At 46.3% G+C, this 121,896-nt stretch overlaps 2 long non-coding RNA genes across 4 annotated transcripts in view; both read right to left on the bottom strand.

Annotated features, from left to right (window-relative positions):
- LOC115504784 overlaps positions 1-373 on the bottom strand; it is a 5,625-nt gene extending 5,252 nt beyond the window's left edge. Inside the window, exon 1 of the long non-coding RNA XR_003965823.1 lies at positions 1-373. This exon is cut by the window's left edge and continues 745 nt beyond it. This is a non-coding gene — a long non-coding RNA (uncharacterized LOC115504784).
- A 30,659-nt stretch (positions 374-31,032) lies between these two features.
- On the bottom strand, positions 31,033-117,585 carry LOC115504783. Of its 3 annotated transcripts, XR_003965818.1 has the most exons (7): positions 116,843-117,585; positions 116,489-116,698; positions 49,088-49,300; positions 48,382-48,617; positions 44,321-44,648; positions 34,104-34,309; positions 31,033-33,482 (listed from the first exon to the last, which is right to left on the bottom strand). It is a non-coding gene; the product is annotated as an uncharacterized LOC115504783 (long non-coding RNA). The 3 variants fall into 3 exon arrangements; XR_003965817.1 differs by having other exon boundaries at positions 31,033-34,309; positions 44,321-44,565; XR_003965815.1 differs by having other exon boundaries at positions 31,033-34,309.
- Between the last annotated feature and the right edge of the window lie 4,311 nt (positions 117,586-121,896).

A 121,896-nucleotide genomic window follows, 5' to 3' on the forward strand; every position in this document is an offset into this window, starting at 1 on the left:
ATTGTTTTAGCCAAGCTAGAAAACTCATTTAAGAAAACTCGCTTTAGACCATAGGATCCTGAAGCTGGAAAGGAAGTTGGAGATTCGTTATTTCAAGTCTTGGTTTCAACGCAAGGGGAAACTAAGTCTCCGAAAGAGTTTAGAATGTACCCAAATCCCCCAAAGGCTATGGGGCTAGAATCAGACTCAGCGCAGGGGCCTCGGTTCCAGTCTAGCATCGCACCATATGCCTGTCTGCAACTGGAGAATTCCTCTGGCCAGTGTACCCTCCTCTTCTCCTTTCAGGGAAGATTGTCTCAGTTGGCAGGGTCTTGAAATTGCTGACAAGCCAATCGCATGTTTTTCTCCACCACGGGTCCTGACAAAGAGCCTCAGGGAATCCCGGAGGCCGGAAGGTGGAGGAGAGAACACAGACTCTAGAGTCAGCCAGCACTGTGAGGCTCTTCACGCTTCGCTGCAGGGTCAGACAGATTCAATGGGATGATGCAAAGAGCCTTCCACACACAGTAGGTCAAGAAATACCAGAAACTAACGGTGATCATCAGCAGGGCACCAACCTTCTGCAACTGAAAAATAAATAACGGTGGTTAAAATAAATGTTTTTTTTTTTAAATAAATGTACATGAATAGTAATAAAAAATGGAAAAGTCTAGCTTAGAGGCTTGTTTATTCTCTCTGGACACTAGCTTTTTGCTTATTCCACCGTAAATTGAGAATGGGTAAATGTTTCACCACGGACACAGCTGCATATGCTGAATATAGATTTTCCAATGCTTGATTTTCCATTAGAGTTTACTTTTCTGAGCATAATGCCTGAGGGGGCAGCCTGACTAATACATTATACCATTTGTGAGTTCGCTTTTTAAAGCTGAGTTTATTTATTTTTTATTTATTTTTTTTAACATTTATTTATTTATTTTTGAGAGACAGAGAGAGACAGAGCATGAGCAGGGGAGGCGGAGGGGGAGAGAGAGAGAGGGAGACACAGAATCCGAAGCAGGCTTCAGGCCCTGAGCTGTTCGTTAGCACAGAGCCCAACGCGGGGCTCGAACTCACGAACCTCGAGGCCATGCCCTGAGCCGAAGTCAGACGCTCAACCGACTGAGCCACCCACGCGCCCCTTAAAGGTGAGTTTAAAAGATGGGAAGTGAGATTTAGGAGCCAAAAGAATGAAGAGACTTAAATAACAAGAAAACTGTAACCCTGCGGCCCCAGATTATTCTCATGTATTAAATGGACAATTTTTCAAATTCCTAATTTATCTTCATCTTTGCCATTCACTGACCAAAAAAAAAAAAAAAATTATTTCCATAGGAAAACTAACTGGTTCCTTATTTGCGTAACAACGCCATAGGCTTCAGTGACTGCACTGTCAACTTCTTGGAGGCAAAAGAAGATACGAAGTTTTCAAACATGGAGAAATGGAAATAATAGTGACTTTTGAGTATCTGCTTTGCACCAGGTCCGCTAGTAAGTGATTTTGAATGTATGTATTTGAATTGAACATATTTCTAAGCCATTACCATTGCATGGTGAGTATCAACCCATTTCACAGATGAGACACATAGGGTCTGGTTGACTCACCCAAGACCACAGGGGAGACACATAGGGTCTGGATGACTCACCCAAGACCACAGGGATGCTAAGGGTTGGCGTCGTGAATCGAACAGCCACTCCCCAGCCCTGCTGGCTACACGATCCTGCAGTCCTTACAAGACTCAACGGAAATATATCTAGATTCAGAGTCAAAAGATGAGGTGCGGGGCCCCTGTCATTATTTGTGAGTGTTTAGAGTTTAGTCAAGGCATGCCGCTTTCTGGGGTTAATTTCTTCATCTGTAACATGAGAAGGCTAACACCTTCTTCACAGGGTGTTAGGACGATTAAATGAGCTCCTGTGATCTGTGAAAGTGGTTTTTCAGCCGCCAAAAGCCATCAAAAGAGAGATGTTTGAGAGGTGGGGATGCTGTCCTTCCCTGCCTTGACCCACAGTCACCCACTCACCTCTCAGAACTGCCATGAGGAGTCACTGGATGCTAGATGTCAACATCAACGCAAGCCCATGTGGCAGCATCGAAATATGAATTAAAAAAAATTTTTTTAATGTTTTATTTATTTTTGAGACAGAGAGAGACAGAGCACGAGCACGAGGAAAGGAGGGGCAGAGAGAGAGGGAGACACAGAATCCGAAGCGGGTTCCAGGCTCCGAGCTGTCAGCACAGAGCCCGATGCGGGGCTCGAACTCACGGACCGCGAGATCATTACCTGAGCCGAAGTCGGACGCTCAACCGACCGAGCCCCGCAGGCGCCCCCGGAAATACGAATTTTTAACATTCTAGGAGCTTTGCAAAGCTCAGCCACTAAATACAATAGTTCTTACCAACTTAGTCTTTCTAAAGTAACTAGTGTAACTTTTCGGAGTTGCAGGAGCTCGGAGAGTATCTTCAGACTCTAGTTTGGGAAGTGAAGACTCAAATAGGACAGTCTTTAATCGAATGTGCCCCATTAGATCTGTGAAGAACCACAGAGAATACGTGGACTCAAACCTTAGTTTTGCGGATGAGTAAAGGGAGCCCTAGATACACAGCCAGGCAGTAGCACGGTTGGGACCGGAACTCAGGTGTCCTGACTCTGAGCATGCTCTTTCTCTGCTGCATTCACTGTTCTTATAAATTCACTCAAACTGCTAGGAATGCCACTGACAACAAAGTTAGCGACAAAGTATTAGCATTCGGCCCACAAGTACAGATCTAGATGGGTTTACACCTACTGTGTGACCTTGGAAAGGTGGCTTCAGATCCGTGCCTCTGTGTCCTTATCTGTAGAATGACTTATAATAATACCAACTTCACAGATTATCATGACGCTAATACATGAAAAGATCTCAGCACAGTACCAGCAAGTGCTCAGTGCTCGTCAGTTACTGTATAATCCTTGATAAGCCATGTCACAGAACTCCCTGATATGACTCCCTGTGCCCCCCATCTTCATGGTGGTCCCCCAAACCAGCAGGAAACCCTACCAGGAGACAGCCTGGATGTAAGCTGGGCAGACCCTCTTAGTGATCAGTCTGCTTATTCCCATTTTATCCAGTTTGAAGCAATCATAACGTGAGGGGCTAAGACTAGGTTTGGAAAGAGGAGAGGAAGTGAAGCGCTCATTCTGAGCGTGGGAGCCTGAGTCCCCATATCTTCCTCCACAAATGGGGATGTTAATACCCATTCTTCTCTATCTTGAAATACTCAAAGCTGTCCGTTTCGATAGAAAGGTGTGTTATAAACCATTCATTGCGATACAAATTTAAAGCAAAGAGAAGAAATGATAGTGTTTCATCACAGGAAGTGTGGTTAATAAGACACGGTCTCTTGCTTGAGTGGCTTTTTACTTCCTGCCTTGCCCTCAGCACCTGGGGGATTTGGTTTCAGAAATAATGAGTTAGCATTCTATTAATTACGTCTGATCTAATGGCCATGAACCCAAGCGTTTGCTCACCTCTAGCAAGAAAAACGTAGTCCTTTCCTAAGAACGTGAGATCCTTTCTAAATAAATTACGAAAGCCTTTTCAACACCCTGCTTGGGCTTTTGACATAGTTGCTTCGATTCAGGATTATCTTAAAGCCCTGCTGGCCGGCTACCTGCTTTGTGTACTGTCCCAGTAATTTACCCTCTGATTTCATGTTTCTTTCAAAAGCGTCAAAGCACTAGGCAAATACTACTCATCAAACGAAAGGGTTTGATGATGTCCTGCTAAATTTAGCCTTTTTTTTTCTTTTGTGGCTCAGTCACATCTGCTCTCAGGGATCTGACCTACATGAGCTGTGGGGACTCTGGGCAGAAGGGACACAGTAGAGCTTCCAGGGGGGCGAGTCGAGGGCTCCGGAGCTCTGTTTCTGGCCGCCTACACCATTCAGTATTTCCTTTGCCCTTGCTCCTTCCATTACCATCACTTCCTCAGAGTTGTCCTGGACCAGGCATCTGTCTGCACCTGCCGGGAGCTGTAATACTTAAGGACCCTAAGTGCAGGGCCCAGGAGTCTGCATTAGCTAAGTGTGCTGGGGTCTAACTAAATACAGTTTCTTTAGGTTCAACCTGAGGAACCTGTGGTCAGCGTTGGCCTCAGCCTCCCCCCCATGCCCACGCTTTCCTCCCACCCACGGTCCGTGACTCTGTGCTGGCTGATGTGGGACCATGAGTTAAAAGTAGCTGCCCGTAAAATACTCTCACTGTCACCGTCCCAACCGTGGACGGCTACCCTCTCTTTCCTCCCTCCCCCCACGGGGCCCCCTACTTCACAAACCCACAAATCCCAATCCCAGGAGCTTGCTCCTCCGGGAATAGCTGGCCAGGTGGAGGGAGAAAGGAGGTAGCAGAGAGGCTCCAGCATGGTCCCCTTTCCAATGGTTTCAAACCCAATGGGGTCAAAACAAAACAAAACAAAACAAAACAAACAACAGTTGGAGACTGACCAGCTTTTTATCACTCCTCATGCCCGGTGAATGATCTCTGCTGATACTTCCTGCTTCCAATTAATGAAGTGAGAATCGGAGGGCCCAGGAGCTAAAGTGACGATTGTGTGGCTTCAATGGCAGAGTCGCTTTCACAAGAACCAGAAGTCGACGGACCCCACAGCACTGATCAATGTGCTAATATTTAATCGGTTAAAAATAAACATTTGCCAGCCCTCAGGTGAACTACACCTTGCCTAATCTTTTTCTCTTTCCTGTTTGTCAATATTTCATGAACACTAACTTTAAAAAAAAAATTTTTTTTTCTTAATTTTTGAGACAGAGAGAAACAGAGCATGAGCAGGGGAGGGGGCAGAGAGAGAGGGAGACCCAGAATCCGGAGCAGGCTTCTTCAGGCTCTGAGCTGTCAGCACCGAGCCCGACGCAGGGCTCAAACCCACGAACCACACGATCATGACCTGAGCCGAAGTTGGATACTTAACCGAGTGAGCCCCCCAGGCTAAAGGTGACTTTTGAGTGGGGACAAGTTTTGTTGATTAATGCGTCTAGGTAACTACCCTGCCTTTAGCAGAGCCTGATGGAATAAGTGCATATGACAACAGACAACCGTGTCCCCTATCCCACACCCTTTTAAAACAGGCAATATCGGGGCGCCTGGGGGGCTCAGTCGGGTTAAGCGGCCGACTTCGGCTCAGGTCATGATCTCGCGGTCCGTGAGTTCGAGCCCCGCGTCGGGCTCTGGGCTGACAGCTCGAAGCCTGGAGCCTGTTTCGGATTCTGTGTCTCCCTCTCTCTGACCCTCCCCTGTTCATGCTCTGTCTCTCCCTGTCTCAAAAATAAATAAAATATTAAATAAATAAATTAATTAAATAAAACAAGCAATATCGATAACAAATAGAGGGGCACCTGGGTGGCCCAGTCGGTTAAGCTTCTGAATCCTGATCTTGTCTCAGGTCATGATCTCACAGTTCATGGGTTCAAACTCCACGTCAGGATCTGGGCTGACGGTGCAGACGCTGCTTGGGATTCTCTCCCTCTCTCCCTGCCCCTATCCCACTTGTGTGCATGCTTTCATAGGAGTGCTCTCTTGCTCTCTCTCTCTCAAACTAAATACATAAACTTTTTTTTTTTTTTTTTTTTAGAGGCAGTTGAAAGCACAGGCTTCCAATGGAAGACTAAGAGGTTCAAAAGGGACTCTGGCATTTCCCATCTGTATAACTTGCGACAGGTTATTTAACATCTCTCTTTCTTCATCTGTAAACGTGAGTATTAGTGGTCTCTCAGGCCTGTTTTGAGGATATGATTTTACGCACACACACACACACACACACTACCGCATGTAAATAACATATCTATATAACATACAATGGATCCATATATATTATATATATCCATGACCATGTGTATACCAAAACACCTAAGATATTTAGTTGTGTCTGCCTCTACTTATTCAGTCATTCATTCAAAATTATTCTCCACCCAGAGCCCGCTCTATGCTGGCCTCTGTGCAAGTCCCGTAGGATCTGGAAGTTACCCAGATAGACAAGTCCCCTGCCCCCCCCCCCCCCCGGAAACGCTCCAGTTTGAGACAAGAGAACGGGAGCGCTAACAACAATGAAGGGGCGCCTGGGTGGCTCAGTCAGTTAAGCGTCCGACTCTTGATTTCAGCTCGGGTCCTGATCTCAGGGCTCATGGGGTCAGGGTCTACGCTGACGGTGCAGAGCCTGCTTGGGATTTTAACCCTCTCTCTCTGCCCCCTCCCTGCTCTATAAATAAATAAATAAAAATGTAAAACACACACACACACACACACACACACACACACACAATGACAAATGGTTGCTTGCTACCCAGGGCTGTATCCTCAGCTCACACATGGAAAGTAACTCCCACCAATTAGCTATCTCAGTGCTAGGACTCCAATTCCCTTCATTTAGCCAGAGCTATTCCCAAAGGCAAATCTGCCTCCTGCCCGTGGGAATGGGCAATTTAATTGGGAAAGCCTAGCTGGTTTCTCTCATTGAAGAAGGGCTTAAGGATCCCAGGCCCTTGCATGCTATAAAAGGATCGCATGCCATCGCATAAAAATGTCCATAAGAGATTAAAACATTAAAACTCAAAGCAGCGTTAGAAAGAAGAGTAGTGGCATAGCTTCATTTACTTTTTCATTCTGCAATGGTTATTGGACACGTAAAATGAGCCAGGCACTTAGAGCGAAAGGAACGCAATGGGGAAGTGTGGAATGGTGAAATGGTCCTACTCTCCAGACTCATCAGGCCGGCGAAGGAGACAGACCAACAGACAGATGGCTAAAAATAGGTGCTGTGATAGGTGAAATTACTATAGGGTAGGCTATAGTCCTATGAAACCATAGGGGGATGGAAGAAAGAGAAAGAGACTGTGCAAGACCTAGAGATAACATGTACAAAGGCCCTGAGGTGGGGGCACGCAAAGAACATTCCCAAGACGGAAAGGGAAATGATGGTGTATACCTAAAACAGAAACTAAAACCTGGGATATGGCAAGAAATCAGTCTGGATACGTAGGTGGGAGGTTTAATATGCTTCAGGCCTCATTCTTCTCATTCCAAGACAGGAAAGTTCTAATGGTAGATATAAAATCCTTACTGACTTGAGGGACACTGAACTTCACCCCCAATCCCAAACGGGTGCCCTGAGGCCCCTCACCCCACTGCAGCTGTGAAGAGGGGCAGCTGCTTTTCATAACGAATCTGAAGGAATAATGCAGTCTGAGTCAGTGTTTTCTTTGACAGGCTTTCTTTGCAGATCGATTTTTTTTCCCCCAACAAGGCACGGAAATTCCTCGTCAAGAAATGGATCCCAAGTTCTTTTTATTTTTTTAAATATTTTACATTTATTTATTTTGGAGAGAGAGGGAGAGACAGACCGTGAGCAGGGGAAGGGCAGAGAGAGAGGGAGGCACAGAATCCGAAGCAGCCCCGACACGGGGCTCGAACCCACGAACCGTGAGATCATGACCTGAGCTGAAGTCGGACGCTTAACCGACCGAGCCATCCAGGCGCCACACCCCCCGCCGCCGTTTTTTAAAAATACTTTACATTTATTTATTTTTGAGAGACAGGGAGTGGATTCCAACTTCTTGAGGAGAAAGACTCCTTCCCTGAAAAAAGGCCAAGATATCCAAAGAGGGGAATTGGTCCTTCCTCGGCGTTTGAATAGTTTATGTCACTTGTGGCCAACAAGGACAGGGGGTACAACAGTAGGAATGCCATCAGTCAGATTCCAGGACAGGCCCCCTGCCAGCAGGTGACTGATCATATGGATCTGGACAATGGAAAGCTGGGTCCCCGTTAGACTTCAGCATTCACTCCTAGAACTGTTCTCAAGGGATCGCGTAACATTTTTGTCCTTTAACACTGCAGCCACCTAAAATCATTTTCGTCATCACCGCCATCATCAAAATAATCATACTTACTTGTCAAAGCCTTTTGTGGATCGGGAAATGTTTTATATGCATGATCGTACTCAAGCCCTCCCGAGAACCCAGCGAACTAAGATTTTCTTATTCCTTTTTCGCAATGGGAAAGCTTTGGTGCAAAGCACGTGACTCACCGTGAGCCTCCGGTTGGTCAATGATCCATCGTACGCCAAGGAGTCTTTGGATTTGTTCTGTTGCCAGACAAAACTATGAAGGCCGTATCGGGCGTGGGGGTTCTTGCGGACAAGGCTCAAATAAGGCTGAGAGTGTCACAATGCTGGCCCTTCTTTTCCACTCGTTCCTCATATATTAAATGTGTTATTTAACCAATAATCTCAACTCTCAACAGCAGAAAGTCAAGCTTTATACAGACCGTAATATTTCATCAGCCCAGACGTAGCACCAAAAGATCATTTCATAAATTGTTTCATCTTCCACATCCTCGCTTTCCCTTCCAAAGATGGAAACTAACACATGAAAACTAAAAACACCGTGCTGAGTGCTTTGGCATGAATTATCTTGTTTTGTCCTATTAAAAACAAGACAGCAGGCCCCAAATGGAATTGCTTATGCTAAGCCCCACGTCACCAGAGACGTGACTTAATACAGTTCCAGCTCTTCCAGGAATGAAATCTTAAACCAGTCGAGGATCACCTGATCAGCACTACTCAGATAATGTGCCTGATAGACTCCTACTGTCCCCTAAAGGAAGACAATTTAGCAATAACCAACCAATCTGGCTTCTTCCTGCTCCCTTCTGCCTGAAAAGTCATTCACTTCAGAGCTTCTATCTGCTAGATTGGATACCGTGCAATTCAAATCATTTTTTTTTTTGCTCAAATAAACTCAACATTTTTAATACATCTCAGTTTATCTTTTAAAAGTTCTTAAGACAGGGGCGCCTGGGTGGCTCCGTCGGTTGAGCGTCCGACTTCGGCTCAGGTCACGATCTCGCGGTCCGTGAGTTCGAGCCCGGCATGGGGCTCTGGGCTGACGGCTCAGAGCCCGGAGCCTGCTTCCGATTCTGTGTCTCCCTCTCTCTCTGCCCCTCCCCCGCTCATGCTCTGTCTCTCTCTGTCTCAAAACTAAATAAAAAACATTTAAAAAAATTTTTTTAAGTTCTTAAAAGAGCCTTATGAGGCAGGTACTGACTACTGATCCCAACTTCTAGGTACTGAAAAAGTTGAGACTTGCCCATGTTTTCCCAGCCATGAAGAGGTGTAGCCAGAATTCAACCAAGGCACGTCAGTGGCCAAACAGTGCCTGTGTTCTTCAAGTCCAAAGTCCCCTCCCACACACACTGCCCCAAGTGGCAGGGTTCCATGAAAAATAAGGGCAGCCGGTGTAATCAATGCAACCTCAAGGTTATGTGTGCAATTTCCAACTCAAGGTTGTGGGCATAGAACACTTTACATTTTAACAGGGATGACAATTTCATGATAGGCCACAGAGATTTAGAGTAGCAATGAAATCGCTCCTGAAGAAATGCCCTCTTCATATTCAAAGAGATGCCCACCATTGGGTAGATGAGTTGAGCTACTTTACCCGTGACAAAGATGGAACGGCCAGGTACTCTCCGAGAGCCCTTCAACTGGCCAGACTGGTGATCAAGGCCTTAGCTTTGCAAGATTTGGGAGTGCAGAAAAAAAGAACGCTAAGCGGCCCATACAGGGATCAAATACACAAATCTGTGATTGTTAATAAGTACCATTAATTAGCTAAGCAAGCTTGCCAAAATTACCCTGACATCAAGTTTATGTGCACAAGAGAAAACAGTTGCCCAGCAACTCTTATAATGGAAAAGAAAGGGCTGTTCATTTGCACATTCTATTGTATTGTTTGCCAAATAGCATATCGAATTGCCCCTGTATTCAAAGCTGGTCTCCCCTTAGTGCTGGCGGCACAGGGGTGAGCCCTGGAGGGAGCCTGCCTTGACTCTCCTGCTCTTGGCCCCTCTCTGGGCCCCTCTCGGGGGCACCGGGGCGGCTGCCAGCAGCACTTTGGATCCTGCGGGACTCTGAAAAGGAGAGAGAAAGGACAAGAGTTTTGACATGATCTTAAAGAAACGATCGCCCCGGTGGATAGAGTTTCATTTCAATTAAATATTGGCCCCAATTGTAGATGATCTTCCTGTGCTCTTTTCAAAAACTAAAAGTTAAAAATAAAACCTTAAAAAGAATCTTACCGTCATTTACAAAATAGGTATTTCCACTTGGCTATTGTTTTCCTCCACCAAAGGGTGCAAAGCAATTACTCAGAGGAATAATTATGGCCACCGGAAGGACTAAGGACCTGAGCCACCTCCAAATTCGCTTTCCATGCAATCTGCTCATAATTACCAAACTCAGATAACGAGCATGACAGGCCCAATGTCACGTTGGAGATACATGCCAATAACATCAACAACATAATAAGGTAAAACCTGATTTATATTCATGTAATTGTGTTTTAAAGATACTACGAGCCGTTCGCCAGCTTGTTTAGAGAGAAGCAGAACGTAACAACTCCTTTGTTAGGCCCAACTTGAATGTCCCATCATTATAAGCAACGCAAGGCACTTATTTGTGTAAATGGAGACATAAGAAATGTACTGCAATTGTTACGAGATACGGCTAAATGTTCTGGGAAGATCAAACGATAGAATGTACGAGACAAACCTACCAGAATGCCAGAATGGCTTCACCGAGCTATCGCAGAAAACTACAACATCTCGTAGAAGGGTAGCAACACTTCCGAGAATGGCTTCAGCCCACGAATATGACCACGAAACTGTGTCTCAGTCCGATACTCTAATCTAGTTATGCTTTGTTTTAGGCGCTTGAAGAAAAACACGAATCTCTGTACAACAATCGGTATTTCGTCTTACTGGAGAGCTTCCTCCCTAAAGTAACACTGTGTGAAATCTTTTTGTCCAAATGCTCATCCTTATTTCATTGGGGCCTGTGGCCTCCAGAGGCAGCAATGTAACAGTATTTACTGAGAGGAAAAGGGAGGGGGAAAAAAGAGGGAAAAAAACACCTGTATGCCTTTTTCTTCCCTTCTTCATGATTCCTGAAAGGGTTCGCAAGAGGGTAATCAGAGAATAAAAACACACATAGATTGATACGTTCTTTCCTCTGTCCCCGAATCTCGCTGGGACTTAATCACAAGCTCTTATTGGACGCTAATAATGTATAATGGTATTTCCGTTTCACAAATGTGACTTCTTACATGAAGAAGTCTGGCTTGGCCAAGGCTGTGGATACGAATGACATTCAGTCAAAACGGTTATGAAGAAACAGTGACAGAACGCCCTATAAAATACGAAACCAACACCGAGAAGCTCTAAAGGCGCTAAAATAAATCCCTGGTTCCGGACCGAGCCGACACAAGAGGTTCTCTCTGCTCTTCTCGGCCTCTCCCAAAACTGCTGTGGCCTTGCAGACCCCGCTGAAGGCAGGGTGACAAAAGGAATATCTGAAGGGCTCTCACATATTGGGAGAGTTAGTTCGCTAACTGTCGACTAACTGTGGGGACAGGGGTGCCTTTCGGCATGAGCCAAGGGCCGGAGGCACGGAGAACCCGAAGGCGGCTAGGGCTGAGGAACGAAGTGGGACATCTACAGTAGGGAAGCGCTGGGCGATGTCTGCGGGGCCGGGAACCGAACCCCCGGGGAGCTGAGTACGCTTTTTCAAATGTCTGTGCTCGGGACAGCATTTCTCCCCAAGCACGGGCACCGTGCATTCAGCCACAACATTCCCATGGGCCCGGGAACACGAGAATGTGCACGGGCAGAGGGGGGCGGAGAGCCAGCAATTACAACGTCGCGAAAGTGACATTTATCCTCGGCCGCAAACAAAGAGAATCCGTGGCGTGTGTTCTCCACTTGGGACTAGTTGATTTGGGCTGTAAGTCTTCGTTGGGACTGACATGAATACTGTACCCTCTAATTTTCTAAAAATTGCAAGGTAAGTGTTGAAGAAAGACAGATGAAAACAGGGATTTGGTCCTTTTTGGGTTTTGTTTTGTTTTTTTTTCTGAGCTCAACCTGAAGGGTGAGAAAATAAAAACTTCCTGCACGTCTCCACGCTCACGCAAAACCCTGGGCTCGTGCGTGACCGGGGGCCGCGCTGTGTTCTTCCCTGCGGGACGCAGCGCTGCGTGGTCACCTGTGGGTCACGTCACATGAGGTGTTAGGTTTCAGACTCGGTTCTTGGAGATCCAGGCCAAAAGCGGCTCACGGTTCCAAGCAGGATCTCCAGTTACTGGGAATGAGCAAACCTTGTTGGGGTGGGGGGTGGGGGGTGGGAGGGGACGTTGGGGGCAGAGGAAGGAGGTGTGGCGGGTGCCAGTCTGCCATTCAGCTCCAAGGTCATGCGATATTATCCCATTTCTTCCTTTTCCTTTTCCCCCTTCATCTCTTCCCGCTCCGGCTTCTCTTCTATGATCTCAAGCCCCGGCCCCATCTCATGGTTAAAGGAGCGGCTACAAAATAAGGACGAATTCCCACGGAATCAGTTTGGGGGGAAAATTTATAGTCTATCAGTTCTAGTGAAATTTTTCTCAAGGACTCAAAAAGATCTGACACGTGCTCTCTCTGCCCAGGGCTCATATGTGTCAGCGAGCCTCGCAGTTCTATGTCTAGCACCTGCTACCAGGCTCTAAGCACTTTTTCGGTGAAATGTCTTCATTGAGCCATCTCTGCAGCCCTGAACTACTAGGTGACCGTTTTCTGGATGAGAAGCCCGAGGCAGGGAAAAGCAAGAGGTTTTCCCAAGTCTCAAAGCTAGTAAGTGGGAGAGCCAAGATTTAAGTCTCGGCAGCCTGTCATTAGAGCCCCCCAGCCGAAATGCGTCCATGAAACCCCAGATGTAGAAAATAAACCGAATTTTACCAAGGCCCTTTCATACAAAGTTTTTACATTTTAATTCCAGTATAGTGAACACACATTATATTAGGTTCAGGTGTACAGTATAATGATTCAACAGTTCCATATACTACTCAGTTCTCATCAAGATAAGGGTGCCCTGAACCCCTTCACTCGTTCACCCATCTCCCCACCCCCTCCCCCTCTGGCAACTCTCTCTGTTCTCCATCATTAAGAGCCTGGGTTTGGGTTTGTCTCTCCCTTTTTTTTTTTTTTTGCCTTTGTTCATTTTGTTTGTTTGTTGCTTAGATTCCACCTATGAGTGAAATCGCATGGTATTTGACCTTCTCTGACTGGTTACTTTGCTTAGCATTGTACTCTCTAGCTCATCAATGTGGTTGCAGGTGGCAAGATTTCATTCCCTTTTATGGCCGAATAATATTCTATATATAATACATATTATATATTTTATATAAGTATGATATTAAAATATAGATGAGATAAAGAGAATATAGAAGAGAAGTCCAATAAAATTATAATAAGTCTTAGTAAATAATAAAGATATTTATAAATATTTATAATTTTATAAAGATAATAAAAAGAGGATAGAAGATTTATATAGGTATAATAGTTTAAAAAATAGTATTTTAGAAACTTTATAAAGAGTAATTTTCTATTTTTTAGATAAAAGATTTTCACAAATTTTAAATATAAAGTTTTCTATTTTAGAAATATAAAAAGAGACAGAATAAGAATATAATATAAGAGGATAGATATAATATAGAGAGAATTAATAATATATAATATATTATATATTATATATATTATATAAATATAATTATTATAATATAATATATAATAATAATTATAATAATATTATAATATATAATTTTTCTTTATTCTTTATCCATTCATCTACTGAGGGACACTTGGGCTGCTTTACCAAAGCCTCTTGAAGGCAAATTATTTGAATCCGTGAGAGGTAAAAACACCGCTCTTACACACCGGTTCTCCAGCCCACGGTGTCTGAACTACTGGACCATTGTCCACTTGGACCTTGACTTCCCAGCCACTGTCGTTCCCGAATCACCAGACGCCTCACCGCGACCCTGCCAAGCGCAACGTGCCCTGCTGACACGCGTGTCCGGATGTACAGAGTCACAGCACCAACTATTCTTCTGTCCCGCTTCCCTTAGCAAACGGGATGAATACCCTGCTATCGCAGAATGCCCACGAGGTGGTACGAAATTCAGTGAGGGAAGATGCTAGAGTAAATGCTGCAGGATTCTATTATCCGGCACTGTTTCCAGACCGCTCAGCATGTCACATTGCCCTGCAGAGCTGGGAATGCAGAAACAAAGGCCTCCAGTGTCGTTTCCATTTGTAAGGAGGCTGAATTAACGTTGCCAGGGAAACAAAACCTAAGTTTCCTATTAAATTTACTTTCAGCCTCTGCATCACACCTCCGCTAGCTTGGCTGAAATCCGATAAAGGAAGAAAACTACAGCTCTTTTATTAATACCTCTGCAAGCACGTATTTCCCAGGTAAAGATAATCCACAGGAGAAAAGATTTGGACAAATCTCACCGTCAAAGTGATTTGACTCCACTCAGATAGTAGTATAGGGTGGAAAAAACCATGTAGAATCATGCACCATCTGCATTTCTCTCTGTAACCGCAGGAGCACCCAACCCAGGAATGGCTCGTCTCTATTCCTGTGGCCAGTCGCAGCCTAACGTCTGTGAAGATGTGTGTAAGCCAGCAACACGAGAGAGGGGGAAGACGGGAGCCAAGGTGGTGAAGGAGGAGGCTAGCTGGTGAGGTAGAGAGTGGGAAAGTGGGGACAAAGAAAACAAGTCAGGGAGTCAACCCAGTCATTAGGGATGAAGCATGCTTTGAAGAGGGCGTTGACCAGTTGACTGACGTTGTAAAATAAATAAAGGAAAAAAGTTCACTGGCTGCATCGAACCAAAACAGGTGTCAAGAGACGATTTGAAGGAAGAATGTAGATGCCACGTGGATGAGGTTGTATCTACCCAAGTATGGGCTCCTTCTCCCTTCGCTAAGTCTGCTGCCAACTTAAGAGCAAAACCTTGGGGCGCCTGGGTGGCGCAGTCGGTTAAGCGTCCGACTTCAGCCAGGTCACGATCTCATGGTCCGTGAGTTCGAGCCCCGCGTCAGGCTCTGGGCTGATGGCTCGGAGCCTGGAGCCTGTTTCCGATTCTGTGTCTCCCTCTCTCTCTGCCCCTCCCCCGTTCATGCTCTGTCTCTCTCTGTCCCAAAAATAAATAAACGTTGAAAAAAAAATTTAAAAAAAAAATAAAAAAATAAAAAAAGAGCAAAACCTAAGCAAGCTCTCTGCTGATTGCTCAGATGTTAATGTATACACACTTCCAGTGGCTTGTCAAATCCCAGGCTTAATTCACCCTCCATTCCAAGTAGTACATATTTCCCAAATCTCAGCTCAGACGTCATTTTCCGGGGACATCTACCCCCATTCTGCAGACTAGATTCAATCCATATTCTACACTCTCAATACCTGGCTGTCATTTCCTCTAAATAACTCACAGTTAGAAATGACATAGGTCAATGATTCTTTTTTTTTTTTCCTTTCTGTTTTTCCTTTGCTAAATTGTAAACTTCCTGAGCGGAGGAAGTGGATTTGTTACCGCTAAGCACTGTGTCTCACGTTCCTGCTCAGGGTCCAGCATTCAGTGGGTGCCCACCTTACGTTGTTCGGTGAATGAATGAATGTATCCTAAACAGATACGTCCAGAAGGTAAAGAAACTACTCCATGAGGAATAAAAAGAGCAACCCTGCAAGGCCGTCAGGGACCCACAGACGCGGAAGTCAACTTCTGGCAGAACTCCCTTCCCAGAGGACACCCTTCCACCCGACCCAGCGCAGAAGGTGGGTCAGACAAAATCTGTGTCTGGGATGAGTTTTTTCTCATAGCCTTATCTGGCATTCGATGTCAGTGCCCGGCTTTTCTTGTATGGCCACGGGAGGCTTTCAAAATGAGATCCTGAATAACTTCTTAGGGATTTTGGTGTACTACCTTCAGCCAGGGATCACTTGTATTTCCCGTGACCGGAAAGATTTGGGCCTCATGAGTAAACAGCCTCTTGGGGTCCGTCATGGGCATCATCTCAATAGCACTTGGAGATTCCCCAGCAGCTTGCAACTAACTACTGACCCTGCCAACATGGGGAGTTAGGATCCCCTTGCAGATTCTATAAATCTCCTTCCTGTTGAAAACAAGTAGCCGGAGGCACAAGAGAACAGTGACTACACACGTTCTTTTTCTGCAACTGCAGGAGAATTCTGAACTACATCTAGCGCCCGTGAGGAAGCAGCCGACCATGTACTCAAGACTCATTACGGAAGCTCTTTGAGGCACACTGCTTTTAATCAAAAACTGTTGTATTCATTCGTGCTATTTCATTCATAATACCAGAGTAGGTAAGGGGGAAAGTGTCAAGAAATATCAGAGGATACCAGAGAACGGCCAAGGGTAAATTTATAAGACCGTACTTAAGCTGTGCCTTCATCGGGATCAAGGAGAAGGGCACCAAGGAAGGACTGGTTCCGACAGATTCCGAGCTGTTGGGTCTTTTTAAAGTAGAGAATTTCCTTAGAAGAAGCAGAATGAAGGCTGAGTCAGAGAAACTCAGACCTGAATACTGGTTTGGCCGCTGAACTGTATCATCTTGGGCAAATTAGCCACAGTTGGGAGTCTCAGTGTCCTTATTTTAGAAACGGAGATAATAATTTGCTTTCCGTTGTCATTTCGGAGTTGGAGCTAATATTCAGAGAGATGCCACATTGGTGCCTGGCCCATGGTAAGTTCTGTCGTTCATGCCCTTCTTTCCATTGGATGACCTCTCCCAATCACCCCCCACCCCTCCGCCGCTTCTCCATTTTTTCTTATCTCTGTTATTGTCCTGGACCAAGCCTGTATCCTGTATTCATGCTACTGTTTTTCATGCAGCTTGCTGAACCCCGTGGTATCCTCGTCCTGGCTTTCACTATGACAGTAAGGACTTGGATTGCATATTACTTGCATTTTTGTGGTCTCATAGAATGAGAGAGAGCCAGAGGGGGAGAGAGAGAGAAAGAGAGAGAGAGAGCAGACGAGGACAACCAGAGACCAAGACAGAAACAGAAACCATATCTCATTATGTGCATTTGTCAGAGGCTGTGCCTGGTGCCCCTGAGGCTTGGGGACAGACCCATGCAATGACCAGGAATAAACATTGCTGGAACGGCACTCAGAAATGTGCTGTCTGCTGGGGCCCTCTTCATGTGTATTCTTACTTCTCTTTCACTCCCTGGTCTGTTCCCCCAGATTCAGTCCTCTCTGTTTATGACCCAGCCTTTGGGCCTGCCCTAAACCTGCCTTCCTTCATGACCAGCTTGGTGAACTTTGGTCCCTGGCTTCCATGCTTGTCCCCATCCTCGATCTAGTCCACAGTGGCTGTCCTGTGTCCTCCGGCTCCATCCGACCCCAGGAGAGCCTCTGCAGTCTCCTCTCTATTGGGCCCATTTTGGCCCCCCGTTTCTTCCCCTTCCACCCCGCCTCAAAAGATTTCCTAAATCCAAGACTGTCCCCATGGAGTTCTTGGCCTCTTTGCTTTCTGGCTCTAGTTCTGTCTCCTGACTTGCTCGTTTTCCCTTCCCATCTTCTAGAACGAGGAAGGCCAGGAAAATCTCTTGGTAGTGATGTTTGCACATCCCAGGGCTAACCCCATCCCATCACAAGCCTGACTAAATGGTGGCCTTGAGCTAGACACTGTGTGGGCCATCCAGATATTAAAAACTGGGATCTTGCCATCAAGAAGCTTACATACGATTTTTTTTAAATCTTTTAAAATTTCGTTTATTTATTTTTTCCGATTTTTAAAATTTAATTTAATTTTTTAAGTATAATTTATTATCAAGTTGGCTAACATACAGTGTATATGGTGTGCCCTTGGTTTTGGGGGGAGATTCCCATGATTCATCGCTTACATACAACACCCAGTGCTCATCCCAGCAAGTGCCCTCCTCAATGCCCATCGCTCATTTTCCTCTCTCCCCACTGCATCAACCCTCAGTTTGTTTTCTGTATTTAAGAGTCTCATGGTTTGTCTCCCTCTCTGTTTGAAACTATTTTTTCCCCTTCCCTCCCCACCATGGTCTTCTGTTAAGTTTCTAAAGTCCCACATATGAGTGAAAACATATGATATCTGTCTTTCTCTGACGGGCTTATTTCACTTAGCATAATACCCTCCAGTTCCATCCATGTTGTTGCAAATGGCAGGATTTCATTCTTTCTCATTGCCAAGTAATATTTCATTATATATATAAGCCACAATTTCTTTATCCATTCATCAGTTGATGGACATTCGGGCTCTTTCCATAATTTGACTATTGTTGAAAGTGCTGCCATAAACATTGGGGTGCATGTGCCCCTCTGAATCAGCACTCCTGTATCCTTTAGATAAATCCCTAGTAGTGCTATTGCTGGGTCATAGGGTAGACAGAGATCTCATAAAAAAGGAGAATTACAAGCCAATATCCCTGGTGAGCATGGATGCAAAAATTCTCAATAAGATACTAGCAAATCAAATTCAACAGTATATTCACATGATCAAGTGGGATTCATTCTATTTTTAATTTTTTCAGGAACCTCCACACTGTTTTCCAGAGCGGCTGCACCAGTTTGCATTCCCACCAACAGTGCAAGAGGGCTCCCCTTTCTCCACATCCTCGCCAGCATCTGTTGTTTCCTGAGATGTTAATTTTAGCCACTCTGACAGGTGTGAGGTGGTATCTCATTGTGGTTTTGATTTGTATTTCCCTGATGAGGAGTGATGTTGGACATCTTTTCATGTGTCTGTCAGCCATCTGGATGTCTTCTTTGGAAAAGTGTCTATTCATGTCTCCTGCCCATTTCTTCACTGGATTATTTGCTTTTCAGGTGTTGAGTTTGTAAGTTCTTTATAGATTTTGGATACTAGCCCTTTATCTGATATGTCGTTTGCAAATATCTTCTCCCATTCTGTTGGTTGCCTTTTAGTTTCGTTGATTGTTTCCTTTACAGTGCAGAACATTTTTATCTTGATGAGGTCCCAATAGTTCATTTTTGCTTTTATTTCCCTTGCCTTCAGAAACATGTCAATCAAGAAATTGCTGCGTCTGAGGTCCAAGAGGTTGTCGCCTGTTTTCTCATCTAGGGTTTCGATGCTTTCTTACCTCACATTTAGGTCTTTCATCCATTTTGAGTTTATTTTTGTGTATGGTGTAAGAAAGTGGTCCAGGTTCATTCCAGTCCAGTTCTTCAAGCACCATTTGCTAAAGAGACTGTTTTTTTTTTCCCCATTGGATAATCTTTCCTGCTTTGTCAAAGCTGAGTTGGCCATACATTTGTGGGCCCAGTTCTGGGTTCTCTATTCTATTCCATTGGTCTATGTGTCTGTTTTTGTGCCAATACCATACTGTCTTGATGATTACAGCTTTGTAGGAGAGGCTAATGTCCCAGATTGTGATGCCTCCCGATGCTTTGGTTTTCTTTTTCAACATTACTTTGGCTATTCGGGGTCTTTTGTGGTTCCATACAAATTTTAGGATTGTTTGTTCTGGCTTTGAGAAGAATCTCAGTGCAATTTTGATTCGGATTGCATTGAATGTGTAGATTGCTTTGGGTAGTATTGACATTTTAACAATATTTTTCTTCCAATCCATGAGCATGGAATGTTTTTCCATTTCTTTGTATCTTCTTCAATTTCTTTCGTAAGTTTTCTTTAGTTTTCAGCATACAGATCTTTTATATCTTTGATTAGCTTTATTCCTAGGTATTTTATGGTTCTTGGTGCAATTGTAAATGGGATTGATTCCTTGATTTCTCTTTCTGTTGCTTCAATTTTGGTGTATAGGAATGCATTGATTTTATATCCTGTGACTTTGCTGAATTCATGGATCCGTTCTAGCAGTTTTTGATGGAGTCTTTTGGGTCTTCCATGTAGAGTATCATGTCGTCTGCCAAAAGTGAAAGTCTGACTTCTTCTTTGCCAATTTGGATGCCCTTTATTTGATTTGTTGCCTGATTGCTGAGGCTAGGACTTCCAACACCATGTTAAACAACAGTGGTGAGAGTGGACATCCCTGTCATGTTACTGATCTCAGAGGGAAAGCTCTCGGTTCTTCCCCACTGAGGATGATATTTATTACCTGTGGGCTTTTCATATATGGCTTTTACAATATTAAGATATGTTCCTTCTATCCCAACTTTCTCGAGGGTTTTTATTAAGAAGTAATGCTGTTTTTTGTGAAATGTCTTTTCTTCATCTACTGGCAGGATCATAGGATTCTTATCCTTTCTTCTATTAATGTAATGTATCACATTGATTGATTTGTGAATATTGAACCAGCCCTGCAGCCCAGGAATGAATCCCACTTGATCATGTGAATATACTGTTGAATTTGATTTGCTAGTATCTTATTGAGAATTTTTGCATCCATGTTCACCAGGGATATTGGCTTGTAATTCTCCTTTTTTACGAGGTCTCTGTCTCGTTTGGGAATCAAGATAGTGCTGGCTTCAGAGAAGGAGTCCAGAAGCTTTCTTTCTGTGTCGATTTTTTGGAACAGCTTGAGAAGGATAAGTATGAACTCTGCTTTAAATGTCTGGTGGAATGCCCCTGGGAAGAAGGCGGCTTACATATGATTGACAGATAACACAGACATATTGACAACATAAAAAAACTAGCAGTATTGAAGTCCCATGTGGAATAATAATATTATGGAATAGTGCTTATCTGGGAATGAAAACACCTGAAGTATTCAAGAGGAAAATAATTCTAAGTGGATTTCTTTATGATCACCCACTTTCAAAGTTATGCCAACTTAGTGAGTAAAATATGATTTGCTAAAATATGGTACCTGGGGGAAATAGAATCTGCTAAGGTAAGAATGACCAGTCACTGATTCCATAGAGAGTAACTTACTGGATACAGACTACATGATGCCCAGTGTAAGGTACAACTCCAAGAACATCCTAAAAATCTCATCAGCCATCGATAAATTGATAGTTCTTTATTGTCTATAAGGATATCAACTAATGGAATGTTCTAATGCATTGAATTTCAAATAAAACACACAACCACACACATACACACACCGTGCTCACGCATCTCTTTTCAATCATTGTGCGTTTTTACAGTTAAATATTTTAAATGTTACGACTATTAGAAACAAATCCAGTTGCTAACATTGGATAATGCCATTCATTATCCAAACAAATGCAAACAAACAAGGGCTATTGGTTAACGAAAGAAAGCCTTATTATTCAAATAACTGAACTGGTGAATTAAGGAAACACGTCAATCGAGCATGTTAGCGATCTGCAGGAAAATAGTGTTCAGAGAGTATCTGGCCTCTGGTGAGAAGCATTTCAAAGGGGAGTATTTAATCAGGACTGCAATACTCTCAGCCGGGTTCCCAACTTGAATGGTTCAGAATTCTTCCTTCGGTGTCTTAACTAAAGGCCATCATGATGGGTAAGCTTCAGGGATATTTATTCCAGAGTTGAGCTTGATACAATGGAAGCAGTGAACATGAGATTGATGAAATCTATTCCCATTCTCTGATCCTAAGAGTGTGTTTTCTGCTATCCTACCAGAGACTCCAAAGCCAACTGGAATAGTCACAGTGAGACAGAATATGAGATGTTCCCTGAGGCTTCTCCCTTCTCAGCCCCATCAGTCTAGACCCACAAAGGCACTGGGATACTTCTCATTTAACTATGGAACAAATGTGGAAGGAAGATCTATCACATGTCAGGCACTATTTTAGGCACATGGCCTGCATCGTTAGACACAACAGACAAGGTCCATAGACTCATGGAAACGAATGAGGGAGACAGAAAAGCATGAACTGAACAAATAACAACTTCAAAAGGATCTGTGCTTTGAAAAAGATTAAACTGGGTAGCAGGATCGCAACAGAGCAAGAATTACATCATCTGGGCGTGTTGTTTTGAGCCTGTTCTCTGCGCTCCTGCTCATAGAGTAACATTCTTCTCTGAATTGTTTTTCTCTTTCTGCACTAAGTGCGAGATGGGCCTGGGATCACCTCCCTTTCAGAAGGGAATCATATTCCTTGAGAAGGTCTAGGGGGGATGGTGTTAAGGCAGTTACCCTTTCTCTTGAATTTTCTTTCTGTCTTTCTTCTCTGCAACTAAGTGGTGAGATATCCAGGGTCCAGGAACTGGGTCCAGGACTGTCTTTAACACACCCTTTGGAAAAGGACAAAGAGATTCTAACATACCTCTCTGGAGTAAGAGAGGTATTTTGCCATTTTTCACTGACTTTCTGTGTACCTCCCACGTGCGTCTTATGAAAACTACAGGCTCCTAATGGAGACCTTGAGAGTTCAGGATCGCCAAGGCCTTTCTCTTTCGGTGGTGAAGATATAATTAGTATTGCCACTGCTTTTGTTAAAGGATTACCAGCAGCAGAACGAAACAAGTTTCAGATGTCACCTCTGTACAGACCCTTCCAAAGCCTCGAGAAAGGTGCTGGCCATGTGTTTACATGGTCATATATTATTGTAAGATTTACAAAAGATAGTGTATTTTTGTATCATTTTCTCACATTTCATTTCAGGCTCCAAAACCCACGTCTGCCACCGAGGATGACTAGACATAGATAGAGCTTACCCAACTACAAAGCCAAGTAGGCTCCAGGTGCCCAGTAGCTCTGTGTTATATTAAAAATGGTTTAATTTTTCCTTTATTAAACTTAAAGATAAACTTTCTTCAAAGGAATGGTATGGGTACAACTAACTGTTCTGACTATTGAATTGTCACCTAGATAATAGTGCCCAGTTACAATGGTCCTCACCTCCCCAAATCAACAGAAATGGAAACTCATCCACTCACCTTTGTCTCCCAAAGTAAGTGAATAAACCACTGCGTTGAACTGAACTCTTAAAATACTTGCCCTTCAACACAGATGTAAGTAAAGGTGTGGTGAGCTTGTGTCTGATATGAAAATGTTTGAACGATATTTGTTAGTAATGAGTTCAGTCCATTTGCTTCCCAAGTTGTCTTTTCTTTCAGGGATAAGGGCCGCCTCAATAACGATGTGAAGAAGTGAACCACAAGTCGTGAGACATTAGGACTTCCCATCTCATGGACTTCACTCTACGGCACACACCTTATAAATAAAATGTGACCTATGTGCCATTAATGGGCTAGGAACCACAGAAGCTCAGACTAGCCACTAGGGACTTCAGGATTTCAGAAGTCGTCCTAGAATTATATGGAAGACAAAGGATTTTACTGTGTCCTTAAGGCAGTAATAAATGGAGTCTTTTGTTCAAATTCGTTCATAAGACAATGACGATTTACCTCTAGATAATCCCCCCAAAGTGGTCCTCCGGAGGCTCTGTAGTTAACTTCTGCAGGAATGAATTGAGTGACTGCAACAATGTCAATCTAGACGTGAGTAAGGAACTTCTATCTGGGTAGTGGAACTCAAGGGTCGACTAAAATATCACCAATCTCAGCATATCTGAAACTCCTCAGAGATTCAGACTCCTCACCTTCAGCTTCAGATTTTTTTTATTTCCCTCATGAAAAAAGATTGCATCAACCACACATTAAATTGTTGTATATAATTGTCCTTGATGGGGTCAATTCAACAGCATTTTATATATATATATATATATATATATATATATATATAGCAATGAAGTTAGATGAGAGAGAGATCAAAAGACTGAGTCTCGGGAGATGAGAAGAACTTTTATCTTCAAGGTAGTATATTTTATTGGATATCTGATAAGAAATTTATTAGCCATCTCTGTACATATCTCAATAGAACTTTATTTTAGGGAGAGGAGGAAAAGATAACTTGGTTTTTTAGTGTGATATTAGGATATTTCAAGATATATACTTATCTGATAAAGAACCATGAATATGCGTCATATTTATACACCCATAATAGAAAATATAAGTCATTATTGATCTATTTTGCCTGTCTCCAAAATCATACTTTGTCACCTAAAAGTCAGACTTGAGTAGGTCTGACTCCCCTTTTAGATCATAAGGATCTCATCTGGGAACAGAGACCATGTTTTTTTTCTTGTGGTAGTCTCAGCATCTAACACACAGGCTGGGACAAAACTTGCATGGAATAAATGAGGTCTGAAAAACAAAAAAGGGCTAATTAAGTTAATCACCAAGCATATTTTAGCAGTCTAAAGGGACAAAAAGAAATAGAATATTTTCAAGGTTCACAGGAGTACCTTTATGAAGATGACAATGTTTTGTCAGATACATTATGTAACTTCAAATTATGGAAAGCAAATACATGGCAAGATCATAAAGAAGCATTTTGGATATTTATGAAAACAGGCTTTGAGGAATATGTAAATTCCTAAAACAAAACTTCCCTGTTTTAGGAAGAAATCTGGGAAGGTGACAATGGATGATGATGTCCAGATGGAAGGACAGTCCAACTTCTTGACATTTGGATCGTACAGTCACAATTCCTATTGGTTGAAAAGAGCAAATATTTCCTCTTTCAACATTCACCTGTTTTGCACAACTATCTTCTAATTTTCCTTTCCTTTTTAGTCATATTTCTTACACCTAAAGCAGAAATTACAAACTGTTCGTCCCGGGGTGGGTTTAGACTTCTTCCAAATCCCATTTGGTCTGTAAAAAGCTAGATTTCTTTTTTCATATTAAAAAACCCAGATGTCCAGAGTTGTCTTCTCTGGAGAAAAAAAGTGTAGAAATGGGAGCATTAGACCCACGTGTTCAGTCTTAGCAAGAGTCCGGAGGTGGGGAGAAGCTGTACTCTTCAAACAGAGTACTCCAGGCTCTGTGGGCAATCACATCCCTACCCGATCCGCATCACTTATTTATGTCACCACATGGCCCTCCTGTCATCTGAGTATATAACCTCCAAATAGATGGACATTCTTCACTTAAAATGAAAATTTTAATTGCAAGTCTCTATTTAGACATTGATCTAAGTTTTTGTTGCACTGAACTTCTATTCTTCCTCCCTCAATCCTTTGTTGAAGGAAGTATTTCTGAAGTTAACACGAGTTAGGATACAACAGTTAGGATACAGGAATTTGACTGAGCACGTTCAATTCAGAAAAGGTAGGACAGCAATGAGACATGCCCCAGAGATCGCATAGGTGGAGGCAGGCTAACAGAAAATTTCGATAATCATATATAGACAGTAGCACAAGGGAGTAAAAGTTCCATTCACCTTACCTGGTCGAATCCCTATCAGACCCACAGGTCTGCTTAAGGCAAAGGAGAGTGAAATGGGTAGTCTAGAATAGAAATCGTAAATAAATACCCCTGATTTCCTCTTGTCCATGAAAATCGCTGACACATAAACAATATAGGCTTGTGTAAGTCTTGCCAGCCATAAGGATTTTATTGGGATTTTCTCTCAGAAGTTGTTGTTACAAAAATAATAGGGTTCTGTATTAATTAAAAATGGTATTTTGGTAGTGATTATAGCTTTTCAAACTTTATGTACTGCTCCAAAGAATTTGTGTGACTCCTAGGGAAGGAAAGGATGAGAATTGCTCCTTCAGGTCAATGCATGGAACTTTACAGTTTAGATCAAGTTAGATCTCCGTGGAATATCCGAAGTAGAGCCCTTGTAGTAAACTACATTCAAATCAGTGAGTCCACTGTGTGGCACTCCATGGGCAAGAGTCTCCTGAGTGCTCTTAAAACCATTACTACACACGTTTTCCATATTTAAGGACAATTGCTTCTGGAAAGACATCTCCAAGATTATGTAGTCATCTTAAGAAAACATACAGGCGCTCACAAGGCAAATTTTCATTTTAAGGAACAAAACACGGCTGTGCTATTTGATATCTAATTTGGAACTTTATTATGTTAACAATTACATGAGCGGACTCTTTTCCAGGAATGTTTTCATTTGGTAATCCTAACCATTTCGTTCTGAATGACCTTTGGGCAAAGATAGGTATCACAAGCTCATGAAGAGAGGCAATTCTGAGTAGTATGGGCAGGAATGAGTCATAGGCATCATTCATAAAGTAATTATGCACCTGCGGTAAGGGTATTTCATCTCCAGGAAATATTGACATGCCCCTTCCACTCCATTGCAAGAGGAGGATTTCTTGGAGTGTGTGTTGTACCAGACTTTTCACAAAAGTCTTCGTCTGGGGATAGTTTGTTTTCTAGAATCAAACAAATACAAGTCACTGGGATTTATAGTCAAACCTGAGCTTCAGGTGGACAATAGAATGAAGTACAGTGTTGGATACGAGGGATAAGAAGAAATCAGAAAACGAAAAGCCATGGCTTCGAGCACAAGAACCAGGAAGGAAAATTTACCAATTTACCAGCTAGAACCTAAGGTGAAGGGAAGCATCTATTCTCACAACAGAGGCCAGACGCAGAGTGATGGCAGGCTCGAAATCAATCAGTTATAAGTACAATTGTTTGCAGAGAGGGTTGGGGAGGGGAGAGTGCCACTGAAAACACCCAGATTTTGTTCTCTAAAGGTCCAGTTGTTTGTTGACCCCTGTGAGTTGTCCTCATTGTCTCATCTGCCGTGACCCCCACACCTCATTTCCTGTGACCCTCCACACCCATAGCCAATGCTCCCGTAAGAAATCTTACTTAGTTAATTCTCTTTTTATCCTGCTGAAGTACTTCCGTTGTCCAGGATGACTTTTGCATTCACATAGTCAAGGCCTCCAAATCAATTACTTGGCCTCGCCATCACTAGGGCCTCTCCCTCTACCCGCTTAATCTACCTCCTCCCAAAGCCACGCCCTGGACTCCCCATGCCATTCCTGACATCGTCAGTTCAGGCTGTCCAAATGCAGTCTCTGTCCTGTATCCCTCGTTCAATTACTCCCACTTCACCTGCTCAGGATCTGCACATGCCCTCCAGTCCTTTCTCCCTTTCAAAGACTCCTCTTGTCTACACATCGTCCCTTATTCAACCTGGAACCCACGTCCAACACTTGGGTCACTGTCTTGCCACAACTTTTGCTACCTTAACCCTCTGTCTCTTCAATGTTCTCGTAGGGTAAAAGCCTAACATTGAATTAACCCATATCCATTGTCAGCCTTGGGTAGCCTGCTTCCAATCTCCCTCCTCACCTGCACCCCTCCTCATTATTGCCAGATGACCTTGCCTTTCACCTAGTGGAGAATACGACAGCCATGAAGGGGAGACGACCTCAATTCTTTGTCCCGCCCCCTACGAGCTTACCTGCAGCAGCCATCAGTGCCCGTTTTTGCGACCTCACTGCCTCTCCGAAGCAGAAGTTGTCTATTTCTTGTCGTCTGAGTACTTCCTCACCCATGCTCTGGGTCTCGTAGCTTCCAGCTCCCATTTATTTATTTAAAAATCTTTTTTAAAAAAAAATTTTTTTTTCAACGTTTATTTTATTTTTGGGACAGAGAGAGACAGAGCATGAACGGGGGAGGGGCAGAGAGAGAGGGAGACACAGAATCGGAAACAGACTCCAGGCTCCGAGCCATCAGCCCAGAGCCCGACGCGGGGCTCGAACTCCCGGACCGCGAGATCGTGACCTGGCTGAAGTCGGACGCTTAACCGACTGCGCTACCCAGGCACCCCTATTTAAAAATTTTTTAATGTTTATTTTTTTTAGAGAGAGAGAGAGAGAGAGAGACAGAGTGTGAGCAGAGAGAGAGAGAGAGACAGAGGGAGGCACAGAATCCAATGCAGGGCTTGAACTCACCAACCATGAGGTCATAACCTGAGCCAAACTCGGGCACTTAACCGACTGAGCCACCCAGGCGCCCCCTTCCAGCTCCCATTTAATTCTATTTTTCTCATAATTAAAAAAAATTTAATTTAATAATTTTAAAAAAGAAGTAATTTCTTTAATTATATATACAGTATCTCTCTTTAGAGTATGCAAAATCACCATGGCCCCTTTTAAAAATATATCCTTTCTTTTGGCCAGTTTCTCCAAAGCACCCTTTAACAACAGCGCTTTCTTAAACGCCTGATCCAAGTATTTGACATTAATCAGCACCTACCACATGATGCAGCTATTATTCCTGTTCTACTGATTAAGGAATTGGGTCTCAGACAGAGTCATGCAAATTTCTTAGCATTCCAAGTGACTGTGGCAAATTTGGGGTTGAAATCCAGGTCTGCCTGTGCTGCTGTTTGTCTGTTTCCTTTTTGCTACTTTGCCTTGCTTGATTACCCTCCCCCAACCAACAATGCATCTTTTTCCTGTTCCTATCTCCTTATATCTGGAAAAGTCAAAGCACGGCTGGTAACAGTGGGAAGGAAGAAGCACTCACCGAGGCAAGGAACTTTTGTTCAAGTACTCGAAACAGAAGGAATTAGTAATACTCAAACGAATCTCATCCTGTCTTCTCCAGAAGGGATCTAAGGTGAGTGAATTGTGCCCTGAAGTGGAAATGTAACATGATGCCCTTGTCACATGCTTTCAGAGATGGGGCCGCGGGGAGCGGGACCGCATTGTGGCCCGGCACCTCGTGGATTAGCTTCGGATCTTAACCAGCAAATGGAAGTCACGGATCCCAAGACAAATACCAGCCGCATACAGAGCTGCACTACTCACAATCAGGTGTTCCGGTGAGGGCGCACACACTCGATGACTGGGTATCGGGGATCTGTTACAGAGTAAACCCTGTACTACGAAGGGAGATCATTACGGTTCCTTCTCAAAGTCAAGTTTTTCGACAAACTATGATATCAAAGAAAGAACTGAAAATCCACATGAGCATACCACTCTGTGTACAGTTTATACAGTGGTGTTTCAAAGATACGTTAATCCGATCATCTGCTTTGGCAAATCTTGTAAAATGAAGGTGTAAATCTTACAAAAGAGGATGTGAAAGGGCACACAAAGTTATGAGCTGAAAAGATATTATAAGTAATTCAACACAGACTGCAACAACACAGAGAACAAAATACACTGCCACAAAGCTTTTAAGTATCTAGGCACTTGTTAAAATACAGATTACCAGGCTCAAAAGAGCGAAGGGCAGCAAGCTTTTCTGTAAAAAAGTTATAGAGTAAATAATTTAGGCTTTGTGGCGATATTTTGTCTCTGCAAGAGATACTCAAATCTGTTTTTGTGGCAAAGATGCAGCCACACGAATTACGTAAAAGAATAGGCCTGGCTGTGTTCCAATAAATTAATTTCTAACAACAGCAAGCATTCAACGAAAGCTAAAACTAGTGGCCAAAACTTTGACAAGAAACAGGATATTTACCTAATCACAAAGTAGACTCCCCCCAAATGCACGTAAGTACTTAAAACGTATTTGTTAACTTCATGGTGGAGAAGCCTGGAAGAAACAACGTTAGCCAAGTGGTAAAACCAGCATCCCCGGGAATAATGTGCCACCGATGCACTGAGACGAACACGGTGTCATTTCTGAGACACTCCGGCCAAAGATGCAAAATCTGAATCTAATCACGAGATAAAACCCAAAACGAGAGATCGTCTCCGGAGTAAAGGGTTTGGACGTATCAGACATACAAGTTGATGAAAGAGAAGGAAAAGCCTGAGGAACTGGCCCAGGTCAAGAGACTAAAGAGATAGGGCAAGTAAATCCAATGCACGATCCTTGATTGGATCCGAGACCTTGAAAGGAACACGATAGGGGCTGTTAGCAAAATTTGTATGGATTGCATGGTAGCATTGAACACTTTCCTGATTTTCATGGTTGTATGGTGATTATTTAGGAGAGGGTTCTTGTTTTTAGAAGTACATACTGAAGCATTAAGGTAGAATAGGACAACAGAGCTTTCATTGACTCTCGAACCGCTGAAAAAAATTTTAAAAAAACAAATGTATAACTATAGGGAATTAGAGGATGATAAATCAATGCGGTGAAACATTAATAATTTAGGGATCTGGGGAAAGAGTATATGGGGAAATGGTTCTTCACATCATTTTTGCCACTTTTCTATAAGCTCAAAATTATTACAAATAAAAAGTTAAAGGAATGGCAGGGGGAAAAAAATGCCCAAACCTCTGGGAGTACATGGAAAGGATTTGAAAGCAATGAGAGACCAGTGTGACCAACTCATGCATGGGGCAGAGTGTCAACTCATCAGAAATTTCCAGCTGACTTTGAACAGAAGCTTCTTATCTTCCAGCGTTTTCGATGAAGGAAAAAACCAAAACAAAACTGAGCGTAGCCAAATAGAAAATGCGAATGAAACCATGGTACACTTCAATATCCCCCAAATAATTCCACCAATGCTAAAGAAGCTACACGGATCAAATTTATAAACATGGGTTATAAAACAATCGTGTGCCGCTATGGTGATGTGTGTCTTACCAATAGTTAAGAGATGCCACCAGATTTAAATTTAAACCAAAATGTCGTAACTAACTCTTGGTTGCAATAGGGCAAATCTAGATTATGCTGGTCCCTGGATTTAGGTAACTTGGAGATTCCTCTCTGGGAAAAACAAGATAAACTTACAAGTAAAATTAGGTACAACAGTAGATAGTTCTTACAAAAGAGAAGATAAATCATAACAAATTACAAATGTAGAAAAAAAACAGGCGAGTACAATAATCCAATAAATAATGTAATGTTTTTATTAATTAGATGCCCGACATGATTTCTCAAACATTTTCCTAGATTTTGTGGCTACTTATTCTTTGATCATGTTTTTATATGACAAAATTCTGGAATATCGTAGTCTACACGGAAAAAAGAAGGAGATCGTGCTAGTGAGGAGTCCAGAATCCTAAGCTTCATTAGCTACAAATAAATCCACCTCTGCCTGAAAATGTTTCTCAGGGATGTTGCAGTGCGTGCGGAGAACATCAAAAAGATGATGTCTTAGCTGACAAAGGCCTAGGTAAAAATTAGAAGTCCAGAAGCTCTACGTAACCCACTAAGTAGGCTGACCCTTGAAGCATTTTATGGATTATATAATGTGAACGGTTAAATAATAAGCTTTGGTAACGATGGGACCTGGTGTTTATTTATGTATGAGAATGACATGGGATTAAAAGCCTATTGCTAAAGAAAAGCCTGGAAATGCTCCTTCAAAAAGCATAAACGAAAATTCTAAGGGGCGCCCAGGTGGCTCGGTCGGTTGAGTGTCAGACTTGGGCTCAGGTCATGACGTCACAGTTCCTGAGTTCGAGCCCCACATTGGATTCTCTGCTGTCAGCGCAGAGTCTGCTTCAGATCCTCTGTCCCCTCGCCCTCTGCCCCTCCCCTGTTTGCACTGTCTCTCTCAAAAATAAATAGACATTAAAAAAATATTTAAAAATTCTAAGTGATTAGACTGCATGGTGCCATGGTTTACTTGACCACCCCTTGAGTGTGTGTGTGTGTGTGTGTGTGTGATACATAAAATATTTGTATATCTTATAATCAAGGGCATCTTGGGTTCACCAACATAGGGGGTATTTATTTTGCTTTCCTGCTGTTATGAGGAAGTCTATCTGGCTCATAGGCCAAGGAGGGTAGGACAACTAAAACAAAGCATTTACAACAAATGAAAACTTACGGTGATTTAAAACCCACTAGGTTGTAGGCAGGGTCGGGTCCGAGTGGATCAATTACGGGAAGTCCCAGTAGGATCCCGGTGGCAAAATGGAACAGAGGGAAGCGGGAGATGACGGAGCCAGAGAATGCGCTTGAACTAACGTCCTCGTAAAGCTATAAAGTGCAGAAACCAATTCCAGAGCAGGGCAGGGAGGCCAAGAGTGAAAGCAGGTGGAACTTGGCAGGCCACCAAGAGCCGGTCCCTTGGTGAAAGTCCACGCGGCTCCCGCCTTGCTGTCCTGTCTCCTGATGGGGTTCCAGGAACACGGCCGGTAATCATCTACCACATCAGGAGCAGTGGAAAGAGTCACACCCGTTTCATCAGGAAAGCCAAAACCAAGGTGTTAAAAGCAGCTTCACATGACGGGACAAACAGCCATGCAGAAAAGGGAGCAAATTTATGCCACACGGTTCACGCAGCAAAATGAGAACCGACATGGGGCATTTACAAGGAGACGGATTCTGAGCACGGGAAGCGTGGTCGCTACTAGAAGCATTTGCCTGTGTTCATCTGGAACGGTGCCTGGGTCATTCCAAATTGTGGGTAATATTGGATTTGGCAGAGGGGGGCTGGACTGAAGCCTGCCACCATACAGGAGGTGAATTCAGTGCTCTTTTCCTACTTTCGGCGAGTCTCGGATCATTTTGGGTATCCGTTCAGTTTTCCTTGATGTTGGATCCCCTACCTTATTTTTGGCTAGTTTCATCTCGATTGTGGCGAGGCTGAACCTTCAGCCACGGCAAACGGAGGGCTTGTAAGGTACCACGACGCTTGAAGTGAGACACCAGATATATGGAGCGATAAATCCCGCTGGACCACGAAAGTATGGGATAAAAACTGAAATCTATTTCGCTTATTTGTTTATTTATTTTTTTGGTCTTCCTCCAGATTTTCCACCTCACCGAAAAGTGGCATTTGCTTTTTTTTTTTTTTTTTTTTCAGTTTGCAAGAACTTAGAGAATTCAGTAGTCCCAGCTCAGTCCCCCATTAGGAAGGCTCCCTCAGCCTCGGCCACATGACACACGACCTTCTGTTTATTCCACTGCAGTTAATTCAGAGTCACAAAGTGCAGGAGCTGGTGATGTGAGCAGTGGGGGGAGCCACACCGAGTGTATGCCCAAAGAATAAAAACCACGTCAGTGGTTGTAATTACACTGCTTAGGGAAATGCGTAGACAGGCAGGTGTCCTGGATAACAGGATGTACTTCTCCGCTAGGAAACTCTATTTCCGACGAAGACGTGAAAACATTTTGCTCTGAGGTTTCTCAAGGAATCTCAAGAAATATAATGTAGAACCGGATCCCCTGAAAAGGACTAAGCATAGTAACAATTACCGGGCAACGGCCAGGTGGCACCATCTCTACCAGACATTTTGACATGCTTACCGAATGGAATCCTCCCAAAGCCAAGTTCACTAGAGAGTAAGCCAGCAGAATTACAGTCTGAACTCAGTTCCTCGTGATTCCAGATCCATTGCCTTCCAACTCTATGAAGCTGCTCGACACATTAAGCGATACTTGTGTGGGGACAAATTCGCCTTTAGCAACGCATGCTGAATTTTCTTCCCCGAGCCTAATGGCCCATCGGATGTCTGATGTGGCTGTTGCGTGAGGTTACGCAGCCACACTGGCTAGCGGAAGTTCAAGAGTAAGCCCTTAATGCAACTGGCAGCAACTGACTGATGGTGCCAGAGCTGCGAGCGTTACGAACTTCTCAAAAAGAAAGCTGGGAGCAACTGACATTCTCAGTCTGGAAATGGTGGAGACGGCAGGTCGACTCTAGAGCGACTCTATTGCATACTGGCACGTGGGCCTTGCCCACGTGATCTGCAGGCTGAAGCCTGCGCGTGTACACACGTATACATATCTTACGTGATGAAAGAGCCAATCGAGGAAGTGCAATCCCATCAGAGAAGCTGGGACGGACATTGAAGACAGAGCTAAGGGAACCTAGGACTGCTCCAGAAGTCCTAGGCTTGGGTCAATGGACCTTCTGATGGTGGAGGATTTGGATATCAAACTGTCAAAGGGAAATGGACATTATGAATGAAGAAAAGAGATTCCAGAGATGCATACGAGCCATCTTCAACGTCAGAGAGACTCACTGTTCCAGCTTCTGGAAATAAAACAAGGCCAAGTGACTAGATGCTATCAAGATCTCTCTTTTAGCCCATAGAAGAAACAACTTTCTACAAATCAGACTCAACTGAAGATGGAATGAGTTTTGTGGGGAGGTAGGGAGATCTTTGTTAATGGAGAGGTCATTCCACTCAGTAAAACACACACACACACACACACACACACGCTTGCTTGCACTCAACCAGCCAGATGGCCATTGCCATGGGTCCTATGAAGATATCACAGAATTCTTGTGTCCTATGATACTCCCTTAGTGCCTCCCATCTTTCTCCATAGGAAAAGATCTACAGTATTTGTTCCATGTTCTCAAAGTTCTCTTTCCTGACTTTTCTCTCTTTAGAAGATGCCTCTTTTATGTTGATGGTCGCTTCCCCAATTTGAGTCAAATCATGCTTTTTTACAATTATCCTATTTGGGGGTGTCATTGCTCCCACATTTATAACCCTGTGGCCCTCTACCCTTTACCACCTTGTCAATGGCTCACCTTCAAACCCATGAGATTTGTTGGTTTCTTTAACAGCACAGGGAGAGTAAAGTACAGAGATCAAAAGCTAGAAGAGAGGTCAAGATGAAATACCCATCCCTACCAATTACATACTGTTCTGTTTGAATTGGTGTCTCCCCCATCCCTTGATTTACACATTCTCAGCTTCCGGAGAACACTGCCTTTGCTTTTTCGGGTCCATCATATGTTCTCTGCATTGGCATTCTCAGGCTGGCTCATCTGGCCTCCATTGTCGTTCCTGGCAGTTGGTTTGGGTTGCATTACCACTTTTGTATTCAAGGAACCATGGAATTTCAGAGCTGGAAGAGATCCCAGATATAATTTCACCAATTTTTTCATTTTCTAGATGGAAAACTAGAGCTCCTAGAGGTGAAACGATTTGCTCAAGGTCATAGAATTAGCAGAACTGGAACCAGTCATTCAGTGGTATCAGCTTGACTTCCCCGTCACAGGGAGGTTGTCCATTTTCAGGTAATGACCACTGATGACAACTGACCTACCCTGACACCTTCCATCTGACCATTACTGGAGCCCCAAGCAGCCAGGCCATGGCTAGTTAATCTCTCAAAATGTGGTAGGGAAAAAAAAAACACTATACAGGCTTCTCTTCATCAAAGACAATCGCTCCTTTTGACTTAGAAATCTTTGTATGGAGACATCAGTTCAATAAGAAAGTTAGTCAGTTGTGCTTTTGGCAATATACTGTGTGTGTGTGTGTGTGTGTGTGAGAGAGAGAGAGAGAGAGAGAGCATGTGAAAGAAAGGAGAGAGAGATTTAAACAAAAGATCCGTGTGAACCCAAAATCAAGTGACATAAAGCGATACAAATGCTAAAAAGAAGGCATTTTTCTTGTCCTGTGTCACCACCTGAGTTAAAGATTCGGGGGTTTTACCTATTTAAAAAGTAGTATAGATTTGAACAAAACCTATTTATTTTCTAAATCTGAAACAGAATGAAGCCGGGATGTCAAAAATCCCAAACCAAACCTGTGCCATACATTTGTATCTTTCATTTTATTTGAGTTCTTAATCAGTATTAAATTATTGCAGATGGCACAGATATTGTCATCCTATAAACATCAACTTGTCTAGAGACCAACAGGCCCACGGCCCATCTGGTAGAAGAAAAGAAACTAATATTTACTGAGCACCAATTAAGTGTTAAACTCTGCTGTTCATGACCTCGTGTCAATGCCCATGACAATCCTGAGAGCTAAGTATTGTTATTCCCTTTGTTTTTTTTTTTTTTTAATTTTTTTTTCAACGTTTATTTATTTTTGGGACAGAGAGAGACAGAGCATGAACGGGGGAGGGGCAGAGAGAGAGGGAGACACAGAATCGGAAACAGGCTCCAGGCTCTGAGCCATCAACCCAGAGCCCGACGCGGGGCTCGAACTCCCGGACCGCGAGATCGTGACCTGGCTGAAGCCGGACGCTTAACCGACTGCGCCACCCAGGCGCCCCTTCCCTTTGTTTTTAATAAGTGAGGGAACTGAGGTCATATAACTTACCCATGGTAGAGCCAGAATTTAGGCGCATATCTGGTTAATCTGTTTCTTTACACCACACCACCTGTTTTCAAAGAGACTCTGGAAGACCAACCATAACCACCTTCACGGGGTAGGAGTGCTTCCTCCATGAGAAAGTAGGACGCAAGAAGGAAAGGACTCTGTGGAAAGGAGGAGAATGTTCCAATGGCTCAGTAGCCTAAGCAGAGGAAGCATCTCCCATGGTACAGAGGAAAGGGGCCAGGTAATCTGCTCCAGGCAAGCAGAGGCTGAGCCAGGGTCTACTTGTCAATCCTCACCTTGAACCTCCCTTAGGAACTGGCCAGGAGCAACGCAGGCCAGGGATAGTTTGAGAGAAGGGACAGCAGTTTCCTTCAAAGCCCTGGATCTGCTGCATCAGTGCAGGGGGCACAGCCAGGGCTCCCCAAACTTAAAAACTTAGAAGCATTATCTATGGCCACCCAAATCTTATACTACTCCAATCCAAATGTCCCTGTGCACCTGGTGTGCCAGAAGGGATAGGTCTCAGGAACTGTTATTTTTTTTTAATGCAAGTCATTTTCTAGGGACTATAACCCGTAAAGTTGTAGAAACAATGATAGCCAGCCTTCTTCCTCCCACCAAATCTACCCAGATTCATAATTCCAGAGTTAGAAGGGATGTTTACATTTTTTCTTATTTTTTCCTCCCTTTATATATCCTTGTCCCTTCTTTTCCTCAATTTTAAATTACTTTTGAAGTATTTACTGCGTGGCCTGTGATGAATAAACTCAGAGAAAGACAGGGAACCCACCAGAGAGGAGCCATGGAGATAGGACATAATTATATAAGTAAATAACTAGTATTTGTATGAGACTCCTACTATCTGCACATTAGGTCTTTTTTTTTTTTTTTTTTTTTTTGCCTGTCTTCAATATTTGTCACTTTCTCTCAAACCCTATTTGTATATTCATTTCTTTTTTTATTTTTTATTTTTTGCCTTCTCTTAGTCTATAAAAATATAAATCAGAATAGTGGTTGCCTTTGGTGAGTAGTGGGGTATTGAGTGGAAAAGGAATTTTCTGGAATGGTAGGAATATTCTATATCTTGATCTTGGCAATGCTGCATGGTGTAGCCCTTTGTCCAAATTCGTTGAACTATATACTTGAGAGTTGGGTGTCTTATAATATATATAATATACCTCAGTAAATGTGTGTGTGTAACCACCCATGGTCTGAGCTGCTTTTCACCTTGATAACAACCCATTCTAGAGAGGCTGTAAGGTGTGCTTGGGCACAGATAGGTAGTGACATTAGGATGACCAGCTCATCCTGGTGTGCCCAGGACTTTCCCAGTTTTCACACGGAGAGTCTTGTGCCCCAAGAATCCCCTCAGTCCTGGGCAAACCAAAATGGTTAGTCACCCCAGGTAACGTCCTTGAGGCTCCTGATGCCCTTGGAATTGGGGCTACCCTTTAATTGGGGCTTAGTTCTTTCATTACCCATAGTATCTTGAAATGATTATTGATCTTTTTGTATGATTATGAAACTAACACAAACTCACAGTAGAAAATTCATAAAGAAGAAGAATCACCAACAATAGCTCCCATTATGCTGTATAAATAGCTCTGCACTATGCTTTTTCATGTAGTAATATATGATGAAAATTGCTCTTATCGCTAGAATAAAAGCCTTTAAAATGTGGTCTTCAGTGACTGTGTGAATAAATGTACCGTAATTTTCACCATTCCTCTAGTTGAATTTGGTTTCATTCCCCCACCCCAGCTTATCCCTACCTTAAATATAATGATTGACATTCTTGTATATAAATCTTCTCTGTAATATGTTGGGCATTGTCTTTTGACCTCCACCTTGGACCTGCCTCCCCCTCTTAGGGTGACCAGCTGTCTTGGCTTGCCTGGTTCTGAGAAGTTTCCTAAGATGCAGGACATTCAGTGCCCTAATTAGGAGAGTCCCAGGAACACCATGACAGTTGGCCACTTATCTTTGAGGTCATGGGCATCTTTGTGGAGTCAGCAGTAAGGCATATCAATGGCTTCTAGTTCTGGGCTTCACATCGGGGACCACACGTTATCTAGAGCAGTGGCCCTCCCACTGCCCGCAGAAAGAGTGCACCTGTCAGCTCCGGGCAGACTTGAGAAGGGGTGCTAGCGTGAATGGGGAGAGTAGAGGAGGGCCGAGCAGGCAGAATTCTAGGACTGCAACTTTTGCTTCCATGTCAGCAGCTCGACTTGTAGTCATTTTACTCACGCGTTATCTCTAACCCTCCCAAGGGCCTTGCAAAATGGGTATTCTCAGTCTTAATCCAAACAATAAATAAGCTCAGAAAGGTCGAGTGACCACATAAGCCCACAAGTAAAGCTCCTAGAATTCAAGAGTAGGTTTCCTGAGCGCCAAAGCCAGAGGATTTTCCAGTATCTGGTGCTGCCTTGATGGAGCACCCCATCACTCGCCCCACTATATTCTGTGTTAGGAGATGGGGTGCGCCAGTGTTTCAGGGCCACTGTGGTTCTCTAGCTTAAGATCTGAGCACTCTGTCTCTTCGGGGCAGAGTTTCAAATGACGAAGCGCAAGCTCTTCAGGAGTCTGGAGCCATTGTAAAATGGCACCCCAAAGCTTGGGGCACCGTCCGGCTGGAAGGCAGAGGCAATTCAAGGATGCATCAGAGGGAAACTGAGTCACATTATTCTCCTTAAGTTTGGTCTGATGGGATAACTCGATCTTATGGGTCACTCAACCCATAGGTTGAGTGGTTAACCTCAGGGTGGTTAAAGAGGAATATCACGCGATGTGGTGTGGGGATAGGAAAAATCTGAAACAGAGTGGAGGCCGGCCTTATGAAAAGTGACTACAGGAAAGGCAGTAGGAGGGCCCCAAAGGGGCACAGGAACACTATTTGTTGAATTCCAGAAACTAACCACATCCAACTACTACAGGTTGCAGGCACGGTAGAGTCACGGCAAGAGGTCAGGCCACCACTGTGGCACCGTACTGTGTAGAAGATCTGTCCACGCCCAGGGCCAGCCTCAAGCTGGAGCTATGGGGGAGCCATCAAACCACCAAGAAGGAACTGGTGTGAACTAGATCCACGACTCAAGAAATCGGGCTGGTTTTCAACGTTTTATTTTATTTTTGGGACAGAGAGAGACAGAGCATGAACGGGGGAGGGGCAGAGAGAGGGAGACACAGAATCGGAAACAGGCTCCAGGCTCCGAGCCATCAGCCCAGAGCCTGACGCGGGGCTCGAACTCACGGAGCGCGAGATCGTGACCTGGCTGAAGTCGGACGCTTAACCGACTGCGCCACCCAGGTGCCCCCGGGCTGGTTTTCAAAGACAAGGAAGAGAACATCCACGAAAGCCCAGGTTTGTGGGTAAGGCTAATGCAGCAGGCCACGTGCCATGGCTGTGTAAGGGACCACATATGTGTCCCGACTCACCACACAGAGCCAGGGGCTGGGTGTCAGGGCAGCAGATTTGTGAAGATAACAGCCGTGCCCAGAAATTTTGGCTGGGCCACCTGAATGTGGGCCTTAGAGCAAGACTTCGTTTACTAGACAGTGCACGAGGAGAGAGGAAGCCAAGGAAGAGGGGCTGGGGCTCAGGACTCGATTCTGTGAGGTTGGCTCAGATGCCACAGGGGGGAATGTGCCATGAGATGAGCCTGTGCGTGGCCGTCACCAAGGAGGCAGCTCCCGTGCTGGATAGAGGCAGCCATCTTTGTCCAGGTAGGACCCGCGCCTCAGGCTAACCCGCTTCGCGAATGTTGGTCCATTACGAAAGAGAAAGATGCCGAAAGCCAAAACTTCCAACAAATTTCCTAAAGGAAAAAAAAGTAAAAGGTTGTCTTCACCAACCCCCCAATCCCACTCCACGTACGTAATCAACAAAATCAATTGAGTGTGTATTTTTCTATGTATTTTTTCACACATTTTAGCAAAAATATGCTAACTCTATATTCATCATGTTCTGCGATTTGATTGTCTCTTTTAATGTGCCAGGCACGTCTTTTTTTGTATCAGTACATTGAAAACTAGTTTCTCAATGTTACTTGATGCACTGGTTTTCATAGTATAGATATAAAAATTTACATAACCATGTCCCCAATTAAGAACCATTCTGATTTTTAAAGTTTTCAAAACTCATACCAACCCCAGCATGATTTTCAAGTTAATAACTCAAGTTAACACCAGCATTATTTCTAGTCATCATTTTGCATCAGTTTGGCATGGCCACTCTAAGGCAGACAGCAAAATACCTGATTCCCCACCTACGTGGGTTTAAAAATGAGGATGGACCTGATTAATTAACAAAGAATGTAGTCCAAACAGAGAGAAAAGGGTGAGGCTGGAAGGAAGAAGAGACAAAGAGTACAGGTGCTCTGAGTATTGTCACAGACATATTTATTACACTTGGAAGTGGTTTATTACAATGGAAAACACATGGATCTGAGGCGAGTCAGGAGACCTAGGGTTTGGGTTTCTTGCTATCCCAAACCAATGTCTCTGTTAACACAAATCTCATTTCAATAGCTGTTGAAATGTGGCGATTCTCTGGGCTAGAATACCTATGTTTACCTATGAAGATAAACTAAAATTTAGCTCTGTGTGTGTGTGTGTGTGTGTGCGCGCGTGCACGTGCACATGTATACAGGTATGAGCATGTAGGGACCTGCCCGTGTCTATGGAAAAGAAAGAGAGAAGAATGAGACTATAAAATCATTAAAGAGAAAGACATTAACAAGCAAAAAATACTGCAAAGTACATATTTCATAACCTAAACTCGAGATCCTGGTTCTTATGTAATCGGTATATCCGATGCTCAGAGAAAATGGGTCTGTAGATAGCTACGTCCATGTTGTAATTCAAGTTAATAAATATTATCCATCTTTCTTAAGTGTTGGCTGGACTGTTGAGAGGCGGGTAACCTGACCCTTATATGTGAATATCGTCAGACTTAGGGATCTTGTCTTCCATTTTATGGGAACTGAGAGGCTTTAAAAATTAGCAACGAGGAATCTGCTTTTAACACTGTGTTTAAAGCTTTCCAATAGAAGGATAAGGTTAATGAAGACAGTCTAAGTGAAAAGGAGATTATCACTTGATCCTTCGGAGTATATGTTTGGAATGAAGTTTCACTGATGCAAAAAGGTTGAGATGTCAGGAAGAAAACACATTTCTTTCCAATCCATTGTCTACAAAACCATTGTTCTTAAGCACTGCTACTCTACTCCCCCTTTGACTGTCATACTGAAGGATTGTGTTTCTATCCGGTTATTTTTTTTCGGTGTAATAATATATGAGATATAATGGAGTGAGGAACTTGGAGCCAGTGATGATACTGGTGAGAAACTTGCAAGGAGTTTACTGTTTACTGGGTTTCCAGAACAGGCTGCACACTTCGCTGAAGTGCCAGCCTTAGCGTAAATGTATTCCAGAACCTTCAGTCTAGCTGCTTGGCCACCCTGTTTCCCTCATGGCCCCACTCAACCCCACACACATTTGCTTCCTTTCTTTTTTTGTTGTTAACTTTTTTAAATGTTTATTTATTTTTGAGGGAGTGAGAGAGACAGAGTACGAGCAGGGGAGGGGTGGGGAGAGAGGGAGACACAGAATCTGAAGCAGGCTCCAGGCTCTGAGCTGTCAGCACAGGGCCTGATGCGGGGCTTGAACTCATGAACTGCGAGATCATGACCTGAGCCGAAGTCGGACGCTTAACCCACTGAGGCACCCAGGTGCCCCACCTTTACATCCTTTCTTTCCTTGCTTTTCTTCTTCCCCTTAGTCATTCTCTCCTTCCTTCCTCCATCACTTCCTTCACCCATTCATCCATTCTGTTGACCCAGTGAATTTTGAAAGGAGTACCTGCTGTATCCCAGATCCTTGGGTGGCACTGGGGGTTCCAAGGTGGATGAGCATGATCCCCACTTTCCAGGCATTCCCATTCTCATCCTCCACTTCTGCTCTACCCCCTTTTGTTTGTCTGGGCTTTTGACCCCCTTCTTTCCACCTTGTTGTCTAAATTCAGTGGACTCCTAAACGGGAACCCTCTTGCACTGTTGGTGGGAATGCAAACTGGTGCAGCCCCTCTGGAAAACGGTGTGGAGGTTCCTCAAAAAATTAAAAATAGATCTACCCTATGACCCAGCAATAGCACTGCTAGGAATTTACCCAAGGGATACGGGAGTGCTGATGCATAGGGGCTCTTACACCCCAGGGTTTATAGCAGCACTTTTTTTTTTTTTTTTTTTTTTTTTTAATTTTTTTTTTTTCAACGTTTATTTATTTTTGGGACAGAGAGAGACAGAGCATGAACGGGGGAGGGGCAGAGAGAGAGGGAGACACAGAATCGGAAACAGGCTCCAGGCTCTGAGCAGACAGCACAGAGCCCGACGCGGGGCTCGAACTCACGGACCGCAAGATCGTGACCTGGCTGAAGTCGGACGCTTAACCGACTGCGCCACCCAGGCGCCCCGATATAGCAGCACTTTCAACAATAGCCAAATTATGGAAAGAGCCTAAATGTCCCTTAACTGATAAATGGATAAAGAAGATGTGGTTTACGTATGCAATGGAAAACTACTTGGCAATGAGAAAGATTGAAATATGGCCTTTGGTAGCAACGTGGATGGAACTGGAGAGTGTTATGCTAAGTGAAATAAGTCAGGCAGAGAAAGACAGATAACCATATGTTTTCACTCTTATGTGGATGCTGAGAAACTTAACAGAAGACCATGGAGGAGGGAGGGAGCCAAACCATAAGAGACTCTTAGAAACTGAGAATAAACTGAGGGTTGATGGGGGTGAGAGGGAGGAGAAAGTGGGTGATGGGCATTGAGGAGGGCACCTGTTGGGATGAGCACTGGGTGTTGTCTGGAAACCAATTGGACAATAAATTTCGTATTAAAAAAAATACAAAATAAATAAATTCAGTGGACTCCTGTTCCCGTCTTCAAACCCTTCAAACTGGTTCTCAAATGACCTGTAAACGTGTGTAACAGAAACGGGTACCAACGTTTTGCCACAGGTATCAGTTTCCTGTTGTCGCCGGAACAAATTACCACAAACTTAATGGCTTAAAACAATACAAATGTATTATCTCACAGTTGTGCATTTTGGAAGTTTGATTTATGTCTCACTGGCCTAAAATCAAGGTATCAGAAGGGATTTCCTTTAGGGATTCGCTCTAGGGGAGAATCCACGTCCTTTCCTTGTCCAGCTTCTAGAGGCTTCTCACCTCCCTCATCCCACGACACTTTCCTTCGTATTGAAAGCCAACAATGGCGCATCTACTCCTCACATAAGATTGCTCCTCTGACTCTTCTGCCCTCCTCTTCCTCCATCTGATGGTCCCAGTGATTATATTGAGCATACCCAGATAATCCAGGATAATCTCTTTTTTAAGGTGATCGATTTGGCAGCTTTCATTCTATCTGTACCCTCAACTACCCGAAGCCATGTAACCTAATATATTCACAGGTTCTGGGATTAAGATATGAGCATTTGCGGGGTGAGGGCATTATTCTGCCCATCACCCCTCACCCTAGGAGCGTTTTCAGTATAATAGGTACCAAAGTTTCAAGGTACCAGGACAAAATTCCCCCAATTTCTGGTCTTGGCCAAAGGCAAAGGGAAGATGTTGGGGGCATTAAAGCTTCATCCGAAAGAGACATAAAGTTTTGGGGTCAGACAGGTCGAAGAGGAAATCCCAGATTCTGCGACTTACGAGCTTTGTAGCCTTGGGAAGCCCACCTTAATGTCTTCATTCTTAATTTGAGACTATCGGTGGCAGTGTTTTCACACGGCTGTGTTGAGATCATCTAATCTGAGAAAAAAAGGGCTGGGCTTATAGGGGCCTGAGGGATGTTTCCTCTCTCTAAATCACTAGACCCCACATCCCTTAGGTCGTAGACCACCTTAGTTGACAGCCACTTTCATTAATACCTACTCAACCAGCCACCCAACATGCCTTCACAGCACTACAGGGACCCTCGGGTGGAAATCAGCCCCACGCCTTCTTCAAGGAGAAGAAGCAAGTCTGTGTGTGAGCACACGAAAGGTTACACAGTAATAGAAGACCGTTGGTCATCAACACGGAAGTCCTAAAACCCACTGGGACTGGTTCTGCCATAGAGGGTTAAGGGAAAGGATTGTGAGCAGGGCTTGGAAAAAGAAGGGCTAGAGTTGGGCAGACTGTGAGGACGGGGCGTTTGTTCTGGGGAAACCCTTTGGAGCGTGCCCCCAGTGACCTTCGAAGATCTTATTTTCTCGCAGCTCAAGACGCGGCAATGAGACACAAGCACACCACCCGCAAACACTGCCGTCTCCCACCTCCTCCCCTCCAACAGCCAACCTCCTTGCCAGGCCCCTCTCTCCTCCTTCCCGTATCTCAGCATGATACAAAACAGCCTTCCTTTCTCCTGAAGATGGTTTAGAAGCAGTGCCCCATAATTACAGCAATCTTAGCTCCTTTGAATTCACCAAAATTACCCCTTTTCTTTCTATCAGCGCCATGGCTACGCGACAGGCATTATTGGGAAGCTTTGTGTACTGGCGCAATGTTGTCTTTTTAAAGTGACATCTGTTCAAATAGACTAATGTTCCTATCTGACTGACTCATTTGGCAGGAACATGTCCACATGCCAACGTGAATGGGTGGGGGCTGCAGGAAGAGGGAAGCATTTGGAAGGATATTTTTTGGGTTTTTTAGACTAAGGGTATGACTATTTCACTTCCTACAGAAGGGAAGTGAATGTCAGTTGTAACAGTAGTGAGGCCTAAATGTCTCCTGATGTCTGAAATGTACCGTGATTTAGGATGGAGATGATGGTCGGGCTTCTCAAACACATTTTCATGGCCCTGGGGATTCTCAGCCACCTTTCTTTGTTTCCCGATGGTTCCTCAGTTCATCTCTCCTCCAACTCGGCTCTCCTTCAGTGAGCATCTTGGAGGCTGCTCTGAGATTCCATCTGTGCACCTTTCTGCGTTCAAGGTCTGTGATCTCATAGGTCCAGTGGCCTTCCCGTCCTTGGAGTTCATCTTCAAATGGTACTGAGGAGTCAGAAGAGCACACTATCTCTGTTTCTCTATCAGGCTCCATTTACCCATTACTCAGGCCATTCATGGAGAACCTCCTATGGACACAAGGTTGGGTAAGTCAGAGCTCTGTCTTCAAAAAGGTTACAGTCTCATAGGGCCTTGACTGTGCACGGGAAGCTCCAGGATGCACTAAGAGGGGGCTTAGGTAAGGCTTTTCTGAAGAAGTGACTCCTGAGTAGGATGCAAAATGTTCATCTTTGCTTACAAACTTCCAACATGTCTCGGTGGCTGTTTCATAATCTCCCAACTCTCCTGCCTGGATTTCTAGGCCCTCCCTAATCTGATCCCCCTGGACAGACACATCCCATCTCCCTTCCTACCATCACGAATCACCTGCTCCTGTTGGGTTAGCGTAGCCCCTTGTTTCCCCTATACCCTCCCACTTATTCTTGACTCTGGGTCTTTGCTCATGTTTTCTGCCTAAAATAAATCCTCCAGTAATAGCATCCCACCAGCTCTCAGACCTTTGGCACGTCAGGGACTAGCCCGTTGCCTAACCATGAAATTTCCTCCCCTGCACAAGATATTCTATAGCTCCTCCCATAGTACTTAAGCTATGAGTACAACTTAGATGATGCATGTGAAAAAATAATAGCTGAAGACTTGGAAAACACAATGCAGGCCTAAGTTATTGCCATTACCTTTAACCGGTAGGAGAACTTTGGAGGCCTTCACTAACAGTGGGTGTATTTCTGTAGGCAAGTTGGTTCTTCAGCTATGAAATAGGAAAACCCATCACAAGATTGTTACAAAGATTAATGGAATATGTTGACACGCATACAAATGTCTGCCTTGTGGTAGGAATGTTGATAGTCATAGGGGTGTTGTTTTTTTCTCAGAGAGGATTTGTTCTTTTACAGTCCAGTAGACCGTGATAGGTGTGTGTTTGGGGATGGGAGAAGCAGAAAATTGTCTTATAAAGGAAAGGTTGATCATGACTGATAAAATTAAACATCCTTCAGAGCTCTGCAACTTTCATCTCAAAAATCAGAGAAGAATTATAATATTGTAAAGGGTTGATGACTCCTCATTTCCTGTGTCACCACTTCTTGGCAAGAAGACAATGGCTTGGCCCCGACACTCCCTTAGAGACTAAGGGATCATTGTTCTCTGGACAGTATTTATCAGAAATAAAGGCGCTCACTGGCTGAGGGAAGTAGAGATGAAAGAGAGGGGTGGGGTGGCAGCTGCCCTTTCTGGAAGGTAGTGACTTTGTGACCTTTAGAATTAAAAGGTTCTCCAGTATATTGCTTGGATCTCCAGCATATTGCCAGTATATTGATGGCTTGGAGCCATCAACACAGAATAGTGGTTGTAAACTTGAGTGATCTTACCCGCAACCCCCACCCACACACCACCAATGGGCATCTGACAACGTCTGGAGACATTCGGGGTTGTCATCACTTGAGTAGGACTGGGGAGGGGTCCTACAGCAGCTCGTGGGTAGAGGCCAAGAATGCAGCTAAACGTCTTTACAGTTCACGACACAGTACCCCAGTTAAGAATTATCCAGCCCAACGTCAATAGTGTTGAGGCGGAGAAGCCTGCATTAGAAGCAGTTGTAATCATAGCTTTGGGTTCCACTAATCCTCTGCCGAGAAATCTGTGTCCCAAACCACTTCTCCCCTTGTGTCTCCCCTAGACCCAGGATCCAGAAATATCCAGTTGGAGTTAATTAATGGAGATTGGTCAGCCAACCCTGAAGATTCAGCACAAATGTCACTTCCTTTATGAACTTCCCTTTAGATAGAGTGGTACCCCCTCCTATACTGGCCAGCGTTTGACCACTTTACTTACAACTGGGGGGGTTTCATACAAGGAATTCATTCTAGGTGATAGAGAGCTGAAAAAATAAACAGGGTGGTGAAGCAATCCAGAGATTAACAATAGCAAGAAGTTACTATCACCCGACGGCTGGAAAGATGAGGAAAGGAGGCAGCGTTACTAGAGTCCGTGGGCCAGTGGGGGCTGGAGTCGTGAACAGACACAGTCATCGTTGGAGTCACTGCATGAGACAGAAACAGGAGGGAAGCAATACGTCCCTTTCTCCTGCCTGCCAGTCTCCCACCAGCGTTTCCCACCGACTGAATTGAGGTGAAAGACGGCTGGCAGAGGAACCTGGGAGAGGCAGCCTGCAAGGGTCAGCCCTTTGACAAAAGAGACGCGGGCAGGAAAAAGAGGAGGAACGGATCTAAGGTCAAGGACACCCACGAGCAACACAGCACCCAGTGTACTTTGGATCTGCCTCTTCCGTGGCGCTGATTAGCGTTTCATAGTTACTGTTTGAGTATTATTCCCTTCTCTCCCCTCTCTTCCTATGGGATGGAATGATAGTAGGAACCAGAAAGGCCACATTCAATCACAAGATGAATGATGCGGCTTGGGGATGTCAAAGCAACAGGACAGGATTCGAAATGGCTATGGAAGTACAGCTGCTCACCTTGACTTCTCCATGAGAGAGAAATGAACTTGCACTGTGATGAATCTATGCCTACTATTACTTTGGAACTCCCTGTTACGGCAGCTGAAGCAAAATTCTAAATAACCCCCTTTCCTATGGGTGTTGATATCTAAAGCAGATCAGAGACTCTATCTCATTCTTTCTTTTTTTCTTTTATAATTTTTTTTTAATGTTTATTTTTGGGAGGCAGAGAGAGAGCGCGAGTGTGAGCCGGGGAGGGACAGAGAGAGAGGGAGGCACAGAATCCCAAGCAGGCTCCAGGCTCTGAGCTGTCAGCACAGAGCCCGACATGGGGCTCGAACCCATGAACCGTGAGACCATGACCTGAGCTGAAGTCAGACGCTTATCCGACTGAGCCACCCAGGCGCCCCTCTGTCTCACTCCTTCATTCTCCATCCGGAAACTGACAAGAACAGAAGGCAATGCCATGGCAACGTGAGGTTTCTCAAATCACCTTGCTTCTGCAGATATTTAATTTTTTTTATTCCCATATCCCAAAAGAAAATTTCAATCAGTAATCAACAGTGTCAGTAGAGAGGGGCGTGCTCAAGTCCACGAAGGTCCCAGGAGTGCCGGGGGCTGACTTCTGGTCCATGGTCAGTTTATCCTCTGTCCTGTCGGCCAGTTCGGCCAAGGACACAGAGAGCCATTCTCTCCATTTGGCAAGGGCAGGGGCCCATTCTGAGAGGTGCCACAGATGGGGAAAAGGGGGAGATCGGGGAGACTTGGGGGGAGACTTTCGATCCCTTTCCAACCCATCACAAATAAAGCATACCATAGAAGTCAGGGAAAAAAAAAAAAAAAAACTGTTCTCAGATTCAAGTGCAATTTCCATGCAAGCCTCCTGGCCTGCCACCCTTTTCCAACTAAATTACTATCCCGAGTACTTCCTACACAGAGAGACTGGCACCGCCATTCCCGAAGAGCGTGGGTTAACCGCCCCCTCGCCCCCCCCCCGGCCCTGCAGTAATCTATTCCACTTCCGTGCAGTGTGCATGAGATTTCACACAGACAGCAGGGCAGAATAAGTGATTCTGCCCGCCTGGAAATAAATGATTGGCTGCCTAAGTAGACACCAAATATAGCTATTGACATCGCTTCACATAAACCCTCCTTCCTCCTCCTTCCCTTTCCTGTTTCTCCTCCTTCCTCTTTCCTCTTTCCCTGCGCCTCTCCAGCGCCCACCCCCACCCCCCACCCCTTTGAATGATCCGTGGGGCTTTGGATGGCTTTTAACTTCACCCCGAGGGGTTTCTTGTTCTTCCTGCCCTAATCTAGCCGAAGTCAAAGATGTAGGCAGTACCCACCTTTCGCAACGGACTCTCTGCTAGGCTTTCTTATAATTAGCCCGGTGGCCTGGGAGGATTGGGTCATCGGGGGTGTCGGGGCCCTTCTAGTACCGCCTCTGGGTTAGGCTGGCAACTGGCTTCCTGGCCTGCTTTTTCCATATGCGGGGTGCTTGGCTCTTTCTGTCTTCAGAGATGGAGTCTGCCCCCGGGACACACCTGCATGTCGTTGGTAGAGGTGAATCATCTGTCCTCACCTGCCGAGGAATAAGCCCTTGTAAACTGTTTCTTTCGAGGGTGTCCAGGCCTAATCTTTCCCCCTCCAGAAAACAAAACCCGTTGTGGAAAATCTTAGCCCTAACTCGGAATTTTGGAATTCTGAGGTCAGGTTTCTGAAATTCCTCTCTCTCTCTCTCTCTCTGTAATACAATCTGCCAAACGTGTTGTCATGTTTCTGGGCCCCGAGCTCTGTCTCAGTTATGGTGGTGACACAGCTCCAGGACAAGGATGTCCTATTAGGAGCAGATATAATTCTTCCCTGAAAGGGGTGTTTAAAATTGTCCCACACGGAATAAGTAGGGACAAAAGCCAGTTAACCAACCACATAATGAGTGTCCTGGACCAACTGGAGAGGAAAGTCCATGAATGCGTTCTAGAATGGCCTCCTGTGTGGGGCGGGAGATATTTTAGAATATTCTAGAAATTTTAGAAATATTTAGAAACTCACCAATGAATAGTAGGTCCTAAAGCTCCCGTAGAGGGTTAAGGCAGCTAGTATGGACCTCCCAGCCAAGTCACTTTCTTGGGCTTATTTGTTCTTTATTGTTTAAACTAGACCGAAGGGATGCTACAGAGCTAGGAAACACTTCACCAGGTACATCTGCTTCTCATGCCTGGCTGAAGAATCCGTCTTAATTTCCCTGGAAGGGTTGGGTACCTGCTGAGAAAGGAAAGCGCGATAAGGGCAGGGCATGAAAACTGGGGAATCTGAAAATTTAGTTCAGCTTCAAGTTCCTCGCCTTTGAGGCTGTCCACAATAATTGTCAAAATAATTTGGGCGTTCCTTGAAAGTGGGTTTTTATGCACACACACACACACACACACACACATCTCTAAATCAATTACTCAATTACACAGTTTAAACTGGAATCATGAATTCTATCTGCCGGGGGTTCGATTATCTATTGCTACATAATAAACCATCCCCAAATGCAGTGGCTCACGACAGCAGCCATCTTGTTTCCTCTCATGGGTCTGTGGCCAGCTGGGCTCACTGGGCAATTCTCATCCATTTGCAGTCATCATAGCAGCAAGACTGGTATTATCTGGAGGCTTGAGTGGAATTGCTAGGACAGCTGGGTCTCTCTCCCTCTCCCTTAACTCCAAGTCTCTTCTTTATGTGACCTCTCTGCAGGTGCCCTCCAGCAGGAAAGCCAGGATCCTTTCATGGCACATGGCTTCCAAAAGTGAAGGTTCCAACAGAGAAGAAGCAGAAACTACCAGTCTTCCTAAAGGGTAGGCCTGGAACTGGGGCAGAGCTCTGTTAATTAACACAAGTCCAGGCCAGCCCAGATACAATGTTGGGGGGTGGGGCTACACAAGAGCCTCCTCGGATGCCAGCTATCACAGTTCAATACTCCAATGTGCCAAAATCTCCTAAACTTTACAAATATTATAAATAGCATACATATACATGTTCTTGTGACAAGGAATGTTAGTGCTTACCAAAGTCTGAGTTCTCCCTGCCTTCCCTGGGCACACAGTAAAAATACATTTTCCAGCCTTCCTGGAAATTAGGTTTAGCCATGTCAATGAGGTTTGTCCAACGGAATGCACGTGGAAATGGCAGGCCCCACGTCTAGGTCTGGCTTGTCCAAATGTCCCACTGGGGTTAGTCCTTACTAGGATGGTTGCAAAATGATGGGCTCCCAACCCCAGCTGTCTCTCCAGTCAGTGCTCAGCATCACCGTAAGCGAGAGTGCTCCCTTCTCGTCATTTATTTGTTTATCTATTTATTATCAATATGAGCTCATGAGTGCCCTTGATTGTTTTGGTGTTCAAGTTGTCCCAGATCTGGTCAGTGAGAGCCATTTCAATGTGGATACTGTACCTTTTTCTGTGTGTTTTAATCTCCTTACTCTCTGATGTAACAAAATATTCCAGGCTTATTTTCTGCCTACTCTATCCCAGCCCTGGGACTTGCTGTTTCTTCGGGAAGCACTGATTCCTTTTGTTGGAAAATGGTCATTAGAAACTTGGAGTTCACCTTGAGCTAATTGCTATAGGTGCCGTTGGGGTGGCGTTGCTTCTAAACTGTCGCTGCAGACAAAACTAGAAAATATATGATGAATGTTTATACATGTACATAAACAAACATGTCCATCAATGTGTGTGTGTGTTTAAATATACATAGTTTAGACGTCGTAATTTTTTTTTTTTAATTTTTTTTTTCAACGTTTATTTATTTTTGGGACAGAGAGAGACAGAGCATGAACGGGGGAGGGGCAGAGAGAGAGGGAGACACAGAATCGGAAACAGGCTCCAGGCTCCGAGCCATCAGCCCAGAGCCCGACGCGGGGCTCGAACTCACGGACCGCGAGATCGTGACCTGGCTGAAGTCGGACGCTTAACCGACTGCGCCACCCAGGTGCCCCTAGACGTCGTAATTTTATAAGGATAACATTAAATAATAAATACAATCTATCCCCACGGGGTTTTTTTCTTCTTATTCTCATTTCATATACGTCCCTTCTCCACAATGAGATACCTGGATCCCAACAAAATATACCCATTTATTCATTTACTGAATCCAATAACACATGTAAAGCAGTTTCAGTATTTCCGTGTCCATTCAACTATAAAAGGAAACCTACTCAAAAAAGCTCAAGGTTTGTTTGCTCTTCTCTCCCACCCAAGACTGAGGCTATATAATCAAATACCACGTTCATAAAATAATTAAATCTGTGGTTATGCAATTTATCTGAAACACCTTAAGGTCTGTATGTTTCCGTTTGCTTTTAGTGTTAAGTTCTTTTCCCTTTCCCATCCTTGTTGATTTAATTACATATATTCTATATATTGAAAAAAATACGTGGTACATAGACGTGCTTCCAAAAGGCAAAAGCATAGAGAAACGAATTCTCTAAGAATAATTCTGTGTCCCTCTTTCCCACGCCCTTTCACCTCATTTCCCTTCCAGCACCCCTTTAGAGATAGCCGACTTCATTGTTTTCTGCTTGATTCTTCCTGTGTTTCTTTTTGTAAAGATAACACAATATATGCATATAGTTTTTTATTTCCTCTTCTCTCTTACACAAAGGGTAGCAGGCCATGTTTATATGCTCTTTGGCACTTCACTTCTTTCCCCTTAAAAATATCTCTTGGTAATCGCTCAATATCAGTTCCCAGAGACCTTTCTCATTCTTTTCTTACAGTTGCATAGCATTCCATTAAGGGGAGTGTGCTGTAGTTTACCCAAGCCGTTTCCTATACTTGGACATGTAGGTAGTTTCAAAATTTTGCAGTATAAGTAATCTTTTGCATGTAAACGGTTTTTATTGTTAAGAGACATGCCTTCAAGGTAAACCCTTGGGTCAAAAAATAAGTGCTAACATTGACAGAGTCACCCCACAGAGTTTGTAACATTTTACATATTCACCAGCGGCGTCTGAAAGTGCCTGCTTCCCCAGCCTCACTAATACAATGCCAAGCTTACGAATTTTTGCCAGTCTTGATGGGTAGGAAACAGTATCTCATTTAAACATAGTGTAGGATTTTTCGCAGGGTAAAAAAAAACACAAGTCACAAAAGAAACACAAATACTCTCCAAGTGAACTAGAGTTTACAAGCAAACTCTAGAAAATTTTCAGCTCAAGAGGTTGATTATCAACCATGATTGTGGCTCGGGTGTGAGTTCTCGAACTGCCCATAACCAAAGGCATACTTTCCAAAAGCCTTGCTGAGTCCTGTTTATGATGTGCTTCTGCCAGTTGGAGATCCAATTATCTTGCCTCAAATGGGGTTGTTTTCACAATTGCACTCCCAAATTTCTTTTATTTTAATGTGTATTTATTTAATTTGAGAGAGAGAGAGAGGGAGAGAGAGGGTGGAGGGTGAGCGGGGGAGGGGCAGAAAGAGAGGGAAGCAGCAGATCTGAAGTGGGCTCTGTGCCCACAGCAGAGAGCCCGATGCAGGGCTCGAACTCACGGTCTGTGAGGTCGTGACCTGAACTGAAGTTGGATGCTTAACTGACTGAGCCACCCAGGCTCCCAAATTTCTAAATTTAATTAATTAATTGTTAATTATTTAATTATCTCTAAATTTAATTATCTAATTTCCCAAATTTAATTATTTAATAATGTAGTTTAGCTTTGTTGCCCCATTAAGGTGGGAGAAAAGTCCCTATGCCAACCCAGATTGATTTACTGCTCCATTAGTTCATTTAATACACTGGCCACTTGACTCCACAGAATATTTTGCATGTTCCTTGCCTCTGGAAAGACCATATATTGTATAGGGATTTAAGTGTCTGATGGTCTTCTGCATCTATTTCCTACATATATCTGGTTCTAGACTCAGAGCTTCTCTGCTACTCTAGATCTGGGGTTTTCAATCGTTTTTATCAATTTCAGCAATCGCTGACAATATCTAACAATATCTAACAGGTAGGAACTCCTTATGTGAAGATAAAAGCCCAACAAGTCTAGGGGCACCTGGGTGGCTCAGTTGATTAAGCATTCAACTTCGGCTCAGGTCGTGATCTCGCGGTTTGTGGGTTCGAGCCCTGCGTTGGGCTCTGTGCCCACGGCTCGGAGCCTGGCGCCTGCTTCCGATTCTGTGTCTCCTTCTCTCTCTGCCCCTGCCCCACCTGCGCTCCGTCTCTCTCTGTGTCTCGAAAATAAATAAATGTAAAAAAAAAAATTTTTTTTTTAAAGTCAAACAAGTCTAACATAAAATACGCGACGAAAGTATCAATTACAACGCGTGATCACAAGGCAATATGTTACCTATTGGCCGAGTTATTGAACTATTGGCTGCATTTCCTTGACAAGATCAAGCGACAAGTATGGCTGTGCTGGAGCCTTGCCTGGCAACTAATCGAGCGGAACATTCAGAGGCTGCAGTGTTTGGCTCCCAGGGGCAGAAATAAACGGGTCTGAATTCCAAAATTTACCGGGGAGGTACAGACATGACCTGCGTTCCTAATTAGTAAACATTTACAGTAAGTTAAGACATAGGTACAGGGTGGTGAGAGAACAGTTCGTTCATACATCTGCCCTAACAAGAGTTATAATTAGTGGATCTAAAGGGCACAATGGGTTGAGCACGGGCTTTTCCGTTCATTATTTAATAATTTAATAAATATATTTGTAATGAAGATAGGGGATAGTTAGATAATTTTTTTTTTTTTTTGGCTGTCTCAACAGTGTGCCAGGCCAAAGGCTAAACGCTTTACATGTATTCTGAACATTAAGCCTCCTAACAATCCTATGAGGTAAATAATGCCATTACCCCCGTCAAGCTGAAGGACGTTTAGTAACACCCGAAAGCACTTAGCTTCTACAGATGGATCTCAAGCCCATCAGTCCCTCCGCTTTATCGAGAAGTTACTGGGAATTTCCAGTTCTCAGTGTCAAGCTTAGCCCCTTCCTGAATGCTCTCAGGCACATGAAGAAATTGGGGCATGGTGACAATTATATGGGAAGAGTACTTATAAACAATTACCAAAATACCGATTTTAAGGGACGCCCATTTTCCGGAAAAAAAAAAATAGTTCAAAATAATGTTTCTATGTATAGTAAACTCCTTGGATACATTGAAAATATCACTCAGTTTGCCAGAAATCAAATCACACACAGTTCTTCAAGCTTTACTAAGCCTCATGCTTATGATATAATGAACTAGACTTCAGTATCGGCCCATCTTTGTCCGATATGAGCCCAAATGGTATAACTTTAGGGCCTGTGGCAGTCAGCTTCAGGATGGCTGTCAACGACCCCTGCTTCCTGACATTTATGCCCTTGCGTGGTCCCCACCCTCACTGCACCAGAGTTGGTCTGTGTAACCAATAAAGTATGACAGAAGCAATAGCATGTTTCTTCTGAGACTAGGTTATAACACTCATTGGAGCTTCCATTGTCATGGATCTTTCTTTCTTGGGCCAGTCGCTTTGAGAGAAACCAGCTTCCATGTTGAACAATTCCACAGAGAGACCCACGTGGCGAAGAACTGGGGATTTCCATCAAGCAAACAGCCAGTGAGGAACAGAGTTCTCCAGCCCACAGGAGTATAAGAAGCCATCTTGGGAGTGAATCTTCCCGTCAGGCCTTCAGAGATCTGCAGCCCCAACCGACAGTTTGACTGCAATCACCATGGAAAGACCCCGAATGAACGAGGACCACCCAGCTAAGCCACGTGCAGATTCTTAACCTGTTAAGTTTGGGAGTTGTTTCACGGAAATAGGTAACTACTATTAGACTTCTATTTATGCTCTGCATCTTTCCCCAAGGCCCCTGGAGATATACAGTTGACCCTGAAACAACACGGGGCACTGACCCCACCAAAACATTCACACGGAAACTTTGACGCCCCCAAAGCTTTACTAATAACCCACCGTTGACCTGAAGCCTTACTGACACCTCAAACAGTCTACGCATATTTTCTATGCTGTACGTGTTCTATACTGTATTCTTGCAATAAAGCAGACTGGAGAAAATAACATATTTTTAAGAAAATCATAAGAGAAAGTGCATTTATAGTAGCATTCTGTATTTACGTATGGACACCGTATATCTGTTGAAAAAAAATCTGCGTATCAGTGGACTCACACAATTCCAATCCATGTTGTCAGGGCCAACTGTACTTTTTCACTCATTCAACAATTATTCCCTGGCTGTCTATTACCTATATGCCAACTTGAGCCGAGTTGTCGAGAACCTAAGGTTCATGGCCATGAACAAGATTAGTAAAGTTCCTGCTTTCACAAAGTTCACATTATAGCAGAGAGTTATTTATAGTTATTTGCATATTTGTCTTATCTTCCTGGCAAGCCCACAAAATTCTTGGGGAAGGAAACACTTAGTTTTATATCCTACAGAATTTTGGCAAATCCAGTTGTTTGGTATGTGTTTGTGTGAATGTGTGTGTGTGTGTATATGTATGTATGTGTGTGACGAAACAGTGACAGAATCCCCCAAAAGATGTCTCTGTAGGCTGGACCCCTTTTGCTCCGTATTCTGACTTAACCTTCCGCTATCAGCATGCTGAAAACCAATGGGATTATGGTGAGAATCCTGCTGGACTAATCTTAGGATCACAGCTCTGTCCCCCTTCTCATTGTCCCCCTTCTCATATCCCAAGATATGTAGCCCCAGCCTTTCTACAGAAGTTCTGTTTCCCCAGTCTGGTCAAGTGCTCAGCTAATCTCTGCTGAGGACAGGACTCCCGGGCTATTCAATCCATACACATAAGAAGAGAAATCAAACAAATGATATCGGACATGTTATTTAACCTCATCCGTCAAGTTGGGGTAACTTACTCCAGAGCTGGTTTTAATTATATACAAAGTGCTTAAACAGTGCTTGGTGAAAAGAAAGTTCAGAATATGTTAGCCATCATTCATACGTATGAAACGCCTAGAAGGTGCCCCGGTGGTTTACTGGGCATTTCAATATGTTATCTGATTGAACCAAAGCGTATCCCATGGTTCCTTGGATTCTCCCAGGGGAACAATAGTGAAACCATTGCTTAAGTTGGATTGACTGCACAAACCAGTGAGGGAAGGAAGAAGGAAGCCGTTCTTTCTAGACCTTCTTCCGCCAGGCCCTCTGTCTTCTCCACTTTGGGTCCCGGCCAAGGGAAAGGGCCGGCCAGGGTGTGTGTTTCTGCTTCTTTTACTGGCAGGTCTTGGAGGTGTTGACCATGTGTTCTACGTCATGGCCACCATTCATCCAATCATGGCGACGTATGTTTGTAATACAGCGGCCACGCCCCGCGTGTGCTATGAGCCCCCCTGCGAGGCGTCCTGAAACAGGTGCGGTGTGTGGCTTTACCTACCGAATGCCAGGGTTTCAGCTTTCAGAATCGAAACGAAAGAAAAGTATGCACACGGTTGGGGGGTGGGAGGGAGGCAGAGAGCGGGGAAGGAGAGAGAGGCAGGGAGCAGGAAGGAAGAATTTTGGCCTTGCTCTGCGGAGACACGGGGCTTTACAAGAGCTCACCGACGCAAAGAACTGAACAGAATGTTGGCCAAACGAGGCTGCCTGCAAATGCCAAATAATAACGCCTTTATCAGGAACACTAGGAACCCTTTCAGAAGAGGACCACAAAGAATTCCAGGAAGCACATATTCAAAGCCCGTTTCCTAGGCAGCTGAAAGCCACCCACCTTCCCCTTGAACAAACGGAGCCAAATTCAGTTCTCAAATGTGCTGTTTGCCCTGCCTTTCAAAACAATCCCAAGCGCTGGGCTGGTAGCTTTTGCTTTCTGAAAGCAGCCTGTGAGAGAATGGTTCCATGCTGGTCCCAACCTAGCCACGGGGAGTCCTTTCATTCCCAACCTCCCCGCCTCCCAGCCACCCTGCCTCTGGGTCTGTCCCACTTCTGGAGTAGCCTCACGCCGAGGTGTCACATTAGTGGCGGTGGAGACGGAACGTGACAGTAGCTCTCTCCTGCAGGTCTTGGGAAAGAGTGGAGCAAAGCTAGATTCTGGGGTCCTCAGGGAGCTTTCAAAGCCTGGCTTTAGTTGGAACATGAGACAAGGAGACCGATCTCGAGGACGAAATGAGAGGGTGCCGAAATAAATTGTAATACCTCAGTGTGACAAAATATTATACAGCCATTAAGAAGAGTGTTATAGGAGAGTACTTAATAACGTGGGCAAGAGTTCAAGGATAGAGTATTAAATGGGGAAAAAAGCCAGTTTTGAAATGGAAGTGTCCCAGCAAAGAAAAACTGTGTGTATCTAGAGGGAAAAAAGAAAAAAAAAACAGCCAAATGCTAATTGCGGCTCTAGCTGGGCAATAGGATTATGCATGGTTTTTAACGCCTTCTTTGTTTCTCTTTTCTTTCAAATTTTCTGTGATGAACACAGATTAGATTTTAACCATGAAAAGGAAATGAGTGTTAAGATGAAATAGAAGTCAAGGAAATAGAATGTACAAGCTGGGGGAGAGCAGAGCCGGCCTACAGCCAGGGGGTTTCCCGATCATACGTCCTGTGTCACCTGCCTTCTCTCCACGTCCAGCACCGCATCTTTACAAGTCAACACTCGTCACACTTGGTCCTAGGCTCTTGGATGGCCTTTTTTGAAGTGTATTTATTTATTTTGAGAGAGAGAGAGAGAGAGAAAGCTAGTGACCACGAGCAGGGGAGGAACAGAGAGAGAGAGGGAGAGAATCCCAAGCAGCCTCCACGCGGGGCTCGATGCGGGGCTCAAACCCACAAACTGTGAGATCGTGACCTGAGCCGGAATCGCGAGTCACAAGCTCAACAAACTCAGGCACCCAGGGGTGCTCTGATGGCCTTTTCCCCAGGACATCATCCCCTTTTTCTCTTGCCCGCAACCCCCAGCTGGGCCAGCGTCATGGTGAGGACAGAGGGTGTATTCAGAGGTGCTAGGAACAAGGCGAGTCAATTGGCCTACGAGGAGGATGGATGGATAGATAAGCAATTTTGGGTTTTTTCCTGACGTCGTATTCCCTCTGAGAGAAGCGAGGGGATCTGCTGACCCACATCTTAATCGGAAAGAAATTCTCTCTGTCTCTGTCTCTCATGCACACACAGTCTGTTTCTCATTGGGATCCCTGGTAGTACTTAGTAGATACTCCTTGAGTAAACAAAACACAAATCCCACTGTCATTCTGGAGTGTCACCATAGACCCTAGTCCAGACCAGAGAACGCAGTAAGCAGGGCAGACCAAAGCACCCACGCAGGCACAAAGTTCACGGCCAGGGTGGAGAGAGAGGACAGACCACCCAGTAATGCACACTCCAGGATCTCCTAGCTTCCAGAAAGCCCGGCAGGGAGCACTCTTCGGCGAGCACACAGCCAAACGCCGTCCTTTCCCACTGCAACCAGCATGCGTGCAGGAGGAGGACCACGAAGAAGGTTCCAAACAAGCCGTGAGAAACTGGCAGGCCACCCGCCAGACGTGTTTTTGGTTTTGGTTTGGCTCGGTTTGACATTGAGCGCCCCGTGTTTTGCAAACACTTGATTGTAGATGCCTTACTCTTGATGGCACAGGTATGTCCAGTAGACCCGTCCTCCCCCCTCTTCCCGGTCTTCCTCACAGAACTTTCTCTAACTTACGTGACCCGAAAGCATCTGGGCCCAGACGCTCTGCTTGGAAAGCTGTGGGAATAGTGACTCTAAGACTATGAAGAAGGTAATAAAAATATTAACGATAGTAGCAAACGTCCTCCGCGTGCCTACTCTGTGCCACCTTCTATCCCAAGGGTGCTATCCGCCTGTATCGTCTAACCTTCAACGTGGACGGAAGCCGACACTGGGGGGCTTCTGCTCAAGGCCCCTTAGGCCCCTCGTGCTAGTTCTTGGTTTTCCTTCCCGGCTTGTAATTGCACACGAGTCTAAATGAGGCACTTACAACTGTTTGTCAGAGAACTGACATCCGGTGACTGGAGCCTGGGAACTGGCATCCTTCCATCCCTTCCTGGCCGTGACCGTGGGCTCAGGAGGACTTGTCCTCTGGGCTGGGGCTTCTCTTGGAAACTCTGCCCCTTTCCCGGCACACTTGAGGATTCTCATCCTACGTATGACGAAATCATAGCCCAGAGTCACCTGCCCTAGCGGACCCAATGGCAAATGGCGGGTTGCAGAGTCTAGATCTGCCCGACCTGCTAGGGCTTCCTACAGGCATGTTAAAACGTGACAGGAAAAAAAAAATCACCCATGAAAAAGAAAACAAGGCCTAACTGCATCCTTTTCGTAAATGATATATAGATTGTTCGTAGGGTGGTTGTGATGGCTTATCCAGCTGGGTCAGCCTGTCTCTCTTTCCATCTCCTTCTTTCTCTTCCTCCCATCTGAAGACTCTTTACTTCGGAAAATGGCGGACATTGAAGAAGTTCAGTTGAGAAACAGCGTATTTTGTATAAAGGCTGGCCTACACGTTGATAGAAGTCCACGGCGGCGGATGGATTATTCTCTGCAGCCAACTGAGCTAGTCTGCCATGTCACTGTATTGGTGGGTAAGGCACGTGACAGCTTAGCTAGGTGTTTGGGTACCATTTCAATATATTTGCCCCAAATAACTGAATAAAAGCCGAGTTACGTAGAGTACATTCAGCAGATACTTCCTGAGACTGACTCTGGACTAAGCGTTGCGGTAGAATTCAGGGATATCGTTATGAACAAGACAGGCTTTTGCAAAGTTATGCCACGGAGGAGTCACTCCCCGAGGCAGGGTGACGAGGACGACAGTCGCTATTTTCCCCAAGTACATGGGAAGTCGGGGCTCTCACCGTGGCCGTGGTCTGTGACCATAGCAAGGGGAGTTTCTCCGCAGCGGCGTTGCTGGTCTGCCCTCTGAGTTCTATCGGCTTCCGTGCTTTAGTGTCATTCTCTACATGGTACACAAAAACACAGGTACACCCACTGAGGACAGACTCCAGCCATCCTCCCCTGTATGCCCCTTAGGCTGATAACTTGTATTCTACATTTACGCCTGGACTCTGGTCATCTGGGTAGACACAAGCATGAGTCAAATGGTTAGCCCAAATCCCTGGGCACAAAGATTCCATTAGAAAATCCCAACATGACTGATAAAGCGGCCTGGATCCCCCTACGTGTACAATTTGCTGCAGGTGCTTTGAGTGCTTATTGTTCTATTCTAAGAACAATAATAAATCTTGGGTCCTACGTGGCTACCTTTTTTACGGATGTTTTAAACAAAAATGTAATACAATATAATAAGAATTTATACTTTTAAAAAATCTGCTGTTTGCAAGGTATTTTATTGTGGCATACGTATTCTTATTTAAATAGTAAGTACTTACAAATGCACACAATATAATTTAATTTTTAAAAGTTTATTCTTTTTTTTAACACTTATTTATTTTTGAGAGAGAGAGCGCGCACACACATACGCGGGAGAGGGCCAGAAGGAGGGAGACAGAGGATCCGAAGCAGGCTCCTGGCGGTGAGCACAGAGCCTGACACAGGGCTCGAACTCACGAACCGTGAGATCATAACCTGAGCCAAAATCAAGAGTCGGCCACTTAACCGACTGAGCTACCCAGCACCCCTAAAAATTTCTTCTTAAAAAATACAGTAAGGTAGGAGCACCTGGGTGGTTCGGTAGGTTAAGCCTCCGACTTCAGCTCAGGTCATGATCTCACGGTTTCTGAGTTCGAGCCCTGCGTCAGGCTCTGTGCTGACAGCTCAGAGCCTGAAGGCCGCTTGAGATTCAGTGTCTCCCTCTCTCTCTGCCCCTCCCCTGCTTGCACTCTGTCCCTCTCGCTCTCTCAAAAATAAATAAACACTAAAAAATTTTTTTAAATACAGTAAGGCAGACATTATGGTCATGATTCTACAGATGAGAAAACTGAAGCTCAGAGTTTTTAAGTTCCTTGTCTAAAGTCATACGGTTCTATTTGTTTTTACTATGCAAACCTAGTGGTCGATGATGTTATTTGAATGGCTATTTTCATTTGCTTTCACTTTTCTTACTTTCGTATGTATCCCAGAGAGTATTTTCTTCCACTGTTTATTTTCCATTTTATTCTGCCCCAATTGAAAGATAAACCAAAGAAAATCTACTTTGCTTTTATTCTCTTAGTGTAGAATATTATCTCGAAATTTGGTTATAAGGATCATAACATTTTAATATTTTCCACTCTGCTTCCATAATTGAACAATTATAGCAAATGGCCTTCTGTTCCTGTCTCATTGATCAGTAATTAATCCTTTCTGCTCTTCAGCTGAATTAGTTAAATCATGATGTTGAATCAATATTAAGGTTGGAATCTCTGGTTGGCAATTTAGATCAATCTCTTTATTATCAAATAATAGTAAAAAACCCAAATACTTGTATATTGTCAGTTTAATATTCAGTTTCAAATAACATTTTTTGAAGCATTAGCTTGTAAGCTCTACGGAGGCAGAAAACATGTCTATTTGGTTTCCTGAATTTAAGTGCTGTGCTTGGCACACGACTTTGAGGGTATCCAAGTCCAGAGTAGGGAAAGAAAAGTAACCCGTGAGTGAGGTACAAAAGGCTGGCACAGAAAAACAGAGGAGTACCAGAGAAAATTAGCCTACAAGGCCTGGTTGAGATGAAGTTAAAATTATTGACTCTCGAGAGGGAAATTCTTCACTCTAATTTCACAGCTTATAGGCCTACCCTTTTCTTACACCTCCCTCCTCTGTCAGTGTGCCTTGTGTTCCAGTGCCTATGAATACTTGTGGACAATGACAGAGAAGCACCAGGTGAGATGCTAATATCGACGGCCTATCGACTGCGACTGCCTTTCCAACAATCTTTATATAGCCCCTTCCCTATAGGATCGCATTGCTGTCAATAAATGGCATTAAGTTAGGATAGAAATGGGAAGTGGCCAATGGACCCTGGGAGGAGATCTCCCAGGCGTGAGTCTAGGTATTCATCTTTCACAGCAACAGCAAAATGGGTGATTGGTGATATTCAAAGAAACTCAATGAAGGAAGCATGGGGCTTGGGGCTGCTTAAAACTTTTTTGTGTAGGAGCTCTCTAAGGGTCTTACAAAAACCATGAACCCTCTCTCTCTCAAAAGAAGTGGCATACTTTTATCTATACCCATCCTTGCTTTGAATTCTCTTGGCTCTCCCATTCCCTGATAGACCCATGGGCTCCAAATCTATAGATCCAGGGTTAGAATTCCTGGTCTAGATCATTTTTTTTCTTTCTTTCTTTCTTCCATGTCAGTGTTATTTCTTTATTTTTATTTGGTTTTTATTAAGTCTTTTTGTTTTAATTCCACCACAGTTAACATACAGTGTTAGTTTCAGGTGTACAATATAGTGATTCAGCAATTCCATACATTACCTGGTGCTCATCATGATAAGTATGTTCTTTTTTTTCTTTTAATTTTTTTAATGTTTATTTATTTTTGAGACAGAGGGACACAGAGCACGAGTGGGGGAGGGGCAGAGAGAGAGGGAGGCACAGAATCCGAAGCAGGCTCCAGGCTCTGAGCTGTCAGCACAGAGCCTGACACGGGGTCGAACTCACAAGCTGTGAGATCATAACCTAAGCCGACGTTGGATGCTCAACCGACTAAGCCACCCAGGCGCCCCATGATAAGTGTGTTCTTAATCTCCTTTACATACTTCACGCATTCCCCCACCCCTCTGGTATGCTTCATTTTATTTTTAAAATTTTATTTTTAAGTAATCTCTACACCCAACATGGGGCTCCAACTCACAACCCCAAGATTAAGAGTCACATGCTCTACCAACTGAGCCAGCCGGGCGCCCAAGGTATGCTTTGTTTTAAATGAGTACCCCGGTTAAAGCTATTTTTTTTCAATAAGAACATTTTCCTTGAAGTATACTTCAGTATGGTTTTAAAAGGTATCTATAAAACATTCCATCCAAGAAAAATAGAATACCCATTTTCTTCAAGTATACACAGAAGAATCTCCTGGTTAGATCACGTAAAAGGAGACATAACAAATACTACAAATGTAAGAAGGCTCAAATCATACCAAGCATATTTTATAACCACAATGGTACAAAACGAAAGATCAGAAATAAATCAAAGCTGCAAAATCGATAATGTAAATATTAAATATTTAGTATGTAAATATTAAACACGCACTACTGCACAAGCAATGGACCAAATAAGAAATCAAATTAGCAAATCAAAATACGTCTCAAAACAAAAGAAAAAGAAAACACAATATTCTGAGAGCTATGGGATGCAGCAAAGGCAGATGTTAGAGTGAAATTTATGTTATAAATTCTTATATTAAGAAACACAGTTCAACTAAACGAGTTAAAGTTACACCACAAGGAACTAGAAAAAAAGAAACTTAGCTGAAATTTAATAGAGGAAGGAAACAAAAAAGAAAAATCAGATATAAATAAAATAGACTCCAGAATAAACAACAAGGTAACATCGAAAGTAATGACCAGTTTTCCCAAAAAATAAACAAAATTGGCAATGCTTTAGCTACATTAACTAAGAAAAACCAAAATGAGAAATGGAAGAGAAAACAATACAGCAGATAGCCACAGAAATACATAGCGTGATTACAGATTACTATAAACAATTATATACTAACAAATCAGATATTTTAGAAAAACAGATAATTCCTAAAAATGCACAAGTTACCGCGATTGAATCATGAATCTTGATTCCAAGAAATAAGACATTTTCGTAGACCAATAACAAGAATGAAAGTTGAATTATGAATCAAAAATCTCCCAGCACAGAAAAGCTCAAGACCACATGGTTTCAGTGGTGAATTCTACCAAACGTTAAAAAAAAATTAATGGCGATCTTTATCAAAACCTTATAAGTAACGTAATAGAGGGAACACATTTAAAACCATTCTATGAGGCCAGTACTACCCTGATACCAAAGAAGACAAAAACAACACAAGAACGAAAGTCTACTTTGTCCAATATAAGTATTGCTACTCTGACTTTCTCTTTGACATCCATTTGCATGGTAAATGTTCTTCCACTGCCTTGCTTTCAATCTGCAGGTGTCTTTAGATCTAAAATAAGTCTTTTGTAGACAGCATATAGATGGATCTTGTTTTTTTAATCCATTCTGATACCCCACGTCTTCTGATTGGAGCATTTAGTCCATACAAAGTAATGATTGACAGATAGGTATTTATTGCCTTTTTATTCAGGTCATTGTTTCTGGAGATTTTCTCTGATCCTTTCTTGTCTTTGTCACTCTTGGTCTCTCCTTTGCCCTCAGAGTCCTCCTTTAATATTTCTCGCAAGGCTTGTTTAGTGGTCACAAACTCCTTTAGTATTTGTCTGTGAAACTTTTTGTCTCTCCTTCTCTTCCGAATGGTAGCCTCTCTGGAGAAAGTGTTCTGGACTGCAGATTTTTCCCATTCAGCACTTTGAATATATCATGTCACTCCCTTCCGGCTTGCCACGTTTCTGTTGAGAAACCGGCAGCGACCCTTACGGGTTTTCCCTTGTAAGGTAACTCCTTTGGTCTTGCTGCTTTTAAGATCTTTCCTTTATCACCGTATTTTGCAAATGTAATTACAACATGTCTCTCTGTTGGCCTGATCTTGTTGATTTGGATGGGAGTCCTCTGTGTATCAGAAAAGCCAGTTATGTCTCCTGTTCCTGATAGTAATGGCCTAATGAAGAAGAGGCCATGTAGTGCCCAGGGCCTGGGCTTCAGAGAATGTGTCCGGTGCGCGCTGTGTGCACTCTGCTGTTGTGTTTTGGCCGCTCCCTCCTTCAGGCCAGTTGTCGGTAGAGGCTCTTGTTGCCTGCAGTAGGCAGTGTTTGGTCCCTGGCCTGAATGTGGTGACTTTCAACTAGGTGTACTGTGGTCTGCTTGTGAAATGAGATCCGATACCAACTCCACCAGAACTGAGGCCCTGTAGAACTGCCTGGTCAGGAGGGGTGGTGTGGGTAGGGGTTTGTGCTGGTCTTCCGGGGGCAGGGCCTGCTGCACTGGAACTGATGCAAGCTTGACTGAGAAGGGCAGTCCTGCCAGAGGGCAGGGGGTGGGGCTTGGTGTAAACAATTGGGGCAGCCTGTGTGGGCACTGAGCTGCCTCCCGGCCGGTGGCTCTGTGTTTCTGCCGAGGGGCAGGGGAGGGAAATGGCCCTGACCCACTTCCCTCTTCCCAGAGAGGTATCTCTGTGAACGTTGCCTCTCAGGGATGCTTTCACACATCAGTGAACAATCTCTCACTCATCTGTGTGCCCTGGAATTCTTCAGATGACTTTTTTCCACATTGTCTGCCTCAGGTTGTTTGCCTGCCTTCTCTCCAGGAGTAGGGCAGCACACTCAGCGCTCTATCCCAGCCAAGCCCACTGACTTTTAAAACTCCAGGCTTTAAGCCCCATTGGTTGCAAGAGCTCAAGAAATTCAGCCACTCTCATATTCCAAGCAAATAGCTTTGGGGAAACATTCTCCTGTGTGTTCCCCTGGGCATCTCTCTCTCTCTCTCTCGCGCGCGCGCGCATCTCTCTATCTTCTTCCTCCACAGCACCTGTAATCAGTTTCTCCCTTAAACCACATCTCTGCACCTGCTCAATGTGGCCTCGTCTCTCCTTTTATTGCTGGGGTATTTAGGAGGATTTTATAGTTATCTAGTTGTGTTCATGGGATAGGACAAGCCTCAGGTTCTCTAACTCTGCTGCCATCCCTGGTCTAGATCATCTCTAAGGGCCTTTTAGGTCTAACATCCTATTTGCCTGAGATGGTTATATTCAGACGTCAACGCTGCTGAGGTTTAGACTTTAAGACAAAGAAATCATCCTGAGTTATGTGATCAGGTGACTCACTTGAGCCTCAAAAGCAGAGAAATTGTTGCCGCTGAAGTGAGAGAAGTGTTATGGAAGAAGCAGGAGGAGTGAGGCAGAGGGAGAGGCAAGATAGATGTGGAGCATGAAAAGGACCCCACCAGCACTGTTGCCTTTGAAGATGGAGAAAAGGCGTCAGGGGCAGGGGATGCAGGCAGCCTCTAGAAGCTGCAAACAACCCTTGGCCAATAGGCAACAAGGAAAGGGGGGCCTTGCTCCTACAAGTGAAAAATCTGGACTCTGCCAACAACCTGAGACATCCAGAAGCAGGTTCTTCCCCAGAGCCTCCGGGAGGGAATGCACTTCTGCCAACAACTTGATCTTGACCTCGTGAAACCCTGAGCAGAGCCCAGCCAAGCCACTGAGACTTTTGGTCTACACAACAGTTAAGACAGTAAATGGGTGTTGTTTTAAGCCACTGGGTTTAGAGTAATTTATATTAGCCCTAGAAAACGAATACCGCCTCATTCTCCCATTCCTCTTCCCAGAAGAGTCAGCTGCACCCTGAAGTGAATTTGCACTGCAGTGTTTCTCTTCCTAGCTTTGGGGGGTTTCTTTTTTGTTTTTTTGTTGTACCTCAAATTACATTGATTCCTCTGCTTATAAGTAAATTTTAGGAATTTTAGGCAGCAACAATCAAGAGGGAGAAGGTGTTTGGACAGCATCTTGTTTTTCCTTGGCCTTTCTAAAGTTACCCCACAGAGGAAACCTCCAGTCAGGCTTCCACAGTCAAGACTCCTCATGTGTGTTAGTCAGGATCTATCAGGACAGGTTCTCCAGCAGCACCCTGACTTCCCTTCCAGAATGGCGTCTTTCTTTTTCCTGGACATCCAACTCCCATTTAGCCGTTCGCATCATCCTGAGATTGTCATCCACATTTGTGCTGCTTAGGGGATCCCACCAGGGACGTGGTCTCAGAACCCCACTTGGTTTCTACATGTGAAGGATCGCTTCAGGAAGCCGGATGGATGGATGGATGGATGGATGAGGACATACAGAACCAAACCTCCAGCAATAGTCTGCTCTAATGGCTACTCCTGAGCTCCTTTGGAATTCTTCAGAACACCAATATTGCTGAGAGCTGGTGCGGCAGTAAGATTTTATCAAGTTGCTCCTTTGAAGGGAGTGAGACTTGTCTTCTAAACATCCAACCTGCCAGCCCACTGTTCACTTGTTAGCACAAGACACCAGTTGACTTGGCCTGGATCTACAGGGGGTCGCATCTAAGGGTGCAAGGATCTGACATGACCGATGCACCTGATCTGAACGGGACTGCCCGGCACAGCACATGGATAAGTGGACGCCAAATGAAATGAGTGCCAGAGAGTCTGTGCAGGGGCACTAGGGCTCATCAGAAAACCTGATCATATGGATAGTGCTTTCTTGACGGCGTGATATGACGGGCCAGCCATGTTTACTAGAATTTTTGAAGTAACGTTGAGAAAGAGATACTTGACTCTTTCCAGCTTCTACAGCCATTGTCAAAGGGACTTGAACCAAAACATAGGACGGCGTTTTCACTGTGTGCATGTCAGAAGGTTTTCGAGATAACAGGTGCAGAATATCTCTGTCTCGTCCTAAGGGGATTGGCCTGGTTTTTCACGTTGGCTGCATTTCCACTGGCCTCTTTGATCTCCAGTTTTTCAATATGCCCTTGTGCTCAGCATTTCCGAGACTTGCAGCCACAGCTTCCTGTCTTCTGCCTTTCTTCCTCTTGTTATAGACAAAGCATTAGATTGTCCAGATTACAAATCCCAACTCAATAAATGCAACATTTGAGAAGGTAATTCGCCTCTCGTCACAAGGCCCACTATGAATTTTTTCTTGATGTTGACTCTTTAGAAATGCGCACCAAGATTTAGAAACTAGCTATGAACAAGCTCCTTGTGAACATAGCTATTTGCCTAAAGTCTCTGCTCAGGACCGTGGTAGCAGAAGGATCCATAAGACACGGAGAAAAGAGGGTAGAAAGCCAAGTGTGGAATCAGAACTTCTGGGTTTAGACCCTTAGGCACCCTAAGGATGCCTTCAGCCTGGAATAAGTATGAGCCTTCTCTTTGCATGTCTTTTGAACTTTAAAATATAAGTAATTACGCTTCCTTGTGAAGATTCACCAGAAACCCATGTTTGGACATCCAAGCCTCTCTGGACCTGTCCCCCGGGCCTCTTCCCTATCTCATTTTCTACTTCTCTCCCTTTGTTCCTCCTGCTCCAGCCGCACTGTTCTGCTAGAAATGTTCCTCACACCCAGCCTTCTCTCCCAAGGACATTCACTCTCTGTTCTCTCTCTTTAAAAAGCCCTGGCCCCAGATAACCATCTGGTCTACTCCCCCAGGTCCTTGAGTGAGCTGCTCGAGTCAGAGACCTTCCCAAACACACACCAGCGGCAGTATCTCACTGCCCTACATCACTCTCACTCCTGAGGACTTTACATAGAGCCATGGCCCTTACCATCCCGACACACTACTTGTCTATAGTGCATATTGTCTATCCCCCATTCACCCCATGGAGGGTTGAGATTGATTATTTTGTTCCCTAACATATCTGTAGCCATCAGAAGTACGCCTGAAACATTTCAGGTACTCGAAAAATAAATGCACAAAGCGTGACTGAGGAGACTAGAGTGCCAGGTCTAGCATAGGAAGGGCCGATAAATCACAACTAAATACGTGTATCTGAAGAGTAGGAGTCCAAAAGAAACTTCTTCCAGAGGTTTTCGGGGTAATTTAGAATGTAAAATTATTTCACTTGGTGACTTCGAATTTAAACTTACTGTACCTGGAAATTTGAGAGGAAGGAATATTTTGGATCTGGAGGACCCAGATTTAAATCATCTTAGAAGGAACTACCTATTGCACAACTGGGTGATTCTAGGTCGGCTCTGTGATCCAAAACGCTGATTCCTCACTGAAGAGGTCAGAGATCATTCTTTCATGGACCATTCGTAACAAGACAAGACGCTGGAGAGAGAGGGGTGTTCGGCTCTCCAAGGAAGCGGTCCCAGGGAGTGGATTTTGGCACCATAGGATCTGGACTCAGTTGCTGATTCTACCCCTTAATGGCTGAGGAATAAAAGCTACTTTCTGTGAGTCTTAGACTCTCTTTATTTTAAGTGACGGCAAGAACAGATATTATCTTGCGGTGTTTCTGTTTTGTGTGCACGTCTCACTTGTGAGAAGTGAGGTCATGTATATGACAGTGCTTTGCAAACCAGCAGTCACTGCACAGGGCCTGTCATTGTTATTATTGTTCAGTGGGAGCTGTAGGCTCAGCAGGTTCTCTTGACCTCCAAAAAAATGCCACTTAGTCATGTGTACAAGATTCGGTCTCTGAGGTGTGAAGTTATATTTTGTCGGTTTCTTCCCAGTCTGGGACTTTCTCCGCTTTGAGCTTTGATCGCTGTCTAGCACATTCGCTTTTATATTCAGAGGGTGCCGTGCTTCGAGAAAGTCAAGAGGCTTTGCGGACAATTATTCACTCGTTCTTGCATTTGAAGAGCGAAGGAAGAAGAAAACTCTTTTGGAGGCCAGCAAAATGGAGACAAGCAGGATCCAGAAAGCCAGGCTGATTGCTCACCTGTGCTTTGGCTTGCATTTCTCCGAGTCTGCAAAGGGGGGCTTTGTGCCCTCTTCTGTAGCCTGCTCCCATTTCTACCAAAATCTAGGTCAGGGTTTCACCTAAGGTATGTGGGAAGGAGAGGGGTTCTTACAGAAGATTTTGGTAGAATGAGAGCTTTAATCATACCGTAGCAAGGTTGGCCATTCAATGCAAGGCCTTGGCAATGACCCCAGCGGCTCATCTACATGGCTGCACCACATTACCTCACAGCGTAAGTCCGTTGGCTCAGATCCTTGGATACCATGAGGCCCACTCTGGTCTCCAAGAGACTTCCCGTCAGCCCTATGAGTCAAAAAGTTTAAGAGTTTCTCCGAGAAGCTCCTCGTGAGACCGAATTCACTCAACACTTCATTATTTCTTGTGTTGTGCAGATTTAGGTGGGTTCCTATTTGGATCCTCAGTCACCTGCCCAAGCTTTCTCAAGTTACAAAAGTATCCAACCTCCACGAGATGCTTTTGACTGTGCCTTTCCACTGGGCACTGGGGTGACCGGAAGACCTTCCGAAAACATGGATGCTTTGCCTCCAACTTCAAGCTTTCTGATTAGTGTGTGAGGCCCATAAACAAATTGGTGGGAAAGCGTTTCCTGCAAAAGGCTCATCAAAATCTGGCGTGTGTGCACGCGCGTGTGTGTGTGTGTGTGTGTGTGTTCCAAAAATAGAACTGGTGCCTTTAAAGAAACACAAAATTCAGAAAGGGCAAGACACAGGAGGACGCAAATACTTCCTATAAATGCGGGGTTGTGTTTTTCCATAAACATTTACTTTTGCTCTTTTCTGATGTCCTTTGACCTTGTCTCTCATCCACCAAGTGGCTAGAAGTACAGGCTCCCCCAGGGACCCCAGTGGCCAGGGGAACAAGCAGGGGTTCTGTCCCTGCCAATGTCAGGGCCTCTGGATGTCATGCACGCTCTCTTGGCTGTTCCTCTTCCTGGTCTCGGAAATGAACACATTACTTGACCTTATGTAAATTACAGAATAATGGGAGGGCAGCAGATGACTTGTAACCTACATGCAATCAGGAGCCACACTGCCCGTAAACTGTCAGATGCAATTCGCTCAAAATGCCTATTACTGGCGGTAAAGAAACTTCCTTAGAATTCTTACTACCTCGGACTTTGGGAGAGAGCACCCCAGTTACTTCCAAGAAAGCACCAGCCCAAGTCTGGTAGAAGGCTTGCGCTGAAGCTTTGGGAAAATGGAAGGTTTTCACATGGCAGCATTTCAAAACCTGCGACAAGAGAAAGTGGATTCCCACGTGCTCCCAAGTCCCGAGGATCATCCTTTTCCAGAAATTCCTCGCCGGTCTCCACGGTCGCGTTTCTCTGCCTCTGTCTTATCCTTCCCGATCACTCCTCCTGCCTTCCCACTGCCATCACGCACAGATGACTGTTAACCCCTTGTGCACAGACGTCCAGCTAGCAGGGCTGACCTCATCTTCCTCCCCAACAGGGCCATCTACTGCCGAGGAACGTTATACCGCTGGCCAGGAGGTAAGAGGGGTTACCACCAGTTACGGTTTCTAACAACACTGTTCCCTCTTCCATCACCCCGTATTGGAAAACTGTATTTTTAGCAAGAGAAGAGTCTTCAGTGAGTTCTTCTTGGAGTAACACCTGACGTGGAACACACGCTTCCTCAGAAATTGTCATCAGTTCCTCTTCTACACATCCAAGCCTCGTTGAAGAGCCGCAGAACCTTGCAACATCCCGAAGTGCCTCGTCTTGGCAGGTTTACACAGCCGATCACGGTCCATGCTGACAGGAGAAAGGCAGGCGTTGGCAGAGGGCCTTCTGGAGCCACTCTCTCTTCTCATTTTTTTTTTCTTGCCATCTATTGTCTGCAGAGCAGCGGAAGCGATCTTTAAAAAAAAAAAAAACTCAAATGGGGGGCACCTGGGTGGCTCAGTCCATTGAGCGTCCGACTTTGGCTTAGGTCACGATCTCGCGGTTCGTGGGTTCGAGCCCCGCGTCGGGCTCTGTGCTGACAGCTCAGAGCCTGGAGACTGTTTCCGATTCTGTCTCCCTCTCTCTCTCTGCCTCTCCCCCACTCGCACTCTGTCTCCGTCTCAAAAATAAATAAACAATAAAAAAACCCCTCAAATCAAACCATGTCATTGCCTTGCTTAAAATTCTTCAGTGGTTCCCATGTACTTACTTATCTCTCTCCAGTCTTACTACCCTCCAGCTGTGATGCCTCCTCAGCCCCCAAACACACCAGGATCTTTCCCCCATCGGTCTCTTTGCCTTCACGCACCCCCTTCCCCGCTGCCTGGAACTGAGCTGCCTCTGTTGCCTCTGTTCTTGGCACAGCCAGATGCTGCCCACCCTGCCCAACTCAGCGTCAGTGTCACTCCCCCCCCCCCGAAGTCCTTCTCTGACGACCCTCTCCTCACCATGCCCCTGCATTCTCCCCTGGGGCCTCCTTCCCCCCGTTCACACCACTTGCCACAATCTGTTATTATTTTATTTCTCGTTGGATTGCTTGGTACTTTCCTGTCTACCCCGCAAGCTCAGGAATCGGCAGACTTCTCCTGCAAACAGTCAGATAGTAAATATTTCAGGTTTGTGCCATACGATTTCTTCTGGGACAAGTCAATTCTGCTGCTGTGGTGCAGAAGCCACCGTAGATAATACACGAGTCAGCGCGATGCATTCCAATAAAACTTTCTTGAAGGACACCACACCTGAGTTTTGTTTACTTTGCATGTGTCATAGAATATTCTTCGTTTGATTTCCATTACATTTTAAATCGTTTTGTTTGTTTTTGAGATAGAGGGAGAGCAAGGGAGGGGCAGAGAGACAGGGAGAGACAGAATCCCAGCCCCAGAACAAGGGCTCAGTCTCACAAACCATCAAGATCGTGACCTGAACCGAAATCAAGAGTAGGACGCTCAACCGACTGAGCCACCCAGGAACCCCTCTATTACATCTGAAAACGTAAAAACCTTTCTTCGTGCAAAAACAGATGGCAGACTAGATTTGGAATCATGGGCAGTAGTTTCCTGTCCCCTCACGAGGCCAGGAATGAAGTTGATTTTCTTCCCTCTTGAATCACTAACACCTACCCCAATTCCCGACACATAATGGGTGTTCAAGAAATACATATTAAACGAATGGGACAATGATGTCAAGATCGAGGCAAAAGACTTATGGACTGGTAGGCAGTCCATGAGGAGAAACAAAGACAACAGTACAAATATGAACAAAGAAAACCGTCTGGGGAAAAATGAATATAGACCACTAAATATTGTGCCAAAATGCCTATGCGCAATGTATTAGCCAGGAGGGCTCTTCCAGAGAAACAGAACCAATAGGAGGTTATATACATATAATATATATATAGTAATATAATATTATGTATATACATATACTGACATATATAATAATATATATAATATAAAATAATATAATATTATGTATATACATGTACAGACATATGTAATATATAATATATAATAATATAATATTATGTATATGCATATACTGACATATATAATAATATATCATATACAATATAATATATATATTATATACAATAATATAATATATACATATACATACATATATAATAATATATATTATATATAATAATATAATATTATGTATATACATATACAGACATACATAATAATATATATTATACATAATATAATATTATATATATTGTATACAATAATATAATATTATATGTATACATATACATACATATATAATATATATTATATATAATAATATAATATTATGTATATGCATATACATACGTATATAAGAATACATATTATATATACATTATATTATATTACTACACTATATAATCTATTATATACAGTACATTTTATAATAGTAGATATTACACATGTATTTATATGTACATATATGTAACTCATATGAAATTTGTGTGTACATATATGAATTCGTATATGATATTCATATAACTATACACATATAATTAATTTATATAATAATATTTATTACATATACATAGATTTATTACAGGAATTGTCTCATGTGGTTTTGGAGGTCAGGAAGTCCCACAGTCTGCTGTCTGCAGGCTGTAGAACCAGGAAAGCCTGTAGTATAATTTGACCTGAGACCAAAGGCCTGAGTCTCAGGGGGTTGATGGTGCAAATCCCCATCTGTCTGGAAGCCTGAGGACCACGGGCCCCCAAGTCCGAGGGCCAGAAAACACGGACGTCTCAGCTCCAGCAGAGAAAGCGAATTCACCCTTCCTCTGCCTTTTTGTTCTATTCAGGCCCTCGGTGTGTCAGATGATGCCCACCTGCATTGGTGAAGACACTCTCCTTGACTCAGTCTACCGATCACTAATTCTAATGCTAATCTCTCCCAGAGACACCCACACGGACGCACCCAGAAATAATGTCTCACCTGCTATCCGGGCACCCTTTCGCCCAGTCAAGGTGACACATAAAATCAGCCATCACGCCCAAATACACACTCTCCGATTCAAAGGACACGCAGTAAGATCCCAGGCGGTCCAGGCACACGCAAGGGGATGCAGTGGGTTTTATTACGTTTATGATTTTGGGACTGGAATATACTTGGTTTGTCAATGATGAAGGAAGCTCGTGGGATATATGACCCAGTGGGTCCTTTACAATTTGGGCAGTCTTAGTTACGTGAGAAAAATCTTAACGCTTGGCCATTAAAAGATAATAATTCAAGTTTGTTTAATAGACTGATTCCAAAAATGTGAACAATTTAAGATTTGCTTCCCAAAACAACCGTCCCCGTTGTAATTCAAGCAGCGGTAAGAATAGTCTCATCAGTGCTCCTTGGCAGAATTGTGTCTATGTGGGTGCATGTCTTATCCTGACTAATTTAATGGGCCAAAAAACCGAATTTCTGTTACTTTGTTTTCAAGTGGAATTTTTGGTCAAGTTTTGATCATTATCTATATCCATCATGTTCTTGGCCCATCTGTCTCCTGGGCTTTTCCGGTTAATTTGTATGAGGCTTTTATATTTTTAATATTTAAGGAGAACATTTAATTTCCTGACCTCATGTTATGATGGTGGGGGGGGGGGGATGTTCTCTAAAGAAAAGATTCTTCAAGTCCTTCTTTGAAATCCTTCAAGTCTGGGGACGAATATGGAAAGGGGTAGGGGAGCAGTGTCTTGGAACTTGAAAAGGAAAAATGGTATCTTTACTTTTTTTTAATCTGTCCCTTGAAATTAGGATTCTTTCCACTCGAAATGTAAGCAAACAGCCACGTTCATATTAACGGTATATATTGCACTTGGCTGCCAATAAAAACCACAGGTATTTTTACATCATATTTCACATATCAAAATATGATACGCTCATCACTACATCAAAATCACAGCGGTTATCAGATCTGTCACCAGATCATGGTATTCAGTGGGCTAATTAAGAAGAATGTATTTTACTAGACTGCGAAGTTTTCAAAATATTTTTTATAACTGAATTTCAGCACAGTTGCTTCCCTTTGCCATAAATCGAATCCGTTTAAAAACATTCTGGAAGGGGCACTTGGGTGGCTCTGTCAGTTAAGCCTCTAACTCTTGATTTCGGCTCAGGTCTTGAGCTCACGGTTTGTGAGATCGATCCCCACGACCGGCTCTGCGTTGACCGTCCAGAGCCTGTTTGGGATTCTCTTCCCCTCTCTTTGCCTCTCTCTCTGTGTCTCTCTCAAAAACAAGTAAACATTTAAAAAATATTCTTTTTAAAGAAATTGTTTTATGTTTACTTGTTTTTGAGAGAGAGAGGACAGAGCATGAGGGGAGAGGGGCAGAGAGAGAGGGAGACACAGACTCCGAAGCAGGTTCCAGGCTCTGAGCTGTCAGCACAGAGCCCGACGCGGGGCTCGAACCCACAAACCTTGAGATCGTGACCGAGCCGAAGTCACGGTCCGCGTCAGAGGACTCCTTGATTTGAGCTGCAATCAGAGCGATGCGGCCATCCGGGGGCTGTCGGGCTTCTTAGCTTGGGGACACGCTGCACAAACACATAATGTCTGCTTACGGTGTCGTGGGCGGGCGAGACCCAGGAGGATCCGCTCAGAATCGGGGGCCGGGAAGAGTCTGGGCAGGCCCAGCCCTGCTCCGACTTTGCCCCTTACCAGGAGTCTGCCGCCAGCTCGGGTCCCTCATCCACCTGCTGCCGCAGGGCTCACGTCGGCGGGCGGACGGTGGAGGCCGGTAGGGCTGCCTGCGGCCCTTCGTGCTGCAGGGGCACCGCTCATGAGGAGCCTGCTGGAACCGTAATGCCCGCTCCATCTGTCAGGTGCCCGAGAAGGAACCAGAGCCAGAGTCTCCCCCGCATCCCACCCCACCCCCATCTCCCTCCACGCATCTGACTCACATCCCATGCAAGCCCTGGTCGCACCGGCCTTCTAGTGTCCCACACACCGACAACAGTCCCAGTATCTGCCACCAAGGCGGCTGTCAGAGTCCCCGCCCGGCCTTCCTCTGCGAGTGTCGTCCGGGCCCGGCCCGTTGTCTGGGCGTCTGGCCAGCCCCAGCCATGGAAACTCATGACTCCTTTGTGCTCTGTATTCATCAAATGACCTCCATTCAGCCTCGGCGGCTTCCTTTCATCCACTTCTAACTTCTGATGTTCGCGTTGGTGTCTGTCACCCCGGGTTTGTCTTCCGAGGGCTCTCAGGGCGCGTGCCCCCAAGCAGAGAAGGGCCTCGAAGTCTGGGGAGCATCTGGCCAGCTACGGAATATTCCTGAAAACAAATTCAGGGCAGCGCCCCGCCCCGGGATCTTGGAAGGGGGAGCTCGGAGGAGGGCACACGACCCCCTCTGGCTCTCCCCGGGGTTTGTAGGTACACCCCACCTGGAGGTTGGGAAGGAAGGCCGGCCTCTCTGAAAGCATTTCTCCATCCGGTCGGTTCTTGTCCGGCCTGTGCAGCTCTTGGGGACACCAACCAGAGCTTGAACGCTCCTTGGGACACCTGGACGGCTCAGTCAGTTAAGCAGCTGACTCTTGACTTCGGCTCCGGTCATGATCTCACGGTTCGTGGGTTCGAGCCCAGCACCGGGCTCTGTACTGACAGCACAGAGCCTGCCTGGGATTCCCTCTTCCTTGTTCTCTGGCCCTCCCTCCCCCCCCCCAACCCCTCAAAATCAATAAACAAACTTTAGGAACTAAACGCTCCTTTATCCGAACAAGGATTTCGAGAGAAGCACCTTGTCCCTGCCGTGGAAACATGCACGGGACAACCAGGGTCTGGGAGCAGAGTTTCAGCATGAAACGTGTCTTCTCTTCCAGGTGCTTGCTGAGGGCAGGCCCTGCCTCCGCTGAGTGCTCAGCTTCTAACATAGCCTTGGCATTCAGAAGGCTTAGAAACGTGACCAGGGATCATACGTTTGACTATGACCTCCTTGGCACTCTAGAACCTGTCCTGGGTACTAGCTTGTAGAAGTCACACTGGCTAGACTTGAAGTTCAGTTAGAAAGACTAGAGGGGCGCCTGGGTGGCTCGGTCGGTTAAGCATCCAACTCTTGCTATCGGCTCAGATCTCACGGTTCGTGGGTTTGAGCCCCGCCTCCGGCTCTGTGCTGGCAGCGTGGAGCTTGCTGGGGATTCTCTCTCTCCCTCTTCCCACCCTCCCCCCTCAAAACAAATACGTTAATTAAAAAAATAAAGTAGAAGAACTGGGAAGAATGGCCTAGAAACCACGTGTTTTGATGGACTCTCGAAGTCTGCTTTAACCCAGAGTGATCCAGTGTGGGAAAAGAGAATATTAAGTGAAGCATGTTTAAGTTGTTTTCACGTATTTGAGGATGGCCAAAGGGAGGGAGAACGATCTTATTTTAGATAGTTCTACATGGAATTGTATACAAAAAACAAACAAACAAACAAACAAAAAACAACAGCCAAGGAGGCAGTGTCATTAATTCTACCTGAGTAGTTTGGCAAGGACTGGAAAGTTGAGACGACACCACAGAGCAGGGCTTTCAGAGAGACAGGCCTTCTGTGTGCAGGCACGCCCTCCCCCGTATACGGAAAGCGCCAACATGACAAACGCACAGCCATTACAGGCCAGTTGGGTCAAGCAGCAAAATGACCCACGCAGCAAAAATATGCAGCGGTGGCATGAAGAGATGGGACCCTGTAAGTAATAAAGGAAAGGACTTCCCAAACGAGTCCCCGCCAAAGAGAGACCAGGACTTCTGGGAAACCTTACACCTGTTGCGGAGACGAGAGCCATCTTGCTCCAGGTTCTCTAAGGACTGGGTCCTCATTCTCCCCTCCTATCACCCATTCTCCCTGAGGAGACTTGATGGGAGTCCAAACCTTTGGCTTTTCCATGCGAACGGCCCTATAATGGCCGAGGGGAGGGAGGAGAGGAGGGGGCATCTGAAAAGAGATTCTAAGTGGGAAGCGGAACCTAAAATATTCCCCAGGGTATTCCACACCAACACCCACGAGGTCAGGCGGGTCTGGCTTTCACCACCTCTTTGTTAACTTGCTTAGGGATTTTCGTTGCTGTTTTTACTCTCTTTCGCACCTTAGTGGGGCCTCTAAGGAAACCATCTGAACCATCCAACCTCACGTGTAATTAGGGAGCACCTATTGCCCAGACTGTCTTCCACGTTTTACTTGTCCTTCTCTGTCCATCCCTTACTCGTTCAACAAGTCTTCACCGAACACACAGTGTGTGTCACCCACTGCTTGAGAAAAAGCGACCGGACACTGAACAAAACAAGACAACCCCCCCCCCATCCCTATGGGATTCTCTTCGACGCCCCCTCCCAAGCCCAAGCCCCGAGTGCCAGACAGAACATACCTGGAGACTAAGGATCCTTCCTTGAAAACCAGCATGCTCTAAATGGATTCGCTTCTTGATTTGCCCACTCTGAATAAGGCTTTAACTGTAATTCTCAGTTGGAGCCCAACAGGCCCACAAAGCTATTTATAACTATATCTGAAGGGTATTTTAGCCGAGGACTTTATGGAAATAGCAATTGAGGATGGTTGAACATCTTGATATCGCGTTACAATTTATAGAAAATTAAAGAAAACTCTGCTCCCAAACTGCTCTAATTTCCTAGTTTCAGCGTCCTCGTCAGTCTGTTTCTAAAGATAACTTCTTCTCCCTCAACTCTACCGATGCCGGGCTGCGCAGAATGGCCGGGCAGAAATGACTTTGTCTGACAGCCGCCTGTCTCTTTCTGGGACTCTGGTGACTCTCTTAACTTCACTGTGCCTCAGTTTCTTATTGTAAGATCACCTAATGATAGTAACTCCCTCATAATATGACAGTGATGCTCGAATGAGTTCAACCCGCAAAGTGCTTTAGAAAGGAGACAAGTTTAATAGGTGTGCCAGCTAACATTCACTGTTGCTGTTGTCCCTTCACCCCTGCCTTGTCCCAAGGTTTTATTATTTCAGATCCAAAGGCTACAAAGTGTAGTGTCTTGCCTCTAGTAGATACCCAATACATAACACCTCCAATTAATTAACACATCGGTAGAGGAAACGTGAGTCCCGTCCTCAAGAAATTCGCAATGAGTAGAAGACGCAGAGACATACACAAGCCACAACAGTCAGAGCCCATCTGTAGAAGTTCACACCACAACGGTATGACACATTAAGGCACATGATTAATTCTTCCTGGCAAGATTGAAGAAGGTTCCACCAAGAAGAGTTGATAGTGAGATCAGACAATACGATCGAAATGGATCGAGTTCCAGGTGTTGGTGAATCATTTAGAGATAAAATTGCTCGTGCAGAAAAACAGAAATCATAGACTTGGAGCTCAGCGAGGTCGGTCAGAGCTATAGACACAGACGTAAGAGCCGTCACACAAAGGTGATCAGTGAGACCAAGAATGGGAAAGGACAACCCTTTGTAAAAACGATCATGGAGGGAGAGCACCTTGACATTGTCAAAAGGCTGCAACGTGGGACTTGGTAGCTGGTGGAGGTGCTGGCATTCATTAGAACGCTGACGGGAAGTCATGGGGTTTGTTGGTAAAGAATATCTCGTGATCTCTGAAAGTTATTTCTGTACACGGTTGGGCAGAGAACGTAGTGGAGTTGGGGGGAAAATGTATGTGAATGGGTGGAGAAAATTGGTGCACGTGACTCTACATGGCGCTCCACATGGGGCGGAAAGACGCCAACAGAACACAGAGCCCATAAGCAAGCGTTTTATAACGAATAGCCATGACCCATTTGGGCATGACATAGGTCATAACGCAGCAGTAAGTGGCTCGGGAAGAAGGAAGCTAATCAAGTCTCTGGGTATGATTTTCAGGTTATAGAAAATACAGGAGACTGAGGACCTCGTTAGACAGCACCAAGAAGCAGTAATCAGAAAATTTCAGACTCTGGGACATCTTATGGAACGGACCCGCTTTCCTCAACAAGTCAATAGCATGACAGGAAATAAAAGGGGGCTGGGAAAATGTTCTTGATTAGACAAAAATGAAGTGACGTAGAAATCAAACATAATACGTAAGCCCTATTTGAATCCGAACTTAAACAAACCAACCGCAAAAAGACATTTTCAAGACAATGATGAAGAAAAAGAAAAACTCTGATACAGTGGGGCAGAAAGCTACAATTGTTGAATCTGGGTGTGGGGACAAATTGCTTTGGCCTTGTTTTCATCACATACAAGGGTATTTTATTCTGCCCACTTTTGTATATGTTTAAAAGCCGTAATAATAGAAGTTTAAAACAAAAGTATGAAAAGAGACGAAAAGGCGGAGGGACCACAGTCCAGAAAAGAAGCAAAGAGAACGGTTTGGGGCCACAGGAAGGGGTTTTGTCTTTTGGCACAGGTGAAAATCACCAAAGGACAGACGCAAAGACTGTCCTTCAGGATGGAGGAAGGGAAAGTGAGGGAAAATGAGGAAGGGCTTGTTTGGGGACCTCAGAATTCTCAGCAAAGGAAGGGACGAACTTGGCTCCCCACGATGGAAGAAACAGGGCCTTGGGATCGGGGCTTGAGGAGGGAGAGACCATTGGACTCCGCCTTTCTTGATGGCAGAGAGAACAAAGCATGGCAGAAAATCACTACATAGCCAACACCGAGGGCCTCAGAGAAGCTCACCTGCAGGGTTTTATGAGAAACCCTGGTCAGAAATTCTGATATCTCACCAAATAGGAGACGGCCATATTGTTTCTAGGGATTTCAATGCCTCGCATAAAGAGGTGAACTTTTGGGGGACTTTGGAACTCCGTCTGGACCAGTTAGAGGTAGATGGCTTACTGTTTGTTCATATATTTGTTTTTACGATAAGGAGATTTTTGTTATCTCTTGGATGAGGCGAGAGTGCTGCCTATGGCACTTCATTAGTCTCCAAAGACCCCACTCCTCGTCCCGGCCACACTTGCACCATAATATGAGGCACCCAGCCACATCCTTGATATAGACAAGTCTTCTCAGCACAGATCCAGTGCGGACCAGCTCACTGACACATTTCGCCCCAGTAGAATTGCACCTAGTAGAATTGATAGAAATATTTCTTCATGTTGTTGCATGAAGGCCAAGCCCCCTTGGTGCCGTGGGCGACGTTTTCCATCCCTATTTTTCTCAGGGCCCTTTGGATTCTTTCCCCCTCCCAGCCAGACTCTTTAAAACCCCACCGCAATCCCCTGCCACGAGCCCCCCGAATCCAGAGAGATGACGCCCCAAATACTAGATGTGAATTTCTTCACAATCTTGAGTGAGCCTAGAGTGGCCTTCGCGACTCAGAGAAATGAGCAAGTCAATCTTAGTTATGCTGAAGGAGGATTCTGTGTAGGGGAGTGGGGGAGAGACAGACTGTTTCCTCCTCGGGGAAGAAGGGCACACAGAACAGCAAATTAGAAACACCCTGGGTGTCCCCTGGATTCCGAGGGAGTAATCTAACTTACACGAGAGAGAAGAAATAGTGCCCCTCGCATGATATGGGATCTTTCTAAGACTTTCCATCGCGCCTGCCACGTAGCGAGTGCTCAAAAATACTAGTCCTCGGGGCGCCTGGGTGGCTCGGTCGGTTAAGCATCAGACTTCGGCTCAGGTCATGATCTCACGGTCCGTGAGTCCGAGCCCCGCGTCGGGCTCTGTGCTGACGGCTCGGAGCCTGGAGACTGTTTCAGATTCTGTGTCTCCCTCTCTCTCTGCCCCTCCCCTGTTCATGCTCTGTCTCTCTCTGTCTCAAAAATAAATAAACGTTAAAAAAAAATTAAAAACAAAAAAAAACCAAAAAAACAAAAATACTAGTCCTCTTGTAAAATGACTTTGGTGAATCAAAGAGGGGCATGCGTGAAGCTTCTGTTTCTTGGTTTAGGTTCTGGTTACACAGGTGTCTTCAACTCATAAACATTCATTGAGTTGTGTACATACAATGTCTGTGCTTTTCCCCACATAGGTTATCCCTGAATTAAAAGCCACTCATTTTTCTTGTTAACGTTGCCTGTCACAAGTGAGTGATCTACTCATTAAACTAGGGCCACCTCTCCTCGAGTTAACTGAAGCCCTTACCTGAAGGATTTAAAGTTTATATTTTTTCAAAGATTCAATAATTTGAAAATCCCTTCCAATCTTTGTCCTGGGTTTCTTTAGCAAGTAAGTGCAGGAGGAAAGGCAAGAAAGGAGGAATCCTAGAACAGTATCCTACAGTCTACCTTTATAAGACATCATAACTTTAATTATATAATTACCTGGGAAATGTGTGTGACTGTTTTCATAATGTCTGTCTCTCCTGCCGGATTGCTGGAGTGCGTGTGTCATGAGACCCAGGAGCATTTTCTCCCTTTCATTAATTATATGGCCAGTGCCTAGTGAGGGGCCGAGCACATAGTAGATGTTCAATAAACACTTGTTGAATGAGTGGACAAATGAATTTGAAATCCAGCCTTAGTTTTAGTTGGGTAAAAAGCTAGGGGATACTTTGCACAAACCATGGGGTCAACCTAAATCTGTGCCCCCCACTACCATAAAAAAATAAATGAGAACACAGAAAAAAAAAAGTTCCAGGTGCTCTGACATTCCTTTTTGTGCCAAGTTTTGAAAATAAAACGTCAGATTGCTTTGTCCTTATTTTTATCACACACAATGTTTCACCTTAGTAGCACAGTGGGTACGTTGGTTTCCCTTATTTTAAGCGTATTAGTGAATCTTCACATTTATATGTAATAATCCTTCAAGATAAGGTCGCAAAGGACCCAAGGGAAGAAGGAATGAAAAACAAAAGTCAAGGCTGACTTTTTAATAACAAGACGTGGCCTAGGCCAGGGAAAGAGAAAGTACCTGGTAAGCACTAAAGAAAAAGAAGAGAGATTATGTCAAAGATGCAGAAGCAGGGATGAAGAAGACATTTTCACAAGAATTTAAAAGAACTGAGAGAAAAATTATGCCTTTAGCGGCCCGGACATGGGAAAGGGAGGTGAGGGGCGAGGGCACCCATTTAAAAAGACATGTCCAAGTCTGGCCAAAGGCAAGGCTCGAGGCAGAGAAGGTCTGAGCATCTACTCAGTGCTCTCAATCTCTTCTTTCTCCAGCTCAGGGCATCCCACAGGTGTCCTTACTCACCACCAAATGCCCACTGTCCCCGACTGGCTGTCTGCCCTGATCTCCCCGCAGAGTCGTCTTCCCATCTCCCTCCTCCCCAGGTGTCATCTCTGACTCCTGGATTGTTTCTCCTTTCAGTTATCTATCCTATGTCTACGCAAGGATCCAAGGTCTTTTCTCCACTTAAAAATTCCTTTCATAACTTTAAAAAACAAAAATCACAACTTTATTGAGATAATTTACGTACCAAGCAATGTACCCACTTAAACTGTACAATTCAAGAGCTTTTAGTATAATTCACAGAGGTGTGCAAACACCACCATCAATTTTAGAACATTTTCATCATCTCAAAAAGAAAACCTGTGGGGCGCCTGGGTGGCTCAGTCGGTTGAGGTCCGACTTCGGCTCAGGTCACGATCTCGCAGTCCGTGAGTTCGAGCCCCGTGTCGGGCTCTGGGCTGATGGCTCAGAGCCTGGAGCCTGCTTCCGATTCTGTGTCTCCCTCTCTCTCTGCCCCTCCCCCGTTCATGCTCTGTCTCTCTCTGTCTCAAAAATAAATAAACGTTAAAAAAATTAAAAACAAAAACAAAAAAAGAAAACCTGTGGTAGTAACCTCCCCCTTTCTCCCCAACTCCCAGGTGAGGCAGCCACTGATCTGTTTCCTGTCACTATAGATTGGCCTCTTCTGGACATTTCACATGAATGGAATCCTCTGATATGTGGTCCTTTCTGGCTGGCTTCCTTCACTTAGTGTGATGTTTTCAAGGCTCCTCCGTGATGTGGCCTATGTCAGTACTTGCTTCCTTTTTATTGTCAAATAATATCCCATCGAATGGCTCCACCATCGGATGGACATAGCATCTATTTCCCCTTTTTGGCTCTCATGAATAATGTTGCTCTGAGCATTAGGTGCTAAGCATAACGTGCTAAGAACGTTACGTTCTTGCATAGGATGGGAGAACCAGAAGGAAATTTAGCGGTCATCTGGCTGAGTCTCCTTTCAGCTCAGGGGTCACATGGCACGGCCAGACGAAGATGTAGGAAGGCTAGGAGAGCAGAAGCCAGAACCCAACTTTCTGCACCAGCATCGTCAAAAGTAACTCTTGAATTGATCACTTGGTGAATTCGGTCATAGGCCACCATTACTTCAGCTCTAAATGGCTTATTTCATTTTCTGCTGAAGTCCTCAGCTGAACGTCACTGAAACAGATGACTTTCTTCTGGTACTGTGAATATCTCTAGAAGAAGGCTACTCCCGCAGACTTCCTCAGATTCCGACGCGTTCACTCAAATCCAGCATCTAATAAGAATGTCTTTCTACCCTTAACTACAGGGGCCGCGAGTATTATTCCTTTGATCAACCTGACGCTATTCTCTCTGTTTCTTTACACTTTTGTGCAGTTTTGCGTCGCCTTAGGCCGCTAACATGAGACGCTTTATTTCTCCACTTCGAGAAATCCAAACCTTGCTGTTATCAGTTAGTCTTCGGATCCTGTGTTCATCTGTACCGGCCCAAGTTTTCCCTGTTTTACAGTGATCTGTTGGCTGGTGTAAGTCTGGGATCTTACCTTACCTTTTCAGGTAAAAAACCTGACTCTTAAACCTAAACTTTCTCCAACGTCCCTTGCCCAGTAGGTGGTTTGGGCTCCGTGATTCTCTAAGGCTACGGTCTTCAAACTGGAGTATGCATTCACATACGTAAAACGTACCAGGGCGTGCATATAGGGTGTAGTTTCAACAGAATCAATTTCCAGATCCTCAACTTCTGTCTGAACTCTTTCCTCATTGATATGGGTGAGACCATGGCTGTTCGTGCTGCTTCCCTTGACCACTAATCGTGCTGGTTTAACTTAATGAAAGAAAAACTCATCTCCTGCCATTCTAAACTTACTTCGACACATTACTCCAGAGTGAGGGAAAGAACAGAAAAGAGAAGAAAAGAAAGAAAAGAAAAGAAAAGAGAAGAAAAGAAAAGAAAGAGAAGAGAGGAGAGGAGAGGAGAGGAGAGGAGAGGAGAGGAGAAGAGAAGAGAAGAGAAGAGAAGAGAAGAGAAGAGAAGAAACCCAAGACACCAGATAATGTCACAATCCTAAATTCATGTGTGTGACACAGAAGTGTCTCTAACGACGTAGGGAAAAGAATCCACAAATCAGGTTGTTTCCAATTCTTTTCTTTCTACAGAATTGAAAGTGCTAGTTGATGGATCATTAAGAATCAGTTTTGATGAGTAGTAACTACTCACTACTACTGATATAACCCCCTTTTTAGCTCTATTTACTTATACAAATGATGTTTCTCAGTACTTACAAAAAATAGGAATACTAGCTAACACTAAGTACCATGCATCCAAGAAGACATAAACAAATTGAAAAAGCATAACTTCGTGCATTTGTATATGCATTTATAGTAAAATTTTAACTGTGTTGAACATGTTTCAAAATTTGTGACATATTTATGTTGTTTTAACCAACTGAATGATAAAGAATGATAAAAGTTCATTTTAAATTAAATGAACACCCCAAATCTTACGCTAGTACATAAAGCAAAACTTTTAAATATCTTTTAAGCGATAGAATTATGACAGAATTATCAAAATACTTCAACCTATAAAATTAGTTTACATCTAGATAAAATTGTGGGGGGGTCAGTAAAGTAAAGATGGTTTTTTTTAGTTTATTTATTTGTTTTAAGAAAGAGAGAGATCGAAAGTGAGCAGGGGAGGGGCAGAGAGAAAGGGAGAGAGAGACAATCCCAAGAAGGCTCCACACTGTCAGCACAGAGCCCGATGTGGGGCTTGAACTCATGAACTGTGAGATCATGACCTGAGCCGTGACCAAGAGTTAACCAACTGAGCCACCCAGGTGCCCCAAAAATGTTATTTTAAAGAGAAAAGAACAATGTGAAACTTCTGACCGTTTAAAAAGAACTTCATGTGATTTTTGGATATTTAATCATATAATATTAAAAGGCAAAAAGGATATCGTGAGAAGAATGATATCCTAATTTGGTATTTCCCAAAATTTTCTTTATTTAAAACATGCTTGGGGCACCTGGGTGGCTCAGTCGGTTGAGTGTCCGAGTTGGGCTCAGGTCACGATCTTGCGGTTTGTGGGTTCGAGCCCCGCGTCGGGCTCTGTGCTGACAGCTTGGAGCCCGGGGCCTGCTTCGGATTCTGTGTCTCCCTCTCTCTCTGCCCCTCTCCCACTCACGCTCTGTCTCTCTCTCTCAAAAATAAATAAACACTAAAAAAAAAATGTTAAACATAAACATGTTTTACTTCATTGAGGATAGTCATTAATAGCGACTTTGAAATTGTCTGTTAGTCCCAATATCTGTCTGGCCTTCAGGTCTGATCTGCTTCAAGTTCTTTTCTCTTGGGACTGTGTTTCATTCGTGTGAATTCTATGCCGGACGTTACGCATGTTATACTGTGGAAAACCTGACTGTTGTTATTTTTGTCCAAAGAGAAAATTTCCTCTGCTTAGCAGATCGTTTCCTTGGCTTGGCTTGAACCGCAAACTCTGTTTTCTACATGGAACCTCTCGTCTCTTTTCAGATCGTTTTTGTCTTCGGCTGGCTGCTTCGAGCCTCTTCTGCCAAAATGCAGCTCAGGAGTCCGTGAGGGATGTGGGTTATAGCATCTGGGGGTCTCCTCTCCGGTTCTCTGCCTTCCGGAAACAGTGGTTCTTGCCGCTTTCTCTGGTATTTAGTTTCCTCACTTTTTTCTCACTCTCCAGGCCTGAAAAATGGCAAGTTTTGTCATACGATGCTGCTGTCCCGGGCGGGACCTTATTTGTGTAATCTAGCCTTCCCTCCCCACTTCTGCTTAGTCTCTTGTACCTTCAGATAATGCTTAAGAAACAAACTGGGTTTGTTTGTCAGCCATTTGACCTGACTCTTGCGAGAGCCTCCGTGACCACCAGCGCTGCCCAGATTCTGATCATTCATGCAGCTGAAACCTGATGGTGTCTCGTCTCCAGCCTGTGCCAAGTGCCTCTTGCCTCCGTGCTGTTGGCCACGAGGTACGGGACGCTGTAGGACCCAACATGGAGCCCACATAAGCCTGACCCAGAGTTTGAGGATGTTGAGACTCTGTGGGCAGAACTTTGACAGACGGGAGTTGGAAACCAGTGGGTGAGTTCTCTTTCTCCCTCAAGAATAACTGTCCTAAGTTGCAGTTACCCAGCTCTGCAAGGTCAGTCCAGCGGAATCAAACAAGTAGCTGTATTCAGTAGAAGCCAACTCGATAACGCGTTGTTGTGTTGACTTTCCTGCCACCCCTGGATCACATCCCTTTTCCCTCAGCCCTTTTTCCCCAAGATGGCACATAGTTGTAGCAGAGTTGTTTTCTGGGGTAGCCAGCTTGGGAAAGGAGTACACGAACCCCACCCGTAGGCCTCTGGATACAGATTCAACAACCCACTTGTCACACCTGATCTCTGGTCTTCTGAGCTCTCCTGCCACTCCGACTCTGAAAACTTGCTTCTCGCAGTGATCCGCTTTGCTCAGCAGGAGGGATTTTATGCCGGACCTGTGACTTTGGAGGAAACGGAGTATCTTCTAGGTCCAGAGTTTCTAGAAGAACTCTTCCCTAAAGAAACAGTAGACCCTGGAACCCTGACTCCTCAGTCTTTCCCTTTTTCCCCCTTTTCAAAACTGTTCCCCTTCTATCTTATTTGTGAGACAAAGAATAAAGCATCCCTAGACACGTTCCGCCAGACAAGCTCTTTCTAACACCTTAGCAATTTCCTGCTCTTGATCATGTGAGTTTCATCAGCTATATTCCGCTCTCCTTGTCGCTAGGACGAAGGGCAGGGCGAGAACCAAGGGGTGAACAATGAAGAGAAGCAAATCATCCTCTAATATAAGGAAGAGCTTGCCAATAATTGGCCAAGTTAAACAAGCAGAACAGACAGAATGAGTGCCCTGTGGGACAGCGAGAGCTCCGTCTGGAAGTGCCAGCACAGAGATTATATCATCCTCTGTTTGGAATGCCTTGGGGCGGAAACACTCAGGCTCGATCCCTCAGAGTTTCCGATTCAATAATTTGAGTTAGTCTGAGAAATTGCACTTTTAACAAGTATTGAGGTGAGGCTCACAAGCCTGGCCCAAGGGCCATACTTTGAGAACTACTTGTGGCGATGTTCTCATAAGACAACGCCTACATTAAGATGCAGACGAGTGTAGTGATCTAGAGCACAAGCTTTGGAATCAGGTGAGACCTGGGTTTGAGTCTCAGTTCGGCCATATACTCGCTGTGGGATTGAGGCAGCCTACTAACCTCGCTAAGCCTGCCTCCTCATCTGCATAACTAGAAAACAGATAGGACTTACCTTCCCGGGTAAGTGGGAGTAATAAATATATCAAAAGCAAAGTAGCTGTTCACATTATCTTTCATTCTTTGCAAGGAGCCATAATACGCTCTCCAAGGTGGCTGCCATTACGATCTGGCTATCATCACTATAGGAAGGGATGAAAGGTCCTTTCCTTTCCAGGAGAAGAGCAGCTCTTCCCAGAGTGGAAGCAGGACCACCCATCTACAGCAGTAATCTACACATACTACATATCAGGAAACAAGGTTGGGCAACAATTTGTTTTCCCACTAACACAATATGAGCCTGTAAACATCACCTTAATTTTTTCCCAACTTTCTGGGGAAAAAACAACATGGCTTCCCCAGTGCCAACAAACGCCATAATTAAAATAATCACCCGTCTACTCAGGAAAGTCCATATTGACCACTCAGAGGGGGAAATCACTGTAACCAAACGAGGCTTTGTAAAAATAAAGACAAAGTCCTCTTTAGGATAACAAGTACAACCCGAATTTTCCTTTGAAGGAAAGAGGCCAGTGAAATCTCCTTTTGACATCAGCGCGCATTCCAGGCAGTTCTGGATTTGACTGGAGATCGGTTGGAAAGCATCTCTGCTGACCGGAGAGAAAAACCTCAACGAAAGGGGCTGTTCCGTCACATCCTTCCAACGTGTTTGCCCACTGAGGCTCCGTGCCAGTCTTCCCAAGCAGAAGTGGATTTGTGATTTCCTTCCCATACATGTCTCTCTTCAGCAGAGCGAGGGCAATCCCTTGCGGACCCAAAATGGCCACCTGACTCACATCCCGGGCTTCGTTCACACGAGCAAAATGTGGATGAGTAAGGCCTCAAGGGACAAAGCAAACAAAAAATGGGAAGAAAAAGCTGTCTCGGATAAGGCACACGAGCGCCCAGAGACTTCCGGCCACCTCGCCCCCAGTTTCTGGCCAAAGCCCACACACTGGATTCCCCACAGTCATGGGCCACCTCCAGTTCCCATGGGTTCGGGCAGCTGGAGGCAGCCCTCATCAAGACAATACCTCTGTGGAGATGGAGAAGATTCTGGGAACGACGGACGCCTGAGAGAGAGTCCTGCTACGTCTGAAGGCAGTTCAGCTAGGAACAGGGAACGCCAGAATCCACGTAGAGGACACAGAACACGAGCCATTTGTCAGCCAGGGTGACGGGAAGCCGACACAACACCTGGTCCTGCCTTCCAGAAAGCCTATGGGAGCTTCCAGTCACCCACCGGACAACGTGAAAGAGGTCGGCAACACCGGGTCTTGGGTAACGTGTGGGTATTTGCACTCCACACAGCGGAGCCTGGAAGCCAGGGTGGCCGGAGGACAGAGTATCTCACATGTGTCAGCGCTGAAGGCTTCGGCCAATGTCTCCGTATCCAGTTAAAGCAGTATTTGGGACGCACCTGACAGAAGTCAAGCCTGTCGGAGCCATGGCCTTATTATAATGTTAATACCTGCCCTGTTAGCTCCTTATGACTGTCAGGAAGCCAACCTGAGAGATGATGAGTGTGGCCCAAATCCAAACATCTAAAGAGTATGAACCGAATCGAGTTTTCTGGCTCTACGCGATCTCCTGCATTCTAATTATGTGGCCTCCCTGCCACCTGCCCCCAGGGCAGCCTCCGAGGGGACCGTCTCTGGAGAGCAGTTGTCATTAAGAGTTTGAGGCTCCTTTGGGGTGCCTGGGTGGCTCAGTCGGTTGGGCGTCCGACTCCGGCTCAGGTCATGATCTCGCGGTCCGTGAGTTCGAGCCCCACGGCGGGCTCTGGGCTGACAGCTCGGAGCCTGGAGCCTGTTTCGGATTCTGTGTCTCCCTCTCCCTCTGACCCTCCCCTGCTCATGCTCTGTCTCTGTCTCAAAAATAAATAAATGTTAAAAAAAAAATAAAAAAAAAAAAGAGTTTGAGGCTCCCACGGCGCCCTGACAAAATGGGGGGGGGGCAACTGATATTGACCGAGCATCTGTGTGCTGAGACCCTTTCATACCCGCTCCCTGTTATGGGCTGATCATGTCCCCAGATTCATGTGTTGAAGCTGAACCCCCAGGACCTCGGGATGGTGGCTATATTTACAGACAGGGCCTTTAGAGAGGTACCTTAAGGTCATATGGGTGAACTCTTAACAGGATACAACTGGTGTCCTCCTGAGACGATCGGCTGTAATTGAAGGAGAAAGCCCCGCCCCCCCGAAGAAACTAACTGCGCCGCCACCTTGATCTCAGACCCGCAGCCTCCAGAACTGTGAGGAAAGTGGATTTCTATGTTTAAGCCGCCCGGTCTGCAGCCCTACAGACTAATAATACATTACCTCACTTTATTTTTATCATATCTCTGTAAGAGTGGGTGTGGTACCCATTTTTGAGGCGATGAGTCAGAGGCTCAGAAAGGTAAAGTCACTTTACAGAGGCCACACAGCCTGCAAGGGCCGGAGCTCAAACCTGTCTGATCGTCAATCGTGTTCTCTTTTGACGCCCCACCCGGCCTTTGAGGCACGCTCAGTGCTGACTCGGAAACTCCTCTGTGCCCTGTTCCAAAACATCAGGCTTAGAAATCCCCGCGAGGATGAAAACGTTAACGTCACACGGGAACCTGTCCCCGGGGGATTTCAAAGACACAGGACTGAGTAGAGCTGTTGGGGCCAGAGGAGCTATAAATAATAACCGGCAGTATTTGTAGAAAAACAAAAAGGAGACCGATTTCCCTCTGTGAACCACAAGGCTTTTAAGCCTAAGGAAACTCTCGCATTTTTTTTTTCCAGCGGAGGAGGATTTGCCACATTTCGGGGGGGTTCAGGAGACCAAAGACCGATAATGGATTTTTAGCTGGAAAATCTCCCAAAGAACTCTTTGTGTGTCTGTGGGTGACCTAATCAACATTTGCATCGTGGGTCAAAATGCTTAGTTTGCGAACTACATGCTTCAAATGTGCAAGAAATTCTAACTCTCTCTAGTTCATGCACCTATTCTGCCTGTTGGCAGAAAACTTAACCCAGTCCCTTGGGGTGAAAAAAAAAAGGCATTGTATTTATTTATTTTAAATGTTATTTATTGACTTTGAGGGAGAGAGAGAGAGAAAGCATGTGCAGCCAGGGAGGGGCAGAGAGAGAGAGAGAGAGAGAGAGAGAGAGAGAGAGAATCCCAAGAAGTTTCCACGCTTAGCGCTGAGCACAAGTTGGGGGTCGACCTCATGAGCCTCGAGATCATGACCTGAGCCCAAATCAAGAGTTGAACGCTCAACTGACTGAGTCACCCAGGCGCCCCAGGAGGACCCATTTTAAAAGAGTCGTCAATTGAACCTGGTCATTGCCACATTCCCCTCCCCCACCCGGCTCACCAGGTGGCACCTGCCAGTCCGTCTACCTTCGTCCGTTAGGGCATTTGCTGCACGTCTCAGACTCCGTCGGGTTTCCGGCCCTTGCTCCACTGGGGTCTTTCTGTTTCCCTCTATCCTCTCCAGATACACAGGCCATCACTCAGCTCACGCGGAGCCCCTCCTGACCTCGCCAGACGACATCTGGGCTCTTCCTCCTGCTGGGTCATCCAGCCACCCAGTGCCACATCAGGCCCATCTACCACTGGTGACCCCGTGTGGCCCTCTCTCCCCCTCAACTCCCCCCTCCAGGGGCACAGCAGCCCCTCCTCTCCGATTCCCAACCCTTAACACCCCCTGAGCCCAGAGAGAAGGCCAAGGCCACCTTGAGCCCTTTCCCAGGGACACTGGCCTTGCTTTCAGGTCCACTGAAAGCACCTGTTCTCCCTTGGCCTTAGCTGGTCCGGCGGCCAGGGCCCCGGGGCCGTACATCTCTGCTCTGAGCAGCCTATCGTTTTTGAGCAGATTATTAAAAGCGATTCGACTCTTACAAATGGAAACCTTGGCTTTTTAAAACCACGGTTTCTGCTTTAAGGGTTAAGAATTTATAAGTCCCAGATTTCTGACCTCAAAACCGGACAGGATTATACCTACTTTTACAAGCAAATTACACAAATGAAGTGAGCCTCTTTGGAAACAGAGAAGCCAGGGACTTGACTCTTTGCCGTCCATCCTGCTACCGAGAGAGGGCAGGTCCAGGGACAGTAGGGAATTGCAAAGGGAGACAAATGCTTAATTATATTCTAAATCTTATCACCACTGTATCATACAAAAATATATATTATGTATAATATAACAATACATATGAATATGTTATTTATACTATATAATTTTTTTTAATTTTTTTTAATGTTTTATTTATTTTTTGAGACAGGGAGAGACAGAGCATGAACAGGGGAGGGTCAGAGAGAGGGAGACACAGAATCTGAAACAGGCTCCAGGCTCCGAGCTGTCAGCACAGAGCCCGACGCGGGGCTCGAACTCACGGACCGCGAGATCATGACCCGAGCCGAAGTCGGCCGCTTAACCAACTGAGCCACCCAGGCGCCCCTATACTATATAAATTTATTACAGTCTGTAATACACAATAATGTAACATTATACTAAGTATAGAATTATTATTTTAGACTCACTCATAGAATGGGAGATTATTTGGGGCTGTGCTCTCCCTGCTGGACGAGACACCTCCTTAGGAGGTAACGCCCTCCGTTAACAGAGTTACCGATTCCCTTCTGATACTCTCTCTCTCGCCTCAGCCAGGTTTCTGCTCAGATGTCATCTGTCCAGGGAGGTCATGTCTGCCCCTCTCTCGAACGGCACACACCCACCACCCATCACCCTTCTTCTCTTGTCCTGCCTTATTTTTCTTCATTGCTCTCATCACTACCTGACACGTGTTATGTGTCTGTTTTTTTCTTCTATATTCTTTATCCCCCCCCTCCCTGCCCCCCCCCCACACACCTAGGAGTTCGGCTCCGTGAGAGCACGACTGTGCTCTGTTCCACGTCATACCCCCAATGGCTGGAACAGTCCCTGCACGTGACAGGCACTCAGGCAGTCTCAGTGGAAGGGAGGAAGGGGGATCAACAGGCTGGCTGCCACCCCGTCCCCTTGCTTCTCAAAGACACCCCCAAAGGCTCGAGCTCAGGACTACCCAGAATCTTGAAAAGAAGCATCCTGAGATTGGCCATCTGCCTTTTCCAGGAACCCGAGTGCGTGTTCCTCCTCTGCATTTCTCCTGCCCCCGCTGCAGCTGCTGCTGACTCAGCAGAGTTCTCGGATGCTGCCTGAGTCCTTCTGCGAGCTGGCTTCCCCAGCGGGCCTATGCTGCCCACGCCGCCCGTCGCAGGGTCCCCACAGCCCCTCCGGGAACGGTGCGGAGAGAAGGGGCCCTGTCGGGGAGGAACGGGGGTCATGGGGGGGGGGGTGCAACACTTCCCTTTCTTCAGCTGGGCCTACAGCCTCTTGTAGTCCGAGGTTTGCCCGGAGCTGGAGGAAGTAAAGCCACCAACCCACGGGGACAGCCACTCTGCCATGAGGCCAGTGCTCTCGTGGGCTTGCTTCCCTCGCATGCCAGGCTCCGGCCGCCCCTGCACTTCCATTCTGCCCTCCTCTCCCGATCGGGCTTTTGTCCATGAGCTCCACTTCCCGAGAATGTCCCTCGCATCTCCTTTGCCTGGTACATTTCACCGCCTTTCAGGACTCAACGCAAATGTCGAACCTCTATTCCAGCCCCACCTCCTTCCAGCTCAGGTGAGCCCTTCATCTTCCTCAGAGACCCCGTGTTCCGCTAAGTCAGGACTTGTCACTCTGCACCCTGGTGGCAGCGGTCTCCTCGACTTGTGAGCCAGCCCACGGAAAACAAAAGCTGTCTTTCTTTTGCACCTGCTGTGCCTCACCCAGAGCCAGACACACGGAGATGGTGAAATGCACGCGTGCTCACCCATTAATTCATCCTATAAATACCAGGGCACCAGAGCAAAGACGGAAGACAGGATCTCTGTGCCCAAGAAGTTTATATTCCTGATGGGGAAGATAAACACACAGACAAATAGCTAGATAAGTGTTAGGATCGAGAAGGAAATAAATGAGGTCTTCTGACCCACGTCAGCAGCAGAATCCGGCTTTAGGAGGAATGGTGAGGGGGGCACAGGAGAATGAATGCATGAAAGGAACAGGCATTTAAATAAATTAAATATTTAAATAAGCAGGCATTTAAAAAGGAAAGAAAGAAGGAAAAAGAAAGAAAGAAAGAAAGAAGGAAAGAAGAGAGGGAGAAAGAAGAAAGAACAGAAAGAAAGATTGCAAACACAATGCAGCTAAGATGAGAAAGCAACCTAGGGGCGCCTGGGTGGCTCAGTCGGTTGGGCGTCCGACTTCAGCGCAGGTCACGATCTCGCGGTTGGTGGGTTCGAGCCCCGCGTCGGGCTCTGTGCTGACGGCTCGGAGCCTGGAGCCCGCTTCGGGTTCCGTGTCTCCCTCGCTCTCTGCCCCTCCCCCACTCGTGTTCTGTTTCTCTCTGCCTCAAAAGTAAATAAACATAAAAAATAAATTTAAAAACAGAGAAAGGAAAGCAGCCTAGTCGCTAAAGGCCCCTCTCTCTCAGGAGAGTCTCTGTCATCTCAGAGTCCAACGGGCAGTAGAGGCTTCAGCCTTGCACGTGATAGTGAAGATTAATTCCCCCAAAGATCCTTTTCCAGCTACTCATCGTTGGGGTTCGTGAGGGGGGTGGCATTGCGGTGACACATCATCCTGCCAGGATAAAATACAGCTGTCCCCGAGAGACCACTATACTGAAGCCCCAAGGCTGGCCTCGGGGACACCATTAAAAGACCCGTGGAGCCGACTTTGGAGCCCCGGAGAGGCGCAGGTGTAACCATTTAATGATGGCACCCGGGGAGAAGTGTCACAACAGGGCGGAGTGCACAGGGAAGCAGAGGCGAGGAGGGGCAGGTTCTTTCTGCAGGGGTGCGGAGGGTGATTAGCAGGGGCAGGCGGGGCGCGTTCCTAAGATTTTGAGAGGTTAACGAAAGGTTAGAAGCAGCAGGGATGCCTCCAGCAGAGAAGAAAGAAAAAAGGCAGGCCAGGGCAAGGTGCAGGGGGAATCCGGGGGTGGTGAGCAGTGCAGGGTGCCGGTGGAGGAGGGCGGGCCAGCCAAAGGGTGCTAAGGCCAGACTGGCCCATGTAGGGCTCGTCTGTGACTCTTGGGGGCAGAGGATCCAGCAACAGGCATTTAAATTCAGACACGGCTTGGGGCGCCTGGGTGGCTCAGTCGGTTAAGCGTCTGACTTCGGCTCAGGTCATGATCTCGCGGTTCATGAGTTCAAGCCCCGTGTTGGGCTCTGTGCTGACAGCTCAGAGCCTGGAGCCTGTTTCAGATTCTGTGTCTCCCTCTCTCTCTCTGACCCTGCCCCGTTCATGCTCTGTCTCTCTCTGTCTCAAAAATAAATAAACGTTAAAAAATAAAAAAAATAAGAAAAAAATAAATAAATGCAGACACAGCTTCTGGAAGAAAGGCCCGGCACCATTGCCCCAGGAGGTGGGGCAGGGATGGTCCGGGCAGCCCTGACCACCCGGGCTGGGCTGGCCTTTTGGAACACGGCCTTCTGAGACGGACACCTGATGGGAAGCCAAAGGAAGGAAGGAAGGAGGCGGAGCCAATTTCTGGCTCCTCCAGACCAACAAGAGAGGAGAGCCCACCCCCACCCCGGAGTTCCTGTCTCAGGTGCTGCTGACCGACCCAGAGAGCACTGGTCGGGGAGCTACATTCTGGAAAGGTGGGATCCCGGGTGAGGACGCTTCTGCTTCTCCTCCTGCCAACCTGTGTCCTGCCTCGTGGAGTCTGAGACATAGCGGACCTTCCAGCGACAGGTGAAGGGCACAGCCAAACGGAGCCCAGTGTCAGCAATGGCATTTCCTGGGCCCCTGAAGAGCGAGCACAGCTCACACCTAATAAGGGGGTAGTGTGCGTGTGCTCTCCACGGGAGGGAGGGATTGCCTGCGGTCCTTCCAGGTGTTGTGACACAAAGACCTCCTTGGGAGAGGTCCCCCAATGCCAGGCCCAGGGATCCGGATTTCCCGGATGGGAAATAAATGCAGACACGGGGCAGATAAAAGACTAGTTCCATAATAAGTAACAGCCCCCCTGCATGAGCGCTTACTCTGGGCCAGACCGCATGGACACGTGCTCATATACCAGCTTCTTAGATTGCACTGGACAAAGACCCACGTCGACTGATTTCTCGGGTTCGCCCCGGATCACGGCGCGTCGGACGCTGAGGGGGCACCTGCCTTTCGCGCTCCTGGGCGTGAGGGGCATCTCAGGAAAGCCTCCACTCCTGTATGCTTAAGGTTCTCCATCCAGAAGAGGTGGGCGCTGATTCCTCAAACAGCCTCGGGTCTGACAGCTGAGGACACAAGTCTCCCCACCCACCCACCCCCCGGCAGGTAAACACTCGGAAACGCGAAGTGTCCGTGCAGAAGACTGATTCTCAGTTGCTCTTAGCTCGCCCACGCACAGGTTGCCGGGAAGGCAGGGGGCAGGTGTCCCGAGGCTCGCCACCCTCCCCTACCGCACCCTGCGGGCCACCTTGGTCTCCTTGACCTGCTTCCTCGAGGAGTTTCCCGGGTCGTAAATCTGCCCCCTCGCCTCCTCCCTCACCTGTCCCTCGCAGACGTGTGTGTCATCCCAGTTTTGGTCTCCCCGGGTGCGTCCTGACCAGAACTGTGCTAAGATCGGGACCTTCCCTCCCTGGTCAGCCGGCCTCTGACCCGGGTCCATGCCCCAGCCCCGCTTTGGCAGGGAGCAGAGCGGGTCAGACGCAAGAGATGGGGGGAATACAACACAGGGGAAAGAAAGAGACAGAGGTAAGAACCCAGAAGGGCAGCAGGTGAAGGGGAGAGAGGAGGAAGAGGAAAAGTGCTTCGGCCCATGCACGGGGCGGAAAGGAACGCCGAGGGGGAGCCCAGGACGGCAGCGGGACGCAGAGGACGGGGCTGAGGACCAAAAGGAAAGATGATCTCCGGGAAGAGGCCACTGCAGAAATCTGCACTTGTCCTGGCCTGGTGCGCAGCAAATTTCAGTGCGAATAAAAATCAACTGGGCTGCTTGCTGAAATACAGATTCCCGGGGCGCCTGGGTGGCTCAGTCGGGTAAGCGTCCGACTTCGGCTCAGGTCATGATCTCACCGCTTGTGAGTTCGAGCCCCACGTTGGGCTCTGCGCTGGCAGCTCAGAGCCTGGAGCCTGCTTCGGATTCTGTCTCTGTCTCTCTCTGCCCCTCCCCCACTTGCACTCTGTCTCTCTCTCTCTCTCTCTGTCTCTCTGAAAAATAAATTAAAAAATAAATAAAATAAAATACAGATTCCTGGCCCCTATTCCAGACTTCTGATTTCTTAGGTCCGAACGGGTCCTGGAAATTCGCTGATCTTTGGCAAGCAGTCCGGAGGCTTCTGATGAAGGCGCTGAGGAACGCTGTCCCTAGAACACCCTGTGGCACACCAAACTCGGACGCGGTCACCCTCAGGATCTGACACTGTAGATGCTCGACTTTGGAGCCCAGCTGATGCACCATGAAAGCAAATCTGGACCCCAGTGACGGGCTGGTTCTGCCCTCCGGCCACCTGCAGAAGTCTGGGAGGCTGGCAGATGCTTCCTGAATACAGGATTCTCATCTGTGGTGTGGAAGGTCAGGTCAGATGATCTCTAAGGATTCTTTCATCTGGAAGAATCCTTCTGGCTTCCTGGGAAGTGATGCCCCGCCAGGTCTAGCTAGCTGGATTCTGTATTCAGAGACCAAAAGCTTGCCCCCAATTCCTCGTTCGTCTAGCCTTAAGTGTGGGGCAATAGTTGTCTGTTTCAAGACAGATTTTGAGAACCAATTTTGTGCTCTATGACCTGCTTTAAAGTTGATGCCACTGTGGTAAATGATGTGTGTGATGTTTTATTCACGTCTTTCCATCTGAGTATTTCTAATTCTTTGCAAGGGAGATTACTTGTGTTGTAAGGAATTTGTAAAGCATAGAAGTCAGGATCAAGGCGTCAGCGGGTTTGGTTTCTTCTAAGGACTCTTTTCTTGGCTTGCAGTGGCTGCCTGCTGGCTGTGTCCTCACTGGAACCTTCCTCTGTGCCGCATCCCTGGTGTCCCTCTGTGTGTGCACATTTCCTCTTATAAGGACACCAGTCATATTGGGCTAAGCCCACCCCAACAGCCTCAATTTTATTTAAACATTTCTTTAAAGGCCTTATCACCAAGTAAAAGCACATTCTGAGGGATTGGGGGTGGGGGGAGGGTTAGGACTTTAGCATATGCATTCGGGGTGGGACACAGTTCAGCCCAAAGCAGCAGGTCTGTGCCACAGGCCTGCAGAGTGGGGCAGGTGCCTGACCCAAAGCCAGACAACCGATGGGCTGACCGGCGGGTCAACAGCCGGCTTTATATGAAAACTACCCAGCGAGGGACAAAGAAAAAAAATCATATTCCTTCTTGAGAATTTGAAGTGGAACACAGAAAGAAAAGCTGGCAGTTGGACACAGGAAGCAATGCTGAACTGTTCTTGTCCAGGGGGGCCTGGGTGGCTCAGTCAGTTAAGTGTCCGACTTCAGCTCAGGTCACGATCTCGTGGTTTGTGGGTTCGAGCCCCGCGTCGGGGTCTGTGCTGATGGCTCAGAGCCTGGAGCCTGCTTCGGATTCTGTGTCTCCCCCTCTCTCTGCCCCTCCCCTGCTCACGCTCTCTCTCTGTCTCTCAATAATAAATAAATGTTGAAAAAAATTTTTTTTATTGAGCTGTTCTTGTCCATGTGCAGTGTCTCCTGTGTCATGTATGCTCGCCCTGATGCTTAACACAATGTTCAATACGAACTCGTTGAGTCTGGTTTGGAATGAGACAGAATTTTCCCATGGTATTACATTTCCAAGCACTTTGTTTCTTCAGGGGATACCAGGCACCCGCTCCCTCTCTTGAACACCTAGTTTCTTGCTCCTAGTTTGCTCGAAATGAATGGTCTCCCACATCGACCTTGGAAAACGGCTTCTAGTTGGAGGCAATGGGAACGAGAGGGGGTAAGAAACAATGTTGACCTCTCCCACGGGGAGGCGCAAACCCCATCCAGTGTTCTGGGGACTGCTGCTGCGGCACAAACTACCCCAAACTGACGACAAAATGAGACAAAAACATTATGTGCACGTGTTCTGTTGGGGAGGAGTTCAGAAAGGGTCAGCTTGCCGCCGTGCTACAATGTCTGGGCTCTGCTGGGAAGACATGAAGTTCAGGGTTGCTTGACATTAGGAGGTGGGAAGCCTGCAGAGGCTCTCAACTCACGTGTCTGGTGGTCGATGCTGGCTGTTGGCAGGGCTCTCAGCTGGAACACCGACACCTGGCCTTGCTATGTGGCTGCTCGGACTTCAGTGCAAGGCGCCTGGGCTTTAAGAGCGAGCATCCCAAGAGAACCAGACAGGATGCTGTATCAGCATTTATGATCTAGTCTCGCTTTTGCTGTGGGTCAGGCGTCAGCCCGAACTCAAGGAAAGGGAACAGAGACCCTGCCCCTCCAAGGGAGAGGTATCGAGACTGCATTGTAGGAAAGCAGAAACGTCGTCGTGGCCATCTTTCGAAAATACAGCCACCACAGCTCACCCTCAGGCCACAATACTTCACAGCCCTCCCACCTGCAAAATAAACTCAACCCCTCCCTCGAGACCAACAAGCCCCATCCCACCATGACACCCGGTCAAAGCAGTAAAGTCAGGTTCAGGTGTGCAGAGTGATTCAGGGACAGTGGCTGAGCCCCACTCCTCCAGTCCTCATGCCAGCGACCAGCCCCCCACTCTGGTGAGGCCTCACAGCTGTGGACCCACAAGCGAACGAGAGACACACAGTGCCACGGGTCCGTAAGTGATGCTGAAATCGGGCTGCCAGTTCTTGACTAGGGCTCAGCTCTGCCGCTTTGTTCGCTGGCCCTTTGTTCTCTACCCTCTGAGGTCTCTTCCCTTTGCCTGAGTCTGGCCTGAGTTTGCAGCTGAGTGCTTTTCTCAGCCAGCTCCCCGTCTGCACGACTTGAGAGGCTCACAGATCTCCTTTCATTTCGTACTGTTTTCTTCTCATTTTGTCCAAGCCGATACCATTCTTTTAAAAACTTTGTGAACTTTTGGGGTATTGATCTGTACGGCACTCCATTAGGCAAAAAGCCGCGGCCACAAACCTCTCAGAGGTTAGGGCAAGATGAAGATTTTTGGAACCGTCAATAGTAAACAGAGAGAGAGGCAAGATTCTAAGAGCCTCTCTGCCATGAGTGTGATAAATCTTGGAAGAGCGGTGAGGTGGGAGAGCTGAGCCCACGTGTCCGCTCAAAGTCAAAAGCCACAGGGAAGCTGGAAGGGTACCTGTACCAGCAGCGGCAGGGTCAAACCCGCCCTGGAGGAAAGCTTCCCCGAGTTAGGCCACGGGACCCTTCCATCATGAAGCTCAAGTAATGAACTAAGGAAGATGACCAAGCACACAGAAGTCACGCCACTGGTGAGGGTGGACTTAGACACCCAAGAATTGCAAATGCCGGAGTGGCCGGATGAAGAAAATAGACTCATTAGGGAAGAGATAGCTCATGAAATGTTGGCTGTAATCACAAAGATGAGCATAAAAGGAGCCTCCGGCGGTGGATTGCTGATGCATTAAACATGGGGGAAGAAAGGACCTCCGAATAGAAGAATCTGAGGGACGTCAACTGAACTAATCAAAATGGCCGGCATCGATAATGGGACTCTGGCATCTTGTGCCTCCTGATGTGACTGATGTGCTAAGAAGTATATGACATATGCAACATTCTCTCCACAAGGAGGTTTAATCTGAAGCCAGGCATGAGGCGATAATTAGATTAATCCAAACCGAGGGACACTTGGGGCTCCCGGGTGGCTCAGTCAGTTAAGCATCCGACTTTGGCTCAGGTCATGATCTCATGGTTCGTGAGTTCAAGCCCCGCATTGGGCTCACTGCTGTCAGCACGGAGCCCGCTTCCGATCCTTTGTCCCCATCTCTCTCTCTCTTGGAAATGAAATAAAACATGAAAAAAATGAAAAAAAAAATAAACAAATGGAGGGGCACTTTACAAAACAGCTGGCTTGAATTCTTCAAAAATGTCAAAATGATACGAGAATTTTTTTTAAAGGCTCAGGGACGGTCTAGATTAAAAAGAATAGGACGGCTAATATATTGAATAATTCTTGATTCTATCCTGGATTGAAACAATGATTAGAACATTTCAAAATATTGTTGGGACACATGGGGACATTTGAACTTGGTCTATATATTAGATAATATCACGATTCGATGTTAGATTTCCTGAGCGTGACATTTATACTGCTGTCTAGGATAATGTCTTTGTGCTTAGAAGACACGTGTTAAGACATTAGAGATAATAACAATTGAATTCTCTGTGGAAATGACTTTCAAATGGCTTGCCAAAAAAATTTTTATGTGAACACGCACACGTGTGGAAGAAAAGGCATAGAGCAAATGTGGCAAAATGGTAGCCATCGACAAATCTAGGTAAAGAGGAAATACATCTTCATTCTGCTATTCTTTCAACTTTGCTGCAAGTTTGGATTTTTTTTTTAAATAAGAGGAAAATATTACCAGCTATAAAGAGTGAGTGGCATGTACCGTGTTAACTATTCGTACTAACACTTGCACATACGTTCTGGGGCCTTCCTTTCTGCAGGCCAAAGCGAAGCTTCTTACAACCCACTTTAGGTGAGGTGCACTGAGACGAGGGAACTTTCTCAAGGTCACACCACAGAAGTGTTCATTAAAGTGTCCGGTAAGCCGAAGCCAGAAAGCCAAAATTTCGGATACCCTTCGCCCACTTTCCAGAACTTTCCCACTCAGATGAAAAAAAAAAAAAAAATCTCCTTCACCTTGACTCCATGGAAAAACCCAAATAAAGGATTCTGTCCCTTTTTGCATTTGGCGGTGGGTGTGACCTGTCGCACAGATTAAAAGGCAGATTCGGGAAGAGAAGCTACAAAAAAAATGAAAATTTTTCAAAACGAGATCAGGTGTGCTCGGGTGGTGGGCTTCAGGTTGACATTGATGTTCTCTGGCGTTTTCCTTTAACTCCTTTGATGTTTGGCCAGGGGGAGAGCGAGAAGGGGGATTAGCGCTGCTATGAATAACTGCCCTCAACCAACAGTTTAGGGAGTCACCGGAACAGAACCACCGCTCGGACTTCAGTGTCTCTCGGCTACACGTTCTCCTTCCCCTCGTTAACCCCGGGTGTCACCGTGTCCTACAGATGCCAGCCATCTGGCGCCTCTGGGCCACTGGCCAGCTCAGGTCCTTTGGACCCAACCTCAAGCCCGCAGCAAAGTCTCAGTGTGACTTAGGAGTGTGGAGGAGCGGGGACCAGGAGGTCGTGGAACAAATTTGGTCTGTGGCACCAAATACACCCCCACACTGGCTTCCCGTACTCAGGGCTCCGGCGTGGGCTTTTCTCTTGTTTCTTTTAGAGGCGACCACCTTCAAGTGCTTTTGCAACTAATGGCATATGTGTGATTTCACGTGTAACGCGTTCAACAGCAGTTTTAGAAATCTGTTCAGTTTTCCGGTCGGCTTAAAATAACGTCTTGTTGTGGAAGAGATACTGACTGTCCTAGGACACCGAGTCTCGAATGTTCTGAGCTTCTGTAACTCCAGGGTCTTGTCAGACGCAAATCGTGGAGAGCAGAGGGTTGCCTGGGACATTCACAAGACTCCCCGCCAGGGAAAACTACAGCCCGAGGACAGTGCTCCTGGCCGTCTAATAGAGGACCTAGAAAGGCGGACTGGTAGAGAAATCTCCGGCTGGTAGGAGATCATGGGATTTCTGTGTGGCCAACACAGAGACACATACACCGGGGAGACGGTAGTTCTCTTTCTGCTTCTCTCTCGGGAAGACACGTGAGGTACAAAAATGACAGTAGAGAATGGGCGGGCATACTCATTGTTTATGTAACAGTTGTTCTGAATTACTTAGGTTATTCCCAAAATATAAGGTAGAGATAAATCCTGGAGCACGCACTAAAGAAATACAACCATCTAGGTCAAATGCCTTCTGTCGCTAATTTACTAGTTTAACTACAACTCGGCCAATCAGATCTTCTAATCCCGAGTTGAGCACCGACTCTAAATGCCATCATGCAGAAGTCATGCAGACCTGATGGGACACAGAAGCTAGCGGTGGCTTTGCCGTGAGTGTCACAAAGCCTTTGACGAGCTGGTGACAGATACGTTAGCTCTTTTGCTATTTGTTTTAATCAGACTTAATAGACTCTGGAACTGTCAGTATCGGGAAAAGTCCCTTATGGTTTCCTGTAGAGGAAAAGCAAGGAACCTGGTGGTTCAGGCAGGCAGCACACGACCCTGCCCTCTGTCCCACCAACGAGAAAGAGATTACTTGCGGTAACCGAATGTGCGTCTCATTTTTCCTCCGACATCCCCAGACTGCCAGCCAGTTCAGTAACATCTAGCCCCTACCAGGTACCTTCAAGGGTCTTTGCTCTTTTGAGTTTGTTGACATTTCATTTAACTTGACCATCAGCTAGTGTTCCAATAAAATTTTAAGGTAGAAAAAATGAATTCCCCACCGAGATTTAATTCTTCTGTTTTCTTCCTAAGATTCTCTGACTATCAGCAGATATTAAGGAATAGAGTAGTAGGTGTCCCGTGGATGATTCTGGCCAAGCAACTCCCAATTTTGGCGTCCCAACAACCGGAGTTCGTAAGTAGTGTCTAGCCAGGAGTTTCTCTACTACCAAGCAGATTGGATTTCAAAACGTTGTGAATCGATCCATTTGTTCCTAAGTCTATAGCGAGGCTGCATAGGAACCAATGTGCAAGGTACAATCTAGGACAGGGATATGCAGATTCCTGGGTTCAAATCCCAACCCTACCATTTACTACCTGTAACCTGGCTATGTAATCCCTCTGTGCCTAGTTTTCTCATCTTTAAGATGGGGGGAGGGAATGATACCTCCTCGATGCGAGAGTTCAACTCATTCATACACTTGGAACAGGACACATAAAAAGTGTTCGATCATTGTCCACGCTAGCAGCTGGCTTTAACGACTTAAATTTCCCCCCAGAACTATAGACATTGATGGCATCGCTTCCAACCCTTCTGTATCACTTCGACTCTCTTAAAAACATGTTTTTATCTTCTCTGGTGTTCGCTGCGTATACAACTTAACAGAGACGAGGTCTTCAACAACTTTTCATAAATGTCTCTAAGTTAGGTTCCTGGTATCTGGACAACAAAGGTGTCTTTTCAATAAAGCTGAATGCCTGTAATATTAAAGTGGTATTCCATACTCTAGCTTTTTAGCTCATTCTTTTTGTTTTACAAAGAAGGGCAAAACCCAGGAAACACACCTTCAGCCCTAAATGATGGCAAAGCTAAAATAGCCACAGGTGATGGCTACCAACACCTGATGGTGGGGCCAGAGCGGATGTGCCTTAGCCCCGTTGCGTAGCTTTGCATCCACGAAAATGAATACATTGAAAGATCAGATATGGAGGATGTCCTAAACTAAAATAAAAAGTTGGAAAGCACATACTCTAAAAAAAAAACCTGCCACCTCTGTGCATTGCCAGTGCCCAGAGGAGTGCATGGGGTGAACAGGTGTGCAGGGAATGGGTGTTGTTGAAACAGTGAATGACAAGGACTTGGGTAAACACCCTCTGTGTATTATCCCCAATACTTAAAGCAAAAAGGGTAGGATTATTGTCTACACTCTACAGAAACCAAAACTCAGACTGGTGGAATAACCCACCCCCGTGGTAGAACCATAACACCCAGCTCTCCGGCTCTAATGCCTTCCTTTCCCATGGTGCCATGCTGCGGGATGGGTTGGAATTCATCTCAAGGTCATGCTGAGTACCAGAGGTAGACTGCCAGATTCGGTTACAGAGAGACCCGGAGGGCACAGCCTCTTCTGCTTTCCAGTGGGTTTCCTTCTTAGAGGATGGCTTTTTCATTTTCCTGAGTTTAAAAGAAATAGATCCTCATTGAAAATTTTCAGGCAATTCAGGAGCGCCTGGGCGGCTCAGTCAGTTAAGCCTCCGACTCCTGATTTCGGCTCAGGTCATCATCTCACGGTGGTGAGAGCGGTCAGATCGAGCCCCTGCCTAGCTCAGCGTGGGGCAAGGAGCCTGCCCATCTTGCTCTCTCTCTCAAAAAAGTTTTTTTTCAGGCAATTCAGAAAGACATTTTTTATTTTGAGAGAGAGAGAGAGAGAGAGACATAGAGAGAGAGAATCCCAAGCAGGTGCCTCACCATTGGTGCAGAGCTGTATTTGGAGCTCGAACTCACAAACCATGAGGTCAGGACCTGAGCCGACATCTAGAGTCAGGCGCTTAACCAACTGAGCCACCCAGGTGCCCAACATTGAATTGAATTTTATTTGAGAGAGAGAGCCTGCACGAATGGAGGAGAGGGGTAGCAGGAGAGAGAGAGAGAGAGAGAGAGAGAGAGAGAGAGAGAGTCTTGAGCAGACTTGATGCTCAGTGTGAGCCCCACGCAGTTCTCAGTCCCACAACCCTGGGATCATGACCCGAGCAGAAATCAAGAGTCAGACCCTAAACCCACTGGGCCACCCAGGCACCTCCAGAAAGACATTTTTTTAAATTTCTTTTTAATGTTTATTTCCGAGAGAGAGACAGAGTACGAGCAGAGAAGGGACAGAGAGAGGGAGACAGAGAACCCGAAGCAGGCTCCACGCTGTCAATGCAAAACCCGAGGTGAGGCTCAAACCCACGAACTGTGAGATCGTGACCCGAGCCGAAGTCGGACACTAAACCGACTGAGCCACCCAGGCGCCCCTAGGAGCACACTTTTAAAACATGCGAATGTCCTCTAATCCCGCCGCGTGGAGTTAATATTGTGCTGTATAACCTTCCAGGCGTTTTCCCTGTGAGTGATTGTGTATACTTTGTGGGTTCACAAGGCGGGACCTCTTTTGAAAGCCTGAGGCTGCACCCCGCAGACCTGCCTACATCTGTCCGAAGAACACAACAAAAGTTCACACGTGCTTTCCGGCACTCCCAACCTCACTGTCCTTTTGTAATGTCACAAGAAGATCGCCATCCCCTACCACCACCCCTGCCTCGGGACAGGTTAGGTGTCTCCACTGCAATAAAATGACCTGTACACTTTGGGCATGGGGGAATGTTCTCTATTTAAAAATTGACGTACACGATTCTTACTCTGGCTTACTCTCCGCCCCCCGCCCCCGTGGCGGATTAAAGGCACCTGCTATACAGGCGTAGTGTAAAATTATGGCCGTGGGGATCTATGTAGGGCTTAACTAGGTGTGGGGCTTTTCTAGTATGCAGCACAGATCGAATCAGTCTTTGGATGCATAAAGTAAATTGTGATTTTGGTTTTTTACCTGGCTGAAATAAGTATGTTTATTGTTTTCCCCTGGCTGTCCTCTGTAATTACAGCGTTTTTATGGAACCACAGCAGGTGGCCCTTATTCATGTGATTCATGCCTACGGAGGGATGGTAAAGCCTGGTCCCAGAAGCCGGCCCGGCCTTAGCAAGAAGGTGCTGTGGGGGCTGCACGTCAGGCCGAGACAAACAAAGGGCAGGCTACCTGCTGGACAGCATCTGATGTCCAAAAGGTGGGAGATTTACGATCTCAAGTTCTGGGCCAGACTGCCTAGGTTTCCGTCCGCGATTCACTCCTCACTAGCTGGTATGAAATGGGGATGGTAATAGCACAGTGTGATGGCGAATGTTAAATAGGCCAATAAGTCAAGAACTTGCAGCGGTAGCCGGGTGTGGCCAACATTCAGCCGCTGTTGGGTGGGATGATGGTGCTAATTTTCCTCACCTCGTGCCCTACTCCCTGGCGTCATCGGGAACACAAGGAGCACATGCCCGCAGTTCTTTATTTCCATTGCATTGTTTAATCCTGACAACAGCTCTGGAAATATCCTTAACGTACTCCTAACCCCTCTTTCAGATAAGAAAGCTGGGATTCAGAGAGATCAAACTTGTTTAGCATCCCAACACCTAGAGAGTCCTTTCTCTAGAGTAAAAAGAAAGGGGGCATTTATGTTTTTTCGAGCGCCTCACTTCCTATGTGCTCACCTAACACACAGAAAGCCACTAAATTCCGCCCAAATATTTATGGCACCCAACGCTGGTGAGGGTGTGCAGAAACATTCTCTCCGGCACAGCTTCTGTCAAAAAATGGGTGATGTCTCTGCCCTTCACCCCAAGAGCTTCAACAGAAGGGATTTCCCACACACATAACCATTGGAACAAACACTATGCCAAGATAAAAGTACCATGATAGTCATGACCACATTGTAACGCCGAAGTGTGATACCAAAAGAAAAGTCTCTCCGTACGGAACTAGGCAAATCCTGGTCTACGAATAAAGAGGTATCACGTCACTTTTATTTATTTTATTTATTTTTTAATTTCAATGTCTTGTTTAAGTTCTAGCCTGTCAGCATATATGGTAAAATCAGTTTCACTGTAGAATTTAGTGATTCATCACCTACACGTAATACCCAGCGCTCCTCGTGACAAGTTCCCTCCTTAACATCCATCATCCATTTAGCCCATCCCCACCCTCCTCCCTCCGTCAACATTCAGTTTGTTCTCTGTTGTCTCTTATGGTTTGTTTCCCTCTCTCTTTTTTTCCTTCCCCTATGTATATCTGTTTTGTTTCTTCAATTCCACGTACGAGAGAAATCCTATGGTATTTGTCTTTCTCTGACCCAGTTTGCTTAGCACAATACCCTCTAGCTCCATTCACGTCATGGCCAGTAGCAAGATTTCATTCTTTTTGATGGCTGAGTAATATTCCAGTGTGTGTGTGTGTGTGTGTGTGTGTGTGTGTCTGTATACATTTATCAATTGATGGACATTTGGGCTCTCTCCATAGTTTGGCTATTGTTGATAATGCTGCTATAAACTTTGGGGTGCAGGTGCCCTTTCAAATCTGTGTTTTTGTATCCTTTGGGTAAATACCTACTAGTGCAATTGCTGGGTCATAGGGTAGTTCTATTTTTAACTTTTTGAGGAACCTCCATACTGTTCTCCAGAGTGGCCGCACCAGGTTGCATTCCCACCAACAGTGTAAGAGGGTTCCCCTTTCCCTGCATCCTCGCCAACATGTGTTGTTTCCTGCGTTGTTCGTTTCAGCCAGAGATACTGTATAGCTTTGAAAAGAATGCAACAGACAGAGAAGGTATCCAAGATAATGTGTCTTCAGTGTCATTATAATTGTGTATCAGCTCTAAGTTCAAAGAACAGAAATGTCCGTATGGACAGAAGCAGCCAAGGGTCACTTCTGAGAGAACATGAGAGGTGATTTGGGTCTCAAATACGAAATGGAATTATTTTGGCCGGGCTGGTGAAAAGAAGAAAGTCTGTTAGAGTTGAAAACCCATGGACCAGGGAATAATGTTGTGTAGTGAAGAGACACCTGGTTTTAGAGTTCAAACCCCTGGCTTTGGAGTGGCCTGAGGCAGGGCCTCCTAGAAAATATGGTAGGCTGTACATGGAAACATCCAGATTGGCAGAGAAAAGGGGATACATCCCCAGGAGACTACAGACTGGCCTACTGGGAGGAGAGATTTCTTTTGAAGTCTCAAGTTCCTTACCTCTGAATCTGGCTAATGAATACCAAATTGTTTCATTGTGACTGACAAATTAGGACCGTTGGACTGAATTGAAGAGAGCTAGGACAGGAGATCGGGTTCCCATCAGACAATTCTTGTTTCAGACAATTCTCTTGTTATAGATAATTTCTTGTTTCTTTCTTAGAGACATGGTTTTTCAACGACCTGGGCTCACATCATTATATGGACATAAATGGTGGAAAGGACTAAGAATCAAGAGCTATTTTAACAGATATTTGTTAAAGCCAATGATTTTTTTCATTTCTATTTGTTTATACATATGTGTGTGTGTATGTGTGTGTGTATACACATATATATACACATACACATATTTTTCAAATTTTACAAGGTGACTAATTTTCAAGAAGTGAACTCAGTGATTGGCCTACATGTCCTCAGAAAGTCCCACTGCTTCTCCAATTATCTCATCTGTATTGGGGTCCCATGTGAAACATCATTTGAAAGATCATGGCTGAAAAAATAAAAATTAAAAGGCACAGCTTGAGATGCTAGCTAATACAGATCCTCCTTGACTTATGAGAGGGTTACCTCCTGACAAAACCATCGTAAAGCTAAAATATCCTGAGTCAAAAATGCATTTCATCCACCTAGACATCATAGCTTAGCCTAGCCCACCTTATGCGTACTCGGGATACTTAATGTTAGCCTACGGTTGGGCAAAATCATCTAACACAAAGCCGGTTTTATAAAAAAGTGCCACATGCAATTGACTGAATAGTGAACTGAACGTGCACAACAGAACAGTCGTAGGGGTATAGAACAGTTGTGCATCAGTTGCTGGTGACCGGGAGCCACAGCCCGTCGCCACTGCCCAGCATCGGGAGAGAGTACTGTTGACGTATTGCTAGCCCTGGAAAAGATCCAAATGCAAAACTCGAAATACAGCCTCTACTGAATACATATTGCGTTCACACCAACGTAAAGTTGAAAAGCTGTAAGTCGAACCATCATACGTCAGGGGCCGTCTGTAATCCCTAGGCCAGGGTCCCCTACCTGGAGCAGGTAAAAACAGTGAATGGCAGCATCTGGTGTCGCGTGGGTCATTTAAGTCTCCAAAAGAGCTTTTCCTCCCAGATGGAACTGAGATTGAAGAAACAGGGCACCCTTACAACTAACCAAGTTACTGATAAACGTGTTTATTAGTAAAGAACTTTCTAAGTGCAAAATTGCACTGACGCATAAATGCCTTCACTAAAATGCATAAAAACCCACATCTAGGAAAGTAGCTTGGAGAGTGAACAGAGACAGCACTGGGAAGAGAATGGACTCTGGCAGGCCACTATGTCACAAGCCATGGGACCTCAGACCAATTACGATAGCATTCGGACGCCGAGTTTTCTCAACCACAAGGCGCAGAAAATAATACCCATTTCATGGGTCCGCCATAAGCCTTTGCCATAATCTATTTATAGCGCCTGACGCAGAGTAGGTTTCAAAAAACAGTGGTCATTATTAGCCAAGTCGCTTCACTCCGAGCGTGGCTTCCTTGACTACACAAGGAAGCCAGTGATTCCTACTAGGAGAATAGATATGAAAAGGATTTCTGAGCTTTAAAGTTCTCTAAAGAGTTAAGATTATTAAAAAAAAAAAAAAAAGTTAAGATTATTATCAATAATTGGGACATCAACATATAAAGCATTAACTAATACAGAGTTAAATAAAAATGAGGGACTTCTATCTCAAAATATGGTAGGCTGGTAACATGTAAACCTTCCCATCAAAGCCACATAAAATGCTGGGTCATATATATCAAGGCTCTCAAATCTATAGCTGACCTTGCATGTAAATAAGGAAACTCCCCCAGAGAGTGGCTGAAGATAAGGCTGTTCCGGGGTCAACTTTTGTTCTCTTTGTCCAAGGCAAAACCACATGGGAACAGGAGACGACGATCTCTTGGGCCACACAAGGTGGAGTGATGATGAATCCAAGACTCCTGCATAAATCCAGGAACATTGAAATTCTACGCTCAGTGGAGAAGAACAAGAAAAAAAAAATCTACGTACCAACAGAGGAGGCATAAAACAATACTTGCACATATCATCTAGGGTTCTTTGGGGGGAAAAAGATCTCCTCTGAGAATTCATAACCCCAACCTCATGTGGATTTGGGACTCATGTTTACCCTGTCTGTATCGTCTCAGAAACTCCAAAAGAGAAAGTGAACATAAAATGGCCCCACGTGGATGGCAAACTCAAGCTCGTAGCAGATGCTAAAAGAAACCATATCTGGAGGGACAGTTATTCAACGCAGACCTCCCGGGAATCCCACAGATGAAGCTAAGCTGAGCATAAACTTGAAAGTGAAAAGTATAAGGAGCAGAGACAGTAAGGCAAGCGTCAGAAAAAAGTGAAAAGAGCTCAGCTAGGTGCCTCAGAATGGAGATAACACAGTTGTTGGTCACAAAATTTATAAAAATAAAGTAGGAGGTGGGCTGCTTTAGTCAGAGTGTGAGGGAAGCTTCCCCAAGGGAGGTGACGACGAGGCTGCCGTCTGAAGGCTGAAAACAAGTCAACGGTCGGCCCATCTGGAAGCCGGACCACGAGAGGAAAAGCCTTCCTGCCGGAGCAAACCTGGATCTGTGTGAGGAAGGGCACCAAGGCCAGAACGGCTGGAGCAGGGTCCCGGGGGGCGTGGGCAGGGACGTGAGGTCACGGAGAGGCGGGGACAGCTCACGTGGGCCCTGTAGGCCATGCCAATGAGTCTGTATTTTATTCTTCGTGCGGTTGACAGCCACGGGTGTGTTTTTAAGCAGTGAATCGTGGGGCTGGACTGGAATCTGGGGAAGACCTTTCAGCCGCTCTGGAAAGGCTAGATTCCAGACGGACCCAAAGAAGAAGCAGGATCCCAGTTTCGACCTGCATCGCAGCGACCCAGCAGAGATGGCGAAAGCCGGGTCAGGGTGGCCGTGGCGATGGGAGAAGCGGACACACCTGGGACACAGCCCGACTGGACACTGGGGGAGAGATGACGGCTCCCAGGGGAGCGGCTAATGGGGGAGGCCGAGGGATCCTGAAAGGGCGATGAAGAGGAGTAGCTGATGTTTAGGGGAAAAAACCTGTGAGTGCATTTACAGGAAGCAAAGGAAGCCAGTTTATCAAGGGGGACCACCGTATGGGAAGCCGCCACAAGGTCAAATAAAATAAGGACAGAATAGTGGTCACTGCATAGGGCAGGATGGAAGGTGCTGGCGACCTTGACCTGCGCAGTGGCAGTACCAAGGAGGGGGACAAAAAACCCCAAACGTTTATGGCTAGCGCATGAGATTGGAATTTAACGGAAAACAGTTGGCATTGTGATGGCCGTGACCTTGCTCAGAGGAGAGAGAAAGACAGAAAGCAGTTGTAGGAACCAGAAGGGGGCCGGGGCGGGGGGGGGGGGGGGGGGGGGGAGGGGGAGGGCAGCCGCATACACTGTGAGAAACTAAGGCAGAGGAAATGGGTGCGGACGAAGGTGGGGACAGGGGCACTCCTGTCTGATGCTATGTGGGTGGCCGTGGACTCCTGTGTCTCCAAGGCCAGGGTGCACAGCTGAACCCCACCGGACCGGTTTCTCCTCTCCAGGCTGCACCCCCCACCCCGGTTCAGCTACCCACTTAATCAGTGACTGCGCTTTGTGACCAAGTCAGATAAAAATGGCCAAGGATGCCGCAAGCAAGACAGCCACAAGTCAGGTACTGGTCCGGGCGCTCGAGAACAACCCCGCCCTCCCAGACTCGCTGAGGGATTCGCTGCAGGGAGGGGGGGAACGGGAAGGGCCTGCAGGGCGGTGTGCCTGGAGGGGTGGGCAACAGGAGGCCAGCCCAGCGGGGCAGGGCAGCAGGACCGAAGGGAAGGGTGAGGGGTGAAACCTCAGGGAGGACACAGGGGTGGGGCGGGGGTGGGGGGGTGGGGGGGCCATTTTCAGGAAATGAGAGCTCTGTATGAACCACGGCAGGGTTTTGAGCGGAGGAATGCTGGGATCCGTTCACCAGGTTGGGGCCTGGCGGGAGACCGAGAACTGTGAAACTCTCAGGGGTCAGGGTGACACCCAAGTGCAAATGTCCGGGCCCTCCTGAGGGTGCTCCGCAGAGCCACCAGGGCGACCTCGAGCGCCCTAAATTTAAGGCGAATTCAATCCAGGCGCTTCCCCATTTGAAAACCGGGGTGCTTCCTGCTATGGGTGAGTCCGGATCCTGTAGTGAGAGGCACAGAGCGCCTCCCAGTCTGGCCCGGGCCTCCTTGTGCGGCCTCCCCGGCGGCCTCGCCCCGAGTCCTCCCTCACGTGCCGTCCTGCTGCCTGGGTGCCGGGCTTTAAATACTAACGGCATCCCCAGTCCGCAGCGGGTCTAACCCTTCTGAGAAGTTTCCCTGCCCCCCACCCCCACCCCCAGGTCCCTTCCAGGCAGCACCGACCTCTTTCTTCCCAGGGCCAGGCTCTGTAGTGGACCGACCAGGGGCCTCAGAATCAGAATTAGTTGGGGGCACCTGAGTCACTTTGTCAGCTGAGCGTCGAACTTCAGCTCAGGTAGCGATCTCTCGGTTCGTGGGTTCGAGCCCCGCGTCGGGCTCTGTGCTGACAGCTCAGAGCCTGGACCCTGCTTCGGATTCCGTGTCTCCCTCTCTGTCTGCCCCTCCTTCGCTCATGCTCTGGCTCTCTCTCTCTCTCTCTCTCTCTCTCTCTCTCAAAAACAAATAAACATTAAAAAAAAAAAAGAATCAGAATGAGTTAAAAGCTAAGCACTGGGCATGTTGTCTCAACTCAGCTTCTCACGAAGGTCGTGGGGCCTGTTTGATCAAATTCGTGCCGAGATTAAATAAGATAACATGAGTAACCAGGAAACAGAGGACCAGGCACACAGTAGGTCTTAAAACAGTGTTCCCCTGCAGACCTCAAGCCCCTGTGGGGCACATGATACGTTTATGTCCTATTTATATTACAGATGTCCCATCACTGGCTGGTCCCTGGCCCACAAAAGGCGCTTGATAGACGTTGACCTGAATGTCCTGCCCCTGCCTTCCAGAACCCTGTGTGCAGCAGCCGTGTCCAGGGTAAGACGGGGATTCTAAAGTGGCCCGCGGGGCCCCTATGACAGCAGTCACTTCCCCTCAGCGGCAGGGAGCCCTTACTGTGCGTCTCTAGGGAACATTCATCGGTCGTCTCCACGAATATTTTCCTCATTGTTCTCTAGAACTTCTGTCACCGCCTGCCACCCTCACTGCCTGCTCAGCTGTCCTCCCACTGCTCGGCCTTGTTTGTTCTGTCTGCCTCCACCATTTCTCACCACCCGCCACATGACTCTTCCTCACGGACCCCGAGCTCGGGATTCACCGCTGTCCACAGGCCTCACCAGGGCAACCGGGGCCCTCGGGGTGGCTAAACACCCCTCCAACTGGCACCCTGCCCTCGGCTCCCTGTGAGCCCAGCACTGCTCCGAAGGAGACGCACGGCACTGAGAACCTTCCAGAACATTCACGCTGCCAGCGACCTACAACCAGCCACGCGTGGGTCGAGCCGGTGGTGATCTTCCAAATACGGCGTGAGCGTGCGTGCTTAACCCTAGGGCGTTGGCAGATTTGTAGCGCGGGTCCAGAAGAAGGTATTTTGACCCATTTTTTTCAACCTCTTCTGGGATCAGATGAGGCAGCCCCCAGTGCGGAGGATGGAGCGCGGGCTCTGGAGTCCCACGGACACACGTTTGGGTCCCACCGCCGCATCGCCTCGTGGTGTCTTACCTGCTCCGTAAGTTCTAACACCTCCGTTTCCTCATTTGTAAACTGAGGTCACAAGCGCCTATCCCACAGGGCTAGTACTCGGTGACATTTGTATCTGTCACCTGTGAGGGCGTAATAAATCAGCCCCAAACTCAGTGGCTTAAGACAGCAACAGTCGTTCGCTAGCGCTCACGGGTTGTGTGGGTCAGGAACTTGAGAGTGGGCCAGCCGACCTAGAGTCTCTCGTGAGATCGCGGTCAGCTGCTGGCCTGAGCTGGGTTCCTTCCTCGCTCACACGCCAGGCACCAGCCTGGGCCGGGCCCCTCCGGGGTCACCGGCTTTCTTCCACGATGGATCAGGAGTCCCAAGGCACGTGCCCCGAGAGGGAGAAAGAGGTATCGGCTCGACTAGCCTGGCCCCGACGGTCACACGGCATCACTTCCGCCGCCTTCTAGTTGAGAGAAGCACGTCACTACTGGGCGCCTGGGTGGCTCAGTCGGTTGAGCCTCCGACTCTCGGCTGGTGCAGCCCGAGCCACGATCTTCAGGTTGGTGATCTCAAGGCCCGGCCTGGGGCTCTACGCCGACAGCGCGGAGCCCGCTCGGGATTCTCCCTCTCCCTCTCCCTCTCCCTCTCCCTCTCTCTCTCCGCCCCTCCCCTGCTCGCGTGCTCTGTTTCTCTCTCTCAAAAATAAGTAAATGAACTTAAAGAGACGCACACCACCACCAATGCCAGCCCAGAATGAAGGGAAATGAATTAGACCCCTCCTTTTCGGGAAGGAGTGTCGAGAACTTGCCGACATGCTTCAAAAGCCCCGTAGCACGTGGGATGCCCGCTCGTCCGTGAGCAGTGGCACTGGTTTTGGGACTGATGACTTAAAAACATAAAACCGAAGACTGTCTCTGCCCCACCCTTCTCGTCCTCACCCCACGAAGACATCCGTCCTGTGAGGAGGTAAAGTCACTTGTCCAGCGCGGCAAGAGTTAAAAGGAAGAATGAGAAGAAAATGCAGAAATAGAAATTGTCGACACCTATTCATTGCTGGTTCCACACCAAGCCCCGGGTTAGCTGATTTATCGACATCGTCTCTGTGAATCCTCAGAACGACCCCCTGGGTTTCCACCGCTGGCCTCTTCTACGATAAGGAGGAGAAGGCTACGGCCCACCGACGTTGCCGGAATTGTCCGGGGCCCCACGGCCGGTAAAGGCACAGCAGGGGCGGGGCCCAGCTCGACTGAGCCCCGGACCTGCGTGTCCCACGCCGTGCCCCCTGCCTAGACAGTGTCAGCTGAGATCAGCAGCTGAGAGGCTTTAGCTTAAGTGTTGCCTCCGCTGGTGGCTGTAATTTGAGAAGTAAGGTATCTGAAGGACCGGGTGGAGTAGAACCCGAGAATTTAAGAGGTTCTTGGACCCAGGAGGAGAGAGGCCAGGCTGTTGCTGATGGAGAGAGAGAGGGCAGAGGCTACAGAGGCCCCGCACAGCCAGCCAGGGAGCAGGGGGCTGGCACAGAGGGCCCGCGGACGGTCCCTAACGAGAGTACCTCGCACCGCGCTGGGCCAGCTCAGCTACCTCAGCGGTGCCCCCCAAACGCCTCTCGCCGGGAGAAATTCAGGGGCTTCCCTACTTTTCCTCCACGACGTGGAAACCACTCCCTGTGAGGACGGGCATCCTGAAAAATGTGCTGGGGTAGTTGAACAGAAAGAGGCCACGGGGGAGGGATGGAGATTCAGTCCTCCCGGCCCAGCCCTGGGGGACGGGCTAAGGAGACGGAGCTCATCCGGGCCACCAGAGCCGCGCCTGGCCGCGACCAGAGGCCCAGGCCCGAGAAGTCCTCGCACGGTCAAGATCCCGTGTCCTGGAGCAGCACCTCGCGTGGCCAGCCACCCTCCGTCCACACCGCGCCCCTTCCGGCAGCTTCTACCTGGAGCTGGGCTCTGTTGCTGGGGCTCCAGGATCCTGCCCCGGGTGCTGCTCCCCATTCCTGCCGTCCGAACTCTCTACGGCTCGGTGGCCCCCAGAGCACTTTCTCCTTCCTACTGCGGAATGGCCTTCAAAGCATCCCTCACTCAGTCTCTTCAAAGTCAGCCATTCCGAACACGCGTGCCAGACTCGGCTCTCGGCACCGGGGATCCTGCAGGGGACAAGAGGGGCCGAGTCCCCGACTTCCCTGAGCTGAGGTTCTGGGAGCCCTCACAAAAAGAGGGTTCAGACTTGACCACAAAGGTACCTCCCAGGGTTGCGGGGGGGGGGGGGGGGCGCACGCAGAAGAACCTACCCGTTTGCCCTCGTGCATCAAATTGAAACTGCAGCCTGCCACGGTGGATGACACGCGGTGGGCATGAGACACTGTCCCCAGCGGCGTTGAGCAATGGCTTGGGGCAAGTCGCTTGGCTCTCAGCTGCGATGACTCAGGAGTCACCTCTGCAGCCTGGGAATTCACCTCCACAGACCTTATCTGAGGCAGGAATGTGGTCTGTGCTCGGCTGCTGTCCCCACCACCTGCCTGGGTTTTCCAGGCTGAGGAAGAGAGGGAGAGAAAGTTGCTACATCTCCCCAGAGTACTTCCTCCTGCTCGGACCTCCTCCACGTTTGCAACAATAACAACAGCAATAAGCCCGTGAGCTGTCGCAAGTTCTGCCCACACACCTCCCTCGGGAGGTAGATGTCCTACCTGCTGGCATCATGTGGGGCACCTTGTATTATTACCTCGTGTGGGACATTCTCAGGGTGGGGGGAGCTAGATAATGTAACCGGTTAAGGCGGTAAAATGGGAGCTGTACTGGAAGAAAAATATACTGGAGGAAAGCAAATGAGAATTTCTCGTGAATTCCACAGTTAAAGACGCAGGAAATCAAATAAATGGCAGCTGGCCGGCCGGCAGCTTTAGGAGATAATCTTACAGGAGATGTACTTTCCCTCTCCTCTCCTCGGCCCTACTCTGGGGGCTGGCGACAAAAGCTCTGATGTGAGAGGCGCCTGGGTGGCTCGGCGGGTTAAGCGTCCGACTTCGATTCAGTTCACGATCTCACGGCTCACGAGTTCGAGCCCAGAGCTCAGACAGCGCAGAGTCCACTTTGGATCCTTGTTCCCACTCCACCCCTCTTAGAAGCTCTGCTCTGAGACATATTCTCTGTGGGTGCCTTTGCTCCAGGAAGGAATACGTTGCGGCCAAGGAGGCAGCTTCATTCAGCCACTCGCGGGCCTTCATAACAGCAAACCCAGCCAGACGTGGCCCCGAGCGACAGGGACCAAGTATTCTCGCGCGCGGTAAGAGTTTCCAAAGCAGAGAAGTTCCAAGGTCACGTAAATGAGCAGCTTAAAAATGTCGTCACGGGCCCAGGTGCTCTCCATGTTTTCTCTCCACCATCCCCAGCTCGTAGGCATTTGTTCTCGTGCTGTCCAGATGGCCACCTCAGTTGCAAGCTTCGGATACTCAACTGGCACAAGGACACGGAGGCATCCCCGTTGACAACAAGAAAAACTTAACCTGGAGGGTTCCCCTACCCTAGCAGATGTCCCCTCACATCACACTGGACAGAACTGTGGCGCAGAATTACAGGCAAAAGGACCAGAAGTACTGTGACTAGATTCTCCCACCGCCTGGGGTTAGGTAGGGACCTGTCCTCCCCTGAGAGAATGCCGACCCACACCCGAAGCCAGTCCCTTCTGTCGGCAAGGCAGAATGTGGCTCGCGGCTGTCGGCAGGGAGGCACCCAGCAGTGCCAGTAACTCAGCACTCCCACCTTCCCTCAGCCCTGACACGGATAACCCCGTGGGAAAACGGAGATGATTAATTGGGGAAAAATAAATGTCAGCTGGTTGTCCATTTCCGACCTGAGTTTCATTACGTTCTGTTTCTAATCACGTAATTCCTGCAACGCTTCATCAGGCAGGTCCAGCAGACAGCTTTCCAAACCCCGCATGTTTTGTCAGCTTGGAAGAAAAGAACAAGCCAAGGTCAGCTGAAGCCTGACCTTTCCCTCCGAGCAGGTTATGGATGTGTCTACCTACTGAGGGCCTGTGTCATGTGTGTGTACCCAGAGTCATTTAGGAGAGGCGTCGGAAGCACAGTGCCGGAAAGCTGGGTCTCGTCACTCATCCCCTCTCTGGATGTGACACATCTCATTGCGCAGATAAATGACAAAAGAGCAGAGGAGGCGCTTGACCGAGGTCAGAGAGCCAGTGGCAAAGACAAGATGGCAGCCTCCTGGGATGCCGTCCACCTGTCTGCACAAAACCTCGGAGCTCCAGCTCGGGCCCACCTGACCAAAGAGCCGTCTCGCAATTCAATCAATACCTACAAATAACCAGAGTCCCATGGATACCACAGACCACAAAAATAAGATGGGACAAGATGGGATGATGGGAACGAGGGGTCTGGAGTGAGTTTCCTGAAGCACCGGCCTTCCTCAAAACGCACAGAAAGTGAGCATACCTCACCTTGGAGTTGAATAAAACTGGAGCGAGCTCATCTTCTGTAGCTTCTATGGATAACTTGCGGGACCCTGGAGGCAGAAGCAAAAAGAGCAGTTAGCGATACAGTTAAAAATAGATAGGATGCTCGACTGTTCCTGGTTCGCACAGGCTCCGAGAACTTCCTTTTGGAAGCTCTCTCCTTCTTCCTGTCAGACACGTTAAGATGCTCCCTTATCACACGTCAAAAACAACTGTACAACGTGGTAACAGTCGCATTGTGTTACAGTCGACTAACTGGAGGAAACATTGTGTTTTAGTTTACTTAAATATGAATGTTCTTTTTTCCATATTGCAGTTTTGAGTTTACCCGTGTCCCGCATCTCAACCATTTTAAGAGTCCCTTCGAAAGCTCCAAGCCCAAGGCTCTATGCCGTCAGCAGTGCGTGGTTAGAGTGAGAATCTATAGATGTGTCGATCACCTAATTCCTCACAGAGGGAGCCATGAGAGTTGGGTTGAGGAATGGGACTATCACACCAGTCACCTACCTTAGCGCCTCGTCTAATAGGACCAGGTCACATCCGTGTAGTACTTTGTCCCTTTCCCAGATCTTCCGTGTACCTTATTTCGTTTCATTCTCTTCAACAGCCCCGTATATAGACGCTAAATCTGTTTTAGTGATAAGGGAGCTTGGATTCAAAGAGGTGAACTTGTTTAATATCACATGACTAGTAAGGAATTGCTTACTATATTCTAAGGAATTACTTATTGGTAAGTAAGTAATTCAAAGGAATTACGGAATGGTCTTAACACCCCAATACCTGTGCACCTTGGACCATGACTTCACTTCCTTGTTGACAACCAGCTCCTGAGTTTTCTCCTTCCTGACGGGGAAGGGGAAGAATTAGACAGCCCCACTTGTCTTAGAAGCATGGGACCCCAGCTGCTCTTGGTGGAACGCCATTCTGTCCAATAAAATAGAGCCCATCAGAAAGATCTCAACTGTCATTAACACATTATTTCTCTTTGGTCTGATTTTCTCTATGGTGAGCACCAGAAGGGTTGGCATTGTAGGTGGTGTGGGAACCTGGAAGTAAGATCTGAGCCCTTTGGCCAACACCGCATTGGAGCGGGAAGCCTAAGGGAGAGAGGCTTCAGGTAGCCGCAGGTCTGCTACGCGATTATGGGAGATCCCCAACGTAAGCCAAAAAGCACCTTCTTCTGGGTGGCATCGTCAACATGCCACGATGGGAATGGTCGGAAACACAACAAGTCAACACTTTGACCCGAGACCTGACCCCCCAGGAAGAAGGAAGCAGTTTGAGAGTGCTGATTAAGAGAGCATTTGAGGCAATCAACCTGTCTTGTGTCACGGCTATGCTAACTCCTGAGAATTTAAGGCCTGTTGTCTGTGACCATGCCCCGGCACGAAACAAACGCCAGCACATGCCTGTGGAATGAAGCCCTAAATCACAGGGGAGGAAGGCAGGGCCTTCTCCCGTCCGTCAGTCCTGCCTCCAGATTCCACTATTACCCACTGATACTGGGAAAGTATTTGTGAGACAGCGGTATTCTGGAACATACCATTGGCTTGTTTTGTTTTTGTTTTTGTTTTTGTTTTTTAACTAAAGGCAAGGCCAAAGCCTTAGGGGCCTCACACAGGATGGCTGGGATCTTTCTGACGGGCTCTATTTTATTGGACAAAATGGCATTCCACCAGGAGGGCCTGGGGCCTCTTGCTTCCGGGATAAGTGGGATCACCTAGTCGGAGTGAGACATCACTGGCTGGAGTTCATTGGGTCCAACTTGCTCATTTGAACAGAATAAGATCAAATGTCTCTCTCAAGGCGACAGGCCCAGACTCTGAACTCTAATGCGCCCGCCTACAACCTCAGAAGCACCCAAGTTTTCTCTACACGGGCTTTGCGCGGCCTTGTTCTTCTTCCTCTTCCGCGGTTGGTATGACGTTGGGGAAAGGCCTCCACCCCTACAAAGAAACTGAAAGCTTGGGAAAGGACCATGACAGCCAGGGTCCCCGGCGTTTGCACAAGTGTGATGCCAACGATACAAACATAGGATGGGCACGGACAGGCCATCCCCGTCGGCCGCTCTATTCCTGGGGTCCTGGAACAATCCCGTGGGGAGGAGAATCTCCATATTCTCGCTCACCTGTTTGCCTGGCCAAGCCTCGCTAACGGTTCACAAACTCTTCTGTGTCCTCAGCCCTTGGCCACTTTGCACGCAGCGTGATATGTCAGACAAAGGCCAGCGGGGAGGGTATCCACATCGTGGCTGATTGTTCGAATGCGCTCTTTCTGCCATCCCCAATATCCTACTGTTTAAAGTCCTTGAGGACAGGGAGCACTTCATACGTTTTTGCAGCCACCACGGCATCCTTCGTGGTGCTGGGCATGGAGTTAGAAGCTCAGTGAATACGTGTTTACTTTGAGTCACTCTGGCTGAGCCTCCAGAGGCCGGTTCAATGGAAGATGAGTCATAGCTGAAGGTTTCACAATTACTCCCATCAGAACTTCCTTTGAAAACATTCTTCAAGTTCTCCTTTGAAGGCCATTTGAATATATTAGTAGTGCTAATCCTGAGATGCTAACTCCCACACCGGACACAGTAGAATTCAGAGCAGGCACCACTCTTTCAAAAGCTCCGAGGTTTCAGAGGAAACCAAACACTCGTCCCTTCTTCCTTTTCAAGGACACGGTCCTCCCTTCACCCTGGAAGTGACGGCACCGAGTTTCTGAGACGGGGAGGAGGAGTTGTCCCTATGCGTTGTCCCCCCTGTACTTCTCACCTCACTTGGAATAAAATCCAAAGCCTTTCCTATGCTCCTGCTCACTTCTCCAATCTTACTTCCTGTTTCTCTATTTCCCCCACCCAGTCCCTGCCCCCCACCTCCATAG

Source organism: Lynx canadensis, chromosome F1 (genome assembly GCF_007474595.2).
Source record: "Lynx canadensis isolate LIC74 chromosome F1, mLynCan4.pri.v2, whole genome shotgun sequence".
Classification (NCBI taxonomy): Eukaryota; Metazoa; Chordata; class Mammalia; order Carnivora; family Felidae; genus Lynx; species Lynx canadensis.